At 43.5% G+C, this 118,300-nt stretch overlaps 5 protein-coding genes across 11 annotated transcripts; 3 read left to right on the plus strand and 2 right to left on the minus strand.

Moving 5' to 3' along the window:
- Window positions 1-642: 642 nt before the first annotated feature.
- On the minus strand, window positions 643-3,824 carry rpl32 (ribosomal protein L32). Its single transcript, XM_047582060.1, has 4 exons — window positions 3,684-3,824; window positions 2,929-3,029; window positions 2,657-2,838; window positions 643-807 (listed from the first exon to the last, which is right to left on the minus strand). Exons 2-4 carry the CDS (start codon window positions 3,022-3,024, stop codon window positions 678-680), a joined length of 408 nt encoding a protein of 135 aa, XP_047438016.1. The 5' UTR covers window positions 3,025-3,029; window positions 3,684-3,824; the 3' UTR covers window positions 643-677.
- A 145-nt stretch (window positions 3,825-3,969) lies between these two features.
- ssuh2rs1 (ssu-2 homolog, related sequence 1) lies at window positions 3,970-8,986 on the plus strand. 3 transcript variants are annotated; one of them, XM_047582031.1, is made up of 14 exons: window positions 3,970-4,138; window positions 4,240-4,282; window positions 4,362-4,423; window positions 5,136-5,240; window positions 6,225-6,300; window positions 6,417-6,546; window positions 6,728-6,788; window positions 6,943-7,064; window positions 7,151-7,213; window positions 7,308-7,390; window positions 7,482-7,574; window positions 7,671-7,776; window positions 8,138-8,245; window positions 8,354-8,986. In XM_047582031.1, the coding sequence occupies exons 2-14, from the start codon at window positions 4,260-4,262 to the stop codon at window positions 8,492-8,494; spliced, it is 1,173 nt and encodes a 390-aa protein (XP_047437987.1). In that variant the 5' UTR covers window positions 3,970-4,138; window positions 4,240-4,259; the 3' UTR covers window positions 8,495-8,986. The 3 variants fall into 3 exon arrangements, with proteins under 3 accessions (XP_047437987.1, XP_047437996.1, XP_047438002.1); XM_047582040.1 differs by having other exon boundaries at window positions 3,973-4,131; XM_047582046.1 differs by lacking the exons at window positions 3,970-4,138; window positions 4,240-4,282; window positions 4,362-4,423 and adding an exon at window positions 4,527-4,675.
- A 28-nt stretch (window positions 8,987-9,014) lies between these two features.
- LOC125006198 (DDB1- and CUL4-associated factor 1-like) lies at window positions 9,015-23,875 on the plus strand. The gene is made up of 25 exons (XM_047582021.1): window positions 9,015-9,223; window positions 9,966-10,086; window positions 10,194-10,270; window positions 10,359-10,432; window positions 10,513-10,626; window positions 11,517-11,654; window positions 11,819-12,415; window positions 12,841-12,942; window positions 13,038-13,196; window positions 13,366-13,545; window positions 13,710-13,919; window positions 14,048-14,217; window positions 14,320-14,444; window positions 14,696-14,931; window positions 15,907-16,991; window positions 17,080-17,278; window positions 17,644-17,726; window positions 18,170-18,254; window positions 18,339-18,572; window positions 19,191-19,284; window positions 19,713-19,817; window positions 19,941-20,014; window positions 20,102-20,197; window positions 20,301-20,589; window positions 22,450-23,875. Exons 2-25 carry the CDS (start codon window positions 9,974-9,976, stop codon window positions 22,503-22,505), a joined length of 4,695 nt encoding a protein of 1,564 aa, XP_047437977.1. The 5' UTR covers window positions 9,015-9,223; window positions 9,966-9,973; the 3' UTR covers window positions 22,506-23,875.
- Window positions 23,876-27,049: 3,174 nt separating this feature from the next.
- Window positions 27,050-73,594, plus strand: LOC125006770 (dedicator of cytokinesis protein 3-like). 5 transcript variants are annotated; one of them, XM_047583143.1, is made up of 54 exons: window positions 27,050-27,869; window positions 34,110-34,193; window positions 35,085-35,125; window positions 36,931-36,986; window positions 40,215-40,311; window positions 41,791-41,939; window positions 43,574-43,658; window positions 45,046-45,087; window positions 45,807-45,961; window positions 46,151-46,232; window positions 46,308-46,368; window positions 46,462-46,609; window positions 47,623-47,711; window positions 48,840-48,965; window positions 50,589-50,713; window positions 50,817-50,979; window positions 51,135-51,241; window positions 52,777-52,948; window positions 53,039-53,136; window positions 53,398-53,481; window positions 53,584-53,684; window positions 53,791-53,872; window positions 54,269-54,439; window positions 55,056-55,248; window positions 55,421-55,548; window positions 55,731-55,895; window positions 55,994-56,092; window positions 56,184-56,278; window positions 56,491-56,566; window positions 56,695-56,795; window positions 56,881-56,939; window positions 57,047-57,195; window positions 57,308-57,393; window positions 57,506-57,532; window positions 57,632-57,727; window positions 57,814-57,874; window positions 57,973-58,066; window positions 60,937-61,085; window positions 62,932-63,018; window positions 63,296-63,400; window positions 64,414-64,555; window positions 64,857-65,023; window positions 66,454-66,540; window positions 66,719-66,898; window positions 66,984-67,067; window positions 67,158-67,274; window positions 67,444-67,586; window positions 68,735-68,870; window positions 69,044-69,125; window positions 69,332-69,447; window positions 69,598-69,682; window positions 69,763-69,885; window positions 70,036-70,118; window positions 70,715-73,594. In XM_047583143.1, the coding sequence occupies exons 1-54, from the start codon at window positions 27,833-27,835 to the stop codon at window positions 71,321-71,323; spliced, it is 6,279 nt and encodes a 2,092-aa protein (XP_047439099.1). In that variant the 5' UTR covers window positions 27,050-27,832; the 3' UTR covers window positions 71,324-73,594. The 5 variants fall into 5 exon arrangements, with proteins under 5 accessions (XP_047439099.1, XP_047439108.1, XP_047439116.1 ...); XM_047583152.1 differs by having other exon boundaries at window positions 67,462-67,586; XM_047583160.1 differs by having other exon boundaries at window positions 67,465-67,586.
- A 1,171-nt stretch (window positions 73,595-74,765) lies between these two features.
- Window positions 74,766-106,741, minus strand: LOC125006794 (poly(rC)-binding protein 4-like). Its single transcript, XM_047583193.1, has 14 exons — window positions 106,331-106,741; window positions 94,891-95,080; window positions 94,747-94,770; window positions 93,343-93,375; window positions 91,649-91,765; window positions 88,425-88,556; window positions 86,602-86,730; window positions 85,338-85,412; window positions 83,153-83,224; window positions 81,168-81,209; window positions 81,007-81,082; window positions 80,490-80,539; window positions 77,446-77,615; window positions 74,766-75,783 (listed from the first exon to the last, which is right to left on the minus strand). Exons 2-14 carry the CDS (start codon window positions 94,996-94,998, stop codon window positions 75,438-75,440), a joined length of 1,374 nt encoding a protein of 457 aa, XP_047439149.1. The 5' UTR covers window positions 94,999-95,080; window positions 106,331-106,741; the 3' UTR covers window positions 74,766-75,437.
- Window positions 106,742-118,300: the final 11,559 nt, after the last annotated feature.

Below are 118,300 nucleotides of genomic sequence, written 5' to 3' on the forward strand. Positions count from 1 at the left end.
AGGGAGAATACAACCACCCTGCCTCATATCGGTGTATATGCACAAATGAGCGTATTACGACTACATATAACTGTTATATTGCTGCTATATATATATACACTGATCAGGCATAGCATCAATACCCCTTCCTAGTATTGTGATGGTTTCCCTTGCATTTCATCAGAGAACAGACATGGACCTCCTCAGGGTGTCCGGTGGTGTCTGGCAACACAATGTTGTCTCTGGGTCCTATGGGTTGAGGGGAGGGGCCTCTGGGATCAGGCTTGTTCCTGTTCATCTCACAGACACTTTATCAGTTTGGATCTAGTGAATTCAGAGGCCAGGTCAACGTCTTGTGCTGTTTTTCATGTTTTTTTTTAGTTGTGGATGGCTACTCCCATCAAGGAATGTCCGGTCTATGTGGGTGGTACATGTCTAAGCAACATCCACATGGATGTCAGGTTCAAACGTTTCCCAGCAAAACACTTAATTGTCACAAGATGGTTTCATGACTATCATTAACCAGCATAGAGCGCCATTTTTAGATTGCATTAACTCTAATTTGTCAAGAAACAACCAGCTGGATGCTGACGTAGCTTTTCTTCATGGTGTGCAAATGACTTTGCAGACAATGAAAGGGAGAAAAATGAGGCAGCAGCCAAGTTTTCCTTTTAAAGAGTTTATTGTGAATAACCAGTTTATTCGTTCTCCTCGCTCCTGAGCCTGGCGTTGGGGTTGGTGATCTTGATTGCCAGCTGAGCGGCCCTCTCCACGATCACCTTCCTGTTCTTGGAGGAGACGTTGTGGGCGATCTCAGCACAGTGAGTCCTGAAGAGGCAAAGAGAACGAGATTTGGTTAAGAATGTCAAGAACATTCAAATACAACCACACTTTGAATATAATAAAGTTATTTAAATAGTTGTTCTTGTTCTGCTTATGTATATATTCAAATACCTCCATGAGCTGTCTAGCTCTAATTGCAGTATTCGTGGGGATAATACAGCCAAACTAAAATCAGTGTTTCTTAATCTTACTACACCAGAGACATCCTGATCTCATCATGAACCAATGGCAAATACAGTGAATGATTAAATTACAAATGCTAAACTTGACTGAGTGACAAGAAGACAACTGATTGGAGGTGGACTCCTCAAAATGACTGATATAATGGGATCTTTGGCAAAATCAGTGTCAACATAACTGGAACGAACAGGATAGTTTAATCACAGCCGAAGATCCTCAATATCAGCTCAACTCTGTCTTTTCTTTATCTTGGGCTACCTGACCTAAAATTAGGCTGAAACAGCAAATATATATTATAATATGGTATTAATAATGGACCAAACTAACATTTCATTGATTCATAAGCTTGTAGACTTAGAAAAGTGGAGGGGAGGGAACAGAAAAGAGCCCTTCAAACATCAAAATTATTGCCTTAAAGATATTTAACAGTTCATTTCACATGTAATGTTTATACCTGTACTCTCCCCCGCTCTGCTGCTGAAACCTATCAACAGGCTGTTACAATCAATAGATCAGACCTATTTGACGAGTTGCTACATTGTGGGACTATGCGAGTCAAACTCTTTTGGGCCGATTGGTATTTCAGAAATCAATTCATGAAGCTAAAGAATTGTGTCCCATTCACAGAAATTCTCGGGATCCTGTGACTGCAAAATTAAAGGGTCATCGTTTGAACCCCAAGTGCTTCTGGCTTATGTTTGTTTTACAGCCATCTCAGTCACACAACAGACTAAATCGGCGTCTCTGAAACCCTGAGAAAGTATCACTACCTTTACGCTACATTTTTAAACATAATTGCCAAATGACGACCAATTTTCCTGTGTTCACATTTTGGCTCCAACCTTCACTGCTAGTAAACTAGACATCCCATTTAGCATATTGCCATTAGCCTTTAAGTGCAGGTTCAGTGTTGCACGCAAGAACATGACGTTTATTTCTCATATTGAGTTTTTTTTTTATATAGAGAGGGCATTTTATTTTTTTGGTTTGGAGGAGGAACCAAACTACAATGATCTTCCATGTATAACTTCCTGTTTTTACACTGACATCTGTATTTGTGGTTATTATTCTGATCAAATTAGTGAACTATGACAAAACCCAGTAAGAATAGTTCCTACCCTAAATCTGTTAGGATGACTTGTACTATCATAGTATAATTCAGTTCTTATTTGGTTGCTCAGTCGGCTGCTCATGCAAACATCTGCTCGTGTTACATTATGTCACATTAAAGCAGTTCAAGTCTTTACATTCAAGGGCCAAACCACATCTTAGGGTGACTTAAAAAAAAAAAAAAACATTTATCATTTGAACAACAGCAACCACAAACCAAGATGTTCCCATCATTGTTCTACTTGTCAATCAAATCGCTGCTCATAAAATGTGAAATGTCTTCAATGAAGGCTCAATTTGCTCATTTTACATTGTGACATTTGTAACAAGTATCAGGGTCACCCCTCAAACATATTCAGAAATTTAGTGCTGAATGTCAGAATCAAATAAAACTGAGCAGAAGTTATCAGTGAAATAATCTCTTGCATGGCATTAAAAATGCTAAAGTGAAAACACTGCAAATGAGACCTACAAAACAATAGATGCTGAATGAATATGCAAAGGTGGCAGGATAATCCCCATATGCGGACAATGAAAAACTTACTTGTTGCTCATCATCAGGACCTCGAGCTCCTTGACATTGTGCACCAGGAACTTCTTGAAGCCAGTTGGCAGCATGAACTTGGTCTTCTTGTTGCTACCATAACCGATATTGGGCATCAGCATCTGACCCTTGAACCTCCTGCGAACCCTGTTGTCAATACCTCTGGGCTTGCGCCAGTTTTTCTGTTGGCAAATGTGAAAACTGATGTTCAGGGCACTGTAGACACTTGGGGGGGAATAAAACGTGTTCAGCGTCAACTGTGTCACACTTACCGCAATCTTGACATATCTGTCGGACTGATGGCGAATGAACTTCTTGGTGCGCTTTTTGACGATCTTGGGTTTCGTTAGAGGCCTGAGGGCTGCCATGATGACTGAGGAGACACAGGTAAGAAAGAAAAGTTACCAAAAACGGCATGCATCTGGTTGTGTTGTCGTGCTACATCTCAGCTTAACTCATGTTGGTTTAACCCCATTGACTTGAATTGCAAAGTGCAGGAAAACATAAACGTAGCTCTTGGGTCTCAGCACCAATTCACTTTCACATTCACATATTAACTTTCTAGAACAAAACATAATCGGAGCAGAATACTTTTCTACGGAGTGGGTAAACGTGTTGATCGGCGTTAGCTAGCTAGCATCTACGTTAGCGTCAGTTAGCTACCTAGCCTGCCATGCTACTACACTACATTACATTGACTTCACTTTAACGTTTTGACCTCAACATTAATAATAAACACACTTGTTGAGGAAAATTACTAGTTGTTACAGGGTTTAGTGTGTGTCAGTGAGCCACACTGCAGAACAGGCCTTTACTGAACATTACACCATTTCACAGGAATAGCGCTGGCAGCCGCTTTAGCAGCAACACTTTGCAACACGGCGATTTAATTAACACTGTATACAGTGATAAAATGGTAAATTCTTGTCACAATATAGAGTAGGGTTGATGATGATTGATAAATCGTATCAAAGTAGACGAATAATGACCTAAATCGCGCGGATTATTACAGATTGTATCAACTCACCCGCCGATGTAAATCCAAAAGGGACTTCAACGACGGCGGAAGGAAAGAAAAGGACTTCCGCGAGCGTCGCAATGGCTTATGGGTACTGTATTTTATCAGGGGGCGCAAGTTATCTACTGGAGTTATATTAAAATCTCAAAACGCACCGAGTAGAACATTTGCACATTTGAACATTTCGACATTTTTGTCGCTCACAGCATACTTTATTATGTTGTCAACCTCGAATTGAGCTGAACACACACATCCTCACGCCCACCCCTCACATATGCTTTAAAAAGCGGTTGTTGCGCACTTCCTGAGCCTGGAACTGGGGATCCTAGGTCTCCACTCTTCATTAACGCTTTGGCCACTTATCATTACTTTTATTAAGCTTCCTAATTCCGGGAGGCACACATTTTATTTTTCGAAGAGGAGGCTGCAACACTGACTGACACGGGGGTGTGGCGTGGTAAAAGGCAAATGATCAACTTTCTGTCACATGATAGTTCGTAATAAAAAATACCTGAGCGCGACAAGAGCACGCATCAACTTGTGCCCTATCTATTCTCTCTTTTAGCTGTTTTCAAGCGCTTCCGGATGGAAAATCAGCCTATTATGAGGTGAGGGTCAACTCAGATTTTCTGTTTTTTTTTTATTTTCCACTTCATTACTTAAGTTTCGTTTCCCGTTATTTTACAGCCATCACAAAACTTATGGAGTCGCAAATCCCGGTTATGTACCGACAGCAGAGGGGACGCCTGGTAAGGTCAATGAACATGTGTTGATGCTTTATAATTAGTATTAGGCTATTTTCTGACATGTGTACGTAAAAAAGTTGTTATTATCTCGACCTCACGCTTCCGGGTGCGCCTCTTGTGGGCATGTCCTTAGCCAGTGTGTACACCAGCATGGGACTAGACTTTTTAAGTCTTCACTTACTGTTCTGTCTTGTCTGAAGTGCTTACTTCAGGATCAGTGTAAACCCAACAGGATGTATAGCACCGAGGCGCACGGTAAGTCCACCGCTACACACTTTCAGGAAGTTGTCACAGAGGAAAAAGTCAAAACCTGGGATCGCCTCAAGAATCCGCCTCTGTTTCTGGATGGACACTGAGTGATGTACAGTCCCCGACAGGCTGACTTTAAAGGGGGTCGCGGTTTGTGTAGCACTCGTGGAAGTGGGAAGTGTAACTGGGCTTCCGTGAACTTCTTCGCTTCTTTTTCACCTCAAATCACCTCTTATCTCCGTCCCTCAACTCCAATCCGCAATCACTGCTATTTCACAACAAAGTGGACCCTCGCACGAACGAGGCGGTGTCCTCCGGCATAGGATGACAATGATAACATTGTACTATAGATTGCTCACTGAATCGCCGATTATAGCAGTTTATGTTCAGAGGGAATACTTAGATTTGCGCAAATTCAAGGTCTTTACCTGTCACTGACTCAACCTGTTCTTCTGGTTTCTTTCAGCAATGTTTGCTCCACCCGCACCGGAGTCCCATGGACCCAGCGCTCCCCCGGCCGGCATGTTCGACAGTATGCCCGGATACGAAGGAACATTGGCGGGAGGAGGAGGTACAGTAGGTCGGCTCGCTCCTCGGTGGTCCTGATCGCCACACTGACAGACTGTATGGAGCCCCCAAGGGTTAAAAATTAGTTCTATAAAAAAAAAAGGTGTAAAAAATGAATAATCAAAAATCTTTAAACAACAAATTTCTTGAAAAATATTAATACGTTCATGACAACGCCAAAATGGAGAAATGGTTTACATGAAGCGAATTAAAGGGTTGAGCATTTTTATTCATAAAATATAATATACTGTTGTTTTTTAGTGACACCTTCTAAAACTTTTTATGATAATACTGCTCATGTATTGTAATTTTCTGACTTAAACAATAGCCAGTTTGCTCCTGTTTGCCGGAATAACATGTACGACAAAGGGTTATGAAAATAAATACAGGAGCAACATTTCCTGTACTATAGCCAGCTAACTAGCTAGCCCATTGTGCAAGGAGATTATTACTTGTTATATTGTCATTAAAGCGTCACGCAGCTTCTGTTTGCTTGAGTGGCAGAAGATTTTTATTTTTCTCCTCCTGAGTTGTGTGTCTCTTTTCCATTGTTACACACCTGAAGCAGAACTCTGAATTGGGCGTGTAAGTTGCTATAATTCTCGTTGTCTCTTCACTTTGATTCATTGAGAGATTGAGTCATTAAACAGCTAAACTAACCAGCTATATCGACTGGTATTAGTGAATGTAAGTTTGATTGAGTCAGTGGATTACTGACTGGTTAAAAGGTAACCGTTCTGTGGCGTCACCACTCATAAAAAGAGGTATTATGCAATAAAATCTACCTTAATGTGACATGAAATTAAAAAAGTGTTATAAAACACTTATTTTTTCATACTGTTGTAAGCACCGGTTTGAATAAAAATGTTTGTAATTAAACTCATTTTAGCTGAAACCAATTTACTAATATACAGTTGTTGAAAATATCTTTCTAGTTATCTTTGTTTCATGGAGCCTGAAAATGCAAACCCTTTAAATTTGGTTATAGGTGGATACCTGCCACCACCCATGCCTTCCTACCCAGCTCCCCAGCCCCAGCCTGGACCTGAACAGCCACACTGGAAGTAAGGCTCCGACATTTCCATTATTTCAGTATATTTGCCATACATTTTTCATGATGTGGGCTGAGAATAAAATAAAACTGTTGACATACTGTGTCACATTACTTCACTACTTGTAGTATTCCATCTATAACTGAAGAAACTGCACGGGAGGCTTTGGCCCTGTACGCCTCCAGCAAATGCTGCTACAGTGCCGCACCTGCGAAGGATGGTGTGATCACCAACATGGAGGCATTCAATACGTACAGAGTAAGAGGACATAGCCTGTTTGTGTGTGTGTAGCTGTGCCTGAAACCCCTGCTATAAATGAATGACAGTTAACAAGAATATCAATTTTGATGTTTGGCGTGTGGATATGTAGATCTCTTAATTTAGATGGACTTATAATAAAGTTTGTGTGCTTGTTTCCACCATTTCCACTTTATTTTAGTATCGCCTGGAGACCTTTACTGAATCAAGATCGACAGAGTGGAGTCATGAACCATACAATGGTACATTACATCTTCTGATTAGGATGTGTAACTAACACAGTTTAAATCAATAATTTACATTTTAAAGAAGAATTTTACAGCACCAACGTTACATTAACAGTAATTCTGTTGTCAATCATCATTTAACCCTGATGTGTTGTTTTAATGGGACCAGGCCAGCCAGTGGATGCCTTTGCTCAGCCACCCCCAGGACCTTGGGATATTCCTACTAATCCTCCAAACTTTTTTCTGGAAAGCAAACAGACTATCAAGGTTCCCTACACATCATCCATGAAGGTAAACTGTTTAAAAACATGTTTGGGGAAAATGCTCCTATATCTTTATTCCAAGATTTTTCCTGACGAGAAACATTTCATCTTCAGCCCTGCCACGCCTGTGTGGGAATGGGTCGAAAACCTTGCCATCACTGTGCTGGCGCCGGCAACGTAAGTACTTCCCACAGGCTTCAGAGAAAAGGTTTCTTGAAGCCGTTCAGCTTGATGTTCTGATCATTTGTTTTTCTTTTCGTGCTCCTAACAGAAAGTTTGCTGGGTGTGCAATGGATCCGGTTATCGTCACGGAGAAGATCGATGCAACCACTGCAGTGGCAGAGGACGGGAGAAGTAAGTGTTACATGTGGAGGGCATTATAAACAGTGGAGTTTGTGAGTCTATCTAAATTCAGTTGGTGTTAATAAACGTTATTCTGTTACAGTTGCAATTTCTGTCATGGACGAGGATCAAGTCAATGCAGCGTCTGTCATGGAAAACAGCAGCTTCTGGTCTACATCAGTCTCACAGTGAAATGGTACAATGCAATCATTCGTGGTGTCTTTTTCACTGATAATTACTGTGCAACAGGAAATTTAAACTTGATTTTCTCGTTATATGTATATGCTTGCAGGACTAACAACTCAGAATCATTTGTCGTGGAACAGTTGAGTGGACTTTCAGCGGCTAACTTTGACAAAGTGTCTGGCAAGGAGCTTTACAGGGACTCTCAGTACATGGTAAAAATTCCTTCTTAGATATAAAATTGGGGGAGAAATTATGTTTTTACGCCAGACTGCAAACAGATTAATTCACGTTTGGTGAGGAAAATCATTGCTTGACGTATTGAACTTTCATTCTGTCAACACAGACTGCTTTTCAGCTGTGTTTAATCAATACAAGGGTCTACACAACTTGTGCTAATATAAAATGTATAACTACAGCTATGATAAAAAAATCAAAACCACTGTGTCTGAACACATCCTGTGAGTCATCTATGGAAAATTCTGTTATTAACATGCTGCTTTTACCATGCATCCTGTGGTCAACACATTTGCGTTTGCAAAACACACAGTAAAAAAACATCCTCAACCCTCATAGGTTTACCCAGTGGTGGGTTTTCCAGACGCTGCAGTGATGCAAGCTTCGCAGCGTCTTGTCAGCGAACATCAGGGAAAGTATTCCCAGTCCTCGCGCATTCTCCAACAGGTATTCACGTTATTTCAATTTAATCTAAAATATTTTGTCACGAATGCATGCATGCATGAATGCACAGTATTTGACTGTCGTAGTCATATTTGCTTTCTTTGTCCGCAGCGCCAAACCATAGAGCTGATTCCCGTCACCAAGGTCACCTATACGTGGAAAGGAAATACACACATTTACTTCGTTTATGGAAATGAGTTCAAAGTTAATGCAGACGACTATCCTGCCACCTGTTGCTGTACTATCATGTAATCACTGTGGTCGGATTCTTTTTTATTTTCCTTCCCAACCCAACCAGTAGTCGAATAAGATTTACTGAGTGCTACATACGAATCATTAATACACAGTAACCTGAAGTGATGAAATGTCACCTTGTTAAACTTTGATATCCAGCAGTCTACATAAAACGTCTGTCTGGACTTTCTCTAACCATAAGATAAATGTACTGGAAAACATGTTTACATTACATTTTATTGCAGACATAATACGAACAATGCTTACTGACACACTATAAACCAATTATACGTTGTTAATTGAGCCTGTTTAATCATCTGCTCTCATGGCGATTTGTGATCAAAGGCATAACCAAACATTTAATACTGCATGTTGGGTTTTCCATTCCCATGTATACATTGCATATGATTAATTGCTTTTTTTATAACGATGTGATTTTTTTACGTATATAATTTTGTATGATAAATATTTGTGTCGCCTGCTTTCATTAAATCTCATTTCACAAACTGTCGACTTGTTTCGTCATTAACAGGCGACCGTCGCTCGTGCAGTGACGTGTAGAACGTGTTCGCCATAATGATAATAAACGGTGAACACAAATCTACATTAAAGCAAATTAAGGGCTGGCTGTGAAGCGGTGATCGATGCGTTGACATTCACTGAGCAGCAATTAAATTGGGACTCATCGGTGGATACAAGCCCCGGTGATTCTGCCAGAACCAAGCAACAACTCAACGGAACAACGAGGTGAAGTTAGCATGCTAGCTAACCAGACAGGTTTACCTGTGGTGCTTGTAGCTAGTCCTTTAGTGCTAGGTTACATGTGCAGGCAGGTTTCGCCGGCCCGAGTGCGATTGAATGTGCAACAATAAGCTGGGCATGTCGGGACACTCTGGTCTTAACGTAACCCGAAGCACTGGAATTCAAAAGCGAGGACTTTGAGGGTGTTGCTACTCAGCTACGTACAGTAGCTTCCTTGTTTAGCCACAATCTGGCTAGCCAAACATCGCAACAGGCAGGCTGTGAGTTGGCTTCAGCCTGCCACAGTTACACGGCCATCTGTTAACATTAAGCAGACGAATTGATTTAGTTAATATTGTAACTGCTATTCAGAAGAGATGCGAAGGTATTGTATGCAACACACGAACTTGAACACAACTTTGACAGTTGCAAACAGCCCCTGGAGGACCGCTGCACCTGCACCTCTCAGTTGAGTGTGTGTGTGAGAGACGCGGTGGAGCGAACCCGCTTGTTGGCTCTTTGTTGTGTTGATCTCACCGAAACTATTGTTATTGAAACTGTCTCAGACGACTGAACTACAGACATGCTTTCCTGTGATAGTATCTCGGTGTTGTGTTTGTTAACTTTTCACGTCTGCCAGTCTTATGAGCAGCACACACTGTTTGCAGCCCTCGCACAGAGTGCTCTCTAACTTGCAAAGAATGCAGTGACAAAACGAATACACATTGATTGCATGCCATCCTGACAGGCTGTGCTATGGCATCGGCTTCTGCAAGCGTGGACTCGAAGGCAGAGCTGACTGCTCTGCTTGAACAGTGGGAGAGGGATCAACAAGGCAGCACACAGGAGCTGGTTAACCTGCTCACCAAGTAAGTAATCATTCTTCAGGTATATGTGATGCGTGTCTGTGCGTCATAAGCAAACGCAGATGTTGTCTAAAAGAGGGTTAAATATGTTGATGTACCCTAACTTTCAGAATCTCAGAGCTTGTTGAGAAGGAGACAGAGGAGTACCACAAAGCGGACCCCGACCCTTTTGATGATCGACATCCTGGTATGAAAAAAATGACATAAAACAAACCACATGCTATTGTAGATGTCAATGTTGTCTTTGTGTTCAACATTTCCTTCTTGGCCACTAGGGAGAGCTGATCCAGAATGCGTGCTCGGGCACCTCCTCAAGATCCTGTTCAAAAACGATGACTTCATGAACACGGTAAGAATGAATGAATTGAGCATTTTGTTTTTAGCTGCACAAACGACGATCAGTCAATTAAACAATTTTGTCCATTTTAGCTGGTGAACAGTTATGTGATGACCAGCAGAGAATTTTCCCTGAATGCTGCTGCTTGCCGCCTGCTTCAGAACATCATGCCTGGTCTGGAGACAGCTGTGGTTTTTCAAGAAAAGGTACATTATTCCTTATTTCATCTGCATTTTGTTTTTTCCTCTATTATGTTTTCAGAAGAATGTGTTTCTTATTTTTTGCAGTACAGTTGGCCTCCTGGCAAATGATAAGGTCAGCCTTTGCACATGAGAGAAAGCTGCATAAAAGGGAAAAATTTGCCATTTTTACTTAGCTGTCTTTGGTATTAAAGAGGTTGAAAATGCAGTAGGTGCAGAAAGTTGGGTCAGACATGCTCAGGGACTTTTGCTTGTCACACAAAATATGCTCACAAAGATAAGATTTGTTATCAATGCGTCAATAATATTGACCAACAAACATACCAGTCAATTGTAGACTGGACTCTCCATTAGTTATCTCAAAATGTACATTATGTTATGGGACACAGTCCGTCCTACAAGTTAGATGCACTTTCACCACCAGTCTGTGACGTTTGACACAGATACACAGTTGCTGGCTAGTCCACTGAGTTCATCCACCCACCCGATTTTTGAAAACGCTTTCTCTGTTGTGTCTTGAGGGAATCTCTTTTAATTTGGCATATTTATTCAGATGTACTCAGTGATCAAAGGTTGCTGTGACCTTACAGAACATGTTTTTGCCCAAACTCAAAAATATCTCTAATAAGAACAAAATGTAACACAGAGGCTTATTATTTATTGTAAATCCAAAAGGTCAACTTCACTGTGATACCAATGGTTTCTGTGGAAACTCTAATTCTAACTCTTTTATGTATACACTGCATTTCCTTCAACTAAAATACAGGTCTAGATGGATACAAATGTGAACTTTGATTTAACTGGTTGAACTGGTTGGAAATCTGATTTTTTTTGATCAAGAATCTGTTGATCGACTGTATATGTGCTTCACCATGCCTCTGCGTCTGTCTTGCCAGGAGGGCATAGTTGAAAGACTGTTCAAGTGGGCTCAGGAGGCCGAGCAGCCCCTCAGAATCTATGCCACGGGCTTGCTGGCGGGCGCCATGGAGAACCAGGACATTGCAGCCAACTACAGAGAGGAGAATTCTGTCTTGGTCAGTAGGGGGCTCTGCACTTTCTCACATTAGTTTAAATTAACACTAATTTAGTGTTAGACAAGGTGTTACAGCAACTGTTAACCCACATTTTGCTCATAACCAGAAGGTGGCGTGAAGCAGAAACTGTCCATCAACTTGGTTTTCATGCTTTACTTTGACAGGTGCCTTTGATGCTGCATCGGTTGCGTGAGCTTCAGGACAAGGATGCTGAAAACAAAAGGGAAATCAAACGGCCGAGCCCCCGGAAGACTCTAGGTGAACCTCTGCTACCTTTGGATGAGGAGACTGTCGATGGAGGCTTTGAAGAGAAGCCCTTTACACCAAGTAGAAACGGAGCTGAAAAGGAGGGGGCGGGGCCAGAGGAGGACAGCGGAATTCCCTTCTCAACCATCGAGCCCGAAAACGAACTTTCGTTCCGTCTCAACTCCCCTCATAAGACCAGCAGCCGTGCCAACTCAGCTGTGAAAACCATGATGAAGCCCATGTCTGCCCCCGGGTCATTGACATACCAAGGCATGTCCGATGGCAGCAGTTACCTGAGAAGGAGAGCAGAGAGGGAGAGCGGCAGGACCTCAAAGCAGAAGCTAAATTTCTCTTTGCCAGACCCAGAGAGGAACTTCAGCGAGCTTTCCAACAGCAGCTGGTCTGAGATGAGCCCTTGGGTGATTGGCAACAACTATCACTTATACCCTCTGACCCCAGAGATCGAGCAGAGGCTCATCCTGCAGTATCTCACTCCTCTGGGGGAGTATCAAGAGGTTGGTCCATTTCCAGTGATTGTCTTTGAGGTTTGGACCGGTGGTCTCAATCGATGATAGCAATAATAGCAAAAGCCCTTCTAAAATGTGATGTGTTTTTGCAGGATATGCAGTTTATGTATCTGCTCAATTAATTTAGACAGTGTTTATCGGTTGTCTTGCCACAAACTTACCAGCAGATGTCAGGCTTCCATAGTTAGGATGAAATAAATGTTTCTCTTCTGAATGATTTAAAAGTGTATTTTGAGAGGTCTCCTTGTGCATTTTCTAAGTTTACAGGAAATGTTAAAGACTAACAGGATTTATATTGGCTGTTGAGCCATAAATTCTTTCAACAAGGTTTTCATAGTAAAGCAAATTGACTTGTTTTTTGCACTGTCAATTTCCATCCCTCCTCCTCCTCCTCCTCCTCCTCCTCCCTACAGCTTCTGGCAGTGTTCATGCAGATGGGAGCTCGTGAGCTGCTCATGCATTATATGGATTTAAAGCAGACCAACGATGTGCAGCTCACCTTTGAGGCTCTCAAGGTAAACAGACGCCCTCTCCTGTAGTGACCCCGCATATTGTTGGCACACAACAAGCAGCTCCTTTGACTCATTTCTCAACTTTTCCTTCCTCACAGTATCTGGCTTCGCTGCTGTTGCACAAGAAATTTGCTGCAGAGTTTGTTGCTCATGGAGGAGTTCAGAAGTTGCTGGAGATCCCCAGGCCCTCCATGGCTGCTACTGGAGTGTCACTGTGCCTCTACTACCTTGCCTATAACCAGGACGCAATGGAAAGGGTACAAAACAAATTCACAAACCACATCAGTACTTGGCAATAAATCTTTTTTTTTTAATCCCCTGAATTTGTCTATACATTTACACTGATTTATAGAAGACCCAAATAATGTAGCTGTAGCTGTAGTAGTGGTCCACATTTGCATTCACGGCTCGTCTTCTCCTCTCAAGGTGTGCATGTTGCCCCACTCCATCCTGTCAGATGTGGTTGGCTACACGCTGTGGCTGCTGGAATGCTCACACGCATCCGGCTGCTGCCACGCTACCATGTTCTTCTCCATCTCCTTTTCTTTCCGCGCCGTCCTGGAGCTTTTCGACAAGCAGGACGGGCTCCGGCGCCTCGTCAATCTGGTGAGACAAGCCCGCAGTCTTCTGTGACCGTGTAAACTTAACCATCAGTATCGCTCCAAGTAAAAAGAAAAAGCCCCGATCGAGCGAGCAGTCGGTTCAGTGTGTGACGATATAACTTAGACACTGGTTGTGCACTAATTTATGATATGAACCGACTCTTTCAGATAAGCACGCTGGAAATCCTGAACCCCGAGGACCAGGGAGCTCTGCTGAGTGATGATGAGATTTTCTCCAGCAGGCAGACGGCCAAGCACACCTGCATGGCTCTGCGCAGGTACTTTGAGGCCCATCTGGCGATCAAGGTGGAGCAGGTGAAGCAGTCCCTGCAGCGCACAGAGGGCGGTGCCCCCATACACTCGCAGCCATACTACAAGGTACATGGAGGACAAAGGATTAGTGAGCTTGACTTTACTGGACATTTTATATTTACAGAATATACAGATATGTTGTGGAGCCTCTTAGTCAGTTTTTCATGTTTGTGTCTTTGTCTCTTTGTTCTCAGGCTGTGAGCTATAGCCGCGAGCAGGTAGTGGAAATGATGGAGTTCCTGATAGAGTACGGTCCTCTCCGACTATACTGGGAGCCAGCGGAGGTTTTTCACAAGCTGTCTTGTGTTCAGCTCCTCCTGCAGCTCATTTCCATTGCCTGTGACTGGAGAACCTACTATGGAAGGTATTTATCGTCTTGACTGTGTAACGTTACAACTTGCATCCCTTCATATTGAGTTTTTAGTGGTTCTGTAATGTAGCGGTTATTATTTTTCTTTCCTCGTAGGAGTGATACCGTGCGTTATGCCCTTGACATCCTGAGTATCCTCACAGTCGTTCCAAAGACCCAGCTGCTGTTGTCTGAGGCTGTTGCTGTGCTTGATGAAGGAGGATCCACTGTTTCAACCGTCGGTAGGTGTTATCACAGTGTCTGAATGTGTCGTCAGTAAGTAGATTTCGCTCACTGCGTCTTTAAACAGTGTGCAGCACCATAATCAAAGTTGTCTCTGTCCACAGAATGGGATATCATGCAGCAGCTTTTGATTTTCATTTCAATGTATTTCATTAAACCTGTGCCCAGCGCTGCTGAGAGATGGCATAACTCCAAGTGTTATTTTTCTGCAAGGTTTTTTCATTTTTAATAATTGGCTTTTCTCTCTCAGGGATGAGTATAGTCTTGGCAGTGGCAGAGGGAGAGGTATTTGTGAATGATGCAGAGATCCAGAAGTCGGCTCTGCAAGTTGTCATCAACTGCGTCTGTGCTCCAGACAAGCGCATTTCCAGCATTGGCAAGTTCATAGCGGGAACTCCCCGTCGTCGCCTGCCACAGCAGACCAAAGCCAGCGAGAGTGTGCTCACTAAGATGTGGAATGTGGTGCAGTCCAACAATGGCATCAAGGTAACGTGTACCACCCACCAAAGCCTTGACGAATGTCGACCTCGGTGTGTTTCTGGTCGTTCCTGTTGCCAGCGTTTTCAGGTGTATTATTGCTTAGAATAGAAGCAGGTGCTGATAAGTGCTGCGACAGTAACTGGCCTTGATTTATATTATGGAGTTACCATTGGGTGTTACACTGATCAGCCACAACATTAAAACCACTGATGGGAGAAATGAATAGCGTTGACTACCTTGTGACAATTTAATGTTCTGCTGGGAAACCTCATGTGGATGGTATTTAGATGTGTGCCACCCACCTAGACCAGACCAGACTCCCCCACCCTATAGCAATGATACTCCTTGATGGTAGCAGGATGCAGCCTGACACAAAAATGGTTTAGGATCATCTAAAAAAAAACATGAAAAACAGCTCAAGGTGTTGACCTGACCTCCAAATTCACTAGATCCTAAACTGGTCAAGTATCTGTGGGATGATCCACAGAGGCCCCTCCCCTCAACCCGTAGGACCCAAGGGCTCCCACTAACAACACTGTGTTGCCAGACACCACAGGACACCCTCAGAAGCACCGTGTCCACTCACTGAAGAGTCACATCTGTTTTGGAGACACAAGGGAGACCTACAAAATGTAAGGAAGGTGGTCATAATGTTATGCCTGATCGGTGTACAAGAACACTTATCAAATTTTGTGACATACAAATTCATGGTCACTGAGCAAAATACATTGACAGTCTTAACCAATGCCATAATAAGAGAATGTCAGAGTCAAATGTAGCGTGAGACATTTGTGAAGAATGAGCGAAGCACGGTGGGACGTCAGTTTCTCTTGTGCGAAGTTGGCCTTTGTTAAATACCAAAAGAGATATGAAAGGATTGAGTAAGTACACCTCTGTCCACGGTTACTACTTACTAATCATGAATCACTTTTCGACCCTGTCACCGATTGTTTTTAACTCTACTCTGGGCCTGCCCTGTAGGTGCTGCTGTCCCTGCTGATGGTGAAGATGCCCATTACTGATGCAGATCAGATCCGAGCCCTGGCCTGCAAAGCTCTCGTGGGCCTGTCTCGCTCCAGCTCCGTCAGACAGATCATCAGCAAGCTGCCTCTGTTCAGCAGCGGACACATCCAGCAGCTCATGAAGGAGCCTGTGCTCCAGGACAAACGCAGCGAGCACGTCAAGTTCTGTAAGTTTGCGGCGGAGCTGATAGAAAGGATTTCTGGGAAGCCGCTGCTCATCGGTACGGACGTGTCTCTGGCCTGGCTGCAGAGGGCCAGCGTGGTCGCTCAGTCCAGGATCACCTTCCCCGACAAAGAGCTGCTGCTGCTTATTAGGAACCACCTTGTGGCCAAAGGCCTTCATGACACGGCCACCACGCTCACCAAGGAGGCAGACCTCCCGATGTCATGTCTGTCTCATTCCTCGCATTCGACGTCTGCTTTCCCCCCCGTCGCTCCGCCCCCCCCTGCCTCCCCTGTCGCCACTCTGCCCCGCACGCCGCGCCTTGCCAACGGTGTCGTGTCAAGACTCGCAAGCCACGCGTCGCACTCATCCACCCCAGGGTCCAACCACCCACAGACACGTCCCTCTACGTCACAACCCACCGGTTCTTCTTCTTCTTCTTCTGCTGCGTTCCCCTCAACGTCTGTCCCTCACTGCAACAACGGCTCCCCCCTCATCGGGCGAATCGTTTTCTCTCGCGAGCGGCAGGCGCTGGGCGGCGCGGGGTCCTGCAAGAAGCCCCGGGTGCTGCGTCAGAAGTCTGACCACGGGGCTTTCAGCCAAAGTCCGGCCATGAAGAAGCAGTTTGACAGGCACCTGCCCTCCCCCCCTGCATTAGACAGCATTATCACAGAGTACTTGAGGGAACAGCACGCGCGCTGCAAAAACCCCGTCGCAACCTGTCCTCCTTTCTCTCTGTTCACCCCCCATCAATGCCCCGAGCCCAAACAGAGACGCCAAGCGCCCGTCAACTTCACGTCCAGACACACGAGGAGGGTCATCTACCCGAAATACGGAGGCGTGGACGGAGGATGCTTTGACAGACATCTCATCTTCAGCAGGTCGGTGGCTTTGTCGCGTTAACGATTTCCCCCCCTGGATTCGCCTCCGCGACAATTTCCCTACTCACATCAATTATTTCTCATCCAGGTTCCGTCCCATCTCGGTGTTCAGGGAGGCAGACGAGGACGAGAGCGGATTCATGTGTTGTGCCTTCTCAGCCCGCGAGCGGTTCTTGATGCTCGGGACGTGCACGGGGCAGCTCAAGCTCTACAATGTGTTCACAGGCCAGGAGGAAGCCAGCTACAGCTGTCACAGTTCAGCCATCACTCACCTGGAGCCCTCACGGGTCAGTAGAAAGCCACTAATGGAGCGGCAGCGGTAGATCAAGTTTTTTTTTTTTTTTTTTTGTGGGTTTTTGACAGTTTGACACTAGAAGGTTGTTTTTAAATTTGTCTTCTCAACAAAAAAAGTTTCTTAGTGAGTTTAACTTTTGTTACATCCCAACTCATTTGATTGTAAGGAATCAACTTTCTCAAACTGAAATGCAAGGAAAATGGACTTTTAAGAGTATGTCTGTGATGGAGTTTTGTTTTGAAATCAAACATATTTGCATATTCACAGATTTGGGGGACGCCAGCTCAAATTGTTTGTCCGAGAAGAGTAATTTTGTGTCTTAATACACGTCTGAAAGAATATTTTGGATTGTTTTAGGACGGTTCTCTGCTCCTAACGTCAGCTTCTTGGAGTTACCCCCTGTCTGCACTGTGGGGCATGAAATCAGTGTTCATCATGAAGTAAGTGTCAAGAATCTGAAGTCATTATTTTTTCGAGCTATTTGAAATTTATTGAAACGTTAAGATTGCCGGAAACCACGGCCACGTGACTGTGACCATCTGACCACAAGCAGAGTTCATACTGGGATGATCTGTGTGTGATCCCGGTGCTTCCACGTACGTGGTCTTCTCTGCCCAATGGCACGACAGCTTTATCCCGTCAGAAGAAGGAGCTGCCAAATGGAGACGACCTGCTGTTTAATTATGCACGCTATCAGCCTCAGGGCTACGGTCCTCAGTCCGTGGAACACGAGCATTTGGCTTCGCAGTTTAACCAAGGCAATACTTGGACGCTGCTGATTGAGTCTTTCTGCAAAGTCTTTAATCAGTCATATGGTTTAAAGTGCTTTAACACTCAAAGCAGTTCCACGTTTTTGATTAAATGTTGTCGTCCTTGTCTTCAGGCATTCTTTTCTGGGCGACCATTACGTGGAGTTCAGCAAGCTTTCACAGGATCGTGTCATTGGTACCAAGGAGCACATGGCACGAGTACGTACCCCAGAGTTTTTTTCAGCGCAGTAAATGTTGTGTTTTGCATTGTGAACGCTCACCCTCTGTGCTGATTTTCACCAGATTTATGACATCCAGACGGGTCAGGTGACTCTGACCTTAAACAACCCGGACCTGGCAAACAACTACAAGAGGAACTGCGCCACCTTCAACCCGACAGACGACCTGGTGCTGAACGACGGCGTCCTGTGGGACGTGCGCACGGCGCAGGCCATACACAAGTTTGATAAGTTCAACATGAACATCAGCGGCGTGTTTCATCCCAACAGCCTGGAGGTCATCATAAACACGGAAATCGTATCCTTCGTTCAGACCTGTTTTAGAATCTTTGAGCTCATTTATTTTTTGTTGATGTTTTTGTTACTGACCGTGGGTAAGTTGAAGCGCCACCTCATATTATACAGTGCAAAAAGTATGACATTTATACTAATATATGTATTTATATATTATATTTACAACAACAATTATGAAATATTAACTGCAATAAAATTAAAAAAATGTTAATTTATTATTAATAATATGTTGCCATTGTTTCTAATATAGTTTATTTCTTGAAATTAGACGGTAGATGATCATGAATTATTGAAAAGGTAGATGTTGGTTGTTGTTTATTTATTGTAAATAGTTTTTAAGGGAAAAAAGTTGTATTGACTGTACTTTAAAATATTCTATAAAAAATAAATAAGTTGTTGATACTATTTATATTAACTTACTTATAATTAACTATTAACTATTAAATTGACGGATGAAAGTCAATTCTCTATTGAGTCTCTAGGACGTTTAATGGCATTAAATATTTATCGCACTGAAAATGGATTTATAATTTCTAATCGTCAAGTAATTAAACTTCCATCAGATTTGATTGGTATGAATATAAAAGAAACCAGTGTCGTAGTCCTTAGCTGGGTGCTTCAGTGGGACCTGAGGACGTTCCACCTCCTCCACACGGTTCCCGCTCTGGACCAATGCAGAATAGTCTTCAACAACAACGGCACTGTCATCTATGGAGGTAAGTGCACGCGCCGCTGGGTGATGGGAAAGGCTCCACTTTTGGCATCGGGCCTACGACTCACTTCGCAGTCATTACGAGAGTGTGAAAGGTGCGTTTGATTGGAGGGCTGGTAATTATGAAGCAAAGTGAGCATGTGTGGATTTGGAGAAAGGTGTGAACAGAGCCTGCAGAGGTAGGTGTGTAACTACGCACGGGCGCTTGGTACCGTGGAGTCGGTGAGGGCCATATGGGCAGAAGGCTTGACGTTGGATTGGCAACAGAGAGAACCAGCTGGTTCACGCCACCTCACAGGAAGAGCCAGAGCGTAATGGCTCTGCCCGTACGACCTTTTCAACTGCTCAGGAGCCAGAAGCGTGGCTAACCAGCTTGCTGCGCTCAGCTTTTATTTACTCTCTCCGTCACTTTGTGGCTCTTTGGTTTTGTAGCAATGCTGCAGGCGGACGATGAAGACGACATGATGGAAATGCAGATGAAAAGTCCTTTTGGTTCATCGTTCAGGACGTTCAACGCCACCGACTACAAACCAATCGGTACGTCTTTCATCAGCCTGTATTCTGACTATTTGTAGTAGTAAATTATAACTGTGGCTATCATTTTGTTGCCTGTTGCATTATTTGTGTGAGTACTGACATATTTTCCCTGTCACTCCTTAGCCACAATTGATGTCAAGAGGAATATATTTGACCTTTGCACAGACACAAAAGACTGCTACCTGGCTGTGATTGAGGTAAGTCCTCGTTTATCACTCATCAGCTCACCTAAGGTTGAGATACCTCACTCTAAAATACATAAACATTCTGTATCCGCCCTATAGAACCAAGACTCAGTCAACACTGACACAGTGTGCCGGCTGTATGAAGTCGGTCGACAGAGACTTGCGGAGGAAGAGGAGGAGGACGAAGAGGATCAGGTAACTTTGTTCCTACGGTTCGGATTATGTCATATCTCTTTGGTTCCTTCAGGCAGGAAAACATAAACTTATATATATATTTTTCTTTCCATTTGTGCCCAAGGAGGATGACGATCAGGAGGAAGACGACGACGACGACGACGATTCAGACGACGACGTTGACACAGATCCCCTCATCGCCGAGCTGGAGAACGAGAACGGCGGGGAGGACGAGGACGACGAGGAGGACGACGGGAACGATGAATTCTCCCCCTCCGACGACGAGGAGGTAGCGCGTCTGCTCGGGGAGGATCCTGAAGCCGGGGACGATGACGACGACGAGGACGAGGACGAGGACGACAATGATGACGACGACTCGGATAACGATGATGCTGATCTGGATGGTGACAACGGTGAGTGTGGGATGTTTGCAGCGACTCACAAAGTTGTCCATCTGTTGTTGAGTTACTTTCTTGTTTTTATTTAATTTTTTATCAAACATGGACCTGTTCACGGGCTTTTCCACAGTTAACTTGCTCATTACCAAGCAGCAGCCTTATCTATTCTTTTTAATATTACACAGATCAGACATAACATTATGACCAGAATATTGTTAGTGGGGGTCTTTGGGTCCTATGGGTTGAGGGTAGCGACCTTTGTGGATCAGGCTTCTTCCAGTGCGTCCCACAGACACTTGAGGGAATTTGGTCAACACATTGTGCTGTTTTTTTGTTGTTTTGAGTTTGAGTTATTTACTCCACCTGACAGTGGTCACAATGTTATGTCTGATTAGTGTACATAAGTACAGAGATAATTGATCAAATGCACTAAAACAGACACAAAACATCAACCGTCTAGAAGCAGCTCCACTCACGCTCCACCCTTTTTGACCGAGAAGTCGGGAGTTGGGGTGAGTCAGGCTCTGCCAAGCTGCTGACAGCCGGTGTCGCCCTCACTAAGCCTCAAACTACTGTCCAGGAATCCCGGATGTGTGACGTCACAGAGGGGGCGTCCATCTTTTTACAGGGCTCACTGTTTTCAGGCTAAACACTAAAGTGTTTTTCTCATCATAATAACCCTTTTCTTTAGAGCCTTTTTCAAATCCACATTAAAAATGTAAAACAAAAATACACAAAAAAACATTTACCAATAATTATTCATTTGAAAGTGAAATTTGATGAGTTGTGTGTATTTTCCTGAATTGATACTACAACTTCTCAATATATACGTTCCTCTGTGCGCCTTATTTTTAACAGTCACTGAAACTTGGCCAAACATTTAAGGACCATAGCAGTGGTTTATTCAACGTCCACAGCAGAAACTGAGTGTGTTGTACTTGTTCCAATCGGCCACAGTGGAACTTGCAGAGAAAAACTCACAGACAGGAGGTAGATGCAGTATTTTAAAAACCAGGGTAAAAGCACATAATGTCAGAAACTCTCTCATGGAAGACATTAATAATATCACTCTGTCATTGAACAAATATAAAATGACACTGTCCATAAATCAGCAGCCCTACCTCATGCCAGAACTCCTCGTTTCCTTCACCTCGAAGCTAACTTAATCCAAAATGAACATAAAGCCCACTCAGCTAAATGAGTTACTTGATCATCTTAACAGGATGAGTTTAACCTGGTAACGGCGCATTAGCCTGGATGGTTCATTCTTACTTTGTCTTCCCACAACTAATATAAAAGAGATAAACTTACTAAAATAAGAAACTAGTACTGTGCACAAAAGGTAGTGTGTATAGGTGCTATTAGTTATGCATTACAGTCACAGTGGCAGGAAATGCGGCCTGTACAAATATCATTTAGTTTGTACAAACATACAACAGATAGGTCATGTCAGCGATATGTGAAGTGGTCAAAACTGCATTCAGACATGGATGATTCAGTAGCCTGAATTCACAGTGTCCTGACATCTAAAAAAACAACAACAACAAAAAAAACAAAAACTAAATGATGGAAGAAAAGAAAAAAGGCCCATGTTTGGTCCAGTTCCTGTGTTTTCACGCTTGTCTTGTCACTGTGAGGGAAATACTCCCTTTCCCGGAGGAGTTTAAAAACTGCTGTCTAAGTTTATTCTACACATTGACAGAAGTGGAAATTTGTGGGGAAAGAAGAGTGGATGTAGAGCTACTTCACATTGAGCCGAAAAACTGCCCTGTTTTTGCCATTCTGGCAGTTTCTCCCCTTACCCGCTGACCTATTCAGCACAAAACCTCCGCATGCCCACATTTCTAAATCTGCGTTTGTCTGTCACGCCAACAGACAGCTCGGACAACTCTGACCTTGAGGATGACATCATCTTATCCCTGAACGAGTGAGGAGGAGCCTTCGGCCTTCGGCGTCGAGGGCTGAGGATCCGGACAAGGCGTCGAGCCTCCTGCCTCGTAGACATTTGAGCTGCAGAAGAGCAGGCACGAAAAAGAGGATATTATCAGCAGATAATGTGGGAGAAAACCTGGAGCACTGCCAGTTTGAAACAGTAGGTGTCGGCACACTTTGAGTGACAAGACCGAGGAGGAGCAAGCTCACAGATAGAGGGGTGAAAAAAACAAAAAGAAAAGCAACAATGCACACAAATTGACTTGCTGTTGGGCAAAAATGATTGTATATTATATAGTTTTATACAACAGAAGTGAGCTTGATGATGAGTGAAACGGCCAGTGTGTCGATGCAGTGAAAGAGAAGTTTGATATTTTCTCACATTAATGGCTGCGTAAATGAGCCTCTTCATTTGATATTGATCCCCTCACTTTGTAAGCCTCTGTTTGGTCCCAGATTAGTCTTTGTACGAGGAGCGGCCTTGCAACGCACGGTCCGCGTGTGCATGCGTGTGTGTCGCTGAGGATACAATGCTCTCTCAAGCTTGTACTTTGCCACACCGCCCGGAGTAATCACCAAAAAGTACTGAAGTATTGAATTAGGCAGCTAACGCGATGCACAAACACGTTGCCGACGGTTCGCCAAGCGTTAAAACCCGACTCCAGGTTTTTCGCTTTCACCATAAATTGATGACCAAAACGCCAGACACAGCAGTGCCACTCGCGAACGCCGCCTCCTGATTTCATTATGTAAATAGGGAAATTAAATAAGCTTGGTGCTCTAACTAGCGTGGACACTGTAAGGAAACCAATCACTCATCCGCTCACCGTCAACACGACATGCAAGGTTAACTCTCGGACTCTGCGCCATTGCGTCGAGTTGCGCCACTTTACGGGGTCACGCGAGGATCCGGGTTGAGGGGAGGATCCTCGGAGACGTGGTTCAGCACAGCTCCAGTCACACAATAGACGTTTAACATAAACACACGTTAGAAAACCGAGCATTTATCACTGTGACCTTGGTTCATTGGAGGATTGATGTGCTTCCACTGTACAAATTCATCCCAGATTGATTTTGTTAATTCTTTACATTTTAAATTATCAAATGAAAGAGAAGCAGAGTATTTCAGATGAGTGTTCCTCTTATTGACTGACCAGAAACTTTGCATTGACGTCAGACTGATGCCTAGCACGCGCACGGTGCAAATCGTTTCATGATTTTTCTCATGTTTTTTTTTTGGCCTGCATCAATCAGTTTTATTCGTTTTCTTTTCCACAAGCAGAGTCTTGTGTTGAGTTTGTTGAGACCGTTTATGTACAGCTTGTATGTATCTAAAGTATTTTTACTATAAATAAAGCCGCAAAAATTAGGTTTGTGTGCTTCTTTTAATTCAGTGTGACAGATGATGTTAAATAAGGCTTTACAGGAGAGATTTCTGACCATAACGGAGGAACTTTTCTTTGGTTTCACAGAAAATGATCAGTATGAAAAGCTCAAACAGAGTTACTCTCACATCTGTGCTTGGTTTTATTTCATATTGATGCTAAATAATAAGAGACCAAGTCATGTCGTGTTCTGGTGGCTTTGTTGTTTTCAGATATTTCTTCTAACATCAACTGAAATTAAAGGTGTTGCATTTTTCTCCAGCGCAAATTTTACTTTTAAACGTCATGTGGAGAAATAGCCGCAAAATCCAAAGATTAAAATGAAGTAAATTCCTTTTCTCTTGAAGACAAGGGAACCATTGTGCAACTGACAATCGTGTCTATGCCTGACTAATGAGTACAAGGGGAGGACTAAGTTGTACTATTATTATTTCTAAATCGTTGCCGCTAAGGCTGCTTCAGTATGTTGCATCTTCTCAAACTTAAAGCTACTTGTCATCGGGGGAGATCACGGTGCCGGCTGCCCGCTGAGTAAATACTGAACTGGAACGGCCTCCCAGCACTTGGCACCACGCAAAGCGAATGAAATACAACAGACTTTAACTCTTGAAAGCCTTATCCTAGAAGAGTTTCAACTTCTAAGTTTGGATTATCGTAGAGACGTCTGTGATTGCATTAATCTGTGTGTGACTCAATTTGGATTCCTCTGCAGCGCTCGGGCCTCTCTGCAGATGGAGAGATGGTCGAATAAAAGTTGGATTCTTAAATAAAATGGAGCCTCTCGACGATATTCCTCATCTGTTGGTATTTGGTATAATGATTGTCATTTCCAGAAAGATGATTATTATCATTACACAGGAAACAGAGCATAAAAGGCGATGAATTAGAGAAAGCCACATTTATTTGCAATACCTGAGTTTAAACACACTGCATGTGCTAGTCATATTAGTCACGCACCTGCATGTGAACAGTCTTCATGAATTTGGCATTCTTAAAAGTGTTTTGCTGTTACACAACATCCCCCTTGATTGGTGAATTGTGCGTGCAGGAATCTGCCACTAAATTTCTGTGTGGCCTCCCCCACAGTTAATAATAGAACGCACTAAAATAGTCACCAGAAACACATTGAGACGGATCAAATAAGTAAACTGTGTGTGTGTGTGTGTGTGTGTGTGTGTGTGTGTGTGTGTGTGTGTGTGTGCGCGTCCTGCGGAGGCACGTGCATGTCCGCGTGCACGAGCCAGATTATTTATCCAGGGAGCTTAGAGCGCGTCAAATGTATGCTCCTGAAGAGGGGTAAAGAAATGAGAATGTTTGTGTGAAAGCAGATGATGGATGAGATGCTTCTTATTACCTCCTCTGCCGCCTCCCGTTGTCCGCCGGCTTTGGGAGCGCAGAAACGGAATCGGAGCTCTTCCTGTGTGGGGCTGTTGCAGTGGACCGGCGTCTCATCCTCGCAGTGCTGCAGCAACAGAGCAGGAGCTAAATGTAACCACAGCATTACAAAAAAAAAAAAAAAAAAGAAAAGAAAAAGAAAAGAAAGAAAAGTGTTGTTACCATTTGCATGCAGCAGTTTCCACTTGCACGCATCATCTCCAGGCATGGATGGAAGCCTGTAATTTGTTAGTTTTATTTTCTTGCCTAAATGTTTATTACCCGGGATGCATATTTGGCTTATAAAAACGCCCCGCACTCCCTCGGCTTTATGTGTGTGATTGGAACACCGCCCACAGTGTTCCACTTGAAGTAATAGACAGATGGGAGTCAGTCACAGCGTCTCTGTGATGGAGAGAAATTACCCTGCTGAATACTGCCCTCCCTCCCACACTACATCAAACTCAGTGGACGCTCAATATTCACCGAATCACTCTATTTTTCTAGTCATGACTGCCTTGTCTATAGGACAGGACAGCTTAATGCATTGAAGTAACTAGACATGCGCTGAGTAATGGGTGAGATACACTGTGACAGATTCTCTGGGCTGACTGCTGTGTATTCATCTAGTTTACACCAACTCTTAGTCTTCCTGAAATATTTATCCACAAGTAAAAAGTTCGTGATGACTGACGTATGATGTGGTTCAATCTTCCCGCCATCAACATTACAGCAGCGTCATTGCTCTTATCTAAAATTTTTTTCCCCCCTCCCCAAAGAAAACTGATGGTCACAGTGTCGCTCATTACCCCACAAAACTACTGAAACAGCAGTGACTCGCTTTATGACACCCTGTCGTTCCATAACTTGTGCACAAGACTCTAAAGTCACTGCATCACACGCACGTCACTGCAATCCAGATCAGTCGTCTTATAGTAAAGCTGTTCTGGTTAAATCTGAGCCGTATAAGGCCGCTGCTTTCTCTGCATCTCTGACGTCATTATTTTTTCCTCGCATCTGTGATATGGAAATGTGAAGAAAACGTGTGCCATTTTGGGGGGCGTTTGACATTATTCTGACTTGAGAAGATCCGCGAATAAAAAGTTCGCATTCTGTTCCCAGACACGGCTTTTAGATGTTCATGGGAGGACGCAAGTTTACAGAAAACAACTAAATGCAAATCAGATTAAAAAAAAAAGAAGAAGAAAAATGCGTGCGTTCAATTCCAGAAACGGATCTCTCCATTTTCTATGAAAGATGAAAAGATGAAAAGCACAATGCACCAAATAGGGGCAAACAATCTTAACAGGCGAAGTCCAAAGTGCACATCCACTGATTCCCAGCTTCTGAAAAACTACAACCTCAATCTGTTGCTAAGAATGAGTCACGGCTAACATCTCCATCATTTATCTCATCCGAGTGGCGTCTATAAATCAGGCAGCGGCGGTGTGATGCAGGTCTGATGGGAAAACCAGTTTGCCAAACCTATCAATCAAGTTCAGTGGGGAAATTGGCCGTTAGGAATAAGTTGCGTTTCATCCGTGTGGGAGCATGACTGCACTATGACAAAGCAGCCAAGGCTGGTTCCGCGTCTTTGAAATGAGTCAACCGGGAGGTGCTTCCCCACATGGTCTGGCCTGATGTGTAACACCGGGAGCTACTTTACGCTCCCCCTCCCTCCCTCCCTCCCTCCCTCCAATAACACATTCAATCATTAAAAATAAATAAATAAATAAATAAAATAAATAAGAAAAAAGGGGACATTGGCAGCCGGAATCCAGCAAATGCGGTTTGTGTTTGTGATGGATGAAAGTGTCATGCAGGGAGAGAGAAAGAGAGAGAGAGAGCATATTTGACACATCAGTGTTGACAAAACAAGTCATGTGACGACCATGAAGATGGCGCAGCTTATGGTATATTGCAGTTTCCCCAGCATTTTCTTGCACCCACTCGACAGCTCGGACCGCTGAACAATATCGCGACCTATTACGCGCTAATTACCGAACGATCCTGCCCGTTCCCGCTGGCTGAGCAGCCCATTGTGGATCAGGGGGGACCTGAGCGCGACTGGTTGAGGGAGGAGGAGGAGAGAGATAGAGAGAGAGAAAAAAAAACAAGGAACAGCAACACGGAGAAATTAAATAAATAAGCTTCGAGGAAAGGAGAGGAAACATCCCCCGTTTCCATTTGAAATGCGGCTGCAATAACACCTTTTGTGGACACCAGAAAACCGCTCTCTGTGCGCGCGGGTGCGTGAGCTCCGGCGTTTTTAGTGCGTGTGTGTGTGTATGTGTGTGTGCGCGCGCGTTACATTAGGTGGACACGGAGACTGCATCAGACTGAGATACACACGCCGGGACATAATAGAGCAGAGATACTGAGGCTTTGATGGTCCTTCCTCCCCCTCTTCCTTTGCACACACAAGCGTCAGGATACTGATTCCGGTCGAGACATGTAGTCCCATGTATGAGCAGCCAGGATCGTTTTATAGCTCTCATTTTACAGCAGCATCATCTCCAGATCTCGACATAATGTGGCTTGCTCTACCGGAGGGAAAATAACCAAATATGTGGATACCTACAGAAGAGGAGAAAATCGGAGTTGGTGAGTGAATTGCACATTTTATTCCCAACTGACGACATTTTTTAGATTTTTATTTTCCTTCTTTTTTTTTTGTTAGTAAATGAATGAAACTGCGTTTTCGTGGCAGCTTTTGGGCGCAGATATATTTTTGTTCGTCGACATTCGGCATTGGTTATGCAGCTCATATTTTTTGTTGATTTTTTAAAAATTATTATTATTTATTTTTTTCTCTTAGTAAGCCCACTACACCCAATGAAAAACACATTCACTTATAATGGCTGATATACACGACCAGTGACTGCATAGAAAGGGGGAAATTGCGTGGGATGATACAGCCTCACAGCCCACCACCTTAAAGATGCCATCGCATACACAAGACGCAGGCGGGGCGTTAGAATCACGCTCCTACTCTTAGTTTTGTGGTATATAAACTGCGTCAGTGTATAATTTTAGCATTTTCTTCTTCTTCTTCCTCCTTATTTGGAAGGGGAGAGGAGGGGGAAAATAGCGATTTGTATTGGAACCACGAGGGGGCATCGTGATTGCGTTCCTCCAACAGGTGTAGGCTGGAGTGGAGATGGACTCTACCTGTAGACTAAAAAAAAAAAAAAACAAAAAAAAACCCTACCCTGCTGTTGCTGCAGCGACAGACTGCACTGTACCACTGTACAATTCATATCCAGATGTATCATGAGTGCACTTTGACCTCCTGAATGGAAAGCAAAAGAGTCCCAATACGAGATCAGCATATCTCATTTGTCCTTTGTTTTTTATTTGTTTTTAAAGATCTTAAAGGTAGATGAATACGGTTTAGTAACCACATTATGTCAAAATGCGTTATAAATTAATTGCTGGGTCCCACAGTCATGGCAAAAGTGTCTATAGCGTATGATTACGCTATGGAGGGTTTTCATTAGGGGAATGAGTCATGTCCAGATGCTCTACAGCTTGTTATACTTGCAGGGCTACTCATGCTGGCTCGCACATGATACTCCCCCCCACATGCACACGCCCACACATACAGGCTACACTTTGTTTGGAGGCATCGCATTCGTCATTTCATGAACACTGCAGGCTGAGAGCCCCGGTGGCAATCCTCCGTAATATCGTCACTCGCAGCGGCTGTACAGCATTCGTAACGTATTTAATCTTTCCTGGGGTTCATCCATCCATCGCGGAACCGCTGCGGATCTCCTCCAAGCGCACGTTTGTGAGGGTGGGGGGTGGTGGTGGTGGTGGTGGTAGGTAGTTCTGTGTGGGGGAAGCAACAGTTCGGCGCAGCCTCCGCATCAGTCTACGCGGAGTGACCTGGCGCTGTCCGTGGTGCTGAAATGCGGGGAAGCAGAGTACCTACACAGTACATACTGTACCTTGTAAACGGATCACTGTGTCTACTTAACCTCTTCGCCAACAGAAAATATGTTGACACGCCAGGCTCCGTGTTTCTCCAGCACAGATGAAGCCCACGAAACTGTTGACTGACAGTGCAGCAACATAAACCTGTTATCACTTCTTCCCCAGCCTCATCTGCGCTATTAGTGGCACCATTTTGCCTATTTCCATGTCTCCTTTTCTTATTTTGTCATTGCGCGTTAATCCACTCCCACCCATATTACCAGTGATATAAGAACCGATCCTCGGTCTGTCAGCAGCCTGCCAGGCCTTTCCCTTTCTCCCGTGGTATCCTAATAAGCTCCATCAATAAGGAAACAGTTGAAGACCACCTTATGTAACGTTAATGGCTTTCGAAGATTCACTACATTTAATATTTAGTTCTCTGTGTTTACACAGAAAATATTAGTTTGCAGATCACTTGTAGAGTCATAGGGAAGTCCTGCCTCGAATCTAACACTACCAGGCTCTACTCTACATATATTGTCATTTTAGTCACCAATTAATTTAGTTATAACCAATCTTTTGCCTGTGTTAAGAATTAAAATATCAAAAGAACGGTAACATAAAAACTATAACAGATTAGTTCTGTCCTCTTGAAGTAAATTGGTTCTCATTTGCAGAAGATTCAATGACGGATTCCCCTCATATAAGAGGCAGGATTTCTTTACATGCGTGTGCAGATTGTCTTTTGTAAATCAAAAATGGCCATTTAACGTGGTTCCGACACAAACTGCAGCCGCAGCAGTGGCATCGCATGAAATGATCAAGCGGACTAGAGGAAAAACCATTATCTGCAAAGGACAACTCTGGTCACGTGTCCACGACAGAACAAAAGATAGAGCTAATGTTCAGCAGAGAGTGGGATTAGAGAGATTAACCATTTTTCTGCAGTTTTAGCTGTGGATTTAAGCCTTCCTCTGATCATGCAGGGGAAAGTTTACAGAAGTTTTCCATGCCATAACTAACTTGCACGCCAGCGCGGTAAAAATAGGTATGGTTTCGTGTATGACGTGTGTGACTCATGTTCATGGACACTTGAGGTCATCTCAAATCTCCACACTCCCCTGCAGCTGGATTGCTTGGCTAGATTTCTGGGGCACTGATATGAGATCAGATCTAGTAAAATGCTCCCCTGCCTGTGTGGCAGAAATTTCGTGGTTAGCAAGACTTTGGTGCAGTAATGTGTCTCAGCGAGGGAGTGTACATTCAAGTCGTGCTGAGCTACATGACTCACTGGGCAAAGCCCAAAGACCATTGTGTAATTTTTAAGTTAACTAGATTTAGGACAGTACCACTCAAGCCGGGGAGGCAGGACATTCAAGGTTTGCATACTCACGCTGCATTCTTAGAACGGTTTAAGAATTCACTCACTAAGAAATTCATCTTCGGCTGAACTAGTTAGGACTGAGACTGGAACTTAAAGGAAACCCAAGAAAGCAAGTTAACAAGCACAGTGTCCTCTTTTATTAAACGTTTCTGAGTATGGCCATTAGCACTCAGTTGTTCAGAAAACACAGCAGACAATTTATGAGCCACAATAGTGTTTACTGCGTTCTGGCAGGAACATCTCCCCCTTTTCTGCAGAATATTTCTCCCTTGTGGGCCACTGATTAGTTCAGTGCTGTATGCGTCTGTCGTTAATTTCAAAGCAGGGACATCAGGCCACATATGCTTCATTTTAAATTTCATTATATTACATGTTGCAGTGAGACATTTTTCACGACATGACACCATTAAATAGTTATTTGCACTAGAAGGTGACACAAGCCTCTCTCCCTCCTGTTGTACAGAAAAAAATGGATTTCATTACAGAGGTATAATATATACACATCTGTCTTGACATTTCTGTCTTCAGCTGCACAGTATTAGAGGAAACAGGAAAGTGAGGCGTGGATAAGGGAAACAGGTCAAAGGTCAGAGTCAGACAAAAGTAACGTAGACATCGATGTTCCACAGATGTATTTTATTTATTTATTTTTCAAGAGCAACTGCATGTGTTATCCCTGGTTATGTCAGTGCAAGTAATATTGTCAGAACTCTGCTTAGTATCGCTGCTTGCTGATGTGATGCAAACATGTGCTTCTGGTATACAGACACCATATTTGTGGAGCTGTGATCCTCGGTTTTAACGCTGCAGAGGGCTCTGAATGGACACATTTATCTGCAATCATCACAGGAAAAAAGCCCCATTTACACTGCATCACTGCAGGATTCAATCAGCTTGGATTTTAGTGTTCACTCAGAGGGCCCCTTTTTCAGAAAATACCCCGATTCTCTGTCCACATGACGTGACCGTTATGGTTATGTTAGGCTATTTTTTTCCTACACACCACGGGTGGCAGCACTGCTGGCGAAGAGAAAGTGAACTAGAAAATAAAGGTGCCACAGAAGAAGAAGAGTGTTATTGATTCCGTTGCAATGATTTTAAATCTTATTTTACAACTGAGGCCGTTTTATTTCCGATTTACTGAGCCTAATGTTTATTCTAAACTGTGGCGCTTAACACTCACAGATTTCCCCCTATGATTCTCTCTAATAGAAGGCCTATGTTTTGCCTTAGATGGGATCTTCACGCTGGTTCAAACACTGGAACTATTACATAAAATAATTGAAGAATAATGCTTCATTTTTTTAATATGAGATCTGGTAGTGGTGGTTACTAGGGGCTGTTATAGAAAATCAACTGCAGCTTGCGCTCTCACTTCACGCCAACACAAAGATTGTTTTTATGCTGTAAAAGAAAAAAAGTAAGGCGGACATTTGAAAAATAAATCAGTATAGGAAATAGAGGTTGTTGTTTTCGTGTAGTACTGCTTAGTTATCTTTACATTTAAACTCAGTTTATTAGTTTTAGTTATTTTTGGAGACCAAAACTGCTATTTTCTTTGCCTTGTTTTGTGTTCAAGAAGATGTTAAATCTTCACTTGCAGCAGAAAGTCCAGTGCATCTCTGTAAGGTTATCTCTTTGGCAGACTTCACTGTAATTGATGGGGAATATAAGTGCTCACAATCAAACTCACAAGGCCTATTTTCTTCTTCTTCTTCAAAAAAAATTGAGTTAAACTATAACCCTAACAAAAAAACGAACAAATATTAAAGCCTGTTTTTCTTTTCAGATAAAACCTCAGGGAAACTATATAGCTGCCTTTTTAAGCCAGTTGATAGGCCAAACCCAAAGGTTCAATCGCAAGACGTGTTTGGTAAGTTTGTATAAAGTGGAGGACAGCAGGACTCTCCTCCCGTACTTTAATTACATAATTCCCTCCAGTGAGTTACTGGTTACACAATAGCAGCCACCAGACGCCATGTGGATCATGAATTCAGAGGAATAGAGGGACAGTCTGGACTGATATACTGTTGCTGCCGTGTAGAAACGTTGCTTTTTGCCAACATTTTCCACTCCATGTCCCATCAGGCCTTCCAACATCCTACGTCCAACATGTTGAAGTCTAAAGATGAATCTCGCCGGTTGCGTTTTGAGGGTATGCTAATGCTCAGCGGCTTTTAGGCACAGCGAAACGAGTGTGTGACTCCGTGTTTACACAGCTTGGAGGTTTTGTGAGGGAGGACTATGAAAATATGAGCCTGTGCGCCGCGTCCAGCTCTCTCAAACATGACAATCTCATCTTTTCTGACGTGGCCTCCGCTGAAGAGTTTTCAAATGGTGCAAACGCAGGTTTTGCAATTCAAATGAAATAGAGCCCATTAAAGAATGGGGCTCTCAAATGGGAAATACTTAGCCCTGGCTGAAGCAGGGCCCGAGGCAGACTGAAAAAAAAAAAAAAAAAAAAGGTGACATGGCTGCTCTTTAAGTCCATCCATCTCTATTCCTTTTACACACACTCGATATGCTTGATTTAAACTCCAGCGCTACGCAGCATCCATAAGCTTGCCATTTTAAAATGCCCAGATCCCCGCAGCAGTTACAGTGAAGAAAGCCCTCCAGTTTGTGGATGATCTGTTGCCATAGTTACCCCGAGCACAGGAAACTGAGCGCTCTCAAACAGGCAACGGAGCCGAGCTCTGGCCCCTCCCTCTCTTCCTCCCCCTCACTGGGTCCCCTGGCTAGTTCATTAGCATAATGATTCACACCAAAACTCTCCTTGAAGGGCCACCATTTGTAGGTTTTTGGAAATTGTCAGTGGAGCTCGGTCATTATTACACAAGTTTGCCTTTGCTGAGGCTCGTGTACAGTGTGTTTTGCATGGCTCATGTTGCAGAGCTGCAGTGCTGCGCAGATGATAAAAAAAAAAAAAACAGGCTCTGAAGGCGGTGCACTTGTTAAAGCCTTTAGTGTGGCATCCATCCCCTAAAGACTAATCATGTCACCAGTGTTTGAGTCACAGGGTGCGTCTGTGCATGGTCAAAGAATGCGTCGTGCAAGATTCACGCTAATACCTGCCTACGATAAATCAACCTTTAGCCACATTACTTAGCAGTTTGTGTGGGCTCTGTTTCGGGAGGTTGTTCAATTAACTTAACATCGCACAAAATCAGGTCGCTTAAGAATTAATTGCCTTTTAAAATGACTACGCACTTCAGGGTGGGAGCTTGTTTACAGTTGGCTAAGCAGTGCCTTGCATGTGACACCGTGTTTAGATGTTTGCATTAAACAGCTTATTAAAAAAAAAAAAAAAAAAAAAAGCAGCAGTAGCCGTCCCCAAAACACACGCAGTGTGGCGACACGACAGCGGAGGGGGATGCACCTTGTTTAATCAGAAGGACGAAGCGCTGATCTAAATCAGCCATGTAATTTCTGCCGACATCGGGATTGCCTTAAACTACAGCGTGTGAAAGATTTATTTATTTATTTATTTATTTTTCATGGGTTGTGTCTCTCATCTTTTGTTTCCTGTCTCTGAACAGTGATCTGCAACTTCCGGTCATCAATATGTCAGGCGCTGATCCTGGAGATCGGGGAAACTGTACAGATTCTGGAGAAGAGCGAAGGTAAAAGCAATCTAATTTTTCCTACGACGGTGCAGAATGTAAAGTGGAGCTCAGTGTCATTGTTGGCCCTAATGTCTCCTCCAGTATTTTATCTGGGCATCACGGGGTTTGCCCACACTGTACGCTTTATATTATGTGTTTTTTGTCCATGTAAAATTCTGCATTTCTCCATCAGAAGTCAGCATGGAGACGTTTTAGATGCAGTATTTACACCCTTAGACGTAAATCATCAACATTTCGTTGTACAGATCCATAGTTTAAAGTAAACTCATATATTCTAGGGAAACAGGGACATACTCTGAAACACAGCTGAGGTTTGATCTGTTTCTAAAGAGATGTTGAGTTCCAAATGGACGGATGCTTTGACTCTTGCCCTCTTTAATTATCGAGCTTGGGGAAGAAAATGCACTGAAAGCATAATTTCAAAGTAACTAATGGCTCTCTCCTTAAGCTGCTGCAAAAGCCTGAACTCTGCCAACATGTTTTCATGTCAAAATCAAATTAGCTTTATTTGCTATGTACGTACAATACGCACTCATTTTTATTTATTTGGAAAACATAGTGACATGCTCGCAGACAAGTCTCCTTTCATAGACCTAGTCCAAACTAAAGTTACTGATAGTATACCATACAACAACACCATCATGTTATAGTTTAGCTACTGGGATAAAAGCATCAAGAGCATCATCAGTCTGGTCTACATCTATGCTGACCTTATCTAAAGTCACCTACAAGTTATTTGCACCAATTCACTCGTTTTACTCAAAGTTATGATGAAGTGATTTCATTCATTTATTTGTGTTTTGCCGTGCGAGGCTCACAGTGGACCTTGTGAAGCGACAGATATTATTTCAAGTGTGAGCTCTTCTCATGTGCACGTTGCTCTTTCAGGTTGGTACAGAGGCTTTTCCACAAAGAAGCCTTCTATCAAGGTAATTATAATGGCATATTCAAATGACAAGTTTGACATTGTGTTGCGCTTCTATAGGTACAGCGTTCTCTCTCTGGACCCACATGTGAAGCACAAAAAAACTGTGTTTATGTGCATGTTTTTCAAAGGCTGGTAATGGAACGAAATTGTTCACTGACCAGCGAGGTTAACTACTATCTCATCAGACAAATGAAGTTTCGACCAACACATCTGCAAAGCTGGCTGCCTTGCAGTGCAATGAAGCTTTTATCCGGTACATTTTGTAAATGATAATGAGATGTGAGAGACATTCACATTCCCAGAAATAACTTTGCGTCGACAACAAAGCCCTTAATGGCCGATTAACTTATTGAATAGAGCTTTGATTTGTCAAAAATAGACGTTTCCTGACCGCATTTCCGGAGCCGCCAGTAGTGCTGTTGTGGTTCTGACTTCATGGCACAGAAGCGTGAAAAACTGTGACATCTTCGAGTTTCCGTGTGTTGTGATATATGATAGCGAGCACAGGATAAAGATGTGGTGCATGTGTATCGTGTGCACGGTTTACTTTTGTTTTGTTTTCAGCCAGCAGATGGTGCAGTTATTAACCTGAAAACTCCCCTCATAAAACAAAAAAATGAATAAATAGCTCTATAAACAAAATGAAAAACATAAAATGGCAATTTAGTTTTAATCCGCAACGCATAAGAAGCCGCTTTCTTCAGTGACTGCGGCAGAACGAGCGCTGTGTCGTTACGCCTTTGATAAGGCAGAAAGAAACGCCTCTTAGCTATCCATCCGCGCGGCGTCATTAAAACAAACCCTCTGCACTAGACTGTAGGTGCGAAACTGTTTAAGACAACAATCCCAGCTGACAGAGATCAATACTCTGCCCTACAGTGAATGGCTATATTATTTATGACTGACATATTATAGAGCTGTCTGCACGGTCAAGTGTGGAGCAGGTTTGAAAGTCACCGCACAGTTGCAACAGATGTGTTGATAATGATGATGTTTGTATATTCATAAGAGCAGCGTTATTAGTTTCTACTACTTTGATTCAAACTGAGATATCAAACGTGTAATGCGAGGCTACTGGAAATGTTTTAAAGGAACCACAAAAGCTGTCCAGCACCTGGTAAATGTAGGAGTTAGTGGCTGCACACTGTCCTTCTCTTCTCTCATCAGCTATTTACAGTTCTTACTAACACCCCTCCATTTTGTTATGTACCGTGCTGCCCACATTCATTCGCCCCCATACTCCCGCTCCCTCTCTGCCTTTCTCTCTGCTCTGAGAGAATTGGTTGTGCTCACTGTGGCCAATTCTTCACATCTGGCAGATTAGAATAAGAAAGATGAACTGCAAGGGTGGCAGCTGGCACCACTCAGTCTCTCATGCCCTTCCTCGCCTAAACCAAGCCACAATAGAGATCCTGCACATTGCTCCGCATCTTCGTCTCTGCAGTGTGTGTGTGTTTGTGTGTGTGTGTGTTTGTGTGTGTGTGTGTGTGTGTGTGTGTGTGTGTGTGTGTGTGAAAACAGTACGGGCTCTACTTTATTTTTTCTCCTTTGCACGGAAAATGTAAGCAGAAAATGTCAAAAGGGAAGTGTGATCTTGCACTTCCATCAGCGTAAAATGTGTTGCCAGCAGAATTTTAAGACCTGCTTGTTGGTAACTGACTGCAGCACTCAGCGCGGTTTGGGTTTGGTCTACCTACTAACACAAACACAATACAATGCTCCACGTTTCAGTCATGTGTTGCAGCAGAATTAGAAATGTAATCCTGTCACACGCAGTAACATCTCTGCTTCCTCCTCTGTCCACAGGGTATTTTCCCAGTCAGCTATGTCCACTTGAAGAAATCTACAGTGACAAACAGAGGGTAAGTTGATGTGCGGCATCTTAATTAAAGATGCAACTCTCTCTGTCTTATATATATATATATGTATGTATATATGTATGTATATATTCAAAGCTTATATATTTTAAAGCTTCATGAAATCTAATAGCTGTACACTTCGTTCTGGGAAACTTACCAGAAGAGGGGCAGACTCAATCATTCTTACTAAGTAAAGGGGTCTTACTTAATTTTATTATCTAAACTTTTTTATTTTGCCAAAATTAGAACCGATATTGTTATTTGGCTAAAGTGATTTCTCCTTTTATGCTCTCATACATATATTTTCCGCTTGTTTTAACTGGATAAAGCTCATCTGGACAAGAGTTTAAATCATGTTTTAGCAGCAATTTCCCGAAAGCATGTTGACCCCTTGCAGAAGAAATCTGACTACATCTCACTACATCATTGTTTAATTAAACACAACATTTAAAATCTCACGTTTCAAACGTTGCAAACCATTTTAAGATCTCGTCTCATCTTCTGCTACCACTTATCCTCACTTACGGTCGCGGGGACCATTTTAAGACGCTGAACTTAATTACACAGAAACAATAGCAGCAGGAGAAACAGCAGAAATAGTTCCTTCATTGTAATACGACTCTGATAGTAGCAGGTGTACTGCTGAACAAAACGTTCACAGGGTTTTAATTGTTTTAGTACAAGAAATGAGTGAATATGAGCTGTTAATCTTTTGATGAACACCACCCATACGTGTTTCTTTATGCTTCTTTCTTGTGGAGAAATAATTAAGATTTCCAAATAAGTTCAGGATCATTACTGGTGTTTAGTGTTTTATGACCACCACTGAGATCATTGTGCGTAGATACCGATTCAACGTCAGAGTTTGCTCCAGCTTCTTCAACACATGCATCTGGTGAAGTTAAAGTTGTACATAGACATATTGTGGCTCTGCATGAGAACTGAGGCAGGTCTCAATGACATAACTGAAGCATCTTAGTGTGTTTAATATTATGTAATGGTATTCTGTTTAAAGCTTCAGTGCAGAGCTCCTGGCTCCCCCTTCTGGCAGTAAGAGTAATTACACAAACATACAGGTGCGGATGATCCAGCGGTTGCTCCCTTTCTTTTTTAAACAGTAATCCTTCGTTTGAAACCAAAGTTTGGTTTTATCTGGAGCCTCAGAAACGTTCTTGGATGATTTGTAGGTTTGTAGGTTTTTCCGCATGTCATTGTACCCTACCCTGTCTCCATAGTTGTCGGCTCCCTCCGCTCTTCCACCCTGGTATATCTCTTTTTGCCAGTCAATGTAAAACGCATCACTACCAGTGATCTGGCACGCGAACGTTGACACAGACCTAAGATGTGATACAGTAGTATTGCAAAATGCTGCAAATTTATCCTCCTCTGATCTACTTAATTAGCATACTGTGAACTCATTTGGAAAGTTTGAATGAATCTATAAAAAGTACCTTTCACACTGATGTTTCACATTATTTTTAAGCACACACACACTGGAGGATAATGTGTGGATCTTCTTTACCGGTCGAACCTACTGATGGAGTGGAAGGAGCTTTTCCTCTCTTATTACACAGTAGGGCGTGATACAGATTCATCAGCTGATCAGTGTCAGAGGATGCGTACAGCTCCCTCCCTTGCCATCTAATTTGTGCCTCACCACTCATTAGTGACAATCCAATCTTCACGAGAATTACCACCTGACAGCTGCTTACATGCATGCACACACACATGCGCGCGCATACACATTTGCATGCGTGTCACAATAGCCAGCCATAGCTGCACAGGCCAGAATAAAGGGGAAAACAGAAAGGAAAAAAAAAAGGCCGCTGAGCTCTTTCTCAGCCTGGTATAATGTTCATTCTGCACGCTCAGTGTGGATGGGGAGTTTGCTGTTATATCACCACCCTCGAGTTACCGAGTTACCACATAGCGGGAGGACTCTCGTTTGCATGCAAACAATTAAAAGTGCAGACAGGAATTGGCATTATTATATGTCCTCGCTCCAGGAGCTGCACTTTGGGAAATCTGCTTTGCTGTCTCATGGAGTTAATGAGGTGACACACCTACTGCATCTGCGTAGCACTCACGAAGCGTCCTCGCCACACACAATCACCCCGACTCGCTGTGTAATGGATGAAGATGCTTGCAAAAGTACAAAAAAAACAAAAATACACACTATCACTATCAATGTTAATTCCGGAGTGGCACAGTGGTTGGGGGTTAGCGCTTATGCTTCACAGCAAGAAGGTTCCGGGCTCAAATCCAGGCGGACTGGGTCCTTTCTGTGTGGAGTTTGCATGTTCTCCCTGTGTCTGCGCAGGTTCTCCCTCTATTATCACAGAGACCTCCTCCCACCATCCAATGAAATAGTGGCGATTCTAAATTGTGCACGTGAGAGCGAATGGTTGTCTGTCTCCCTGTGTTAGCCCTGTGACGGACTGCCGACCTGTCCGGGGTGCACCCCGCCTCTCTCCCAGTGATGGCTGGGATGGGCTCCAGCCCCCCACGACCCTGTAGAGGACAAGCGGTTACAGACAATGAACGGAGGAATGAATAATGTCAATGTTAGCTAATCCCTGTTTTTATGTTTCTCTACAAGCGTGGTCACACAGGGAGGATGGTTGCTAATCGCAGGAGATTACGTCATAATATCTCACTGTGATTTTATGTATGTGATTCATATCCTCAAAAAGCTGCCTTGTGGAGCCATGTTGCTTATTAATGCACCTCACCCGTTCAAGTAGCACCATTACTTAAGGATTTACCATTTGCAGAGGATGGTTACTTTAAATATTAAACATAATACATTCCATAGGACGAGTGGGGGTGAGCAATGCCACTCAGCATTGGCAGCCATTATCATTTAAAGGAGCTTTTCTACTATGTAAACCATGTCTCCTGATTCTGAATGCAATGTTAGTAACCCACTTTTGATTATATTTTTAATATGGCCACCACGAGGCAGTCATTTACTATCCTTTGTTAGTGATTCAGTCACATGCATAATTCTGTTTGTAATGGAAATTAATAAGATTCAGTTACTGCAGCACTAAGGCTTCATGTTACCAGGATGTGAACTATGTGACACGGATCAATTGTTTTTTTTGGCATTTATCCCGTTGACACCGGTATCGATGCTTGAATAAGCGACTCTGTAACAGCAGTATTGATGCTTTGGGGATTGATCTCATGTTTTTTTTTTGTTTTTTTTTTATTGCTGTGTTGCCGCAGGCTGTGCGAGACGGTGGTGCCCCTGGAGGACCCTATCATCACAGAGACCACCTCCACGCTGCAGGAATGGGGGGTGTTGTGGAAGCAGCTCTATGTGGTCAGTGGCGGCGCATCACGATACATCACACTCGCATCAAAACAAATCACGAAGCAATAAATGTGAAACGGGATCTAGCGTCACCGAGACATCCTGGGGAGTTGAAAGAACAACAGCGCTTGCAGAGAAATTGGCATCCACCGTTGTTTCATTTGCGTTCTTCTCTGAAGTTGGGCAGAATAATCTTTTCCTGTGCGTTTTCTCCCCTTCACATGATTTACCACCTGATACGCCCACGCCTGCTAGCAAGAGCGCCGATTTGCCTGAAATATAGTCCAAATATACGGCGGCATGTCCTTTAGATATTTCTCCATGTCGCTCTGACTGTCACCCCGTATTTTCATACACTATCTACGTAGGAACAGAAATGGTGGTTGGACACAGATAATGGCCTACAGACCTGTCGTATTCAATTTCATGCTGTGTCATTCAGCCATTGATTGATCTCAGCTTGCCTCACGTTGTCCCTGTATCATCCCAAGACTCACCACCTTCAGTCAGCCTTTACTTTGCCGGGCGAAAGTGATTACTGGAAACCCAAAGCGTCCTTAATCCTGCTAAGTGTCGAGGGGGCCAGGCAGAAGTGGTTGGTAGGGTTTTGAGTTTGGAGCTGTGTGTCTTTGTTGCAGAGCTGGCAGCGAGTTTTTACATAACCTCTCACTGAGGACTGCTCATGCTCTGAGCAACGAAGCAGCCCCAGGCTTTGGTGTGGTGATGTAACTTCCGCTGAAGCTCGACTAATATGAAGCGTTGATTTAACCGTGCCGGTTTTGGTGCTCAGCCCTGTGTGATATGGGCCGTGTTGCCACAGTTGCGGCCGCATTAAAAAAGATGCAGCGCTGCCTAGACGTCCATACATTTCGCCTTATTGTTGCTAGTTAGAATTGATGATGTTGGTTCATGGAACAATGGGCTAAGCCATAGCCGTGTATCTGTTATAATGTACGTAATTAGCCCTGCAGAATAGAGGTCCGAAAGGGCTCATCAACCCTGACAAAAATCTTTTTTTTTTTTCAGCAGCTCCCAGCCTTTGAGAACATACAATGTTTATCCTCATTAAATTTGCACGGGCATTGTAGTGGCGCTTAATCTTTGCATTTATGTTAACAAACCTGGGTGGTAATGTAGGCTTGTCATACCATTAGGGAGAACAGAGAATGCCAGAATTAAAACCGTAGTTCTTGGTCTACGAGAAATGGTGATGAAATTCATTACTGTAATGAGGTCAGACCTATAAGGGAAATGCATTTTCGTGTTTTGTTAATAAAACCTCTGGGCTTGAATCTCTGTAGGAGGAGATTGTTTTGCTGCTTTCACTGGCTGCCATTGCTGTACATCCTGAGCATTATTTTGTCTCGATCGTAAACTTGACATGAATGTTTCACTGATCATTGAGTTTCATTGATAGCATATGCTGTATAAATAAATACATGAGGAGATCAAGTGTCCCAACTGTGTCCACTTTGGCTCCTTCGATAGAAACACAAGGTGGATCTGTTCCATAAACTTCGCCACGTGATGAATGAGCTTATTGACCTGCGTCGGCAGCTGATCCAGGGTCACCTCGCCCAGGACCAGACTCGCGAGATCAAGCGACACATCACTGTGCGACTCGACTGGGGCAACGAGTGAGTACCTCTTGTACTGAGTGCACTGTATCAAGAGAGGCGAGTTACTGAAAGCCTGCTCTACAACAGACATTTGTTTCTTAACTGCCGGCCACCAAAGAATACAATGTTTCCTTGGCAGCGGAGAGATCTACAACGCAGGAGGAGTGGGAGTGCAGCAGCATTTGCCATGATGTAATTTTATGGTCATTTAGCAGATGAGTGAATCTGAAGCAGCTTAAAGTCAATGCAAATCCCCCTGGAGGAACTGTAAAGCCATATCCTTACTGTTGCCAGTTTCAAACTCCATCCAACTGAGCTGTGACAGGCATCCATAACAGAAAGAAAGATGTGAGGGCTCCACTTCAGGAAGAGGGATGGCTTTAAATGGAGGCGCCATCTGTCAGTTTAATACAAGAATTAATGCATAATTGCACATAAAAGTACACACACATCCTCTTTGAACTACATCACTCAATTGTTCAGCATTATTCTGTGTCATGCTGGAACGAAATGTAGAAAAGACTCCGAAGTAGTGCCTGAAATATACTGTAGTGTTTGAGGTCAGTGATCTGTAATGCACACTGACCTGAGAGCTGTGGTGATCTAATTTCATGGTCAAAAGATTATAGCTGCACTGATAGATGAAGGTTACATAATTTAAAAAGTAACAGTGTGATTTACAGTATCATAACAAGAGAGTACATTTACTCCAGTACTGTACTTAACCTACTTTACTCCCATAGACTTTGTTAGTGGGTCTCTGTAAATAAACTCACACTGAGTGGTTCAAACTCATGAATCCTCATTTCGCACATGCCAGAAATGTCCGACAGAGTTGTTGGAATAAAATTATGCACAAATCTAAAATTGTCCGTATTGGTGAGGCGGCGCTGCCATGAATTAACCGAGCCTTCTGTTTGAATATTTCTCTCTGCATCGGCCAAACATCAAACTGTAAAGTTGTGGATTATTAGCGAGAGTTAAACTGAATTAAGTACAATTTCAATGGGAATATTCGACCATATTAAGGATATTGTAGTTTGTTACATTTATCAGGAGTCTGACTATTTTGACCAAGGTTCACGCGAGGAAAATTAGCTACTAAATTAAAATAACTGATGATACCGGATGAAGTAAAACCTTAAAGCCGCTACCATTTCCTGGCCCTGAGAGGTTGCCAGGCAACCGATGGAGACACCAGGAAGTCACTGCAGCACATGAACTCAGTTGTTGTTTTTACAACTTAACATTTGTTCGGGTTTGTTATTGCGTTTTAGACAGGGAGGTACGTAGATTTTTATTTCTGTTGGCTGTTAGCCCACAAATTCAGCATCTAAGTAGCTGCTAGCTCGCTGTTGGAGTCAGTAAATAAATAGCAGGCATATCATCTAACTCCCCACAGTGGAGTAAAAAGTTAAGTGTGTGTCTTAAACATATCTCTGCAAAGTGAAGCGAGTAACAGAGTAACATATGAAATTATTTTATATAAAAGACTATATCCTGTAGATATTACCAAGAAACACGTATGTAGGATTCTCTGCGCTTTTAAAGCTAACTCAGATCGAGAAACATTTTATGTGTAGAAGTTTGATTTGTTTTTCTCTTTGTCTTTAAGCTCCTTTTATCCCTTTATCCCTCTCTCTCTCTAACAGGCACCTCGGCCTCGACCTTGTTCCCAGGAAAGAGTTTGAGATGGTGGAACCGGATCAGATCAGCGTATCAGAGCTATATAAACTGGTATGTTTGCCTGGATTATTGCTGCTAACATGCTGTACACACAGAATAAATTAATAAAGTGAGTGTGTATTCTTTGGAGGATAAAATGCAATTAAATATATCCCCACAGCATGCAGAAACCGTAGCCATGACTCACTGACTTGCACACTATTGGCCTTTTTTTTTTTTTTTTTTTCCCCGACCGACTGTGTGTCTGTTTCTCGTTGCACAGCCTGGTTTTACATATATACATATTTACAGTACATATAGTGATGTGTTTCTGGATGTGAAGGGATGTGCGAATGCACCGATTATCAAATCATCCATAAGAAGGTGCCTCACGAGAGAGAGCACGATTCAGCTGTTGGAGCCGCCTCATGTGCCTTGCTCTTTATGCTCTCCTTGGCTGCCATATTGAGTGTGTCCCTTTCCTGGCGTGCACGTGACTCTCGCTTGCGAGCAATGCAGACGTAATGCAAAGTGACAGGCCCAGGTGAAGCTATGGAAAAGTACTGTACATGCAAGTAAATATTTTATAGTTCTTTTTTTTCATTATATAAATTACATATTTTAGTCTTGCTAGCTCTAACCCCTGAACCAGGCTCGAGACGCGTATCCATGAATAAGTAATGTCTCAAATGTATTTTGGTTGTAGTCTTGTGTTTCCTCCAAATCTATACACAAAACGAGAGAGAGAGAGAGAGGGGAGACTTGCTGAAGCAGATTCAATTTTAGAAATGAGCGATTACAGCACGGATGTTATAAAATCTAATGTAATGCTGCTGGAGACCGTTATCTGGGAGGGAGATCCTTTCTGGTCAGTGGCTGAAGCTCCATATGCTTATGAAAATACTCTCCAACTGCCCTGCAGCCTCCCATTATCCCATTGCCATGTTTCTCAGCTTTGCATGCAGAATGTTTGCGCACTAAATGCCCTGTCCAGAAACAACAGTGTAGCTCTTCCTTGCCAAAAAGCCTCCTGACTCTGTCGATGAAAGTGAGCTTGTCTTTGGCAGGGCACGAAGCCTTGGCATCTCTTCAGGTATGGGAGTGGAAGAGTTCTTCTAGGCTGCTGAGCAAAGAGGACCGTGTGTGTGTGTGTGTGTGTGTGTGTGTGTGTGTGTGTGTGTGTGTGTGTGTGGGCTATACTGGATTTGTCCTCTCCTCTCCCACGTCCTCACGTTTTGCCTCGTGTGGGCTTCTTTTAGCGCTGAGGGAACAGTAGTGTAGCCACTCGGCAGCGTACGTAGGTGAGAATTTGTCAGGTTTGAAGCATCGACCCAGGCATCGCTCAGGTAGCGTGTGTCTGAAGCTGGCGATCAGGTAAATAAGTTCAATGCTGTGTGGGAGGAGCGGACAATAGACTGACTGATCTGACATCTCTCGTTTGAACCTCCCTGTTTTTCAGCATGTATCCAGCAGACACTGTGGTCAGCAAAGCACAAATCAGGTACAGTCACTTCAAAGCTGCTCATGAAATCGTCATCTTAGCACTTCAGCACTCAGCACTCATAAATTACCTTTCAGTGTGATTTAACTTTAATGTATGTTGGTTGCCTTTAATGGTAATGGGGTAGTGATAATGCGCCATTAGAAACTCACTCCAATAAGGCCACGCTGTGAGGATTGATTCCCACTGGGATCACATATGTCCAAAATGTGCACACAAATGTCACTGCGGTCCACTTTGAATAGTTTGTTCCACTGAATTTCTGTTGTGTCAGAAAACCAGTTTAAGGACATGAATTAGTATTTTAATTTCTCGTGTAATTTTCTATCTAGGTCAGTTACCATAGCCTAGCACTGACTGTAAATATAGGGAAACGGTTTACATACAAATCCACCTCTAACTATCACTTATATTCACTAAGTGGCCACATAAAATCACAATCTCTTGCTTTCACACTTCTACAGAACAAAGAAACAAGAGATAATGTTTTGATTTGTAAGTAGAAAAGATGCTGGCATGTGGATTTTGTGACAAAACCTCCCAACAAAACTTGAAATCGTAAAGCTGTTATATTTGCAGTAGTTATAGGAGCACCCTCCATTTGTGAAGGCACCTATGTGTCCACTGAATCTGCTGTAGCACAGTTTCCATATATAGAACGTCATATGCTCGCAGTGAAGACTGGTCTCCTTAGCGGTCACTTTCTTGTTGGTTCCCAGGGTGATAGCACGAGACAGCGTCATGGTGACGGTTGCCGTGTCCCTGTGTCGCACCACCTTTTCATCAATCTGAAGAGTTTTACTTATAACAGCATCAGCGAGGATGCGGATGTCTTCTTTTCCCTGTACGACACTCGCGAGGCCAAACAGATCAGGTAGATGGAGGAATCTCACACACAGCTGCATCGAGGGGGCCCAAAAAAAAAAAAAGTACAACACATGCTGTATGAAAGCAAGGGGAGAAGTGGCAAACATGCACAGATAGTCTGTATGCTGCCTCTGTCCAGCAGATTGACGGAGGCATCGTGGGTCTGACAGAAACTTTAAACTGAGTTCTTTTACAGTGAGAAGTTCATGGTGAAACTGAACAAAAACGGAGGACCAAAGAATCCAGAAAAGGTTGATCGTCTGTGTGCTCTCTTCACGGTAAGATATTTGTCCTTCTTGACATAATATTCTGTATTTCCAGCTACAAACATTTCACTTTCGTTTTCTCTGTAGGATTTAAGCAGTAAAGACTTGAAGAGAGACCTCTACATTGTTGCACATGTCATAAGAACTGGTAAATAAAAAAAACATGTCACGATGCGTTCTTCGTAGCTATTATGCCCATCGGTGTTTCAGCTCGGCACATCCTTTTTGTTTTTCTTTCCAGGTCGTATGCTGCTGAACGACTCCAAAAAAGGCCCACCTCATGTGCAGTACAGACGACCCTACGGCTGCGCTGTGCTCGCCATGAGCGATGTTTTCCACACCATCACAGACCTCAAAGAGGAGAAGGACTTTGTGCTCAAAGTTTATACGTGAGTTTTCTAAATGAATTCCCTTCATAAAAATATTCAGTTAAGCTTCTCTGGTTTGACTTACCTAATTACGTCATAGCTGCATGGGTTCTGTGCTAAAGAGCTAAAGTGTCTACGGATTGACGTGCGAACGATCCGAATATGTCGTGCATGACAACCTAGTGCTTCGCCGTTGACGCTTGGTGTCTTTGGACCAGAATGATAATGAAGTGTCCTCTGGAAAATCAATAGCTGCTCACCCCGGGCCTGAGGCAGGGCACTTGGCGTGTTGTGAATCTGGCTGCTTCTGTTAGGCTTCCCCACAGAGAGCCACTCCTGTGCACCCGCCAAACCCAGCGAAGGAAGGGGACACACAGAAGGAGAGGGGAAGGGGACTGGCAGAGATGACACATAGATAATTGAGCGAAGTTAGAGGTCAAGGCTAAACAACTTTAAGCTCAGCATATTTTCTCGTCAGTCGTCAACAGCTAAAACGTCTCCTCGCATCTGCGCCGTCGTCCTCTGCGTCAGCTCTGGGTCAACGGCCATTCGTGCGCTTTCCTTCACACGCTGCCTTCCTTCCGCGGCGTTTTTAAGGAGCACTGCAAAGCCCGGTGCGAAATAAAGGGCTCCGTGAATAGTAAGCTGTCGTTTTTATTGGATTCCTTCGCCGACGCGAGGAGCCCTTCCTTTTAAAAAGCAAGCAGTGATTCAGTGCCGAGCTGCCTCACAACTGTCGGCTCCTATAACGCTCCAGTCTGTGCATTTCCACATGCCTTTCCCGGGGGCCTTCGGGCCCACAGTAATGAAAAAGGCTGGTAGAGAGCTGGCTGTCAGGTTTGCTTAGTATGCTGCGTATTTGGGCTAATGTGCTGCTTGATAGCACCTCCCCCTGCTGCTACCTTTTCTCCAGGAGGAAATCGGCTCTGGGACACATGCTGTTTATGCAGTCCCCCATGCACACACTTCTGAACCCTCCATCTGGACCCACTAATGGGCACGTTGTTAACAGCCCCTACTGTCTTTCTCCCCAGATGTAACAATGAGAACGAGTGGTACCAGGTACACGAGAACATCATCCGCAAGTCCAACACCAAGTACTCAGCCCCCAGCACCAACTATGGTGAGTGGCTTTAACCCCTCTGTTGTTAGAATCCAAGGCCGTTGACATGTTTTTGCTGAAGCTTTTATCCGGAGAAGCTCACAGGGAGAGAGCAGATGGGCGACCGGGTTGTGCACAAGAGCAGTCCCGACAAGTCGCATAGATGTCGAAAGACGTCTCAACGTGGGCTCAACTTTGCTTTCATCATTATCTGGGTTGTGTTTCAGACAGCCTCCACCACAATGCTAGGTTTCATTTTTAAAGGGTTGAAGCTGGACCAGTTCCTGTGTCGGGGAGTGGTGTGATTGTGGAGGACGTCAGGATATTTAGTTTCTGCTAATATAATAATATACTAACATATGCAAGAGCTAATATGCTCTTTTACTGACTGAAAATAATTTGAAACACCTGCAACAAATTATTTGTTTTCACTACTGATGCTGAGCGACTGATTAATCGGTTTCTCCTTTTAAAGCTCAAAATTTGGGAACCATTAGAGTTATTACAGTGATTATTTTTTCCATAACAACTTACCCTCTGCTATGATATTTTTCAAGGTCAATAAAAATTCCCTCCTTTATAACAACCACTCCTGCCATCTTTGACCATTGACACCTGAAGAAGAAAACACATTGTAGCTAAATGCTAAGCTAAATCAGTGTGTTATCTCCCACGAAAAGATCCCTGTCTGCCTTTGGTGTTAAAAAAAAAAACTTGCTGTGTGAAATAACTGGACACATTTTAAGTGTGGTCCTCTCTTTCTGTCAGCATCTCACGGTTTAAATCGTGACTCATGCCTCGCAAAAAAAAAAAAAAAAAAAAAAAATATGTCACCAGATTTGTGCACACACTTTTTTTTTCTTTCTTTGTGTAATTCCACAATAGCATTTTTGCTCCCGCCCTCTACTCAGGCACTGATCACATCTCTCTATCTGCTTTCTTGTCTGTCTTCTCCTCCCCCACATTCTGACTAATGTCCTTTAAATACCCCCCCCCCCCCTTCTCCGTCTTTGTCCCTGTGCTTTCTTTGCTTCAATTCGACTTTCTTCCTCCCACAACCCTACACCTCTGCGTGTGCCCTCTCCCCTCCATTTACACACTCTCACATGCCTATGTCCCCCCTCCCCACCCCCTCCACTCTGTCCCCAGGCCTCATCATTTCCCTGCAGCTGCTGCGAGGTGAGCTGGAGCAGATCAGACGGGAGAACCAGGCTGTGTTCAACAGGGCCTTGGCACTCACACGCAAACTGGGTTTCCCAGATGTCATCCTGCCAGGTAAGGAGGCAAAGAGCGGTCGGCAGTAATGGGGACAGAAGGGTTCAGGGAGGAGGTGAAGGCCAGAGGCCAGCTGGATTGGAGGAACAAAAAGAGGGGAAGGTCACTGATTAGCTGAGAAGAACAGAGGAAATGAGTGGATTGAATGGAAGGAAACAGTCGACAACATCAGTAAAAAGATGTAAGAGAGCGGGGCTGAGCTAGGTTAAATGTTGAGAAACTTTTATTTGACGTGGATATTTCCATTAAATATTGCTTCATTAATTCTTTTCAGATCGGGATGTTACATTTAAAAACATTATCCCTAAGCCATCAAAGAGAGACTTCTCTTAAAATTAAAACCGCTTGCGCAAAGCCCTCCATATAAACAAGTAGAAACTACTTAGCTCGGCCAGAGCAGGTAACAGCGGGAAAACTGATGTGTCTGATGACAATACATCAATCACTGGAGCTGTTTTTCTGCCAAACAAATACTTTTGACACCAAATATGTTAAGATCATAGGTCTTCAACAGGGGGTCCGTGACCCTTAAGGGGTCCATGGAGGTACTGCAGGGGAGGAGAGTCGCAAAATCTTTGGTTGATTAGACATTTTTTATATATATATATTTTTAATTTTCCCCCACAAATGTATATTTCTTTAAATACACATTAACATGAATCCAACATACTGAATGCAAAATGATAATAATAATAATGTATATTTAAGTTTAATCCAGAACACATATAGTAGGTAGGGGGTCCCTACTTAATCTCTCCATCAGTTTGGGGTCCTTGGCCTTTGAAGACCCCTGGTTTAAATTACAACACTAATGTACTTCTGTTTTGCATAAGACTGGCATGTAGGTCAGGTTCTGAACAAATTGTAAAGAGTAGACATCTTCAAAGGTTTCTCAAAGACATTTAAAGAGCGAGGTGTGTGTTTATTTCTGAATATTTCATCAGCTGACATTGCAGTGCTTTGTGCATCCTAAGAATGTGTAATCCTCTCCTCTCCTCTCCTCTCCTCTCCTCTCCTCTCCTCTCCTCTCCTCTCCTCTCCTCTCCTCTCCTCTCCTCCTGCTCCTCCTCCTCCTCCTCCCAGTATTGCACCTTGTGAGTCATCTATCCCCAAGGAAATGACTTGCCTATAAATAACAATAATATGATTTTAAAAATAACTGCAATATCTTCCTCCACTGTTGCCGCTGATATTTATTCCATTAAGCACTGACCCCACTAAAGGTGCTGAGGCAGTCATGAGCTACAGCTTATTACATCTTAGCGGCATCGTTTTGCATTGACAGTGACATGCCGTGCACATCTTAGTCCACGCAGAAGCTTAATTTAAGTTGACCACTCACGGCTCATCTGTGGAGCAGAGGCTGACATGGACATTGGAGCTTATGAGCATCGCCGAGGCAGGAGATATGTGGAGACGCATCGTAGTCAGGGAACTCCCTTTAAAGTGTTTTAATTTCCAAACTTGTACTTTTGAGACTCACATTAAGTCAGACTGATATTACTTGAGGCAACCCAATTTTGTGCAACTCCCCCTGTGGGAGCTTTTTTTTTTTTTGTTCTCTGAGACAAGAGCTTAAAATCAAGAGTTCCCTTTTAAGTAAAGTTTATTCTTTCGTCATAGGTGACACACGCAATGACCTGTACCTCACCCTGGAGCGGGGGGAGTTTGAGAGGGGTGGCAAGAGCGTCCAGAAGAACATCGAAGTGACGCTCTATGTCCTCTACGCAGACGGGGACACACTCAAAGTATGACACACATGCGCTCCAGTTATTATGTGCCATATCACCAGGATATGGGTGGTGACGAGTGTAAGCTTCCTCCAATGCATCCTTCTCCTTCTCCTTGCAGGACTGCATCAGTTTGGGCAGCGGGGAGCCCAACTCCTCTGAATATCGCTCTTTTGTCCTGTACCACAACAACAGCCCCCGCTGGAGTGAGATGGTCAAGCTGCCCATTCCCATAGATCGTTTCCGAGGGTCCCACCTGCGCTTCGAGTTCAGACACTGCTCCAGTGAGTCACTAATGCAGCCCGGTGGCTGTCAAACCCTCAGCACACGAGTTCATTAAGACAGGACTGGATCACGCTCAGAGCCCCACTGAGTGCGCATGATGGGTGCAGCGTGGATGGGTATCTGATGTATGCTGTTACGATGTGCTTCCTTTTAGCTAAAGACAAAGGGGAGAAAAAACTGTTTGGCTTCGCCTTCACTCCTCTGATGAGAGAAGATGGGACCACGCTGTCGGATGAGAGCCACGAGTTGTATGTGTACAAGGTAGGATCAAGTCAAGGTGCAGTTGAGTTCATATATGTTTGTTCCTTTAGCTGTCCATCGAAACATATGAGCTTAAAGAGCTGACTCTCAACTTTACCTTGAGGGTATTCACATCCACAGTGGATCAAATGTGTAGAAGCTGTATCAGTCTCCAAACACAACTGCTGAATAAGGTGCATTAGCAATTGGTGAAATATAATTTTCTACCAGTGTTTAGTTTCTTGAAATGAAAATGTAAATAATTATATACAACTTTGCTTCTTCTGCCATGCTGATGTGTTTATGTGTTGGTAGGGCATCACAAACTAGCAACCAGCTGCTGGCAGTTCTTTGTATTTCACTACTCATGCAGTAATAGTATTACCTGGGGACATCATGTGATTCATAAAATTACCTACACTACCATTCAAAAGTTCAAATACACCTTCGTATTCAATTCAGTGAGAAAGTGTGTCCAAACTGTTGATAGTAGGTAGCGTATGTCAGTGTTCTATATCTTTACTTTTTGAGAGGACACAACATGAAATACCCTATAATTGTTTACACTCTCCGATGCCTGTAGCCAATGTTACACATCACCATGCGAGGTGTTTTTTTGTTCACAGTCCATTTATTTGTCTCCTGTTGCCTGATTCATTTCATTTTTGCCACCCAAGTGATTATGCTCTGTGCAAACAACATGCGATTCACAGTATACTTGTTTATTTGGAGAACTCCAGGTAGCATGTCCTAGATCCTCCAGGCCAGAGCATCATGTCCTGGTTTCTGAGAAGAAGCTGTTTACAAGCAGCGCTCTTAAACGAGACGCTCCAAGAATCTGGCGTTAACAGGATACCAACATAGCAGTTACTGTGAAAAACTGTGACCAAATCCACACACACAGCAAATCCACAATTTTTTTAATATGCTGTTCAAAGTCCTTCAAAGAGCGAACAGACAATTAAGTGATCAATCTGAACCGAAGTGCCAGGTTGGCAGGTTTTAAGGTTGGACAAAGTGCAGGACAAAGATAATAAAAGATCAAAAAACAAACAAACAAAAAAAGGATGATTAAGGCGAGGTGCAAAAAAAAAGGTCTTTATATAACAAAAGGTGCTGCAGACAGCAGGAAATCCAAAACACAAGAACGAAGGAGTATGGTCTGGCAACAAACTGCACGACTAAGGGACAAAAACACAAAGACAGGATCACAGGGAGTACAACAATGTAACAGGGAACAAAGGCAGGGCTATATATACACACTCGGGCAGAGGGCTGACAAGGCACAGGTGAAACGAATGAGGGTGGAGACACAAGGAGAAACCAATAAGCGATCAATGGAAAATCCAGGGAATAACACCAAACAGGAAACTAAGAAACTCAAAAAAAATAAAACAGTTGCCTTTGTTTTAGCTTTGTTTAAACGTACGCCACAACCTGGATGACAATCAAATGCCACCAGCATGAAAGCACAGCTATGCACTAAAACCATGATGCTTTTGCAGAAACATTCTCTCATTGCAATCTTATCCGTCTCCGAACCGTCCATCTCCTAGTGCGACGAGAATGCCACCTTCAGTAACCAGGGCCTATACCTGAGCCTGCCCTGCTGCAAGGAGGACTTCAACAGCTGCCCCAACCTGCCTGTCAACCTGCCCTTCCAGAGAAGCCCCAAAGAAACCTTCTGGGTGTCCACGATACTCTGCTCCACGAAACTCACGCAGAATGGTAATCTGCCTGCCGCGCTCCTCTTCTACACAAACGCGTTTACGTTGTTTTAATCGAGCCCACTCACCTTGACGTTGTCCCTGCTTTCAGTGGATCTACTGGCTCTTCTGAACTGGAAGGCTCACCCAGACAGGGTGTTGGACATCCTCGGACGACTACGCCAGATCAGCGGAGAGGAGATTGTCAAGGTTAATGTCAGCTTCCAAAATGTCCTCTCTTACAGTGTTCAGTTTCAGATTGAAGTATTTAGTAGAATAGTATGTAACATTGTTGTTTGGTCACGCTATTATCTCAGAATACAGTTATAAAAATCTAATAAATTTGCCCTGCTTTTGGATGAAGGGGATATCCTTTTTTCTATTTCTTTCTATTTTAGTTGTCAGTAAGGTCTTTAATGTGACGGTTGTTTTGAGATTTGTCCTTCTTTTTTTTTTTTTACCCACTCACAGTTCTTGCGAGATGTCCTGGATACGCTCTTCTGTCTTTTAGATGACAACACTGATAAATACGGACCTCTGGTTTTCCAGTCTCTGGTAGGACAGCTAACGGGACAAAGTGAACTCATATGCCGAATTATTTAACGTGACTTTCGCGCGGAGGAAATAGTTGTAACTCCGATATGTTTGTGTGCTCAGGTGTTCATCATTAACTTGCTCAGGGACAGTCGTTTCTACCACTTCAGACCTGTCATGGATTCCTACATCCAAAACCACTTTGCCGGAGCTCTGGCGTACAAGTACTGCAACATTTACCTGATTCTTTTCAGTTTTGTGTGAAAGAACCATAAAACACTGATTTCAGATGCCTGGAAAGTCCCTTGATTTCATGCGTTTTATGTGCAGGGAGCTGATTCGATGTCTGAAGTGGTACATGGACCGCTCGGCTGAGGTCGTCCGGCAGGACCACATACAGGAAGCCATGAGGGTAAAGTATCGCACTAACTTCTGTCTGGTTCAGTTTGGGTCCGTTCAGTGGGGATTAATTAGCGTGGCACGGTGAAACGGTCAGACAGAGCGACTGATAAGGAGTAATGTGACACTATATGAGGCCTCAGGAAGTGAATTTCCTGCAGAGAGTGAAGCTAATGGGTGGAAGTGAAATGGGTGAAACCTCTGCAGATATTGACGAGCAGAGTGCAGCGTTTCCGCGCGGTGATTGAATTTCCTTTGCGTTAAGGAGATTTGACGACATATTTCTTTTCACGTATTGATTTTCAACCTTAAACCGATTCTTGTTCCCTGTTAGGGAGCTGATGTTTTAGTGGTGGGCGCGTAAGCTGACTGTATGTCTCCGTCTGCATCTTCCTAACAATCACCTCAGGCACTGGAGTACCTGTTCAAGTTCATCGTACAGTCTCGTATCCTGTACTCGAGAGCGACCTGTGGGATGGAGGAAGAGCAGTTCAGAGCAAGCATCCAGGAGCTCTTCCAGTCGATCCGCTTTGTCCTGAGTCTGGACAGTCGCAGCTCAGAGAACCTGGTGTTCACGCAGGTCGGAAAGTTCACACAAACATTATATTTACTGTTTTCTGAAATCACAGCGGCCACCTGCTTGCCATTCCTGTTTCTCTTTTGTTATAAATGTTTTTATTTCCTCTTTCTTTTCTTTTTTTCATCCTGACTGATTTATTTTTGTTAATTTATTTCTTGATTCATTCTTGTCACTTGTTTCACCCTGTTGCCCCATCCTTGGCTTGTTCTTGGACAGTTTAGGGGTGTGATCAGCTGCATGTCTTTCTGTGGTCATGCTCCTGGACTCTCGTCCTTCTCAGTAAGTGGCAGTGCCCCCATGTGTTGGTTCTCCAGTGCAGCGGATGCTGTGCAGCCCCATCCTGCTCAAACAGGATGATGCATTCTTGAGTAAATTGATTTGCCCCTCTAGATTTTTATATTTAACCTTTATTTCCAGACAGATAATTAAGATTATCGTAGCACAATAAAATAAATGATGTTGCAGTAGGACTTAAAAATCCTGTTTGTGCTCCATTTATTGAAATACCAATAAATGACTGTGTTTGCGGTCTTCCTGTTTTGTGTCTGTCACTTAGATATTTGTAAGGGTTTTTTTTTTTTATTCAAAAAATCTGTTCTTTGTTTCCCCCCCTAAGGCAGCGCTGTTGAACAGTTTCCCTGATATCTTCGATGAGCTGCTGCAGATGTTCACGGTTCAGGAGGTAGCCGAATATGTCCGGGGCACCCTGGGGAGCATGCCCAGCACCGTGGACATCGGCCAGTCTATGGATGTAGTCAAACTGCAGTCCATCGCTCGCACAGTTGAGAGTCGACTCTTCTTCTTCCCTGGTGAGACAAACGTGAAGATTTTACAAAAAAAGGTTTCTTTCTGTGTTGATGTCAACACAAACATGCTGCGGCAGCATTTCGGTCCGTATAATTAAACCTAATGCGCGGGTGGTTCTTGTTAGTTTCAGCCTCACTTAGTCTCCCATTTCTTTGTCTCTTTTCCTTTCCCCAGAATCCCGTAGCATATTGCTGCCTGTGGTCCTGCATCACATCCACCTGCATCTACGCCAGCAGAGGGAGCTGCTCATTTGCTCTGGGATCCTGAGCAGCATATTTTCCATAATTAAGACAAGCTCCATGGTACAGATCACATTTTTACATGCGTGTTCGACATATATGACAACAACATAAAAAAATATCCTATTAACTTAAAGAATATGAGAATGTGTTATAAACCTAAAGCTTTAAATCAGATGGATCGTTACAATTAAGCTAATAAAGCATTCCCGTTGAGCTGCAGTTTTTGTTTCTGTGTGTTTCAGCTTGTTGTTGCTTTTCAGGAATCTTCTGTTCAGGAGGAGGTGGAGATGATGGTGGAGAGCTTACTGGATGTGCTGCTGCAGACCCTGCTGTCCATCATGAGCAAATCTCACTCCGTGGAGACGTCCAGAGGACAACGCTGTCCCCAGTGCACTGCTGAGATAACGGTAAGCTCCCACTCAGCGCGCTCCCACTCACTTAATGTTCCGCGTTGATTGACCTTCCTATTCCTGTGCGCCCGTGTCTGTCATTTTGTTTTCTGCAGGGGGAGTATGTTTCCTGTCTTCTCTCTCTGCTGCAACAGATGACAGAGATCCACTTTCACCATCTACTCAACAACTTCCACAGCAAAGAGGAGCTGAAGGTGGAGTCTCAGAGCCGAGCATGATTAGAGCCCGTTCCCCGTGTCCCACATTCCTAACCAGCGTTCACTTTGTTAATATATTCCTCTGCAGGAGTTCCTGTTGAAGATCTTCTGCGTGTTCCGCAATCTGATGAAACTCACTATCTTCCCTCGAGACTGGAGTGTCATGCGTCTTCTAACCAGTCAGTGAGTCTGCTTTTCCATTTCTGTCATGCCGTCTTTGTCCTGGAGATGGTAAGGGAATACAGCCAACCATTAGATCAGGGTCTCTTCAGATAGTTCCGCTCTGAAGGTGACGCTTGTGTTGCAAAATTTTTATTTATTTATTTATTTTCTCCATCTATTTTTGGCACCTAGCTCATTTTGTAAGCTGACTGTGTAATGTTTGCTTTCTGCAGTATCATCGTGGTGACAACACAGTTCCTGTCTCCGGCGCTGCACAAGAACTTCTCAGAGGCGGATTTTGATTTCAAGGTGTTTGTCCGGACTGAAACTACACCACATGTCCACTTATTTGTCTTACATTTCTTAAAAAAAAAAAAAAAAAAAATCCATTGTCTGAATATGTTTCTGAGCTGCACTCATGTCTGCTTGCGTGTCAGGTGTGGAACTCCTTCTTCAGCCTCACCGTGCTGTACATCAACCAGCCCAGTCTGCAGCTGGAGTCTCTCGGCCCAGCGAAACGGAAGAAAGTCCTCGACAAGTATGAAACTGCTCTATATTCTTTGTGCGCATTTTTTCAAGGTGCTATCCTAATTATCTTTTTCCCCCCACTGTTTTTATCACAGGCATGGAGATATGAGGGTCATGATGGCGTATGAGCTCTTCAGCATGTGGCAAAAACTAGGTGCGCCGTCCCTTCACCATTTCCCCTCACTCGCATGCGCGTGTCACATTTACATTTTCAGAAAGTCAAACAAAAGGCGCCTGTTTAAGTGTACCTATGTACTGCAGGCGACAACAAGCCCCACTTCATCCCGGGAATGATGGGTCCTTTCCTCGGCGTTACCTTGGTGCCTCAGACCGAGGTCCGAAACATTATGATCCCAATTTTTCACGACATGATGGACTGGGAGCAGAGGAAAAATGGAAACTTCAAACAGGTGCTCATGACGTTATTACCCTTCAAAAAACAGCCTGTGTGCTGCAGAAATGGACAGCTCTTTGTCACATAACGTACCCACGTCTTCGGGCTGATTGTGCTTCTGTGTGTAGGTGGAAGCGGAGCTGATGGATAAGCTGGATAGCATGGTGTCAGATGGGAAAGGCGATGATAATCACAGAGAGCTCTTCAGCCTGTTGTAAGCATCAAACCCGTGTTTAGTGATCATGTGAAGTGATACTCAGACTATCGCCGCTCTCTGAGAGTTTCCTTCTAAATTGCGCCTCTTTTGTTTGCCTGTCACACCTCAGGACCCAGCTGTTCGGTCCTTATCCAAGGTAAAGTTTAATGTCCTCGTATTTATTTTGATTAATACGCGCGCACCTCCTGTACTCGGCGCATTCAGTCAGCGTGTCCTTCTGTGTTTTTCTATGCAGCCTGTTGGAGAAGATTGAGCAGGAGACCTGGAGAGAAACGGGAATCTCATTTGTCACATCGGTCACGAGACTCGTTGAGCGATTACTGGATTACAGGTACGGTGAAAGTCAAGTGCAAATCCTAACTAACATCACTTGTTCAAGTCAGTACTGGACTGATTTATGTGGACCTTTATGTGCAGGGACTGCATGAAAGGAGATGAGATGGAGAACAAGAAAATAGGCGGTTCCGTCAACCTTATGGTGAAACATTCACGAGTTTGCAGGTACCTTTAGGATGATTATCACGCACGGAATAAAATTTACACCTCTGTTTTCTTTTTTTCTTAATTCAACACCAGAACTTCTACAAATCAGAGGTCAACAAGGAGGACATGTACATCCGTTACATCCACAAGCTGTGTGACCTGCATCTCCAAGCGGAGGACTTCACAGGTAACTGAGATGTTGCCCCATCTTCTGTCATGGTGCAAGGGTTTTTTTTTTTTTACTCATTAAACCTCAAGAGATGAAGTTGAATTATCAGGCCTTCCACTGTCCCATTTGCGATTCTTTTATATTGTAGTTTATGACTGCATAGCACAATACAACAAGCAGCGAGAGGTAATGATGCTATTCGTCTGTGTAGTCGGTGAAAGAACTGGGACACAGATAAACGATAAGAAGCTGTGTAATTTGCAACTCGATGCCTGTTGTTATTAGCCTGTTAGCTATGCTATCTCTCAGAGTTTACAGGTACAGGTCAGACCACACTACTTGGTGTGCCGCGTGGTGTGAGCTCCACCATACAAGTTTGTCTTTACCTCCGGGAATGGGTGCAGCAAGCCGGATCTATTACCTTCACTCACCAGTTAATATTTTACTTTCAGATTCTGATATGTAATGAGAAGAAATATGCTTGTACTTGGCCTTTAAAGGTGATTGTATCTTTTCCACCAAACCATAGTAGTCAGTCAACCGTCCGTGGTCCAAAGAGGGTGTCTGTAGCCATGTCTCGTGAAGGCTGAAGCAGCTTCACCCCAGCAGACTGAAATCTGTGTTATGGGAAAGATAACATTTAAGAAAATGAAGAGCTGAATACAGACTTGCAAACTTAATGTCTCACAAGACTGCAGAGCTAAATGGACAGTCTAAATGTCAGGTAGAAAGAATGGTGTCCCTGTAGTTTAACATTAAGGCTTAAATCTATTGCTTTACAGTCTTCAGTGACACCAACCCTTTATTTATATTGTCTGGATTGATATCATTATATTGTATATTAGAAAAACAGAGTGGTAACTGTACATTTTGACTTTCAATCATCTGAAGTCTAAATTGGTGGAAGGTGACAGCTTCTATATGTATATGCAGATTTTTTTGTTGTTGTTGTACTCGCGTTATTGGCTTTGTCGAGGACGTAGCCGCTGATACGACTGATTGAATGCAACCTTATTCATCACTTATGCAAGACAGACAGCTGGGGGCATAATTAAAACACATTTTTGCATCCTGCAGATTTGGGTGCGATCGCACACATGGTTATTTCCAATATGTGATTCGACTGGTTGATGGAGCGGATTCACATTACTGCAGTGTTTATTTTATGGCTGAATTAATTATGTGTTGAACAAACTGTGGCAAAAAAAAAAAAAAAAAACTCAGAAATGCCCAATTACATTAAACTAACAATTTCTGAGATTTAATAGTTTGATCCAAAACAAACAACCAGATTAATCATTTACACTATAGTTAAAACACTAATGCACCTCCATAAATAGTTTTTCACAGCTCCTCACAATTAACATACTGTTAGTTTCTTCAGTCCAGACTTGGTGATGACTTACTTACAGTCACTCAACCATTAAATACCAATCATCCTCTATGGCTAATTTAATAAACTTGTGAAATGCAAATGCCGACTTCCTCCACTGTGTCTGTTTATCTATTTATTTATTTACTCCAGATATTCAGAGTAAGTAGCTTGTACAATGTGCAACGATTTAGTGGAACAACCTGTCAGAACCAACAACAAAAAAACATGATGAAACACCTTCAAGGAAACTGAAACATGTCAGGCACCATTTATTTTAGTTTTTAGATACAATAATGTTCAAAAGAGAGAGAAATAGCCGCATAACTCAAAATTCAGATAAATTAGAAAGTGTTCTGAAACAAAATAATGTTTCCACCTCCTTTGTTTCCACTTGTGTACTTCTCACCAAACCAGGTTAAACTTTATGTTGCCAGTAGCAACCAGTGTTGACACTGCAGCTCAACTTATCTCCACATTTTGATGTGCTACCTGGCAAATATTTACTACTAATACTTAATACTTATTAGGTGTAATTACTTCAGCACTACTGCGACCAGATTTCATTGATATACAACTTATTTTTTAACCAGTTTCCTAACACTGCTGTTTGATGCTCACCTTCAGCAACTTCATAAGTCACCATAGCAACGGCAATCATCTCTCAGCGGTATTCATCACTTTTTAGTGTCCCCTTGAAATGTCCTCTCGTTTTGCAGTCTTTTGTTGTGGTTCCCGACATTGCAGATGTTTTTCTTTTTTTTCTTCTTTTCCTAAATGCGATAAATTGTTAAAATGAATTTCCTCCCTCATAAAACAGTAGCAGCATCACATATTCTAACCACATATTTTGATCCATGTTTACTAGCTCGTCGCCTGGCGCATGTACGTCCACTGGTCTTGGCAGACATGTACAGCACACTTGTGGGCATCTTCATGCCCACACAAAACACGAAACTGCATATAGAAAATGAGCTTTCATGTAGAGCAGTTAAAGAAAGAAAGAAAGCGGAAAACTTTAACCGTGAACACACCTGTGATACTTTCATTTGCCCTGAGATGAAGGACACTACACAGTCTTGTCTTACATTTGATCATAAACTTTATATACTGTCTTCAACACCCTGTTCGTCTACATTACATTACAATAGAGTAATGCACTTTCTCTTCTGTGTTTCTGTAATTATAAATGTTTGATGTATGAGTGAAATCTACTTTTTTTTTTGTTAGGAATTATTTTCACTTTCTTTGTTCTCAGCCGTTACAGTTAAAACTGTAATCGGAGTTGATATTATTTAAACTGTGCAGGTGCTCTTTGCACCTCTGGCCGACATTGTACCAAAACACAGTCCCCACGCTCTGGGTGCTTTGTGTCATACGCCATCTGTTCACAAAAGCCAGGCCCAAAATGTCTGGAAGGTATCAGTTCATCACCGCGGCCAACTGCTTAACATCTGTAGATTTGTTATGTGTGAGCTTTTCTGTTCTGCGCCCCCCCCTCCCCACCCCCCAACAGAGGCAGCGTTCACCCTGCTGCTGTACTGGGAGCTGCTGCAGTGGGAGGACCGGCCCCTGAGGGATTTCCTCCACTACCCCTGTCAGAGCGAGTGGCAACGCAAGGAGAACCTAAGTCGTAAAATCCTCCACTACTTCAACAAGGGCAAGGCAAGTGAATTTTTTTTTTTTTTTCATGGCTTTGCCTCTCACTCCTCTTTTCACTGACTTGGAGCCGGTGTTTCACGGGGACGTTAAAGACCCATCATTCCTGACCCATGTCGGCCTTCGGCTGCGCTGCGACTGAGCCGCTCGCAGCCACGGCAACGTGATGGAGCGGTGTTAGTAGGCTGTGCCAGGCAAATGAAAGGGATGACAACTTTTTAAAAGTTTCTTTCTTTCTCTTTTTACTTTGTTCAAGTGGCTGTTTGTCCTCATGTGCGGTGCAGCTGTTCTCAAACACAATTACGTTTTGCCCTCATTAACTCTGGAAGTGAGGCGCCGGCTTGTAGTCCGTCTCTTTAATCTTTTAAAAGTTTTAATCATGTTTTCTATACTTCAACAGCCACAGCCATCACCACTCGTTTTTATTCTACTGGCAAATTTATGTAAAAAAAAAAAAGTACTCAGATCCTTTACATTAGAAAAAGCTTCAATAACAGGGAGTAGTTCACTACAGTATAAAAGTCTACAGTTCAAAATATGCACGTCACCACAAAACAGAGCTGATTTAAAGTGTTTTCTAAAGTGTCGATTGGTTAAATCTGCTTTAATGTGTCTTATTTATAAGAGTTGTCTGTTCTAGAGAAAACCTTGAACATCATAACTTAAACACAAAGGTGTAGCCGTTTCACACTCCATGATACTTCACGGCGAGGCTCCGAGTCTGTTCAAAGGTGATTTTCTCACTCTGAGTCCCTCCTCCCCGGCTGGCATTCATCCACAAAATGAAATTAGTTGACTGGTCTCTGTGCTTCGCAGAGGACAATGCCCCGTGGTCTACGGGAGCAGCTGAGGAGGAAATAAAAGTGGCCTCCTTCATTACCTCTTTGTCATGTCCTGCTTTTATTGCCGCTCTTATATGAAAGATTATAAGTAGCTGTTCTGTGCCTGGGAAGTCCCCCACTGCTAGAAAAGAGAGTTCATCCAGGACAAACGGAACTCTTTATGCGTCTGCAGGTCGGTGCAGAGATGCAGAGGCCAGTGCCTATTTTATCAATAATGGTTCCAGTCAGGAGAGATCATTTAGATCATTTAAATCACTTAGATGATTTAGATCATTTGGATTTTGAAAGCGATGTATCAAACGCTGGCATCAAAAATTGACCGTGGAGGAACAGATACGTTCATGGACGAATCTTCTGGATGAAGCAGCAATTTATCAAACAGTGTTTCACTCACAATAAAAGAGCTGTGGTGGGAGGAGATGTAGTTGGACAGATGTCTCTTAAAAAACTGAGACTTTGTTGCTGTGTTGACTAATTTGCAAATTCACAACCACTAGAGACAATGACTGTTCACAGTTCACGATTTCGTCAGGTTGAACAGTGGAAGCTCCTGATGACGGGAGCTTCAGCAACTTGAACAAACACAATAAATCATCATCATCATGGAAGAACTGTGAAAAGACTGAATAATAATTACTCACAAGCACCTGACAGTTTGCAAAGTAGTCTCCCTCATATGTCACTGGTGAGGGGAAAACAAATAAAATAAAGAAAGCCTGACTTCTTATTACACTCTTTGGAGTGATCACACACATTTTGTAGATATATTAAATTATAAATGTGACACTTCCTGCATTTACCGTAGAACTTTCAATATAAAGATAACTCCCATCTTATTTGTTGGACCTGGATATTTGGTGACCTGTCTTAGTATCTAGTTTTGTTTATATAGCCCAATACAACATCCTCCTTAGTGATTAGACACGTGGTTGCAGCCCTATGTTTGAGCTCTGTCTCTAAGCGTTAATGATTTCTTTCACCCTTTGTCTCATTTCTTTGTGACTTTGCAGTGCTGGGAATATGGGATATCTCTTTGCCGGGAGCTCGCTTTCCAGTACGAGACTTTATATGATTATCAGAGCCTCAGCTGGATACGGGTAAGTTTAGTTTTGCTTGCTCCCAGTTTTTTTTTTCTTTTTTCAATGTCATAATGAAACAAGGATCCTCTGCGGTGCTGGAAGGTGAGATTTTCATCTCTCCCCCCCGTCTTTGTCGTGCTCTGTTATGTAGTGTGAAATCTGCACAGCGTCAGACACAATGTCCCAATTACCTGTGCACGCCCACACTCACTGGGAAACGCAGAGGGTTCAGTAATGTGTGTGATTGCATCATTATTCATCATGACTGTTTTGCATGTTTGTCGATGTGTGACAGAAAATGGAGGCAGCGTATTATGACAACATCATCGAACAGCAGAGGATCGAGCCGGAGTTTTTTCGCATGGGTTTCTACGGCAGGAAGTTTCCTTTCTTCCTCAGGGTAAGACTTTCCAAATCTTGGCACGTTTTTACTGCCCTGACACAGGTTGCTGATGCTGCTGGTGCGTTCGGACGAACGCCTCCACCGTGCAGCTGCAAGAGGCGATTTAAGCTCCAGTCTGAAAAAAACAGAAAGCGGAGAAGGGAGACGAGACTGAAGTTAAGAATAAAACTAAAAGTGCAGCAGTGAAGACCGTGACTCACAGCAGAGATCACTTCTTGGTTATCTGAGCCCTGTGCGATGGGTTGAACCAGTTTTTGCTCCCTGGGTCCCTGGAGCTTCTAGTTAGATCCGTTTGATAACATGTGCACTTGAATCTCACAGACAGAAATAACTGACTCAAACTATAATATCTGAAAATATGAGATATCGTGTTTCATCTAAGCAGTTTCTGCTTTGTGAACAAAGCCGATAATGTGCCTAAATGTGGAGCATATGTCATTAAAGCTTAGTCGGTATTTGCCCAGTATCATTGGAGAAAATGTGTCGGCAGCACAATGAAATAATCACCTAAATCTAGATCTTAAAGAGCTCTTTAATAACTTTCAGTTCATTCTTTTAAGTTGTCCGACTTCCAACTTTACTATTTTTTTTTATCTCTAAAAGCCAGCTTTACTCTTCCTGCTCAGCACCAACCAAGCAAACCTTTCAGCTACTAGCTGGTCAACACTGAGGAGCAGTTAGCAGCTCTGAATCTACATGTCTACAAACAGGACCTTAAATTAATAACTATACTGCTTCTTAAAAGATAATGGTAATGTATTATGTTCTGTACTCAGGTTCATAAAGATCAATTTTTTATCTATTTTATCTATTTGTACTAAAACAACTTAAGTAGTTCTTAGTTTCTCTAACAACAGGTACCACATGTTGGGGAAAAAAAACAGATATCCAAAGGGCTTGTTGACGCCAGATAGCCCTGAGCCTCATCAGCATGATCCACTCCAAGATGAGAGCTGCTGTGTCGCTGTCAGGCTTGAACAGCTCCCGCTGCTTCCTTCCTCTCCCTGTAGAATAAGGAGTTTGTCTGCCGTGGCTATGACTATGAGCGACTCGAGGACTTCCAGCAAAGGATGCTCGGGGAATTCCCACAAGCCATCGCCATGCAGCATCCCAACCAACCGGACGACACCATCCTGCAGAGCGACGCTCAGTGTATCCTGACACATAACTAATTATATTTATTATACACTGATGTGTTTGTTTTCCTGACAGGAAAGACTTTTAACAGATGTTTGTCTGTATTGATCACAAACTGAATTATATCAGCGCTGTTTTTAAGGATTGTCACATATCAAATAGAAACACTGAACTTATTGCTGAACTCCAGAGACAGACAGTAAAAACAAACGCTCCCTGTAAGCATTTCCTTGGAATATCCGCCCTGCCTTTCCTCTTCTGTGAATATGCATGTACATCTCACTTGTCTGTCACTTCCTTGACACTTGCCTTCTAGACTTGCAGATCTATGCGGTGACTCCAGTGTCAGACATCTCTGATGTGCCTCAGCTGGAGCGTGTGCCCGAGAGGATCAAGAGCTTCTACCGCATAAACAATGTCAGCCGCTTCCACTATGACAGGCCTTTCCACAAGGGGCCCAAGGACCGTGAGAATGAATTCAGGGTACGCAGAGCCAGCAGTGCCCCTCTCAGTCGCACAAGAATAAAAAACAAAAACACTGGGTTCAGATGTTACACTATTTAAAAACCATGGCGTGGTTGCACCGCTGTGGAAACTGCGGTTGATACACAGTACGCAGCGTTTTTTTCTCTTTTCTTTCTTTTTTTTTTTTAAATTTAACAAGCATCTCAGGTGATGTAAGGAGGTGTAACACCCCCTGGTGGCTACAGACGAGGGTTCGCTGGTTTTAATAGCTTTAAAACCTGAGAAAAGCTTGAACTTAAAACATTTCTCTGCTACACTGCGACGCAACCAAGAATAGATAAACTTTGAAAAGAAATATCATTAAAGTCTAATATCACTCTGTTTCATCAGAACTGTGTGGGTTAGCCGTGATTAGATTAGATTTATGGTTGCTTGGCAACTAAAACGGCAGAAGATGAATGTGGTTTGATTAGGTCGTCAGGTTACCGGCTGTGCCAGCGTCGCACTGGTCAGCTAAACATGGTGGTGATGCCAGGATGAGGGTCAAAAGTACACATATTGTTCCTTGATTTTTTTTTTTCTCTCTCGATATTTCTACTCTTTTGTTCGTCTGTCGGTAGTAAATTGTGATTGTAATAACAGGCATTTATCCACATATGTAATTTTTTTGTAATCTGTAATTGTATAATGTTTCCTGACTGAACTGCAGGTGCAGTAGTCACCACTGCAAAATCGCAATGTATCAATAAGAAAGGTTTTTAAACATATAATAATGAAATTTGTGGGCGCGCTGAGTTTCTCGCCAAAATATATAGATATGGAAAAGACGGCGATGTGCAGTGAATTAGTTAATAATTTATAGTCTGCAAAATGTCACAAAACAGCGATAATTTTCAGCTCAGGCAACATTCCAAGACCCAGGGATGATAAATTTATAATGAGCGTGTTTATATGCACGCTGGTAGGTGTCCCAGTTCTGAGTCTTATCCTTATTTTGCACAAGAGCTAAAAACTCTCACATCTCAGCTAGCGTGGTCCATACCAGCAAAGCGCATTCAGGAAACCATGATCAGATTTATATGTGTAAAACAAAACCTGATCATACCCAGAATATCACACATGTACACTGCCACAGACGTAGCATAGAAAGCTCTCCTGAAGTTTTGTTGTTGCTGCTCATCTCAGTTGTCCTGCATAGCAAAGGCAGCAAATAAAACCTACAACCTGCAGGGCTTTAGAGACTTGGACCTGAAGTTTCTGACACAGTAACCCGAATTTGAAACGAGACCACACAGGACTTCTCTCCTCTCCAAAGTGACCTACATGCTACTGTACGACTCTCTTACTTTTCCCTGCCTCGTTATTTATCTGTTACGCGCAGTCGGCTCCCACTAGACTTTCTGATAAGAGGCGGCGTAACCTCAGCTCTTTGTCTGCACGTTCAACAGAGTCTGTGGATTGAGAGAACAACCCTGATCCTCTCCCGTCCTCTCCCTGGGATCTCCCGCTGGGCCGAGGTGGAAAGAAGAGAAGTGGTGAGAGGCTCGAATGTTTACTCATCTTATATTGCACTTGCTACCAGATGTAGGATGTTTCGCAGCTGGCTTTGTCAAACTCTCTGAGCCACGATCTGTGTTAGAATGAATAATATATTGTTCCCTGTATACTCCCTGTTTGTTATGACTAAGGATGAATATCTATATTCATTTCAAGGTGGAGGTGAGCCCTCTGGAGAATGCCATTTATGTGGTGGAAAATAAGACGCAGGAGCTGCGGACTTTGATCAGCCAGTATCAACACAGACAGCATCACGGCAACATCAACCCACTCAGCATGTGCCTCAATGGCGTCATAGACGCTGCTGTGAACGGAGGCATCGCCAGATATCAGGAGGTTAGCGCTGTAGGGCAGACAGACTCACGGATCACGAAGCGGGTTTGTGAGAGATTTGTAACTTTTGACTGCTCCTCTACAACAGGCCTTCTTCGATAAGGACTACATCAACAGTCACCCAGAGGATACGGAGAGGATCACACATCTGAAGGATCTGATGCAGGAACAGGTCAGACTCGACTTTAAAAGTTCAACAAATTCACACAGTAACTGAGTAAACATCTTGTTCACTTTTGTTTTTTCTTTCCTTCGTCCCCAGGTGCACATTCTAGGAGTGGGCCTGGCTGTTCACGAGAAGCTGGTGCATCCAGAGATGCGTCCTCTCCACAAAAAGCTTGTAGACCAGTTCCACATGATGAGGACAGGTTTACACCATGTGAGTAGCTTCAGGTCTATGTTGGAAACAGGTTACGTTCCATAACGTGTGCAATCAGAGCTTCACTTTGACTTTTCGGGAACTACTTCCACCTTAATGTGCTGCATATCATTCCTGCTGACAGCCAAGCTCGGCATGCTTGTGTGCGTGGTGTAAATATTCAGAGTAGTATATGGTTGGGTCCCAGCAGGGTCTCCCCAGCGTGGATCGATTTGGCCCCGCAGGCTGCCAAGGCGTCAACTCTCCAAGAGGCATCCTGTCCTCCCACAGCCACATGAGCCCTGAGAGCGTGCGCCTCATACACAGACACAGGTCAGTCACGCACATTTACACAGTTAAAACCTTAAGGGCCGAAAGTCGAATGCTTGCATATCTAAACTTAATCTGGGGTTGACAAAACCAAAGGCAAGGTCAAGCTTAACGTCTCCCGTGTTTTCATGTAGCAGTCAGGTTATATGAAATGAACCAAATGAATAGCCTTCCATTTCCAAATGTGTGGGATAAACTTTGTTCGCCCCCCTCTGAAAGAACCCTCTCACTATTTACATATGATGACTTGTTCTAAACTGATGCAATTCATGGCTGCAACAACGGTTAACACAGTAAAGGAAAATAAGAGTTATGACTAAAACAAATACTGCAATGTAAAATCAAATAAAAAGAAACGCTGTAGAGTTTGTGCAGGGATATGAAACTAGTTGCAGGTTTTATACCTTTTTAGCCCTTTTAGGAAAGAATTTGCAAGTCCCAGGAGTAATTTTATCGCTGTTGTGTATTGATGAAAAGAAGTGATCACCGCTGACGAGTCTTGCATTTAAAAAAGGCTTTATTACAACAGTATCAAACACCCTTGTTGAATCTGAAGGAGCCTCTGGTGCAGATTGTAGAAGCCCCTCCCGTTCAGCTCCAACACTCTCCTTATATATGGTTACTTATCTCCAAGAACTCCACAATTATGAACAAATTAAATTAAAAGAGACCTTGTCCACTTATGTCTGGTATTTTACAGCCGGCGGCTGGTACGGACATAGAATTAAATAAATGGGAAGGAAAGAAATATTGCTTGGTAATAATGGATGCATTTACCAAACAGGTCCACATCCTCTGGGAGCCATGACAGTGGAAGATTTTTAAATGTACAGAGATATTGTTATCAGTGGTAAAGTTGTTATAGACTGTTGGTAGATAACCTTTAACCTTTAAACAATGAACACATTCAGTAAACCCAGAAATATTGTCAGGAAGAGGACCATATGCTGCATCACTTTAAGCATGATATATTTTAGAGTATAACCCTAGCCCTAACCTAAAATACAGGATGAACTAAACCCTTCAACTTCCCAATCCCAATTTTTGTAAACCAACATACCGGCACATGTCAAACCGTCTGAGATGTTTGGTTGGAGGAAAACCGTTGGGAGAATGTTTCCCGAGTCTCAAACATGATCTCTGTCCTGCAGCCCTCTGAACCTGCAGGGTTCGATCCGTCACTCATCCTCGTCCCTGTCCTCTCACACGTCGAGTGAGGCCGGGAACCTCGTCATAATGACCGACGGCCTGATGGGGGAGCACCCCGAGGAGGCGTTACACATGCAGGTACGACGTAAAAACAGAAACCCTCGTAGTAGAAGAAGTAATCATTTGTGTTCACACTGTAAACCATCATTTAACACGTATGAACTGATTTCCTAGAACTGCAAAAAGAGATAAAGGTCATTTCCACCCCATTTCAGTCCTTTAACAGTTCGATAATACACTCTGTCCTGCAGCCGAGCCCCTCCTCGTCCAGCCTGAGCTCCATCCGCTCCAACTCTTCCCAAATTATCAACTCTGCTCCCTCAAGTGCCAGAGGTGAGTCTGTCAGAAGTCACACCTAAGATGGATTTAGAGTCTTACTCTCCTTTTGTACATCTGTGACTATATTGTTTCAACGCTTATGAAAAGTGAGAATTACAGATCAGTCAGTTCAGTTTGCAGATCATGAACTAGAAGGTTAGAGGACAGTGAATGCCTGTATTTGTTAAAATTGTACATTTCCAAATCCCTTCTGTGTCTAGGCTCTCCGTCTCTGCCCGACAAGGCCAAACACAACCGAGAAGTGATGATACTGTTGCCCTCTCATCGTGAGAGGGCCAACAACTCCATGTACTACAACATGGCAGAGAATGGACAGGTAGGACATGTCTGCACTATCGTAATAATTGATGTATAAATGTGAAAAACATGAGAGGAATGTGTTTGGAAAGGGTACTCTTTGCTGATTTTAATATATCCCACACATTGTGTAGTATCTGCAGAGGCTGACGTGTTTTATTTGTTTCAGAACAACCACATGCAGCGTGCCTTACTTCAACAAGTCAGTCCCTGTAAGCCTTGTGTTGACCCTCACATGAATCTACCAGAGAAAGGTGACACTAACACAAACGAGGTGAGATACTTCACAGGAGACGTGTGCAGCGAGCTAACGTGCCTTTGTGTCACTCTGCAGTTTTTCCCAACGCGCCCAGTAGTTGGAGTCTGGATGGGGAGAACAGAGAGCAGGTGTCCTACATGCCAGGTTCTACCGGAGGAGTAATTATGCCCCCTGTCCCACCCAGGTCTTTCCCACAAGGTACATTTCTCTTCACACATAAAAATAATTTTATTTCCTTCTCAGCAGGTGCTGCCTCTGACCTGAAAGTGTGCTAGCAAAAACTGAGCTTGTGAGTTCAGGCTGTTTTATGTATTTTAACATGAGACCTTCTCTGAATTTCCTTTGCAGGACATTTCCTGATGCACTGTGATGCGTTTCACCACCAGAACAGTGACCCTCCTCCAGCCCTGCCTGTCCGCTCGCTTCGAAAGGTATGGCCATCAGAGAGACGCCACTATAGCTTTAATATACCGCACTTCACTTTACATGCAGGATAAAATATCAGCTTTGTCACTGATTGAGATATTTATATGTGATGCGTATTTGTGAGTTAGGGCGCAGGGAGACACTTCCCACCTGGAACATGTTTTGACCTTCACTTTTGGCCGATTGCCTGAGTTTTTTTCTTTTCAATTAGTCGACCGAACCCACATTTCTCAGTCTGTAGTTCATTTTGCACTCTCTTCTTCTTTACTTCTTCCGTATCGCTGTTTATTCCTCCTCTCTCCTTGTTGAATACCTCATATTGACATTGTGCCTGGACGTAAACACAGCCTTTTGAATGTTTGAAATGAAAATTTCAGTCTGCTTCTACACAAAAAATGTATTGAATCTGTTCCACTGCAAGTCAAATAATTGATCCCCAAATGTCTGATGGTTGAGTGTAGACACTTGTCGAGTCATGATTATCAAAGTCTTGATGAAGTACTGCTATTTTAGTATTTAGTTCTGATGTTTCCGACAGTATTTGAAGGCAGCGTCAGCTGAGTTGCGGTACTGAACATGACCACTGTTTCTCTGTCTCCAGTCTCCCCTCCATCCGATTCCTGGCTCCCCCACCAGTCCTCAGTCAGCCCTGGGGGGCAGTAACTCCACCCTGTCGGGCAGCGCCAGCAGCGGCGTCTCCTCTCTGAGCGAGAGTAACTTCGGAGGTCAGTATCCCGATCCCGGCCCCATCAGGAATGACGCCCTGGAGCCTCTTCCCAGTCACCTGTGGTCCCCCCCGGACGAGTACTTGGCCTCTCCTTACCTGCACATCCACTACGGAGGACCGGAAATCGACTCCATGGACCCGGTGCGCCCTTTCCACTACCGCAGCCCTGCCTCGCACCCGCACACCCACCCGCACCCCCATGCTCACGCCCACCCCGGGATGGACAGCCACTCCCACGGGCCGCCGCCCCACCACCACGCTCCCACTCACGGCCCCCATCACATCCCCTACCGCAGGCCTCAGCCTCCAGCGGTGCCCCCGAAACCGTACTTGAGAGAGGGCTGCATCCCCGAAGAGGAGCTGCCGCCCCAGCCCATCCCGCTGCCCCGCAGGATCTTCCACTCCCCCCACGGCCACAGGGAGGACCAGGGGAAGCACCCCTGGGAGCAGTGCATCAGCGAGGAGCACGAGGAGACGCAGTGATGAGGAGGCTCCTCCTTGTCCTCTTCCCTTCATTTGCACTGAGTTAAGAGAGAATTAACCGAGAGGGTCACACGCTCCGTGTTTTAGTTTCAGTGCACATGAAGGAAAGACGGGAGAGAAGGAACGAAACCTCGACGAAGCTACGGTTTGAGGCACAACCACCGTCACTGCTCCGCGCGGCCTCTTAGATATAACTAAAAGAAAACCGTCTGCCGAACAGTGACGCAGATTAACTTTGTTCAAAAATTGATATTGATTGTACGCAATTGTACAACTCGTCTGTGAGCATGTTTTTTCATTTGAGAATAATATGACAGTTTTTGTGACACGCGAGAACCGTGATCCTAACCGACATGGTCCCAGGTGCAGTATGAGCTCTGAACTCCCTCAGTTTTGCTTTTCATGTCATTTCCACACAACACGAGGAAACTACAGAAGGATCTTACTCACAGTCAAGTGACTTCTCTGCTTTAAACGCTTCATATATATGAATTCTTATTTTGATAAATTTGCTACATTATAGTGTTTTCAAAGGCTTACGTCCATTATTGTTTTTCAAAACACTGTTAAGTGCTCCTTAATAGTGAATCATATCAAATGGCGCACTGTTAATACGTGTTGCTGCCGGGCTGTCATAAACCACAGGTCTCTAAGGTTGAACTTCTTTTTCTCGGACCAGAATCTCAAGGGACATGAACTGACCGAATAATTTCCCATCCGTACTGCGAGTATGGAAAACTACGTGAATGTATTCAGGCGAGACGTTGCGTTGCACAAAGCTGAAAACCTGGATTTTGTTTAAGTGCTTTAAGTTCAGTCCACGTTGAACGCGTCTCTTATTTGTCTTTGTTCGTGTGACGAAGATATCTCGACGGGAATGAGAGCGTTCGGCAGACTGAGAGGAAAGTGAGGACGGTGACAGACACTGGTCCCACCTGTCAGCTTTCATATTCACGGTGGATGAAGAGTGAGAACTCTCCACTTCACACCTCAGCCACCTGCTGGACACCCAGAACACACACCAACAACTCTCTATCTCCCCCTCTCTCTATTTCTCTCCGTCCCCTTTTTCTTTCCCTTCTCTGTACGGTTGTCAGAATATGTTAAGCAGCGAGTGCTTAACCTGGGCAGCTGCAGTGGCATTGTTTTTGCGTGCGATGACGCTGTCCAGCCCCTCCAACCCCCCACCTACAACCCCAAGGCCGGTCGGGGAGCCCACACAGACAGCGTTGGAATCGCCTACCTGCCTTAAAGTGCACTCAAATGCAGTTTAACCTCTCATCCGGACTGAGAGAAGCTCATTTTCATTCCGTTCACTATATGCTATCTGGAGAGAAAAAAAAAAATTCAAAAAAAATTCAAAAAACAAAAGATATCTACTTAGTGATGTTTTCGTATGGTTTCGTCCCGCTTTGGTTTCAGATTGTTGTTTGGTTTGTAGCGCTGATATTTCTTCTTATTCTGCCTGCGGCTCTTTCTCAATCACCTTCTGTTGTTTGAAAATCTGATGATGTGTTTCAGACGCACGCGGGCTGACGGGGAGGTTTGCTTTTTCCGAGGAGCAGAAGAACAATGCTGTTTATCTTCATGTCGTGGGGGTCGGAAGGATATAGCTAATATTTTATCAATTAATTGTTTTCCTGGTTGTTTTATGCAGGTGGATGCTTTGTGTTACTGTACATCAAGTTGTCGAGCTGACTAGACAACATCTATTTTTGTATGTGAGATCATCAGTTGTGTGAACATATTTCAGAAAACTGTACGAAGACGGAAAGGCCCGGGTGCTGCAGGTGCTGCTGGACCTGAGGTTTATAGATATATAAACAAGTATGCGAGTATTGCTCGATGGCGCTGAGGATGAGTGGCGACTGAAGTGATGCTCAAAATATAGGTACAATAGAATTTTTCAATGTAAATTCTGTTATTGTACATACAGCAGTATTGTGAAATATTTTTGAGAATTATTGCAGAGGCCCCAAAAAGGTTTATTGTTGTTTTTGTGTATATACATGTATTCCAGAGATCAATGTAATTGATAAATATCTATAATCAGTGTTTGGAAAAGGACAAATCCATTAGACCGTGGCTGTCTCCACCGTTCTTGACTCTTCTCATATAAATACTTTATACACTTTTCAATGTGCTTTCCTGTACATATGGTGTTAGCATGATCGAACAGTGTTTGGTTGTAAAAGTGGTTTTCCTACTCCCATAACTGCTGTGGTATGGAATTCATTAACAATGCCAAACATTAAAGACAATCTTTTATCAGCTCCATCTCCTCCTCATTCCCTCTTCTGTGCTGCCGACGGTAGGGGGCGCCGTGCGTTGCGGAATTGCACTTGGTGTGATGAGGACGCAGGCACCGTTTCTCAGTTTCTCTGAGAGCTTTCTGTTTGTGCTCCCAAGTGTGTTTATGTGCGCCGATAACAACATGTCACACAACCACTGGGTTCAGCATAGATGAAAGAAGATGAAAAAAATAAAAAATAAAAAATAGATGGGTCCCTGCTTTCACCTGCTCCAACTCATCTCTGTCACAACGCCCTCCTGCTTTGGTATTCACAGGAAACATTTCTTTTTGACTAATGTCTAACAGCAGCTGTAATTTTATGTTTTCATCAAAAGAATGGCGTCTCAAATAGGAGCTAATGACAAATCCTTAAAATATCTCGAACGCGTCAGTTTGCCCTCTCATGATGTGTTCAAGGATAATTAGAAATGTTACACTGTGCTCATCACAGACATAGATAGATAGCTAAATAGATGGTTGACACTGAGGCGTCGACTGTGTGTCTGTTTTCCTCTGACGGTTTTTGGTAACGATGAGGACTGAGCTCTCTTACTGTCTAACATATCCACGATGCAGTCACAGGAAAAAAAAAAGGAAAAGAAGAAGTGTTAGGATGAAAGGCTCCTCGCTGCCTCTCCTGAGGATGATGATGCTGCGCCGCATGCTGATGCAGATACTGAATACCATTTTCGCAGTCACCGTCGTGGATCCTCTCCTCTTTTTAATTCCAGGCCTCTCACCCTGTTAGTGCCTCTTTACTTATTTCAAACCCCCTCTGTCTCTAATGGCTCACTCATTTGTCTTAATGGACTTACAAAGAGCGCGTCTGCACGTGCACGGTCACATACGTGTCAGCGTACTGCCGGGCATGCGGGCAGAGCTCCTTCCTCTCCTGAGGTCGTGCCATCTCATTCTGCAGTTATTGTTTGGGGCACAATGATATGAAAAGTGCCGCTCACGTGCTCCAGCAAGTAGACGTTTGGAAGGCAACGAAAATAACCTCAATCTGGAAATGCACCTTTCTTGTCTACCCTGTTCCCACCTGAATATACGCCTCTGTGCCGCTGCATGGATTTGACACATTTTGGGGGCCGGGCGCACGAATGCCTGTGCAGCAAATGAAAAAACTGAGGAGATGCATCGGCCACATCAGGAACCAAAGACTTTTAATAAATGAAACGATACTAATAAATAAAGATTAACCACATTCAAAATAAAATCCAAAAAACAAAAAAAACAAATGAAAACAAAACGGACGTAACACTGAACAAAGTGAAGTACAGTACAGTACCATAGCACAGATTATTAAAAAAAAAAACAAAACAAAAAAAAATCAACGAAAAAAACCCAGACATTTACAAATTTTCTTAAAAACTTCAAGAGGCAAACATAGACATTGTATAAAAGCATCGTACTGTAGAGCATCTGTCATCTGAGTATAATTTACAAATTTATTGAAGGATAAATACTTAGCTGATCTCTAACTTGAGATGCACATGTAAAAAGCCTTAAACATGTATCTCTCAGGTGAGGTTCCAGCCCTTCTTTTTTTTCTTTTCTTTTTTTTTTCCTTTTTCAGTGATCAATAACAGTGAAGAGGTGATGATGAAAGCAGTCCATCAATTCATGGGAAACTCACAAATTATCTATAATAACTTTTAATAGCTCTGTCCACATCTCCATTGGTCTCGTCTCGGGTTGGTGCGTCAAAGAATAAAAGTCAAGAGCATCTCTGCCGGCGGATATGGCTACATCAGGCGTTTTGTGAACGAACACTGCTGCTGTCCTCCATCTGACTGGAGCGGAGCTCAGGGGGCCGCGTCAGTAGGGCGCGAACTTCTGTCTCTCTGGCTTTTTGATGCAGTTGGCTGAGGAGATTTTGGCGGTGTAGGCGGCCAGGGTGGTGTGGGACGGCGCTGCGGTGGCGGCCACGGCGGGGGCGGGGCTGGACAGAGTCAGAAAGGGGACAGATTTGACCCCGAGCAGCCCGGACAGGGGCATGGCACCGTACGGGGCGCCCAGCATGTGAGCCGGGGTCAGGGTGCCCATGGCGGCCAGTGTGGGTGAGGGGGAGGCAGCCGGGGAGGCTGGCTGGGTGAAGGCCATGTTGAGGTCAACTGGAGTTGCCATGGTGGCTGCCTGGGCTGTGGATTTGGCTGTCTCTAAACTAAGAGGGCAAAGACAGGAAGGGGGGGGGGGGGATAGGGAACGAAGATTAGAGGATTATTCTGTTGCCGCAACACTTGGGGAAGTTTCTGGAAAATTATTAAACTCCCCTAATGTTGCATATCAAAGTCTGTTTACAGGTCTTGGCGAGTATTACACCATATGTGGGGGTGAAAAAAAACCTTTGTGACTCCAGAGGGTGCTGTGAAGTCTGATAAAATGTCTGAAGCGATGTGACTTGAGTCAGCATCTGTTCAGCTGAAGGCAACTAATCTGGAAATGAAAAGAAACGTGGAAGTGTGGAGTGAACAGTGAGTTCACCAGACCTCTGAAGGCTGCTGCTCATTTCTTCATGAGGCAGCTACTTTTTTTTTTTTTTTTTGTTGTTGTTGTTGTCATTTAACCTGAGGCAGCCTTTGAAAGCTCATATCTTGAGCATTTCATGAGTTTATTTTGTTTTAAGGGAATTACTTATGAACACAGTTTCTGGAATGATGACACGCTTCAAGACGAGTCTGCAGCAAGAAAAAGATGCGCTGCTTCTGTTCGTGCTGTCAAACCTGATCCAGGACAGTACACTTTATAATTAACTATTTATTCCATGTAATTCAACCCCTCCTACATAAGAAATACGTCCTATATAAGCGAATTACTCGTAGAGTCTGCACGGACATTAAACAATACATGAAACATTTGCATATTTCATTAAAGGGAATGTTTCAGGAATATTTCATGATCACCTCCATGAAATGTGCACGCTCAGCTTGAGGGTAATTTTCTGCATTTCTTTTTGATAAAATCAGAAGAATTAGTATTCAACGAAAACTTACATTTGACTACAAAGGTAAGTGGGCTCTGTGACTGTCCCATTTTTATATTTTGTGCTTTATACATCGTTGAAATATTACAACTGACTGCTAGTTTTATTTTTGTTACATAGGTGGCTTAATATTTTTTTTGTGGCTGGTTGGAATGACTGGCATTAGAATTATTTGGTGAATAGATAAATATATATATATATATATATATATATATATATATATATATATATATATATATATATATATATTGCCATATTTGAATCTCTAATAGCAAAGGGCAGATTCCACCCTGTTAACATTACATATCAAATAGCTTGAATAATTTTGCCCTAGACGCATTGACTGTGAGATTAAACTAGTGAAAAACATTTAAATATAACAGTCAGTGTAACAGTAGTTCTTCATGTAGGTTGTAGTTTTAAGTATTTGTTTAGAAACGCAGCTCTAGGTTCGACTTTGGAGGTTTGTAGTATTGTTGAATTTTATTGTGCTGTATTAGCTGTTTTGTGTTTCAATCGACATTAACTGAACATTGTAAGTCATGAAAGGGGGTTTAGCATAAGCCTGAATAAAAATAGATTTCAATAGTGTACCTAATGTTTTGGCAACTGGTTTCCTTATAAAAAAAACAAACAAATCCCAGAGCTCCATGCCAATGTGTGAATACCATCAAGACACAACCGCTTTTACTTGTTCCCTTTGAGCACAATTACCAGCAGAACAAGGACACAGCTCATTATCACTTATAGCGTGACCTTTGACCCTTTCAACCCAGCGCCCCTCTCTCAGGTCTGCACTCGCAGTGATTCATTAGATGTGGCGTACGCGTCCCCGGGCCTTACCAGGAGGTAATGAGGTACTGAGCCAAGTTGATGCTGACTGGTGTTCCTGTGATCGTGACATGGCGGTCGCTTGTCCCGTCCAGCTGGCTGCCGATCTTTATCTGAGCCCCTGAAACCTGCCTGATCTCGTTGATCTTGGTGCCCTGGCGCCCGATGATCGAGCCAATCAGCTGCGGAAGAGCACAGGATGAGAGGCACGGGTGAGTTTTAGATGAATAAATAATAAATAAATAAAAAAAATCTCTGCAGGTGTATGAACGAGAAGTGTTGGGTAAACGCTTTAACCGAATGCCGCTTTTCCTCTTCGTTAGATCTGCTGATGAAAGCCATTCAGACTTAAGGGGCAAAGGCCGCGCGACGAGAAAAAAAAACTGCACCGCTGTTGAGCTGACTTAATGCGAACCACTTCAAATATTGCAATTATATTGTTTGTCTTCAGTGGATTGGTCATCCATCATGCATGTCAAACGCACTTTTTTTCTCCCCCCCCAAGTCTCCCTTAATTGCTACTGCGCGCGTACCGGTAAAAGAGACGAGAGGAGGCACATTTGCCTCTCATTAATCTGAGTGGCTAAAAGGTTATTGATTCCTCAGAGTGGTGATGACTTCCCAAACAAATCACTTCCCAAACACATGCCAGCTAGATGCATCTCCGCACTAATGGAAAACATAATGGGAAAATAACTCAAATACATAATGTACAGTCCCACCGGCTTGAGTGTTCCCTCTGCTGAGAGCAGATTAGACAACGAAACAAGCTTTATTGCATTCCAAAATGCATTATCACTTTTGTTCCACCTACATTACTAAACCTGGAGCCCGTCCCGCGTACGACAACAGACATTTAGCAGAACCCGGAGCTCGGGCTGCGTATCAGCTCAAGTGCCGGGCGTCAGGGCTCAGGCGACAGGGCTGTGCTGCCAAATATATATAACAGGCGAGACAGTGATGAAGTGCTCGTAGTGTGTGTGTTGGAAGTTGAACGCCGGCTGACGTACGGGCAGAAAATGTACGACACACACATACGGCCGGGTTTGCGCTCCACTCGTCCTTCCTGCAGTTCACATTCCTTTCCTGAGAAGTAAGCTGCCTGTTCCGCGGCGTCTGATCTGTCACACAGCGACCTGGTTGGTCCGCCTGGCTATTATTGGCTCAGCAGTTTATTCATGTGTGTGGGGAGGGGTGGAGGGTGGAGGGAGGGTGGAGACGCACAGAAGAAGAGGCCAGTCCTAAAAGAGCAACTCCAGAGACAATGGTCACTGCAGGACTCAAATGAAAGATAACGTCTCTTCCCCCACTGGGACCAAAAAATCTCCTCTGGGCTTTTACGGCAGCTGTCAATAGATACCAGCTGTCAACAGCCTGCCCACTTTGGTGCGTATGACCTCAGACAAAAACATGCGCAACCTCAGTGTATCTCATCAAACTGCAGAGCCATGCTAGAGCTAAATAAATGACACAGCGGACGTTTTTTTTTTTCTTTTTTCTTTTTGGTGACTATTTTCTTTCCATCAACACTAATGAAGCCCAACGCCCCTGGTCCTCACGACTAAGTGTCCCACATAATGTTGAGTTCCTGCTGAGGCGGTCGTTTGAAAGGACACAGGAAGAGGGATGGGACGCGGAAAGGGGCAGCCATTTTTCTTCCGGCGAAATCTTCCCTCTTCCGCAGAAATACAGTACACTGCTGACTGGGTGGAAGCGCTTTTCTGAACGCATCCGTGTGTGTGTGTGTGTGTGTGTGTGTGTGTGTGTGCGCGCATGAGTCTCCTTGAGCTGTTCAGTGGGCGAGCACAGAGCCGGGCTGTGTAGTCGGGAGTGTGGACGGCCTGAGGAGAGGTGGGGGGGTGGGGCACAGGGCTGAGGAGGCTCAGTTATGGCTGCAAGTCCTCTCTTCTGGAACAATGGCCGGAGCTTACAGCTGTCCCTGTCACGTATAGCACTGGACTCCCCCCATTTCTCTGATGCATTGTGCTGCTCCCTGTGTGGGGGTTTACTTGGGTGAAAAAAAAGCCTTGAGGCATTTTAGAAATGTTGTGTAAGGAATGCGGGCATGTCCTACGCAGTACAGTGAAACATGGCGTAATCAATCCAGGCCTTTCTTTCTCTCTCTCTCTCTCTCTCTCCACTACAGTAAAACAAAGTACAAACAAAAAAAAACAGTTTCATTGTCAGATGCGGCTTTTACGTCACAGAAAGTCTCAGCTGAAGGAGTGTTTTGAACTGCTGTGCTGTTAAATACCCAAAAAAAAAAATAAAAATACTCTGCAACAAAAGCACTCTTTGATACCGTTGAAGTTGAGGCGTCAGTAGTGCCCTGCTGTTTTTTAACACCAGCCTCGTCCTTTAATCTTCTACATTTCCTTCGTAAAAATGATTGTGATTACACGACGCTAATTAAAGGATAAATTATGAATGGCCTCATAAAAAAATAAATATCTGATATCACACTTATTTTTAAAAAATGAATCTCAAAAAGAAGCAAATTTACTACAATGCACAGCAGGAGCCGGTATTATTCTGTATAACCAACGCAGCCGAATCTAATCCTCCACTGATGATCTGAGGGGAACTGTAGTCTGACTGTGCTGGAGGCTGAATATGCATTGTGATTCCCGCTCTCAGATTGGAGAGACGTTTCATGAAAGTGAAGAAGGAAAGGATCTTTGTCTGTTTTCTTATTGGCTGTTTTGACAGCAGACCGACTCTAAGTAGGTCAGGGAACATGAGAGGATTTACTGAGCACTCATGGGAGTCACTCTAAGACATCGCAACTGCAGCACAGACAATAACGCGAGAGGATCCATATCAGCTCGAAATCCCTTTAACCTTGGGTTAGGCTGAGGTTAGAATAATGAGGATAATTAGTAAGTTGCCGACACGTCTCCCGTCTCTTTTGAAGTCGCATCAGACGTCTTCGCAGATGCGGCAACCTGATGTCGCCCTCTCAGGTGCCGCGTACATGTGAAAGCGAGCGCCGACGTCCTGTTACTTCCCGCCGTTCAGACGGAAACAACAAAAAGTTGCGAGTTACTTTTTCTTACATCATTGGGGATAAGCAGCTCCTGAGACGTCTGAGAGTTTGAGTCCATCCCTGATGAGAGAGAAAACACGAGCGTCAACTGAGCGAAATTGACATGTAGGACATGTTAAATCCTCATTCGCCCCCTTTTCATTTAGCGAAGCCATGCAAACCCTTGTCAACATGCCAGAAAAAAAAAAAAAGAAAAAAAAAACCCTTTCAGCAGAAAGCTGCCAGTTATAGCAAAGCAGTTAATTTCCATTTTAATGGGCTGATGTTTAACACTCTTTCTCCAAGTTCTCTGACTCTACAGAACATATCATTTCACATAATCGTTTCTCTCTCAAACTGGGAGATAGAAGAGCGCTATAAAGCCTCTCCTGCTCCCTCCTCACTGACACAAGCTTATAATCAGAGCAGCTAATAACAGCGAGCGTTTACTCCTCAAGTCTACAGGCAGGTGAAAATCCACAAGATGGGGGGGGAGAAAAAATGAAACGGCTGGCTGCGATATCTAGTGGCATTACTGCCGTACGTACCAGGTATCATCGTCGAACTAGGCTGGGCAATGGGACTCAAGCCTTGCTGCATTGACAGCTGATGTAACTTGGCCAGCTATAAAACAAAGAGGCAGAACTTTAGTGCACACTCCACCATGAACCGCTTATTTTATATTCAATTATAGTACTTCCACAAATACCTCTGAGTGTGGAATGCCGTATTGGTTTTGTAAAGTGTAGGCCTGAAAGAGAGCATCCTACATTAGTGGAATTGCAGCAATAAAAACATCACACACAGGCAGTAAATCCACGGGCTCTTAATGGAAGTGCTTCACTGTCAATACACGCGCGGTTTTCTGAATAAGAATGATAACGAGGGAAACAGATGACCACATTTTTAACCCAAATCGCAAAAAAAAAAAAATCTACTCCCCGCTCACGTCTGTGGATTAAGTAAAGCGTACTTCTGTTCTTGTTTGTCCAGGTTTACAAATATCCCTTCACTGAGATTTCTACCCGCACCCCAATATAATGGAGGTCAATGGACTTTTTTTTTTTTTTTTGCTTGTGGTGCTCGCAGCATTTAAAATGAGTCATGAAAGATTCAACAGGGACATCTCTGTCTGGGCACAGCGTTCCTGTTGCACCAGCTAATCCGCACACCTCAATACGGACAGTTTTTACAGGCACTATTTCATCAGGACAAAGTTGTTTCTTTTTAAAAATAGCAGTAAACTTTCCCGAGGAGCCTGCAAACTATTCTAACAGACGAGTTTGCAATTTTTCCATTCAACTGTTGAGAAAACAACACTGTCGACGCCAACGCAGGGTAGATATAAAGAATAGATGTAAAGACGATGTTGTGCGGAGGACCTATTGATTCATGTCACGAGTTCTAATTGTTTGTAAGCTGCAAAAGAACCACCGCGATTAAGAAGCTGATATGTCAGTGTGTGTTTGCCCTGCAGTCTCCAGACACACTGTCGAGGTCAAAGGCCAGTTTTCTATGCTTCGAGCATCATGAACTCAATTCCCTGCATGGGCTCAAACATCTTATAATCAGGGCAAATAATCTTAAAACTTGCCGTGCGGCGTTTGAAGTGAAGAGAAAAAATGATCCGCTCCAGCTATATCCATCTTAAACATTTAACCTTTAACGGTTCACCAGAGCTAAGCTTCGTCTTGCTTCATCTCTCTCATTTTCTGGTGGCCTTACATCATCTTCACGTCTACCTGCAGTTCCACTCATACCCCACATTATCGTCAATTATTTACACTCACACATGTCGCTCTATTTCCTCCCACTTAACCCCTCAGTAATCACATCTATCTATCTATCTATCTATCTATCTATCTATCTATCTATCTATCTATCTATCTATCTATCTATCTATCTATCTATCTATCTGCTGTAATTAGAGAGGGTGTTGTCTGTGCAGCCCTCCCTCGTTACAGTTTTGGCCCTGACCAGACAGCACTTAGCTTAACTCAATTCTGCCTGACGCCAGCAGTCTGGCTACTGTTACCAGTCCATCCTATATGGCCATAAATTGGGGAGTAGAGCTCATCCTTGCAATTCATCGACAGGATTACGGCTGTGTTTGTGCAGGGAAGTGCACGAGCACCACAAATTCATTGCAATAGTGCTACATTTATAACATGTAAACATGTATAACATGACCTCTTTGGATTCTGTCACCCACAGTCAGTCTATTTTATTTATTTATCTGTTTATTTTTGTGCCGTTTCGTCAGAGGCCCCTGTTTCTATTCTGATATCATGACGGCCTCCGCTGTTGCTGTCACGGGAGGAATACTCCTAAAGCCGAAATGTTTGCGGTGCAGAGCTGAACAGGACTAAAAAAGAGACGGCAGAGCTGCGGCGGTGGAGTGTGACGGCATCGTGTTTCAGGAGGGGTTATAGCTGTTATGACAGGCCAGAACAATAGCAGCAGCTTTACTCTCAGCTGTTGTTTTTAATGCCTCATGCCATATGATGGACTGCGTAACTTTCAGCATGCCACACCGTCCCTGCTCTCACTCAGCACCTAGGGCTCACCGCTGTGCTTCTATTCAAGTACGAAACAAGCTCACTCCTAGACATTTTTCTCTTCTTTTTTTTTCTTTTTTAAAAGAGGACAAACATAGGTTATTCACAGGCCGCACATGAGTGGCTGTCCAGTTACCTGCTGGAGGTCCAGGCCACCCTGGGTGACTGAGTACAGAGGATGAGGTGCAAATTCTGATGCCTCAAACACCTGCAAACACAAAACAACACATAAAAACATAAAGGGGCTTAGTCATTATTTTTCACTGAGATTAGAATAGAATAAAATGCCCTTTTATTGTCATATATATACAGTGTACAACGAGACTGGAGAGAAGGTACTATTTACAAAGATTTACAAGCTAAAGTTAAAATCCTAATACTCAAAAAATATTGAGGATATACAAAAATTCTAAAATATATATTGGTTTTTGTAGCAGCAGTGGTAAAAGTGTAAACATGTATTACACAAATAGAATAGAATAGAATAGAATAGAATAGAATAGAATAGAATAGAATAGAATAGAAGCATCAATATTGTTATTGCACATCCTATATTACGTTGACTGTTGCATGTGAGAGTTCAGGGTGGTGATGACTCTCGGAAAGAAGCTGTTTTCCAGTCTATTTGTCCGTGCTGATTAGTCTGATTAGTGGGAAAATGTGCCTGGTTTCCATCAGAAAACTTTCACTGGTAAATCTAATGCGCAAAGAATGAATAAAAAAATTCGTTTTATTTCTGGGCTTTTGCTGCAGAGAAATTTTAGTCCGAGATGTCCTCTTGAGGCTGCATTTCTGACACCTTAACGCACCTAACAGGCTTACGGCTTATGACTCATCCACAGACCCTTTCCTATTCCACTTCATTTTCTCCTCTGATGAATTATACAAGCATTCCCTATCACTGCGCTGCCTTCATTAAAGCCCATCTCCCGGTGACCAGGATCGCACCCCAGGTTTAATTTGATAGCTTATTATGAGGAATATCACAAACACAAAGACATTCCATAAATTGACCGGAGTCTGAGGCAGCACAAACAGTGTCAGAACTGCTGACAGCTATGCAGAATATCTGGCTGCAGCCGTAGCCAGAGGAGACGGCAGGTCTCCAGGCTCACTTGCTAATCTTGTCACTCGCTCCATGAGAGGGTGGATATCTGTCCCTTCTCAAACTGTGGCACCTACACCGGTCAGCCCCCCCCCTCTCACGACCAACACCACCACCACCACCACACACAGAAAACACCCGATCCCCCACCAAGGTCCCTCAGCATGAGTCTTGTTTCAACGCAGGGGTTAGCAGTGAAGGAAGCGATCATTGGCAAACACTCTCCAATAATCATTTGTAGTTTTTATCTAGGTCACCCCCGACTGCTAATCCAGTAGTTCTCAGACTTTGTAGCCATGATATAGCAGCACAAATCTAGGGATGAAAACGCCTGTGTGGTTGCTCCAGAAATATCTCGACAAATGTTGGATATATGTTTAACCACATGTACTATGTCTTGCTCCTCTGGTGTCACAGTGATATTTGCATTTGTGGGTATTCCTTGGCTTTTTTAGTATTTTGAAAAATCTGCAAAACTAGCAGCCGTCTTTGTACGTCAAATATCAGAATGAGATACACTGATCAACATTAAAACCACTGACAGGAGAAGCTGCTGGGAAACTTCTGGACCTGGTATGTGAATGTAGGACCCAAAGACCCCCAATGACAACATCCTGTTTCCATACACCACAGGACACCCTCAGAAGGCCCACGTGTTACAACAGACCTACACAATAATATATAGGGTTAGGGTTAGAGTTAGGGTTAGGGAAGGTGGTCATAATGTTATACCTGATTGGTGTAAGTTCAATATTCTATGTGCAAAACATTAGCATTGTCAAGGTTCAGTTCTGTAAAATATTGACTGAACAAGCTGATTCTTCTTCTTCTGCGATAATATTATAAAGAACGTGGATCGCATTTATCCTTTCACTTCGACACGAGCATCTCTTGTGCAAGCCAGACATCTCGGTTTGCTCAATGTGCCACACAGACATAGTTTTCTCTTCAGCATTGGCAGTGAACACCGTAGCAAGATCAGCATTATTACTTGTTCTTGTATTATCATGTGTCGTTCGCGTTAGGCTCAGCATTTACGTCTGTTACGGTAAATCTTGCTGCTCTATGCTGACACCTTCAAGTATTTTTAACTATTCATCTGTTTCATTCATGGCCCATATAAGCTCTCTCTGTAAAGCCGCTGCGGCCATAAAGAGGGATTTACCCCATGATTTGACAACTTGTGCTGTGAGTAGTAAAAATCTAATTTTCTCACCTGGTTCCCTGCGATGAGGAGCGCAGCCGGTGAGGGGCTCGGTCGATATGGGATGGTGGCACCCTTTGGTGGAGACTGAGGAGTCAGAAACAGGCCAAGGGGTCAGAAGAAGCAAGATAAACCTTTAGATGTGAATAAGCGCCACGCAGCTACTCTGAAAGGAACTCAGCACTGATGTCAAAGGCTGAGAAAGGAGCGCAAATGGAGTTAAATTCACCTAATAACAATGAACTAAACTGCTAATGACATTATTCCTCGTCTTGTTTTTCTTCTGATAATATTAGTCATTCACTGAATAATTGAAGCAGTTTAGTGAGCGCGCTCTGAGGATAATGGCTCTGAGCTTTAGTATGCATCAGGCTCTGCAGAGCTTCACCCTCTGGATGAATCAAGCATCCACTGACATGAGACACTTGATGATAAAATTTATCAAACACCAATTAAAAAAAACAGAGTGGATTATACAGCGTACACGACACTGTATATGTTATATCAAGCTACTGCAGTGTTGGTGATGCTGTTTTTTTTTTTTTTTTTGGAGGGGTTCAAAAATGTAGAGCAGTCACGGCAAATTCCTTGTATAACTTTGCATATTTTAAACGTTGGAGCCAAAAGCAAGATGCCGCTGGTACAGAATCCTAATGAAACTCGCAAGCCTTTGAAGAAAGCCCTGGAAAACTGGATCAAACTAGCAATTAGTCAGTCAGGTCCAGCTGCAATGCATAAAACAAAAAGGACTTGTGCACTTCCACGAACACACAGGGAGAAACTGTGCTTGGGGTTGTTTTTCACTCATCCCCTCCACGATTTTCTCAAGAGAGCTGTTGTCTGGAGGTGGACAGATTTTGCTGCAGGCCAGTTTGCTTTCTGTTAGCAGCTTAGTGTCCTCTCTGAGAGTACTGAGCTCTGACCTGAGAGTGGCACCTTTTGACTTCATCCACTGTTATGCGTGGCACAGAACAGGAAGCTTTCTTTCTTTCTTTCCTTCTTTAGTATTTTAAACCTTAAACCTAAATGAGGATTCACACTGAATGTAGCTAAGTAAAACGAGAAGCCGTCATAGTGGGAGGGCTAACCCAGCCAATCTAAAAGTGTATTTCACTTTTGCTGCAGTGGGACCGACAATAACTGCAAAGTGGAGAAATAAAAACCATGCATGCCAACAGCAATTATTTCCCTCACATAGCTGCAGGAGTAGAGCTCCAGTGAAATGTCAGCTAGGTGAGGGTGTGTGGCTTAAAGAGAGAAATGGTACGCTTCCTACCTCCAGGATTACTGTGCAGATGAGTTTGACACACTGGATTACCGAGTCCTGATTCCCAGATATCGTCACCCCTCGCTCAGTAGAGTTGGGCAGCAAATCCCCTGCCACCTGTATCTGAGCTCCGGTGCTCTGGAAATGATAGGGGTTTAAAAAAAAGATTAAGTTGATTCTGAAGATAAGACAAGTTGTGACTACACTGCCGCTGCTGACTTTGCTGACCTTACATTTCTCAACCAATGGCGAAAGAGACCACCTGCACCCTGGCGTGCTTAACCCGTGTCAGATAAGATATAAATGAAATGCCATCCACAGTCAGAAGGTGTCATGCTCTTAATTGGGGCTGATGTATCTTTAATGTAGCATGTCTGCAAGCAAACAGGTTGAGTATTGACTTCTTAAGCTCTGTGTACGCTCGCTGACATATTTCCAGAGGCCGAGGCTGAATCGCACTCAACACTAATGCAACTGAACTCGTTTCCCGGAGCAACTAACGAACCAAATCAACAAATGAAACAAGAACACGGATGTGAACGAGACAAGAAAATCTGTCTAACCGCAGAAAATCAACTGGATGCCATTGCCGGTGAAGGTAAAGGCTAAAATGAGACAGATTCTATTTGTAGATTGGCAAAGAGCTAAAGTTGCAGAGTCAGATGTCTCTGGCAACAGATCTGATAAATTTAATCCTAATGTTTCAACTGGGTCTAAATGTAGTCAGGAGATTTTCCTTTGCAAACTTGCCACAGCTGAGTCACAGTGTTTGCCGTGTTAAGTGATAAATCTGTCCTCAATCGTCACTAATTTCCTGCGATAATGGACCAATATTAGTGGCTAAGAAGTGCAGATAAATTGTATCCATGTGCATGTCTTTATCTAAAATGTTGCCTTGCAAATTTTTTTACTTACTTTAGTTCTGAGGAAGTGAAATGTGCCCATACATATTGCCGTAAAATTGTACACAAGCCTCCACTTCCAAGAGAGCTAGATTTATGTTTCTGTGTCGGATCGGCATTGTAGGCATGCCAAAGATACGGCGCACTTATGTACCCCAGGCCATAGCCTGGCATGAACCTGCCCACAAATGTAACCAGATGTTGCATAGATGCAGACGGCAGCAACTGTGTAAAATGCATTTCCTCGACCACGCTCCGCAGTGGAAAATTCCCTGTTCTTTCTGCCTCTTGTACACCGTCTACTCATAGGTCTTTCCTCTTTTCTGTTGCAGTGATTTGAGTAAAAGTAACTGTTCCTACACATTTATTAGGTGAAACGAGGCATTTGGTTTCAGTTGTCAGGGAAACTGAACACATATAACTAGCCACCAACTAGCATTTTAGCTGCAACATGGTCTCTGCTGGTCATGGATGTGTTGCAGAAGTATAAACCATGCTGCACTCCATATTTAAGGTCAAATTTTCAAAGTAAACATACTTTGGTGTATGACCAGATTACCATTACCTGCAAACCATTGATTAAACTTCTTAAACTTTAGCATGGCAGCAATACCCTTCTGAGCATGATGATGTTGCGCTTAGCATAAAACCATACTTAGTTTGTCCAGTTTATTAAAATTAATTTGTCATCCTGCTACTGTAGATAAACTGACCACCTTATTTTCAGTCTTATAACAGTTATATACTTGTTCTGTATTGCACCAATTGGAACCTCTAGAGCCCAAAATGTATTTCGGAAATGATGCATTAGCCTCTTCTAGTTCTCTTTTATTTCCACCAGTGCATTTGTTCCATTCACGTCTCAGTCTCGGGCCAGGCTGTGCAGTGAAAATGGAGTGGATGGAGCAGATTTGCGCTCTGGCCTCTCACCTCTCTGATCTCCTTTATCTTGGCCCCTCCCTTCCCAATGAGAGAGCCGCACTGGCTGGCAGGGATCACCAGCCGCAGGGTGACTGGTGGCTTGGAGCTGATGGTGCCGTTGGCCACCAGCGCAGTCAGATCCTGGAGGGGGAAAAAAAAAAAGAGACATGAGTCCTAAAGTAAAAGATCTGACAGCAGGGGTCGATGTGGAAACGGAGGGAGAGAGGAGTCCCTGGAAGGCATTCACTGCAACATGAGTCAAATTTGAGCGCAGTTTGTTTTATTGGTCCGTTCGGGATTCATGTTAATCTTAACACAGTTTTAATTTCAGTTTCATCAAGCATTTGCTCATCAACTAAATGCTTTCAATACTAAAAATCAAACAGTAAAAACTGAATTAAAATCTCCCCCATTATGCGGCATCATAATGAGCCAAGTCAACATGTCGCAGCTTATTACCTCAGAATCCAAAGCTATGAAAAGCAAAGCATTCATCCGAGCCTTTTACAGCCAGCCTAAATTTCTGCAGCAGCAACATGAATCCAACAACAGAAAAAAAAAAGCAAAGCTGTGGGATCCATACAGGAAGTGTCAGGTGGCGCTTTAAATAGGAGGCAGAGATCAATGCAGCTCCTGTGCTTTGTCAACCTCCTCCTCTGTACAGTATGTCGACGTCCACAGCAGCCGACCAGAGAAATACGTTCACCAATCACATCTGTGCTTTTAAAATATCCTTTTAATTTGTTTTCTGGATTCTGTATGAATTAGTGAGAAATCTGTCTCTTCTCTGCAGCATTAACCTGAGCATACTGTCTTCACCTTTCCGACCTGGTCTGTTTGTGAGATCATTTGGATTTTATATGAAAATTGTCTTTTTATTTTTATTTATTTATTTATTTATTTATTTTTCTTATTGTGAACAATCATATGTCATGATTTTGTTTAATTTCTTCCATCCTTTTTGTGAGATTGCATTTAAATGAGCAGCTTAACATCCACGGGAAACATGCTTATGCTTTTAATAGATGCCAACAGCTGGTTAGCTTAGCTTGAACCCTGAAAACAATGGGGGAAATCCACCTACTCGTGCACTTCAACGTCATTAATTAGACTCGGGCACATCATTTGCTCAGTCTTTTGTTTAACACAAGCTAGCCTTTTTCGTCCTGCTTTCAGCCTTATTGCTAAGCTAAGGCAACATTAGCGCACGTTTCAAAGACAGAGAAAATGAGAAAAGCTTCAATTTCTCATTTAATTCGTGCTTTGAAAGTACATGAATACGTTTTGGAAAATGACACTTTTTCTTTTAACCGCTGGTAAATACTCAAAACACTGAGGAAACTAATTAATGGCCAAACTCTTGAAGTGACAGATCGCTGTTGTTGCATTTCAATTATTTTAACAGTTTTTGAAGCTGGTGACGGCCCGAGACAGATAGAAAGAGGAACAGGATTTTCTTTGTAATTTCAGACAAATGTAACCACTCAGAGCGGAGCCTGGCTAACTGACTTGATGAGTGTTTTCACAGTGCAGGTAGCAAACATCCGTGTGCTCTGCTGTGGGTGGAGAGTGAGCTTTTAATTAATCAACAGTGTCTCTCCGTGAACCTTTGAAATGTAAATATGCTGCTCTGTCTCTCTCTCTCTCTCCCTATCACGATGCAACCCACAACAAATGTGTGACAGAATGTAAAGTACGCTTCCTGCTGATTGGTTGGTTTTGGGGCCAGTTTGCAATAAAATTAGAGGAGGGTGACTTAAGAGGGGACAGCATGGATGTGCACCCTCGGGGGGAGATTGGACTTATTAAGGAACTGCATAATGTTTCCAATAACTGTGATCTTTAAATATGAAAAGCATATTCTGATGTGCCTCCTGTGCCTCTCTGCTCTGTGTCTATATTTAGTGAGGCAGATCAGGCTCTCTGACGTCTCATTAGAAGACGAGCGCACGGCTCATCTGTACAATCACGAGGGTCTGGGCTTCGTTTTCCCGATTTGATCTAAAAATATGACTACTGTGAACGTTCCGATTCTTGCCTGCGTCGCGGCAAGAAGAAGCTTTCAAAGCGAATCGGTGGAAATTACGCGAGCGCTGCTCACACAAAGAGTTTCTGAGCTTAAACCCCCGTAGCGCATTGTGGTGCAGATGGGATGAGTACTGAAGAAAGTTTATGCGGCTTTCATGCATGCTGTGCTTTGACACTTGAGAACAAATATACATACCGTGCGTGACAGTGTGATGCATGTAATGCGTTGTCGTAGCTTGTTTTTTTTTTTCTTTTTCCTGATCAGATCAGTGTTTCTGCATTAACGTGGCTACTGTTGTGGCACAAACAACTGATCAACTGCCAGCTGATACAAAACAAGTGGGGCTGTGGTTATCACTGGGTAATCATAAACCACTGCTAAGGCTAACACTTTTTTTCCTGTGTTTTTAATTAAAGGAGTCACACATATGATAAGTCAACTACTGTGGAAGCGGCAGACAGCGGGTCATCCAACACGTTGCCATGGAAACACAGGAGTTTCAGGGTTGAAAAGAGGTGAGTGAGAAAGATCTTTAATGAATACTGCACTGTGCTCCCAGCCAGTACATGTTTACTGAAGGCTGTCGACCTGCACACCTGTTTCTTTGACAGTATTTGCTGTGATGAGACGAATCTCATTCCTCTATGTTAATTGGCGCTAGGATGGACAGTCACCATGGTTATTACTAGCACAAGGAGACTGTCATCTATTACTCTTCATTAGACTAATCCTTCTCATTACCAGGTACAAATGAATACTTTTATGGATTGTGTTGCACTAAACAATAGCACAATGTAGCTCTTGCAAATGTCAAAATGGTCCTGCAACTACAGAACATCCACTTATCCCGTGTTTTCATCCGCAGAGTAGTCTTATCTGAAGGCACATCAAGTGCTATAAAATCCAGATACATATTTTTCCTTCCCTCACCTCAGTTTAGAGTATAATCAATAGCGATAAAAGCCCATTAGTGGAGATGCAGAGATGACGTTCAGGAAAATATTTCCTGCATTTTGAACTTTTTCTGATTTCAACAAATTATTTTGGTACCATTAAGGTATCTACTGATTGCATCCCAACTAGTTTCCAAGGAAACATTCACGCATCCAGTGTTGTTCATCTCCTTTTTTGGTTTTACTGTGCAGTAAACGGGGGCTGATTCCGCTTGTACGCCATGGCAGTTGCTGACGTGCATCATGGTTACCTCCTCCAGTTTGTACGTGATCATGGTGAAAGCTCTGAAGACGCTGTCTGTGGAGCCGGTGATGGTGATGATCCTCTCTGGACACGAGCCCTCTGAGATGTTGACCCGTGCGCTGCTCTGTGGAAGCAGAGATCATAGGATCAGTTAAGTGTTAGCAGTAAAGGCATAGTTCAGCAAATTGGTAGACATTTATTTGCTTTCTTGCTCTGAGACTGATATTTTATTAAAGGTTAAGTAGCGGTTCGCTAGCTTAGCTTAGTATAATGTCTGAACGCAGAGACAAAAGGCTGTTGTAGTTAAACCTTTTTATATGGGTGAAACAAGGCTTATTTTTAATATTTATTTTGTACTTTTTTTTTTTGCTAAGCTAAGGCATGTTTCATGTACACTTTTTTTTGTTTTGTTTTGAGCAGCGGCTTCCTGGATGCGCTGAGCCAGGTTTTCAGTCTTTATGCTAAACTAAGCTAACAGCTAACTCACTGGCTGAGCCAATAGCTGACTTTAAAGCATGCACACACGATGCAAGTTCAAAATCGACACAAATATACATATCTTGTAAAAATCTAAAGCTGTTTAGTGTTATGGGTTGGGTTTCATGTTTTCCAGAGACATATAGTACGGTGCAACAGATCTGTCGGTGAAAAAGTGACACGTGACTGGGCACAGTATCTAAGGCTGATAATCTACTTCCTCTTGCGGCGTCGCCCAGAGATGATAAATCTCCTGCTCTACTTCCTTTTTGTGTCCTTGCATTTGTAGTTAAAGTCACATGAGCTGAGACATGACAGCGTTTTGACCTCTGGGACATTTTCTCCAGCCCGTACAGTGAGTCATTCTCTCACGGTGGCTTTAAGGCTTGGCCAGGGACTGACAGGATGAGGCTCGTACAGCTGCACAGTAACAAAGGCCACAACTGCCTGGCTGGATGGACGGAGGAACGGACGACTAGATGGCTACCATGGCTGAGTGGTTTAACCGGTTCCTCTACAAAGTTGCATTGTCTATTGACCTCACTATCCCTCTGTTTATCCTTCTGCTTCATAAAGTACAACATAAAACAGCCAGAGAAAGAATCAAATGTTCTGCCGCTTCGTCAGCCTAATTGCTTTTTAATACAAAGAGTTAACCAAGCGGCATTAGTTTGGCTGCACCCTTGAGATTTATAAAGAGGGAATTGAGGGGCAGGCAGAGGCAAAAAAAATGAAGTTTTAAGCAGAAAAGAAAAGAGAAAAGAGATTTTGTGAGAGGAGGTGCAGTGAAATGTAGAGAGAGGAGGATTTAAATTGAAAAGGGGATTTTTGTGCCAAAAGGCAATTCGGACAATGTGTCTGCTCTGTATTCTTTTCTTTTCTGTATTCTTTTTTTCTGACTCGAAGCTCCCAAACAGGCAGAAAGAACTGAGCTTTATTATTAAAACATGCCACTGCCAGAAACTCTAACCACTATTAGAGGGCCTCCTGAGATTAAATTATGTTTTCTCTTGGGATGAACCTAATAAACCAGATGGAGTCTTGATATAAAAACCAGGGACGAACTGTTCTTAAATCTCCATCATCTGCAATTACGGCGAGTCACTCAAAAACACACGCATACAGCAACCTCAGAAGACTGAAAAACTGTATTATTTACGTCAGTGAATTGCAAGTAAATCGTGAAAAAGCTGTGTTTTAAAGCTCCACTCTGGTAAAACGTACCTCTTCTCGTATTCGTTTCACGGTCTCTCCTTTCTGAAAAAGACAAGATGAAGGACAGTTTTAAACAGAATTAAAAAAGAAAAAAAAAAGCATGTTACATCACCACGTCCTCAACCTCTAGTGCCCTCTCAAACCGTGTCTGTTTGAAATTGGGCAGCAAGAGTTTCAGCCTGCAGTAGTGGTGGTGTCCTCTGCACTGAATCCACAAAGGCATGAACACACTATATCTGTGCATCTCAGAGAGATGAGATGAGAGAGAGTGCGCCTGCAATAATGGCTTCACATGCACTGTGTCTGAGAAGAGCTCCCACCAGGGACACGAACGCTTTGCCAAACTTGTGTCACACTGCAGCACATCCTCTCCTGCTTTTTATTTTGTTGTTGTTTTTTGATTGCTTCTTCTCCTCCACCGCCCATTTTATTTTGGCTAAAGTCCATCTGAGCTGTCACACCACTATTCACACCTACGTGCACCAAGTGACGACCCGCTTCCTTGCAAGCGTATCAAAAGCTGTGTCGTTTCACTCCCAGAGTACACTGTAATTTATGTTCCAGGAACACATATTAGTTTGGGTCTATTGAGACTCTGGTGTCGCTCTTGTACTGATGAGAAGGAGATGAGAGGTTTGGCGTAGAGGCGGGAAGGTGGAAAAAAGGACTCAGCGTGGAGCACGGAGTAGTAAGTTATTAGTCCGGGCGCTGCAGATGAAGTGGGCCCTCTCCGCCGAGCTGCACGCACATACAAGACTCTTTTTTTTCAACCTCTGTTTTCCAAGACGCAATCGATTTCCGCCACACGTTTGTGCGTCCATTGTGACACCTTTCTCTCCGGCCCTTAACACTTTTCTGTTTTCATTTATTTTTCCTCTTTTGCTTCCACTGATGTGTTTCGTTGGCGTGTGAGGCGGGCTAGGAAGGGGCCGCTGAAGCCACCGAGTCTCATCAGGCCCTTCCTAGCAGACACCAAAAGTGCCCACAAGGGGCGAACGCAGTAATACGTCTTTGGAGCTCGGTTTCAACGAGAGGCTTCCAGTCAATGGGCTAATGTTTTTGTTTGATGGATTACTCCGGTGCTTTATGGGGGGTGGGGGAGTCTTGAGAGGTTTGGTTTGAGGCAATTATGTTTAGGATGGGAATATTCCGAACAACAACGGCTTGGCAGAAGGCTTTGTGTTGTCAAGACGGAGAGCAAACTGATTATATAAAAAAAAAAGGCTATTATGAATCCGCATAAAAGCCATCATTGAGGAACTGGGATTAGAAAAATTGAACAAAACCCCAGATTTACATGTGATTTAACTCATCGCATTTTAAAACATCAACCTGATGATGAACCTGCTTTGCTACTGCTGCCTTGCATATGTGCAATGTTCTCTAAAGTAGAAGAAGAATATGAATGCTCACCTTTCCTATGATGCTGCCGACCTCCTGAATACAAGGAGATAAAAGACAGTTATATAAATGAAAACAGGGGAGGGAGGGGGGCATATAATTCTCACAACTCATTATTCATTGCTAATGTGTATGAGTGTTCACTCGTAACACAACCTTTCCATGCATGAGCAGTCGCAGTGTGAGGGTCACTCCCAAGCCCCCGTCGGCAAAGTCCTGCTCGCAGTTCATAGTGATGTGGGAGTGGCACGCAGGGAGACGCATGAACAAGGCTCATTCGCTGGTCACACAGTCAAGCGAAGGCCAGCGCTCGTTCTCTGGCTCTCCGAGGTCCTTCAGTACTGTCCTGAAAAAAAAAAAGAAGTCGGATTAGTTGGTCATTTATTTAACATTTAAATGAGGTAAAACCTAAAAGTGTTTCGAATCCCAGCTGACACACATAAGGGTTACGGATTCTGGACGAGTAATGTTAATTTGGTGTCATCGCAGAATATTAGGTGGCTCCATCAAAACTCATGCTCTGGCTCCTAGTTCATTTCTTGGAAATTGCGCGGCCCGGCTGTGTCTAACTGCATTGTTGACAGAATGTTAATCTGGGACTTCAAAGCTGTTCAGATGAATAGAGGACAAATCAAAGCCGAAATCAAACACATTTATAGCATCCGAAGGCTCTCGGGCAGCACACACTTTAATTGTAAGTATCCCCGCGTAGAACTTCTTCATTAGTTTAAGTCGATGTAATATTGATGCTGATATTCATAGCAAAGTCATAATGAAAGCTATTGTGTGTGCAGGATATTGACAAGAAGCACCAGCAGTGTCAGCGATGCTGCTCGCAGCAGAGCTTTGGGATCCTAACGGGCTGTGGGTGGCCATCGATGACTAACACACTATCTGTGTCTTCATTACCTGACAAGCAGTTTCCCTCACAGCGAGCGGAGTGATTTTTGAAATTGGATACAGACAAAATAAAATAAAAATCCTCTCACATGAGTGCGGCTTGAGATCCGTGCAAAGTTTATCAAATTCGATTTGTAACAGTTTTCATAAAACAGAAAATGTCTGGAGCCTCATTTGGGACCTGGTTTTATCGGCTCCATCGGAGTCAGCTGGAGGAAGGGGGGGAAAAAAAGGAAAAGAAGACGACTCGGAGCAGAATTTATACACACAGGCCGCAAATGAGAGGCATCTGCGCTGATCCCAGAAAGACAGCGCGGCAGCAGCTTTGTGCATGTCAGTTATGTGACAAACGGCACGATGATTAATGTGTGAGTCACCTGCCTGTGCACAGCCTCAGCATGATGAGTATAATTAGTTCATGGAATCATTCATACTTCCTCTTGATTTATATGTGCTTACATTCGTCAGCACGGGCTGGGGAAGTGCGCGCAGGAGAATAAATAAGCGTCGGATGTCTGTGGAACGTTTAGTAGACCTTAAAGGTTAGGATAGTTTGTGTTTGTGCGTGTTTGCTTTCAACTTAGGTGGCAACTTCTCAATTAACAGGCTTGACACAAAGTTGTTGCTCATCGTGAATTTCCTGAAACCTAAAGTGAGTCTTAATGTATATTGTTGAAGAAGTTGTAAGAAAATTCTGTTTATTTAAAAAGAAAAAAAAAAAGAAACAGGAAGTTAAAAACCACTGTTGTGCTTCAGCTACATGCTAATGTCAACATGCTAACCTCACATTAGCACATATGATTTAACAACAGAGCTGTGTGGTGTCACCATCTTAACATAACATGCCACCGTTTGTTATTTAGCGCTAGTCACAACTTACTGCTGAGTGTAATTACATTTTCTGCAGCATTGTCGTGTAACGTTCTGATGGGAACCATGAATGTGTCTTCAAAGCAGGATGCTTTTGTTGGATAATTTAAAACTCTGACACGTTTCTGCCGCTGTCAGAGAGATGTTAGGAGTCATCCTTTATGACTGTCTGTACCAAACCTCACACAGTCTAACAAACTGATTGAAATGGGAAAAAAAAATATCAACCCCATAGTGGGCTTAGAAAAGAAAAGGATCACCGGAGTCAATGTGATTCTGAATGTGCCGAATTTCACAGCAACCCATTCAACAATCATTGAGATATTTTAGCCTTGGCTGGCTGATTGACTGCTCGACATTGCCATCCCTAGAGCTACACCACTAGCCAAGCTTAAATTGACTTCACTGACTCAAATAACAGACTTAGACACTCACCTCTCCTGTTCGGTACTGTAAGGAAAAGCATTCGATTTTAACGATGCTGTGATATTTGCAGGTCCACACCTGGCAGTGGATTCCTTTATGCACAGATCATGTTCAGCAACAACACAGTAGCAAATTATTGTCTCCGCTCTGGCTCATCAAGGCCACTTGTTTGTCTGCCAAACGCATTCCAACCAGCCTACGGTGCGAATGTATACCAGCAGCCCGCTGCCGCGATCCTACTGACACATGTGTGTTTTTTATAAATCTGCATGCTGTCTGAAGATTAGGTGAGCGATGTGAGGAGATCATGTTTAATAAATGGGTGTTATTTTAGATCAGATCCAATTCCTGCGAGACCCGTTGTAGGGAGGTTTATTGCTTTTACTTAGTGCACAAGGCCATCGCTCCTTGCCTGATTTATTAATGCACTGGATGCTTGTAAAGGCACGTTCAAAAGCTCACACGCATCCTTCTTAAGATGTCACCGAGCTTGACTGTCGGCGAGTTTTATATTCCCGCCATGGCCGAGGCACAATCTGATATGCAGGCCTGACAAAATGTGGTCTTGAGTGGGGCGCTATGCCGTTTGTCTGGGGAAGATTGCATCAAATCAACCTTCTTCTGCGTTTTCTGAAAGCGATGCTTATTGGTTTCATCGGTTAGATGCTCATCTCCATAGAACTCCCATGAATATCACACACAGGGCAAGGAGCTGATTTAAATTTAAAAAAAAAAAAAAAAAAAAACTGGGTCGTTTTACTTGCCGTTAGCTACAGATGTACGGTCAAATAATCATGACTTTAAGCTTGATCGATGCTTCCTGAAGACATGTGTTAGCACAGAGAACATTTGTGCAACCCGTGGGCTAACCTCATTAAGTTTCGGCACTGAGGGCCATGGCTAAAACGTTAGGGCTTTATTGCATTAGGAGTTAATGGTTGGAAGGATCATTATGTGCATCAATGTGGGCTGATAACAAGGCATATTCTCTGTGTCTGTATGAGGCTAGTGAGCCTCTGAACTCCTCATTTCCAGAATCCCAAGCAGCAGCGTTCCAGGATGAACAGAGCCCCTCTGTTCTAAATTAGACCTGGTAACTCAGAACAGGGAATTAGCAAAGTGCAGACTGCAGCACCAGGCTGCCAAAGAGCAGTCAGACCAAGAACGAGAGCGAGGGGCGGAGAGCCCATCCACTGTCCTGCTACTCTGTCACTGACTTTATAACCTTGATACCGCTCTGCCTGACTGACTACAGTATGCAAGAGCTTCGGCTATGAGTCACTGCTGTAAAACCAAATGTAGCCAAGGAAATGACTGACATGAAGACACACAAGACAAACTGTCAGTCTAACAGTCTGCTGAAGAAATGCAAAAGGTCAGTTTTAGTTTGTTGCACTTTGTGTTTTGTAGCTCGGGACACCATTTGGACTGTGAAATTGTGAATGTCTGTTAATGTTTGATGTGGAACAAAGACATGAAACAATAAATTAAATTTGAGACACTTTTTTTTTTTTTTTTTAACGCAGCCAGTGCATTTATACAAAATGAAGCGAAAACAACGAATACTGAAATTAAAGAGTTAAAGACACTTATTCTGATGGTAATGGAATAAAACCATCTTACACACAAGTCCAGAAGATAAGAATTATTAGGGAAATTTTGATTGTCACTTGTCTCAACAGTTGAATCCTGCAGAAAAATCACATTACATGCTGTGAACGTGGCGTGCTGTTACCAAGAAACAAACTCCGGGTCCGGACACCAAACATGTTATAATGCCCCGATTTACAGCAGAAATGCACTTGTTTACAGCCTGGTACAAAACCAGGTTTGATGTCTTCAGCTTATTTTGCCATTTGTGACATCTGTCCAGAGGGATTTTTAAATGACTCACCGTTATAAACTAATCACAATGTTTAAAGTTATGCACAAATAGGTGCTGTAAATAATAGATTGTCAGCTCTCGTGGTTGTGACCCACTCTCACTTCACCCGCCGGCCTTCACTCGTGATCCGCCTCTCTGACTGTTTTTTAATTCCCCTAGTGCTTGGCGGAGTGGGTCACAACCACGGTGGCCTTTAAAGGTGCCCGTCCATTTTCATGCACACGTCTGCATCATGCCTAGCGCCATGTTTTGTGGTTCACTGTAACCTTTTTTCTCCTACACGCAGCACTAAATTATCCCTTACAAAAAATTAAATGAGAAGCAGTGCCTGTACTCTTGTACTGAAGGTAAAATCGATAAAAAGCTGTATTGATAATCAATTTTTATTTTTTTATTTTTTTGGCCACGATTTCATATTTCATACAAACAGACTAAATAATTGACCAAGAAAGTGATATTTATTTGGTAATGAAAGTAATGATTAGTTAAAGCTCTTTAAAGCCCTTTAAAGAATAATAAATGAATGATAAAATTAACTGCAGTGACTATTTAAGATACACTGACTGCATGAATCTCAAGGCTATCACAGGACCACTGTTGAGTTTTTAACATGTAACGGCACAAATTCACCACATATAAAAGTGGCTTGTGCACCTTTGTCATTAGAGGCAGGAACCATCACAACATTACACATCAAATTACTAAATAACGTCCAATTTACCGCCAACAAATGTAATAATCCAGAGTTATCCTTTCAGCTAAAGAGAGAAAGAATCCAGAGATGTTTTTTTTTTCTTCTATCTTCCATACATCAAAGATGCCATGGATAAAAGCATCCGGCATACATCCCCTTGACAGCCACCAGCATTCGTTTTTTTTTTGTTGTTGTTTGTTTGTTTGTTTGTTTTTTTCTTGCAACATTTCCATGAGCTTCAACTCCAGAGAGAGACTGTCGAGATGAAAAGGATGTTGTGCAACCGGCTTGTCTAGAGGCCTGGACACCTGTTCTGAGACAACCGTGTCCCTCACACAGCAGACGGCTCTGGGCTGGCTTACAGGAAACGAAGAAGGCATGAGGACACGCCTGGTCTCCATGGCGAATGACAGAAACAGGGTCCTCACCCCCCACCCCCTCCCCGGCATACTGTACATACAGGGGGTCGGATGTGCTGAGTGTCTATGTGATAAACACACGAGAGGACAGGGTGTCCCCCGGGTGGGCACATATAGAGCAGCAAGTGAGACGGCGTCAATGTGTGCACACGCGCATGCTGGGGGCAAGAGGTGAGACTCCATTCACACATGACCCGGCACACACACACACACACACACACCGACTGTGACATTCGTGTGTCGGTGTGCACCAAAACAAAACTCAAACAAACCCACGTGCAGCTGCTGGGATGAAAGGAGCCAATAATTTACACGGCACGCAGACAGAAAGAGTCCAGCTGAAACACAAGAGAGGACAGGCTTTGATCTGCGGAGAAGTTCCACGGGAAGACTTCGCACATCCATCTGTCATGAAACGCACCCGCACCGCCGCCACGGCTCGAGTGCACGGGATGACACAATGAGAGCGTCGTCTCCTTAGACAACGGACGATAAAACACGAGAGTAGAAAGGAAAGAGAAAAAAACGGCCCCCCTAAGCTCCTCTTCATGTCGTGGTTAGTCGGTCTCTTTTCCAGATTTAAATGAGGGGCTCAGGGGAGGAAAGCGTGTGCACACAGCCGCGCAAGGCTGCACATGTATAAACAAAATGTAACATCAACCCACTGTCAACATGCTACACATACTGTATTCAAGAGGGCGTGCGGAAGCTCTAAGTAGCGGAGTGGAAGGCAGCGCTCTGACAAACCACACACCAGACACTGAATACTTTACATCAGGGGCAGAATTACAGTTTTATGAGAGATCTTGATTAAACTAATTCCTTGAGAATTTGAAATATTCAAAGAGGGTCTTGTGTGTTTGGAATAGCTTCAATCAAATCACAGCCTATGGTTAAGATTCGCTCATATTATGGGACGAGCTCTTAAACATTCTCCTTGCAGAGAAGACAGTAAATCTCACCAATACCATCGAATTAAAAGGTAGACGCCTGCAGTGTGCGAGAACTCTGCTTCATCAGCACTGTGTGCATTTGGTTTGATTAGATTTGCCGGAGCCTCCAACCAGCCCTTCCATTTTTTATTCGGATGTTGCTAAATCTTGACTGGTGTGAGGAGATGTGTCACCACTTTAATCTACCACGACGGATGCAAAAAAAAAAAAAAATAAATAAATCCTCACATGGAAAAAAATCTCTGTAACTGATGGGGAAATGATGGGATATATATATATTATAGCTATGGATTCACAGATGCGTCACTTTGACAAGGAAAGAAAGTCCCACTTTTAAGACTGGTGAGCACTTGATAAAAAGGCTTCTGCTCCGTGGCTGCACTGCCACAGTCTCTCCACGAGAAAAAAAAAAAAAAAAAAAAGCGAGGCAGCAGCAGCAGAAGAGGGCTTTAGCTGGGAAACAGGAGAGGCTTGAAATTAAGGAGCGGTGTTTCATCTATCAGCGTGTCCATCTCGGCTCTGTCACATATAATGGGAGGGGTCGGCCCTCGGCACAGAGGGGGCTGCACTCTCCCATCAGCCGGTGGCTTCGTCCGGTGTTAAAGCGTAACCGCGTCAGCCTGCAGAGCGAGGCTCCTGTCAACCACAGGGCCCCAGAGAGGGCTATCAGACCCCTGAGCTGGCTGCTGCTCCGGGAGCCGGCTCGGCGTCCCTGCAGGACAGAGACGAGGCCAGGCGTCGCTGCAGCCTCTGCAGCCTACACGCGTCCCGATAAGATTACCCTACGGCAGTGTGATTTTTAATCCTCAACGTGGTGTTTGAAAGACGGAACAAAACCACAAGATTCCCTGCAGACTGTGTAAACACGTCTGCTGTAAAAGTTGTCACCGCGACGCGAGCTCCTAATTCAAAGTCCCGGGACAAAATGACGCGCCTTCTGAAACAGTTTTCCGGCTGACATGAGAAATCTGCAGCACTGTCAGGTCAGTTATTAAAGGAGGATCTGATGCGTAGAGGAATATTATAATACCTCCCTCATTCCCCAAACACATTTTTGACTACATTAAAAACCAAGGCGTCTTTTATCAGCCCGCGGACGCATTTTATTTTTTCTCACCGTCATAACACCCGCCATTCAATCTCACAATACGACACCTGTTCACGAGTTTGTATGAATGGATTTTCAAAGTCTGTCATGAATCGCAGTGGTGCGAAACAACACCGTCGAGGCTTCTTCTTGTCACAGCAGCCTACAATCAATTTGCGCATAAAACGTACACACAGATCACTTTCTGCAGCATATTGGGAGTTAATTCAGCAGCTAATGCAGCGCTGTAATTGACACGTTATTATTACAGTTTCTGCTACGCTATCATTTCTTGGTGACTGCCAGGAAAAAATCTTTGTTCCGACTGGTTAAAATAAACATAAACCCTCATGCACGAAACACACTGTGCATTGATCGGGTCGTGATGCAGTTGTTTTCACCGAGAATCCTGTCTCCTCATTAGGTAAACCCAAGTCCCCTTCCTCTGCTTATTACTAGCAGCGGGGCTAAAAACAACACAAACATACAGATAATGAACCTTACAGGGCCGCGTTTCTGGACTGTCAGTTGTTATCTCCCAAGCGACTGCTGGTTCCAGACACACTGTGACACTGTCTGAGCCTGTATTTACGCTGGCTTTAGTTAGCACGGGGACAGTGTGGCCCAGAACCACACGTCATTAGTTAGCTTTCGGGTACAAAATCGTCAAAATGGTAGAAACGGTCGAAAACCTTCAACTGATTTTGCACGTCACATGCTGCGTCTCCATAGGGCTGATCCCTCAGGAGACTACAGTGGGATTTTCTGGTCTTTTGCTTTGCCTTAGCCTTACAATGGCATGCCTCTTATTACCAGAGAGCTTCTATTAGACCCATATATCATTTCGAATGTTTTTTTTTGGCATGCCGGAGAATACACTTTGGCAGGGTATTAACTCCGGCTTTTATCCCATCCCTCTTACTGGATGAAGGTCACTCTCTCTATCTGCAAAATGACTTTTCTCTCTTCTCTTTCATCCCCGCTTCCCTCCCATCCTCCACACCAGGGCATGAGTCAGAGAATCTGACACCTCCGAGGAGAGAGGAGAGGGAGGAGAACTGTGGAGAGAGATGGGAGACAAATTGAGAGGGAAAGAAGGAGAGATGGAGGCAGTGGTCGGGGGGCGAAGGGGGGAGGAGGGAGGAGGGCGAGATGAGCCGGGGGAGAGATGAGCTGATCGATATCAAGGAAACCTGAGACGATGATCTGGACCGGCCATGCTTCCCTGACGTACATGACATTGTAAAACATGGCAATTAAATTCATCAGTGCACAGATGGTGCGGGAGTCCTCGCTTCAGTTTTATCATACGTCTCAACTGCATGACGTCCTTTACTGCGGTGTACATTTTAGTTGCGAATACTCCTCGTTTACAGCATCGCTAAGCTTAAGTTGGTCCAGTCGATGGTGCGCTGTATGGTATAAAACGTCTCCACGCACGTTGAAGCTACATATTACATAAGCCCCACAACAAACTGAGCACAAACCCAAAAATAGTGCAGTCCCTGTTAAATATTTCAGGCACTCAGGCAGCTGAACGGGGATAAAAAGCTTCTCTCTTTTCTCGGGCGCAACACAAAAACACATACGCGCGCAGATGCAGATGGCCAATTGAAAGGAAAACCTCCATTTAGTGTACTGTGGAGCAAAGCGGATTACTGTCACGAAGGCAGTCTTTTAGCCTGCCCGCTCGATGTAAAGGACTTGCTCGACGGAGTGGCGCGCTTTGTATGCACCTATCATTATTTCTTGAGGAACTCTGTACAGTACAGGGAGCATGAAAGTGGCTCTTTGAGCATAACTTGTGAACTAAATAAATCATGCTCATGAGACTCTTTGCGGGGCACAACAGGAGCGTCACGAGGCCTGCTGGGTCAATCTTCAGAGCGCAGCACAGTGCCGTCTTTTCATAGCGAGGGACAGCCCGAAGCTCTGTCAGGCCACTGGCTCTGTCTTAGGAGCGGCAAGCGAGGGTCACATTGTGTTTGAGAAGAAAGGGTCTCTTCATAGCACAACAAGAAGCTCCGAAACAAAGAACTCTACACTGTTTATCTACATGGAAGCAGCCAAATCATCAATTAAAGAAGTATTCATGTGATTTAGTTTTTTTTTTTGCTAGAGTTCCTTTTTTTTTTTTACCCACCTAGACATAATGATAGAAAATATATGGTTACGAAGCTGGAGAAGTAAGCAGCTCAGTCTCAAGAGTGTGTAGTTATTAGACAGTGACAAGGAAGGGTTAATTACTCGAATGCAGGTTAATTGCTACAAGGGATTTATCTCGAACATTGGAGAGGAAATTAATTTGTATCACAACAATGCTCCTGTGACAGCAACATCAAAATGAATGGCTGAGAAGGGGTGATCATAATGATTTGCCTCATAAAACGCTGCACATGATTACAGAGTTTACAAGCAGAAGGCATCAGAAATCAATAGAATTAAATGAAAATCTGTGTACAATTCAGGGGGGTTTGGGTAGTGGAAACAATAATGGCTCCCCGTACTGTTAATGGCCGGTTTATCTTGGAGAGCTCCTCTTGTATTCTCAGCGTTAGTAAGAGACAACTCAATATCTATGATCTCTCTGTGTAGACCTGTTTAATAGACTAAAGCTGCCGCACCAGGCTGCATTTACTTGATGACTGCAAACTAAAACTGAGCATTGTGCCCGTTTATTCCCCTTTCATTCTGCAAGAACAGCATCCCACCAGATGAGAGGGAATATTGGCAGTTCCCAGACGTTGGGGCATCACGTGTCAGGTCTGGATTCTGTTATTTATGAAGCCTCTCAGCCCTGGCCCCTCACTCTGCAGCGGGGATGCAGGTGGGGTTTCATTATTGAAGATGTTCTTCCACTTGTTATTAGATCTCTGGACTCTCAGAGTGCATTAAGGAATTGCATCTGGACAGCAAATCAGCAATACACGACGGCCCGCCTCCGTGCCCCCAAAGACATGTTTGCATCTTGCATCAGCCAAATTGTACTTCTTCCTCCCTTTCCAGGAATAAATTGTGTATTTGCTCTCATGCACACAACCCCTCACTGCGCACAAGCACACAGAGCAAAATTCTATTCCTTGGTGATCTCCGTTACACACTTGGGAATATAAATGTGAATCCGGTTCCCCTACTCCTTCAGAAAAACGGCTGAACAATACATTACAACCTAATCCATCCTCACACAAACAGATCCACCCTAAGTGATGTGTCATTCTCTAATTGTGTCCCATTTCTCTCCACTTGTGTTTGAGCAGATACACACTCGAGGTGCACATTTAAGATTCATGAGGCATCTTCCAGGCAGGAAGAACCAGATTTCCTGAATCAATGAGCAGGGTCCACATTCAGATTTTTATTGATCGCTTGTATTGAATAGTTTAAAGAGGAGCAGTAGCTTAAACTGAGAGCTTATGTGCTAGCGACTGCGATCGGCCTCCCACCAGAACATGCAGAATGTAAATAAAACTAGAAATGAAAAAGAAATAAGACCAATTTGGATTTGGAAGATTTTTCTTTTTTTCTTATTGGTTGTAAATTGGGTCTAACACAACAAACAAACTTGAAATATGTGAAGACAAATGTCAGTTAAAGTAGAGTAGTTCTGTACAACTGAACTGCTCATGGTTAACTAGATGTAACCAGAGACTGGGAAAACAATGACACCTGCACTGTATTTTTGTTTTCATGTGGGTCAGCTTATCCCAACTGTTTTTTTTTTTCTTTCTTTTTCTTTTTCATCCAGTGTAGTGCAATTAGGCATCTTGGTGAATAATGGTGCTGTCACACGCACTCGCTGCCTCAGCACCAAGCAGGCGCCCACAGTACGGGACTTGTTGAGAATGATCTTTGTGTTCAGTACTGGCCTGGCCATCGGGGTCCACTTTCATTATTATAAAACCGTCCTCACACAAGAGACCAATTGTCTTACTCGGTCCTACTGCTGTCCCCCCCTGCTCATCTGGCGACTTTCCGGCCATATGCCGGATTTAACAGCACAATTAGTTTATGGCTTCATTAATTTAGCTCCACACACATTATTTTTTATATCCCACATTGCTCTCATACAAGAGATCCGAGTAAAAAAAAAAAAAAAAAAAAAAAAAAAAGAAACATCAGGACAGCAAAAAATGATAAAAATGAAAAGGCCTGATTCTGTTTTTAATTTGGTGGTGCAGTTTAAGGCTTTACATTGAAAACTACTCTTCGTTTTTTGTTTTTTTTTAAAGACTCGACTAAATCTGACAGTCGACAGCTGCCAAGAACGTCATCTATCGGATAAGAGCTGTTTCAAGTTGTAGAATTGGGAACACGCTGTCCAAAAAAAACAACCTTTTTTCACGAATAAGCTAAGTCACTTACCTGTTTTCATGTAAAAGGTCGCGGGCTGCAGATCCAACTAAACTATCTCCATGGGTCTGTGCTGGCGTTGTATCCACATAAGAGCCCAATGACACGGAGGTGTAGTGCGGACTGTCCTCCCGGTGTGTCAGCAGACTGGAGTGCAGGGCGCCTGTGCGCTGAGGAGGGGAGAGACACACACAGAGATGCAGGCGGCGACCACCCCGTTCAGCCCGATTACCAGTGACCGAGGCAGCCCGTGGGAGAGAACCGAGCGCTCACGGGGTAAAAAATCCTTTGGTTCAGCTGCCTTCAGTGCCAGTGTGTTTACGTCCCCGCCTCGGCCGAAGAGGTGCGGTGTGATCCTTCCTGTCCCCACAGGACCTCTACTGGGAGCGCAGCGCGCTTCTCCTTGTGCGTCGCACCGCAGATTTCCACATTTGGGATCTCTCCCTGAGCCTCTGCGCGCTGAGAAACCTTGTCCGGAGATTTTACAGTTGCTGAATCAGTCTTTTGCATTTTTGCGCCATTTCCTGTCTTGTCTCGGTCAGGTTAAGATTTAAACATTTAATTTGACACATACACATACACAAACTCTAAGTAATCGCTCAAACATATGAGAATCAGTTTTGGGTTAAATATTTCTAATACTAATGTAGATATAATGTTAAAATGTCTTTTAAAATAGTGGTGCAAATGTAACATTAAAATACGTTGTTTTTTTCGTTTGAAGTTTTTTGGCGTGCCAGATCCGTAACCTTCTCTCACATGGCGCCATCTCCTGTATCTAACTTGGTGTTGCAATTGCAGCATCCTTAAGCTTCTGGAGGGGAGGGGGGCAGTGATACAGCTGTAAATTTCACTGCAATCCATTCTCAGTTTATTCTCGTATGTAATGTGTTTTAAACTGTGCTTGTCTCTCAGCAACATGAAGACCAAGTGTTAGTGTCTGATATCGTTTTCCTTTGGTCCATGAGAAACAGCTCACCTCAAAGTGACGGAATGATGTGAATATATCGTTCTCACACCAAGAAAAAGGCAACGTGGATGAATCCTCATTTGACAGATCGGCTCGTTAATTAAAAGACACTTAAGCAAGACTCCTAGACAGCTCCCACGTGAAGGAGAAAGCTTCTGCTAACGTGGGCATGACACCTCCATCTATTTCACAATAATAATATCAGGTGCCTCTCATTCATACTAAAGAATGTGAAGAGGATTTTTCTAAATAGCAGCTCTTCATTCATGGCTGCTTGACATTATTACTAGTGTCTCTGTAAGCTGTTACATTCTGTCGCTTTGTTTGGTTAATGGTGACATTATGTCTTGGCTGGGAGCCAAAAAGGAAGAAAGGCAACAAAAAGGAACTAGGCTGGTGTGAGGCAGAGATATTTACGGCATACACACTCAAACGGTGTTTGTGTTGTTTGGTGTTTGTTTCCCAAATGGTGACAGGTATACGACCTAAGGAGCCGCTGGGTTTCAACTCATTTTAAACGCCTGCACTATTACTTAGAGGGGTGGAAGAGATGCAATTATTGCCACAGTGAACGCGACGAAAGCCATTTTTATTAAGCAGAGGCAGGCGCAGGTGGCAGATGGATGGCTAATGGACGCCAAAACATTAGAACCCACTCACGGAGACAACATCAAGTACACCATAAACCATTAAGGCGCTTCCAGTCAGGTGAGGTCACTATGCAGATAGCTGTTCGTAAAGATTAATGACTGAGGCACAAGTGATAAAGAAAAGCGAGAGGAGCCTAGTGTGTAGGCGAGAGTTGCAGGAGACGAGAAATTAATAAGATTGAGACAGAGACCGCAAACTTTTTAAGTTAAGGAGTGGGGCTTGGTGATTAGCGAATGAGTAATCTGTTAACCCATCGGCTATCGTCGGAGGATTTATGCAGACATCTGCTTATGGAGATTAATGGAGAAAAGGAAGTGAGAGCTGGTGTGACGACGGAGAGACACAGGAGACAAGGATCCGAGACGTGAACTGTGTCAATTATCAGATATGATTACCACAACAATAACCCAGTGCAGTTCATAAAGCCAAAACTTCAGATTGCATGCCTGCTGTTGTTTAATTTGTCAGTATTACAATGGCAACCCTATAGGAGTCTCTCCGCAGCGGCATTTCATGAATCAAGCACTTAACCGTGTAAAAGCTTTGCCGAACAACTTGCTGCGGTCCATCTGGAGAGGCGGCAGAGCGAGATGCTGTTTTTCAAACAGTAGGAGGTGCTGTGCAATTCGAAATCCATTCGACGGAGACAGCGTGCTTTGTTTGAGCCGCCACTAGGAGCATGTGGGCCAGCTAGCCATCAGTCATGGTGAGGTGCACTGTTTGATATGACAAGGGTGAAGGAACTGTGATTGCATCAACACACATGGTATTTACAATGCAGGGATGCAGTAAACACAGACAGCTGCACTGGGAGTGCCGCTCCTTCGAAATGAATCATAATTCCCTCCCTGCTGCTTGTGCGCAGACGTTGCATTTCTGCCTGAGTATAAGGCGAGAGGAAATGAGAGACGGAATTACATGTTCATTTTGGTTTAATTCTATGATTTCCTTTTAATTTGTGTCTTGCGACTCAACCCCACACACTGGGCTGCATGCATCCGTATTTATATAATTTGTAATTAACGGTGGTTAAGCCTGAAAAGCTCACATGTGTTTTCTTTGTTGCATCATAATTTCTATAATCAAACAGAGATGGAAATTAGATGGTGATCAAAATTCACAAAAGCGCTGCTCGCGCCGTAATCAGCCGTGGTATACAGGCACCCATTTGCTTTCCCAAACACAATGTATATCATCCCCGCTTGTCTGTGAGCATTCAAGCTTAACAAATACCTCTCATACTGAAACAACAAGAGATGACACCAGGGCAACAACTACAATTACTCAGCCGCGGAACATCTCTCTTCGTCTTTCGACTCCAGTCAGGCACAAACAAACATGGCTTAACATTCTCTGCACTGCATTTCGGGGCATTTCCAAACTTTGTCCCGACTAACGACGAGTGAGGACGTACGGCAGGGCGGGCTGAACGCACTCTGCTTTTGTCTGCTTCCACATGGCAGGGCTCACAGTAGGTTCACCTTTCATTAAAGCAACTTTTGCAGTGGCTTGATCTTCTTGAAAGCAGAAATCATCTTTGATTCTCTCTCAAGGAAGCAGCAGTGGCTTGACGTTTCTTTTTTGATGTTTACTTGTCAAACATGAAAGAGATTTCTCATACAAACTTAAAAAAAATAATAATAACATTCTTTGTGATAGTTGTAATGTATGTTTCAGCCACGAGGCCCCAGAATTAAAATGTGCGCACCTACACATGCATGGAGAGCTCCCACACCGTATTTATCAGTGTGGCATTGATGTTCACTTAGATGCATAATGGTGAAATATTAGAAAGCACATTTCCATATATGTTCCTTTGAAGGTGTATGGCTTTGCTTTGAAGAGAGCGCATTGATTTGAACAGTGGAGCTAAAGCAGGCATTGAGCAGAAAGGACCAGAGTGGAATACAAATAGAAGATTTAGTATTAAAAACAGAATCAGGATTAGATTTGCCCTGATCAGTAAGTGGTTTCTGTTTTGTATGTACAATCCACGCTCGGCACGGGAAAAAAATAAATAAATAAATACCTTGCACATGACAATGATAAGCTGCCGTGTTTCCCTATTTCCAGCCCGTCACACGTGACATAATCCATTTCTTTCACTGTTTGTGTTTCATCAGTCAGTTAGTGTAATATATGCGGTTCATAGAAATACGCCGCAAACGGAAGTAACACACGTAAGAGCAATGAGCACAACTCGTAACAAATGCGCTGCACAAGACGGGAAAAAAAAGAACTGATCAAATGAGACAAGAGAAGTTAAATGACAACTCTACAGAAAGATGCAAGGTCAAAGCAGGAACATTTTACAGCAGCTTTTGGAGAACTCCAGATGAGATTCCTTCAGATCCACAGGATTAAAGGCTCTTTTGGTGTTTTTGATACTTGTATCAAAGCTGGGACTGAGGAGAACTCTCTAATATTCCTCACAGCCTTCCCGCTTTTCAGTCTCATCATTTGTGTAATGAAGTTAGCAGCCGCTTGGGCAGCTGTGGCTGTTGTGAAAGGTGCTGCTGACGATGATGAACTCATGACTAATTGCGTCTTAAGTCTGAACTCCTTCACAGCCAGCTCAAGATTTGGTTCACCGCCTTATTTGCCAACACCTTCACTGCAGTGTAAAGATTTGAAGTAGACTATCCGCCCAGCTGCAAGCACGCAAATTTAGCAATTAGCTGGTGAACATGTGGGGCATTTAGCAGCTAAAGACAACATTGTTCCCCTCAGGAGTCTGCAGAGAAGAAAATTAGAGAGAAAGAACGTTAGACTTGCATTTGTCAGGCGGGCAGAAGCACGACTCAAAAATAAATAAGAAGTAATGTTACGTCAGTGTTGTGTTACAAACATCTGAGCCCAAGTGGTTATAAAATCTGTTATAGCAGTTAAACAGCTCTAATTCGGCAGCTCAGACTAAAAACCATGATTTCAGTTTATGATGTAGTATTGGCGTTAGATTTGAGGGGATGGATCCCAACTACTGTCACTTAAAATCTATCCACCTCCTCAATACATTTCTGTTCTCCTGCCTACAGACCTTACATACCTATATCACCATGGCAATTTGATCTACTTTAGCTCTTCCATTATGTGATTTCTAAGCGGCATTGATAGCAGCGAGGTCAGAGTTCACATCCGAGCAATGGTCAGTGAATTCTGAATGTTTTCTCCTCTCACAGCTCATCGTCTCAGTGTTGCTGAACAAAGCTTGCTTGCGCAACATCGCTTGAATGCAGCTTAAAGGTGTATCCGCTCGTTGCAACCACGGCAAGCATGTTATTTACCAAAATTACAAGGTAGCCGGTAACCGGAGAGGTGTGATCTTACAAGTCTGAAAACGACACATTCCCAGCGGTCGAAGTGCTGAAAGTTAGTTGTACACCTTTACTATAGGAAATGTTTCTAATGTCTCCTGTAAGATACAAATAGTATCATAAATATTTCTTGAATAATTACAGCTTACAGAACCTGTTGTTCCTTTAAGCGGAAGAGCAATGTCTTTCATTTAAATCCAAAGACAGAACTTTAAAGGGACTGTTTTAAAAGCTCTGTGGACTCACTGGAGAATCTGTAACCTCCTCCATAGAGAGATCATTACCATATTTCCCTTTCATTTAATAATAATGAGTCTCCTCCTGCACTGAGATAAATGAAGCTTTGTCCAAAGTCGTGTTGCAAATTTAATAAAACCGCTTAAAAATGGGAGATGTCGTGTAGGTCGTGTTCCCCCCTTTTTAATGTGTCAGTAACAAGACCTCTGCCAAGGCTCAAAGGTGTCTGTACAAAAACAAAAAAAAATAAATAAATAAAATAAATGAGAATGACATAATGGCAGATGTGAGAGGAAGTGTTCCTCCGGGCTATGTTTTGAACAGGCCAACGGATAATGTGTCATCCGCAGGTGCACAAATGTGCCATGTAGGCAACATTATGGCAGTATGGTTTCTAGAGCAGTGGTTGGAAACAGCCTGTGGGCAGGAACGCAATCTGATAAGTATGGTGAAAAACGTGGGAAGTCCTGGTATTAATTTCAAAGAAAAGTAAGAGAGAGAACAGAAGCTTAAAACTGAGCGAGTTTAGAAAGAGAAGTACCAAATTCACAGTTTCTGTGGCTTGCCATACGAAAAGAAATTATTATAGACACTCGAAAGTCTGGAATGGCTCCGAAAGCCGATAAGGGTTGTCCAAGGCAATCCACTATTGTGAGAGAGATTGGCTCCATTCGAGGGTCTCGCGACTCAGCCAACCGGCTCCAGCAGAATGCTCTGAATAACCCTTCTAATAAATTTTCTAATTACATTAAGAAATATGGAGCACTTTTTCCTTTTCATAACCAATCTCGAATCTTTACTTTTAAAACAGAAACGCGTGACTCAAATCTTTAGTAGTAATTTCCTACCTCAGGTCCCCTATACAGGCTCTTGACTCTTAACTTTAGAGACAGAGCTATCTGCTGAGTCTCATCTGACAGGTATGAAGAGCACCTTCAAACAGCTTTTGATCTTGAAAGTGCACTGAGGTGGGGAAACAGGTAATGAGATCTGTGCTGGAGCACAATACTGTACTTAGCCACAATACCGCAACAGTGAGGCAACGCTAACTATTCTGAAGGTTTCTGCAACTTTGGCAGGAACTGAATGATGGTTGAGCCATAAAGGGGCCTGTGTGCGTTGGCACCATTATTAAAAGGGGTATGCATACCAACACCTCACATGGCACACACTGCAAGCACCTACTTGTTTGTGTCACGTTTGTGACACACTTTGTCTCATGCCAGGCCTTCATCCGTGCAGATGATTCACGGTGACAAAGGCTTGACGGAGGGAATAAAAGCCGACAAGTTTCGCTAAGCAGCTAAAAAAAAGGGACAAAAACAAAGAAACACGCCGTTAGAGAGCCGGTTAGCGTGCCAGTTTGTGCCTGTTTCTGTGCCCCGGGGCTTTAATTATTTAAACCATTGTTTATTCATCAGTTTTAACCATTTGCTGTCTCATTCGCTACAGTTGCATGGATTTACAGTGGAGGCTAACTAGCATAGCTCTGCTAAGTTCCTGGTCAGCAGCTGAAAGGCTTAACTGGAAATCGGGGCTGGAAATAGCTTAGTGCATCAGCAACGTTTAGACAGCGTCACGTTGACTATTTTAATAAATAAAAATCTGTTTAGCCCTGCTTTAGACAACAGTATTCAGGACATGTACATCTAGATCTGCTTTTGCGCAAAACTGATAGAGAATTTTTTTTAATCCAACTTCTAAAAGGGGATAAATAATAATAAAGTATTCAGTAAGGTGTTAAAAAGCATGGGTTAAGGCACTGGGAGAGAAAATCCAATTGTCTCCACTGGTCATAACAGTTAGGATTCAAAAGCCGCCCTCAAAAGCAAGCTGTATTGAACAAAGACTGATGGCTGCCTATTCAAGAGTACACTGACTCATCGCATGGATTATTTTTTTTCCAGTGTTGCCTTTAGATGTTTTCAGTCACGTTTCATTTCATGTTGCTTCACTGTTGTTTGGAGCTATGATTCCTCCTTCAGTAATATTCATTAATACTGAGGTGAGTGATATCTGAAAGAATAAGAGGGCAGATTAATAGAACAAATGCTTGTGATTTACATTGTATAACGGCACGTCTGAGCCTGCGGGGATAAAGAAAAAAGATCCTCAAGGTTTTGTTTGTCTGCACATGCCCGTACACATTCCAGGAATGTGGAGAATGGTGGGCGAGCTACAAGAGGGACCTTGTATTTGTGGGTCTATCTGCTGCCCACCCTGTAGATTAGCCTCTTATCTGTTAAATGAGACAGTGCCGACGGATTTGGATAACACGACTTTGGCATCAGCGGCATGGTCCGTGCACTGCGAGCTCTGCTGTATCACAGAGGGTCCCTGTGCGAGTGTTAAGCAGCACAGACAGCCTTGGACCAAGCCGTGGTGGGACATGGGGAGACGCAGAATGGGCCACTTCGGACTCCCTATCCTTGAACGGTGCTGGTGTTTCATTTTGTTAGTTATTTTTTCCCCTGGCTGTCTCTTTTCACAGGTGTATGCACAACTCTGTCCATCCCTGAGCAAATGACAGGTTATCTTCATTTAAAAAGGACACATGTGACTACATACCAACAGTGCAGAAAACAGACATCACAAAAATAGGCCTTTCATCCAGCGTTAACGACATTAAAATGCCATTTGGAAACACATCCTTCTAATTGTAAAGTCGTAAAGAACAGCTGTAACTCTTTAAAGCTTGACTGACTTAACTGGGAAATTTTGAGCTGATGACAGTTTCAGAGCTTTATAGATTGTTCAGGTCTTTAAACTCTGCAGTAACACTCAGCAGCCGTTGGCCTCTCTGAGGAACTCACTGCAGGATCTGAAAATGAATGCCTACAAAGTAGAGGAAGGCTATAAAACAGATATCAAGGCCCTTCCAACTTGTAATTTCAACTGTCCAAAATGCCATGTCAAGACAAGACTTTAAGTTTTAGAGAAAACTTTAAAAACTGCGGGAAAACTTTAAAGCTGCGGGCAGAAAGCAAAACTAAGCCCTCATATGCATCTGCATCGTGGTGGAGTGGTGGCACCGTTCCACTGTATGCCAAGGCTTGTACAAACATGACCATTGAAAAAGCTCATCACCTGCATCCACATCATGTAAGTCACTGTAAGAGGATGGCAATGAAGAAACGTGGATGAACTGAATTCATGCAGGAAACAATTTCTGTTAACGGGTAAAGCTAAGCTCGAGCTCTGTGGCCATATACACCAAAGGTAACACGGTGGAAATATTTAGCGCTGTTATTATCCAGAAACCACAGAAAACAAAAAATAAGGAACAAATTCTGATCAGATCAATCGCAAAACTAAAACTTTAGGCAGCTATGGTTCCTGCAACAGTGCTGTGGAGTTCAAGAAACAAAAGTTTAACTGTCCTCCCAGTCGCCCGAGTTGAACACTGTGGAAAATCTGCCTAAACACATATTTTGATGTGATCTACAAAGAAGGCTGGGTGAAACACAAACACTGAGCCTGCTACTGAAAGTATTTACAAGCTGCGATACCTGCCCATGGGTGGCTCTGAAGTTATGACTTAACAGGATGCCAAAGAATGCCAAGATTTGTGTTGTGATTTTTTTTTTCTTTTTTAAAAGATAAAATTCACTGAAGAAGAGTTCATTTTAATGTGTGTTTATTGCGGGGGTTGCTCAGACGGCCTCCAACATCGGCAATGTGGGGTTACGAGTGGTGCCACAGAGTCTAGAGTCTAGATTCAATTCACACTCACCTCACATGTCACCTGGACAGATGTGTGACTGTGATTCCTGCAGCAGTTGACTCATTCCATCTCCGTCTGAACTGTTACCATGTGGCCAGCCAGACAATAAGGCCGACTGAAATGCATCCTCCAGCTCTCTGACTCATGATTTGATCTGGCTTGTAGTCGCCCTCACCCCGGGCCGGAATTGATAGGTGGCGTTAAGTGCACACCTGAGACCTAGTGCTGGGTCTCCTGGCTTTCTCCTTATTTTCATCCTCCCTAAGCCCGGGGCCTCAGACAGATATTAAGCAGGAGTGCTGCGCCGCACACTTGGCAGCGGACGTAGAGACAGAGCTGCCTGCCATGTTAGACGCGAGTGCCAGTCACCTTCGGGACCGATAGACAAAAACTAGAGCACATTCCTGAGGCCTTACACACTCTCGCTAGTTAATAAATCACTTACGATGGCAGAAAACAGGGAAACGTGATGATTATCTCAACCAGAAAGGTAAAAGGAGAGGACGGAGAGTCAGGTTCCACTGAACAGGCTCGTCACTCTCGCATAGATTGAAGCCTCTTATATACAGGCCGTGTACTGTAGGTAAGCCTGGAAGAATTATATAAAACACCAACAGCCCACCTCAATGCAGGCAGCTCTACAGCAGTGTGAATTTTCTAATTTTGAAGACGTACAGCCTTGTTCGCCGTCGTAATTGTGTGTGCTGGCGTGTGAATGTTTCCAAACACTAATACCAATTTGGTGATAAATGAAATTAATTAAAATGACGATGTTGATTTGGTGCCTGATGGAAAGCACCGGCGTCATTTTAATTCATCCAGAGCGGAGTTAAAAAAAAAAATGTCAACCTTAAAGTGGCACTAGCCGGAGGAAGAGCGAAGGGGTCGTCAGAGCATGGCGACAGAATCGTTGTTGGGCTTTATTTGGTCTGGACGGGAGAGGTGGACTTTACTAACGACAGCCAATTACTAAATTAAATGAAGTTGAACAGAAACATCGCTAGCTGGCTGAATAAAGAATTCATGACTATGCCATGATAATTGTAATGGGCGAAAGGTTAATTTGGAGTTGTGTCGGATTGTGTGATCTTGTTACTGTTGGATTGCATTAAAGGTGTTTCCAGTAACTGTTAAAGTTGCGGTACACATTTAAGAGCCGTCGGGGGCCTGTGCAGTCACTGCGTTTTGATTTGATCTCTGCTTTTTATTGGGGTCATTCTGTGGCCATTCCCTTTGATGATTTTGTGCCTTTGCTGATGTCCTCCAAATGTGTTTCAGAGTCATTAGGCCTGTTTGTTTCTGATAACAAAACTATTACCCCAGTCACAATGGTCATTAGGGGCTTTTCCTCGGACTTCCATTTGGCATCAGGACTCCTCGAGAGCTGTGTATTTACCCTGTAATGGAGTAGGGTGATCTGACACTGGTCGAATGCACCTAACTGCCCAATGCCCGGTAATTGCCTCCGGGGTCTCTGATGGCGGATTAATTATGCATGCATTACGTGTAATTTGCAAATTATCAGCTAACCTGCCACAGCAAGACTGGGCTGGGATTAATTTACACCGAGATGCATGTAAATATGACAAGATGAAGCCACGAGAACCTAATTTGCTTTTCAACAGGACAACATATTTGGTAAATAATTGGTTTTTCCTCCGCACAAATAGGATGTTTTCACTGAGCGGTGGATTACTTGACAGTCAGGCTGGGTGTGAGCGTGCACAATGGTACCTCTTAAAAATTCTTATTTGTGCTGAGTAGCGAGAACAGATAACCAGGGGCAACCACAAACTGCAACGGCACACTGGTTTAGACTGTGGTGGAAGGAAATCCTCCGTCTTTCTGTTGCGTTGCAAGACCGAAAACAGAACATCTGACAGGTATATGACACGAAGCATTCTTTAAAGCTTTTCAGCGCTGAAGAAGTGACCCCGCAAATTACTACAGCCCCGCGCCTCCATGCGGGGAACCAAAAAGAACTATTGCAGGCACTCTGAAGTATGATTGTGACAAAAAATTGTGGGTGAAAAAGAGAAAAACCAGAAAGGCTCCTTCCGTTTGTTATTAAGTAAAGCCGAAAAGGGTTGTCCAAAGCAATCTGCTATTGTGAGAGAGATTGGCTCCATTGAGGGTCTCACTACTCAGCCAACCAGCTCAGCGGTCCAGCAGACCGCTCAGAATAACCCTTCTAATAAGTCACTTGGAAGAAAATGTGGGGCGTCAGCTGATTCCTAATCCTCTCTCTTTCTCTGTGCACACACATCAAGAGTCAGACTGATATGTGCAATCACATGAAAGCCCCTATGCGCCGGGGCTATCATGGTCTAGTAGACTCGCAAGTGTTGTTGTGTACGTGGGTTGCAGGGTGATGTATTTGCAATGAAAATCCCTCATCTGTCTTCGGCGTAAACAATAGAATGGGGGAACGGAAACTGCTGGTGGGAGCATGTTCCCACAGCTGACTACGACACAAATGTTTGTGCAAGTGCTGTGGTGATTCAATTTAAGGAACATGATAAGATGAACGGTTCTCACAACGGCAAACGTGTTATAATGTGTAAATTCATTCCATGATTTACAAAATATATATATTTATATATATATATATATATGTATATATGTATATATGGCGACTATGCGACGTTGAATTCTTCACACAGGTTTGGATGCCAGATGTGAGGGAGTATCTTCACTCAGACAGAATATCAGTTCAGACACTCAGTATCCGATCAATTCTCTCAAGTCTACATGCAGATACTACATGCGTGCTCCTGGTCTCTCACTGTTGCCTTGCAGGGGTGAACAAAGAGTCAGAGATATCCAGATGATTGACAGCTCTGTGAACTATTACAGACAGGCTCTGTTTCCCCCGTCTTAAAATCCCACTCATGCCTGCCAAGGGTTTTATTACGATATGAAGGCCCTTTCTTTGTTGCCTTGAGCATCGAGACAATTTTTCCTCCGAGACATTTGCGCAGTTTATTGTTTATTATTATGCCCGATGATGACAGCATGTAAATGGCATCACATATTTCACGCAAATATTTTCCACGGGGTAAAAAGACATCTAATCATTTGCTGGC

Source organism: Mugil cephalus, chromosome 1, assembly GCF_022458985.1.
Source record: "Mugil cephalus isolate CIBA_MC_2020 chromosome 1, CIBA_Mcephalus_1.1, whole genome shotgun sequence".
Classification (NCBI taxonomy): Eukaryota; Metazoa; Chordata; class Actinopteri; order Mugiliformes; family Mugilidae; genus Mugil; species Mugil cephalus.

Bases quoted from the DNA above. Each gene is read 5' to 3' on its own strand.
- LOC125006198 (XM_047582021.1), top strand. From the start codon at position 9,974: ATGGCATCGGCTTCTGCAAGCGTGGACTCGAAGGCAGAGCTGACTGCT. The intron at 11,655-11,818 runs GTCAGTAGGGGG...TTACTTTGACAG, and splicing joins GAGAGGAGAATTCTGTCTTG to GTGCCTTTGATGCTGCATCG. The intron at 20,015-20,101 runs GTAAGTCCTCGT...TCCGCCCTATAG, and splicing joins GCTACCTGGCTGTGATTGAG to AACCAAGACTCAGTCAACAC.
- ssuh2rs1 (XM_047582031.1), top strand. From the start codon at position 4,260: ATGGAAAATCAGCCTATTATGAG. The intron at 6,547-6,727 runs GTAAGAGGACAT...ACTTTATTTTAG, and splicing joins AGGCATTCAATACGTACAGA to TATCGCCTGGAGACCTTTAC. The intron at 8,246-8,353 runs GTATTCACGTTA...CTTTGTCCGCAG, and splicing joins CCTCGCGCATTCTCCAACAG to CGCCAAACCATAGAGCTGAT.
- LOC125006794 (XM_047583193.1), bottom strand. From the start codon at position 94,998: ATGCGTCTCCCTGCGTGCCACTCCCACATCACTATGAACTGCGAGCAG. The intron at 93,376-94,746 runs GTGAGCATTCAT...TGTCTTTTTCAG, and splicing joins TCGGCAGCATCATAGGAAAG to AAAGGAGAGACCGTGAAACG. The intron at 81,210-83,152 runs GTAACTGGACAG...GCTCTCTTTCAG, and splicing joins GTGGCCTGGACCTCCAGCAG to GCCTACACTTTACAAAACCA.
- LOC125006770 (XM_047583143.1), top strand. From the start codon at position 27,833: ATGTGGATACCTACAGAAGAGGAGAAAATCGGAGTTG. The intron at 56,567-56,694 runs GTGTTTGTCCGG...CTTGCGTGTCAG, and splicing joins AGGCGGATTTTGATTTCAAG to GTGTGGAACTCCTTCTTCAG. The intron at 69,448-69,597 runs GTAGGACATGTC...TATTTGTTTCAG, and splicing joins ACATGGCAGAGAATGGACAG to AACAACCACATGCAGCGTGC.
- rpl32 (XM_047582060.1), bottom strand. From the start codon at position 3,024: ATGGCAGCCCTCAGGCCTCTAACGAAACCCAAGATCGTCAAAAAGCGC. The intron at 2,839-2,928 runs GTAAGTGTGACA...ATTTGCCAACAG, and splicing joins ACAGATATGTCAAGATTGCG to AAAAACTGGCGCAAGCCCAG. The intron at 808-2,656 runs GTAAGTTTTTCA...TTGCCTCTTCAG, and splicing joins GTCCTGATGATGAGCAACAA to GACTCACTGTGCTGAGATCG.